General features: G+C 46.8%; 2 protein-coding genes and 2 long non-coding RNA genes across 4 annotated transcripts; all 4 read left to right on the forward strand.

The window, feature by feature from the left end:
* The first annotated feature begins 3,666 nt into the window (after nucleotides 1-3,666).
* LOC146201084 (uncharacterized) lies at nucleotides 3,667-9,019 on the forward strand. The gene is made up of 2 exons (XR_014705286.1): nucleotides 3,667-4,371; nucleotides 4,935-9,019. It is a non-coding gene; the product is annotated as an uncharacterized LOC146201084 (long non-coding RNA).
* A 2,609-nt stretch (nucleotides 9,020-11,628) lies between these two features.
* Nucleotides 11,629-50,283, forward strand: tra2 (transformer 2). Its single transcript, XM_084595631.1, has 9 exons — nucleotides 11,629-11,863; nucleotides 21,823-22,010; nucleotides 31,313-31,396; nucleotides 32,948-32,962; nucleotides 42,379-42,430; nucleotides 43,614-43,742; nucleotides 44,754-44,813; nucleotides 44,876-44,991; nucleotides 49,928-50,283. The coding sequence occupies exons 1-9, from the start codon at nucleotides 11,849-11,851 to the stop codon at nucleotides 50,082-50,084; spliced, it is 816 nt and encodes a 271-aa protein (XP_084451757.1). The 5' UTR covers nucleotides 11,629-11,848; the 3' UTR covers nucleotides 50,085-50,283.
* LOC146201086 (uncharacterized) lies at nucleotides 27,586-30,424 on the forward strand. The gene is made up of 2 exons (XR_014705287.1): nucleotides 27,586-29,145; nucleotides 29,202-30,424. It is a non-coding gene; the product is annotated as an uncharacterized LOC146201086 (long non-coding RNA).
* Nucleotides 50,284-77,462: 27,179 nt separating the features above from the next.
* Nucleotides 77,463-81,457, forward strand: LOC146201087 (uncharacterized). Its single transcript, XM_084592486.1, has one exon. It carries the CDS (start codon nucleotides 77,463-77,465, stop codon nucleotides 78,558-78,560), a length of 1,098 nt encoding a protein of 365 aa, XP_084448612.1. The 3' UTR covers nucleotides 78,561-81,457.
* Nucleotides 81,458-144,179: the final 62,722 nt, after the last annotated feature.

A 144,179-nucleotide genomic window follows, 5' to 3' on the forward strand; every position in this document is an offset into this window, starting at 1 on the left:
CCATGGTCTGCCAGCACATTCTTCTGGTCAGCAGGTGTATGATCGCCGAGGTCAACAAAGCCTTCGATGTCGCCTTAACTGAAAAAGAAACCCAGAAGGAACACTGCTTAATCTCCAAACATATTTCAACACAGATGAGAATATATATATATATATATATATATATATATATATATATATATATATATATATATATGATAGCACGTTGTTGGGCTAGTCGGTCATACATACTTAAAAAAGGGAATTGCGCTAAAAGAGACACGGACGAGAAGAGGACATGGACGGGCGCCCGCCCATGTCCTCTTCTCGTCCGTGTCTTTTTTAGCGCAATTCCCTTTTATATATATATATATATATATATATATACTTTCTTTTATCACCTGTTTCCCGCCAGAACGAGCTCCAGGAATATTCCAGTGTATTCTTTTATCACTTCTCTAGATCTATGTTGGGGAGTGGCAAATCGTTCCTACTTTTGTTAGCAGAAATTCAGCATAGTTTTTGTTCAGTGAACTGACGTCTGTATCGCTCACGCACGCTGACCGCCCCTGAAATGTAGACATAAAAGCCTCCTTTCCGGCTGTTTGTGGGCGCATACCTGTAATCTGTGTAGACATGCTTAGCAAAACTCCTCCTTTTCCGTATATGGCACAGAGCATTCTAAGAATCTAATAAAAACTTTACTCACCAACTGACTTTAGTTTCTCCGATAGCTTTAATTCGTCAATGATGAGGCCACCATGACGACTGTAAACATCCATGGTCTAATTCGTCTTTTCGTTTAAGGCATTGAAGACTTTAGCGCTGAGGCCAAAACCACCTTCGAAACGTTTCAGGTACTTTTGAAGGCAAGTTCGCCCTGGTAGGAGCATAATGGCTTCTCTTCGGAGGTGCTCATGTAACTTCGGACTTCGCATCCTCATCAACATACATTCTAGAATCCATTCGTCGTCGTATCGCATGCCTTTATGCGACTTTCGTCGTGCAACCAGGAAACAATTTTTTACAGCCAGCTGTTGCTTTGTAGGAAGGGACTTAATTTTGCTGTCAAATGTTTTTTCACAAAGAGCCTCATTTTGTTCTTTCATGTGAGCCACTTGCATCATTGCGCCTGCCAACTTTTTCTTAGTCCTTGATAGAATTCGAGATATGTTCTTTGATTCTTTCTTTTCATCAGACTTCCTCGCAATTTCACTTTCCCTTCTCTTTTGTCTGCATGCTTGGTTTTGAGCCAGAATTCTCAGGCAGAAAGCACAGGACTCTCCATCGGGATAGCAAACACTTCTCAGAAAAAATCATGCCCCTGTGTACTTTCCAGAAGCAGGCTTTATGCCGCATCCACCACAAAGAGCTGTCACTTCCTCGATCAAGGATTCGGCCTCTTCGCATGTCATGACAATTTGTTCTGACTTCTTTCTTCCCCTCAGGTAAACACTGATTGTCCATCAGGTGAAGGTCTTTCAAACACTACCATTTTTTCCGTGAAAATGATGGCGAAATTATTTTCTTCGGCTTCACAGTAGGCGTAAGCCAATGATTCCGCGGGAAACGTTGGTACTCTCATCCAAGTTATTGGAATAGATATGTTGAGGAATGGGTGCATGCTCTCGCTGGTAATTGGAGGGGGTTGTTCAGCAGCAGCAGCGCTTGCTACTTCAGGACTACAACGTTTGGAGCAATTTTCATTCATTTCACCTCCATTGGCGGGCCGAGACTCTTCAAGGATCACTGGTTCGGCACTCCCAATGGCTGAACTCAACTCGGAGGTTTCTGGCTCACCACGCCTGCAACGCTTTGCTGGAGGCTCTTTCTCGCACAGATTTCTACTTTTCCTTTTTGCTGGCGATTTGTGCGCAAGATGTTTAGGGTAATCCGGGAATATAGTAGGTATGGCGTCGGGCTTCAGACGTGGTTTATCGCGAGGAAGCTCATTTGTAACGCCGTTCACGGTGACACGGAACACGCGCTCAATATAGTCGCTCTCAAAATGTTTCTCGCACACCACAGCCATTGACGATAACTTTCTGTCTTTTCTTTTGATGCGGCGTTCCCATTCTGCGAGCCGCGTAGCATCAGATGGTGCAGTAAACATTGAAACTCTCTCCTTGTTCGACCGGAGACCGCTTTTGCAGAAAGGCACAAAGCAAGCCTTCTCTTTGAACTGCCGCTTTGGTTTCGACATATTTCCGTGAAGACAAAACTACAATCAAGAACTCATTTTGTTCTTCGTAGATATGATGAAAAAAAAAAAAAACAGCGCCCAAAGGCGCACACAGCACACGCACACAGCGCACGCACACAACGGATTCAGTCACACCGAAATTGCTACAAGAGCACACGGAACGACTCCCATATGCAGTTCCCCACTCACAAAAACAAACGCTGCACTTCCGTGAAAAAAAGAGCACCAGATTCAGCTTGAACCGAGTTGAAAACCCATATGCACGCACAACACCAACAGACTGGCTTCTGAAACGAAAAAACCGCGTCGTCTGCTCCTGTGGTACCCTCCCGACAAGCAGCGCCCTCTGCCGCTATGAACTGGCTTTCATTGCAAATGGCGCCACCCTCGCCCATAGGGAAGCGCTGCCGGACGGCACACTAGCCAGTATATTCTAGGCACTATACTATACCGAAAGGAACCTCTGCTGGATGCGGCCCAAGTACTTTTGCACGTTTCCATTGTAGTGAGGATGCAAACAATCCCTGCAGCGCGCTGCGAAGAAGCAGACTCGCGACTCGAAGTCCCTGCGTCTCTTCGAATACCAGCTCTAACCCCGCCAGACCACCGGAAGAATAACGAAAGCAGAAGACTGCGAACGCACAAAATCTGCGCTCACTCATTCCCCGGGGGAGGAAAATTCTATTTTTCTGCTGCCCAGCACTGCTTGGAGCCATTGGTATAGCGCCTAGGTACCTCTGGGGAGGGGAGAAGACTGTGTTGGAGGAGGAGCCATGGCGTGGACAAAACAAATCGCCGCAAGTGCTTCCTCTTAAAAGGAAAAAAAAAAAAAAAAAAAAAAAAAGACTCCGCGGGAAACAACGTTACGCGGAATACGCATACGTGACGAGTAGGTTACGTCACCCATGTGTCACGTGATTGCGCATCGACGATCTGGGGCCCGATCCTCGATATTCGCCTTCCCCTGGCGGCGCCATATTGTCTTTCTGATTGGCTCTGAAAAGAGTCACGTGCTTCAAACTTGTGGCGCGAAACCATCAGTTGAGGCAAGCACTTTTAGCGGTTACGTCAAAATGACGTAGCCGTGAAAATTGATTTCAACCGGAGCTATCCTTGTTGCCTGGATGACAAATACGAATGATTTTGGAGTGGAAGCAAAGTTACTGATGGTGGTTTGGAGAACACTTACGCTCGATTAACCAATGTGATGAAAATAATGGCATACTGGGAAGGAGCGGATGCTCAAATTTGATTGGCTGGAGCTATGTCACGTGAAACACGTGATACGCAGGCATATTTAGATTACGTCAAATTGACGCGTCATGACGTAACTGATGTGCCGCCATTACCGAAAATGCTGACGTTTGGCCGCCATAATTTCGCCGAGTGGCGAGGTGCCCGAATTATGCTAATGAGACTATGGCGACAGGCAAGCTGATTTATGCAGCCGTTAGCCTACCATAGTTTCTTAGCTTGTTATTAAAAGTAAAAGGATAACTTTATATACACCTTGCATGGCTTTTAAACGCAATAGAAAGGCAAATAATGAGCGCGTATGAAATAAAGGACGCTTGAGACAATCTGTAATGGGGGCAGAAGCTTGCGGCCGCGTGACGGCGCTAACTGCTTTCTTATTTCAAACCCTTTCTTCCCATGGTAAGAAATCATTGGTCTGTGCGGTTATGATAACCCAGCAATGGCGGCGGCCATGGAGGGAGGCATGAAGGGAGGTACGCTTTCATTATAGTGAACTAGAATATATATTCTAGTTCACTATAGCTTACATGGAGGAAAGAAAGAACTTGTACGCTTATGAGTGGTCTTCGTGCCGTTCGTCGTCTGCAAGTAGTGATCGAGGATTTGCTGCAGCACAGCAATGCTGTCAAATTGTCTTGAAAGATAGCTCGTCAGTACAGTCAGATCAATCATCTGACGAGGAGTGTAGTGTGGCGGCTTTGCAAGCTCCGAGGCGAGAATTGTCCTGCGCTCGGAATGTTGAACTGTTGAGCTACTGGTGCTTCGGGTGTGATCGCCAGTGGTGAACGCCTCTGATGTTGGATGGCACGAAATGTATTCGTTCGGCCGAGCGACAAGCTCCCGGAATGTGTCGGGCTTCTCGATGGGTGTCGACCAGCAGGGCAACGCAGTCAATCTGCTGGAAATGGTGCAGCACGTCGAGCATCACAGAGGTAAGTGCAATAAGAAAACCTGTAAAGGTGACTGTTCATACAGCGTCATTCGCATTCAAGTTGTACGCAGGCGGGAAATGACTGAAGATTAAAGGAATACTCACAGGACGCATGCGGCGAATCCGATATTTTTAATCAGCACTTTGCGTTGCTTTTAGCTGCATATTTCTACGACGCATTATAATTTTCTTCAACTTCTCTACACTGCACGAACTTAAAAAAAAAAAAAAAATCTGAGTGTGCTTGTAGTTGTCAAGATTTCTTGGTTAATGGTTTCGACGACCGAGGAAGGAAAAACAAGTGAAATCGCCTGATATAAGTCGTTCCCTTAATTGCAAAAAAAGAAAGAAAAAGTTAGCCACAATACAATTTCCGCCACCAAGCCGTCTTTACCTGTTACGGAAATGGTTCACTTAGGTTTAGGTTTTGCACTGACCATTTCTTGCATTCATAGATTACACTTTACCGCAGCCTAGCTTGTAGCTTTGATGATTTTGAATGTTCCTGTGCCATGCGTGTTTGATATTTTATTTGCATATAATTTAGGCACTAAACATTTGCAGGTGATCGTGTGGACCTTGTGCAGCCGTTGCAGCACTTCCAATCCGAGTCATCATGTGGTCGAGAAGTCCTGGGGCCATATTCAACATCATTAACCTCTCTGCTAGGCTTGTATAATCTGGGAGGCCACGCCTTGTCCCTGGACGGCCACATCAGATGTGAAGTGCTATGCAGATGGACAGCTCTTTTTGAAGATCGTTACAGCTTGTAGTGTGTGCAGATCACATGACATTGACGCCACCTGCAAATGGTAATCGCAGCAGGAACATCAACAAGTACAAGGAAGAGGACGTGCAACATTTATATTAACTCGGACAGGAACAACTTGATCACCTGCACTTGAGATTTTCACTCGCTGTCATGATTTTGATATATGCCACAAGTGATCAATGTGCACATTCTTACTGCTTCATGTTCGATAGCATACTGCTGAAAAGCCGTCCAAGTCTTAATTTTTTCTGTGGTTTTGAGATATAACCATCTCTTTGGTGTACATTTTGTTGATAGCATGTGCAAGAACCAAGTTCAGCTTTGGGGTGGCGCAGTGGTTACGGCGCTCGACTATTGTTCCCAAAGACGCGGGATCGAATCCCGGCCTCGGCGGCCGCTTTTCGATGGAGGTGAAAAGCAAGGCGCCCATGTGCTGTGCGATGTTAGTGCACATTAGTGCGATGTTAGAACCCCAGGTGGTCGAAATTTCCGGAGCCCTCCACTACGACGTCTCTCATAGTCTGAGTCGCTTTGGGACGTTAAACCCCACAAACCAAACCAAACCTTTCCTTGGTGCTATAATTTTTTGTCTACCATCTGTAGACATACTGAGTGTATTCTACAAGTGCTGTGGCCCTTGCTGAGAGCTGTCATTCTTTGTTGTATACTTTGCTTTTTTGTGTTCTGCTTAAACTCAGTGTGCATTTTATTAAGTGCTTCATGTCAATGAAACACAGGAAGGTACAAAAACGTTCTCCTTCTACCTCCAGAAGTGCCATTCTGAGTAGGACATGCGGGCAGCAACAGTTCACAATTCACTTTGGTGTTTGTGGCAAGCAGGCAGCCTGCGATGTACTACTTCAGTGAGAATATTTGACATACGTGCACCCTGGTGGATGTGTCTGCAGTCGTTTACCATAGCAGAGTCCATTTCGTTACACCTATCTTGCGTGCTACTAGGGTGAAATGTGAGGTGCCCACTGTGTTTTTCCACAAACTGCAGAGTGAAGCGAGCTGTGCTTCTTTGTATTTGGTTGCCTTTATGCTTGTTTTCTATTGCTTCCTTCATATGCTGAATGTAGATGAACAGCAATCAACTAGTTTTCCCAAGGATAATTTGTGCATCTATTTGGTGGTCATTGTCTTTCATTGTTGTATGCACGGAAAATGAGGCCCCCGCCAACTTGTCAACCCATTTTGGCAATTTTAGATTCCACTTTTGCAAAATTTGCCAGTTTCATTTTGCACTGCAATTACTGATGCTTTGTAGTGATGTTAATCAAGATCCCAGATAACCTGTTTAACCTCTGCATCATTTGTGTGGCTCGGCGATCAATGAACATTTTTGTATTCTTCAGTTTTTTCACAAAGGCAACTATTGACTTCTCTGTTTTGTAACTAGGTGATATTGATGTGCATGTGCACCCACTGGCAAAAGTTCTTGAAGGTGGCTTCGCAGGGGAAAAAATGCATTCATTTGTGTACGGGATAAATTGCTTGACATTTCATGTTTCACTATATAACTCATAGTCACAATAATGATGCACAAGCGCAGGAGTGAAATAAAAACTTTTTGATAAGATTGTCCTTCATAAATTTTTGACTGCAGCTCTACAAAATGCTTTGCTCCTTTTGTGCATTGCTACATATCTTGTTCCATAAAATACCTCCCTCCATGATAGCGTTGTGTGTAGTCCTTCCATACCTCTATTATGAGGCTGCTATCTGGGCCATTTGCTTCTTGACACATTCTTGCTGCTGCCACATGCCCTCCGGCACTCACATATGTTAAAAGAGGGTTGGTAAAGCTCACATATTCATGCTCTAAGCCACTGGAGACTGGCTTCATCACTCGAGATGTTTATCGAATGATTGCAGCTGTGTATAACTGCTTCATTACTTTTTTTCTGTTAGTTGCTTTTGTAGCCTTCATTGTTCTTTGTGAGCTTTAAATTGAGAATTTTAAGGAAGGGGCACAAATTTTATGCCAATCACTTTCATTTCATTTATGTAGAAGCACTTTCAAGGAAACTTGTGTTTCATCATCACTTTTCAACATTTTGTACCATTGTGCTAGTACTGAGTTGTATAACTTTTTGCTCTCATAAGTGACAGCTGCGCTAGTTTCACTTACACCTATCCTATTGTCGCATGTGTTTTCTATGTTATCTAGTATCCCTATGCTTTCCTATTATATCAGCTTCAGCAATCCTCTCTGCATTTAACCCTCAGAATGTGCTGCATATTTTGCACGTCTGCTATGTGTACAGCCTAAATTGAACACCACAATATATTCTTAAGATTGCATTCAAAAGATAACTTCCTGAAGGTACAATCCTATTGAACACAGTAGACGTCATACTATCCATAAGTGAGCCATTCTTTTTCGTGATGTATTGAAGAATTTGTGAACAAAGCGATTTCATTTTATCTTGACCACATTCATCTGTTGTTTCTGTGGTACAGCCTCTGCCACAGCTGCATCTATAACTCGGCTGTTGAGACTGTGGTCAAATGTCTTGCGAGCCAGCAGAGCCTAATGTAGCGTTGATGTTCAGCTATTGGCTTCTTGCTTTTTTTTTTTTTTGATGCAGCAACGTTAAAGCCTCTTTTCTGCACAAAACGCGACGTTGTGAGTGGAAAATCTTGGGCACATTTCAGACAGGTGACATGGCCGAGTACTCAGTGTGATGTCTCTGGCTTCACCTTTGAGATGAATGTGTGAGGTGATAAACCTTGCAGGATCTTTGGGTAATAAGACAGGCAACCCTTAGGCCATGGAAACGCATCTGTACAGCTTGGTTAGAGTGGGCTTTATAGGTATCTAGACAAGTGGTCTTCCACATAATTGGATAACTTACAGGTATATGCTACTGATATGTATCATAGAATAAATACTAGATGTTAGCAGTAGCAAAGTCGATTCACACGAATGAGAGTCTGCAGACAGGAGCCATAAAAGCTGTTGTGTCATAGCGGTAAATGCTGAGCTTGCGTGTCCCCACAATTGTTTTTAGAGCATGAAGTTTTCAAGTGCTGTGCTGGTTTGCCTGATAGCCGTCACACTGAGTGACTTGCTGAAATAATGCTTAAGGCTTGTCTTCCTGAGCCAAACATTTCTCCTTTTTGGTAGACTGCATAAAGGGAACATTCTAGGTGTGGCAGGCATTTATGCACAGATAAAATCATTCTTACACACACCATAACTACCTTTGCCCTGTCCATAACAGAATCAGGGAATACTTGCTCTGTCCCAGGTGCCGACTACCATTTAAATGACGTTGAGTTCCATAATCTTTGATACTGGTAATACTGCGGAACGCATAGCATCCCTTGACTGCAGGTGCAGCCTAGTGGTTTGAGCATTTGGGGACCAATCCTCAGTGGTGTTGGGTACTCATTGGTAAAACAGTGGGTGCTTGCTTTGCTGGTGTTGGGGTTATCTTGGGCCAAACACTTGGAGAATGGGTTTTTGACCCTATCTTGTGTTCCCTTGCTTTGTATAACTAATTTCTCTTCTTTGGTCTCCAAGGCCGTGCCACCTTTCAGATATGGCGATGAGCTGTACAAGTACAACAATACTGTAATTACTTGAATGTGTGACAGCCTTTCATTTTAGGCTGTGTATTGTAGAGTGTGCAGTGCTGTAAATAAATTTTGTATTGTTTTGTATATTGTAATTTTCAGTTTTCTTATAAGCAAGGCTTCATGTCAGGTGCATGTAAAAAAAAATGCCAAAAAGTACCGAAAGCAAATGATACACCAATTGTTAGTCAACGACGAGCTGTTTAAAGCTACAGGGAATGTGTTACGTGAGTAGCAGGTCTCTTAAAGTGTGCATGTTTTACCAAAATAAAGGACAGAAGCTATACTGCAACCTGTTGGAAGAACCATGCATACAAGACGCACTAGCTGCAAATCATACGCTCATTTAAATCACGTTTAGTTTTCCAATGATATGCAATCAGAATGTCGAAAAAGTAAATTTCATGCTTTATTCCCATATTTATGCCCGTATTCAGGTGAGGTTCATTTGAGCATGTTTTTGAGTCAGAGTGTAGAGAGTGGATGTTAGACAGTTGCACGTTGGGCATTATGCATTGCTGGAAGAGCACACAGGGGATGGCACAGCCAATACAAATCATACAGTATTATCACCTGGCATTAATGAACCTTTGCCAAAAAATCCAGAACACCACCCTGATGTGCTGCAGGCCACATTGCTGCAGGCCTTGCAATTCATGCCTCTTTTTGTCGAATATTGTTCCTGTGCATGCTTCTGTTTTTCTTTTTTGTTGCTGTTACTTTTTACTTACGGTGTCTTTAAAGTCACGCTTGCTTTCCCCTTTGGCTCCCTTGCTTCACTCAGAGACAGGTTCGGGCTTTGTGTATATAGCATGTGCACTGGTTAATGTGTGCATGAATGCTACATTCAATTGACAATTGCTTCAAGAAAATGGTTTCCGTACTGCATCTAGCTCATTGTAATTAGGCATCATATATCATATTCACTCTTCATGTCTGTTCCTTCACTTCCTGATCGTCAAATAGTATATGTGAAGGCATATCTCTAGCCGACCTCATCACCCTTCTCTCCTCTGAGGAATCATGCTGCACTGAAAGAAAGTGCCGGATGCTATTGCAAGTGCAAAACTGGTAAACAGTAGCAAAGGAACTAGGCTGTACCTGACAAATTTTGTTTCTCTTGTGACATTGTGGTGTGATGTGCACCTGCATCAGACGAGCAGTGTTGCTACTTTTATAAAATGTTTTTATGCAACATGCTCAGAAACCAAGCAGAATAATACCGACAGCTTTTTTTTTTTTATTATTATTATTTTAACGAGGCATCTGCCACAACAGAGTGACACACTCTGCATGCGGTGAAATGTGCATACAGCGTGCTGTGTCTAATTCAGGGCACATTAAATGCCCTGCATTTTCATTGCTGCCAGAAAATCTTATCTTATTTTTGCGGCTGCGTGAAAACGTCCCCGCCTCGATGGCTCAGTAATGATTATAGACGCTCGGCTCTCTGACCCGCAATATGTGCGTAGCCCAGCTACGACGATCGCATTTCGATGGAATTAACACGCTAAAGGTGGTCCGATGTCAGCGCATGCTAAGATCGCCAGATATATGGCCTAATCGAGCTCTCCACTATGCGTGTTTTCACTACGCCGCTCCAGTCGGGCCGATATCCGCACGCTACGCCACAGAAGCCGACACGTATACCCGGCCGTAGCAGACTTGCTAACATGATGGAAACGGTGGGCTGCCGCAGGCAGTTTCCAACGACAGCGATACCCTGAGAAGGCCAGCGTTGTCGTCGGATAGGCGCGTCTCTTCTCTAGAGGCAACTGCAGCCCGAAAATCTGTTGGGCGCTTCCAATTCTCAGTCGTAAACAAATTTTTTAATCCTGATACTCGCCGATTTCTCTGCGCGACTAAGTCGATAAATGAAACACGGACAGCTAGCAACATGCAGGCATCTCAAGTGAGGCATCGCTCACACTTGACGACCGGCTGTTTGTGGGGTTTGCGTCGAGTACCGCCGTTCGCTCAGCCTAGCTGCTGGTGGACGTCCGACAGCGTGTGTACTATGATGCACTGTGGTCGCAACTACCGTTACTATAATAGTACAGTACAGCCGCAATGTATACGTAAGTATCTCACTATCTCCTCAGCCTTGCCCTGCCGCGCGACGCGTGTATGCAGCGTAAACACTGTTCGCACCGACCCTTCAGCTTCTTGGCATCGCAGCGTTGGCATTTTTGTAATCGGCGCCAAGTAGCAGACGACGGCGTTATTTTTTGTAACTTTTTTCCTTGTTTTTTAAATTTCGTCATCAATTTCTGTTTATACGCGTTTTAGCGCCGCCCCAATATTTACGTCACGGGTACGTCACAACATGGCCGAAAAGGCGAATATCGAGGATCGGGCCCCTGCAAAAACATTCTCCTTTGTGTGCCAACTTTCGTTACTTTTCTCGCCGTTGAGGGCGCTCGGCTGACGTGTTCTTTAGTGTTCTTTTGTCATTTTCATCATCATCAAATCACAAATTAATATAAGCAAACTGTACCCAAATTAAAACAAAAAAAGATCTTTGCCCGAGTTATACTTCAAAAATTTTGCCTTTTTGTATTTTAGTGAGTGTTTATTTTTATAATGTTTCTCCTCGCCAGAAGACATACCGCGATTCCGCTTTGTGCGACGGCACCAAGGGACGGCACTGCAGTTACTCGCTGCACATGCGCAGAACAGGTGCTTGTGAATTACAGCGTGGACAGATAATTAAACTATAACGACGAAGGAAAATGACAGAACTAAGAGCCCTTTCTTATTAACAGGTTTAAAGTAGCGCCAGGTTACTCGTAGTGTTCGTTCCCTAGCGGCGAAGATTATGAACTAGAAGGTGCGCTCTGGAGCAGTGTTATCTGTGCAGGCCTGTATTTCAGTCGGTCTTGGTTCTCCGCTCCCTTTCTCAGGCTATACTCAGGCACAGAGGAGGCGCATTCTGCGGTAGCCATATTGCGTTGTATGTGTGTGGCAACGTGCGTCCTGTCTGGCCGTGTGCGACAGTACAGCCAACGTCCATCGTTGCTGGCGGTTGGTTTTTCACGTGTTGTGCGCTAGCCTGGCGTGTAGCCTGGGGGGTCGCTCCCTTTGTTGAGCGCAAGTCGCACCGACTTCACTGAGGCCGAAAATGAGTGACCGCGAGGTGAGTGTAAGCGTGAGCACCTCGTTGCGACGGGCTTATTCTGCTGTAGAGAGTACGTAGTATACCGTTATCGATTTCCGTCTAGCCGAAAGACCTGCGTGTCGCTTGCTCTTCGCCGCTTCTTTTTGAGTCATTAGCGAGTTCTGCGACGTGTGCGGCAAACTAGCGCCATGAAGGCGTAGTCAATATGGCGCGCACAAAGCCACGGCGTCGTTTAGCGTGCCTCTTCCTTAGCTCCGTCAAGGTCGTGCGGACATGATGGTAAGGTCGGTTATGATGGCTTGGTAAATCGCCCTGTGCAGTTAGGGAGCTAGCGTACAATCATTCCGCGAGCTGTTTTTTCCGCTCAAGTTGACGCCGCACTTGCGTTCTGGCAGCGTCGGCTTGGCGCACCTTGTTTAATGCCGCATTCGGTCGCGGCCATTTTGCCGGTTCTTGAACGTGGCACCGAGCAGCAGCAAAGAATAGCGGCCTGAAAGCTGCCACGGTCAGCCTTTAACACCGATTCCCCCTCCCATCGTAGCTGTCGTTTATGTCGTACTGTACGTGAGCTGTGGCTCGGTTCTCAGAGGAAATTATCCCGTAGGCTTTGTGCCGGAACATTCCGTTGGTAGGTGAGGTAGTTATCGGCTATCTAATACGCGTTTCCATACGAAGCAGTGCAGGCATGCACACGCTTGCCTCTCCAACCAATGCGCGATTGTGTCGACATCTAACTTTGACCTCTGTATTCGAGGGACTTGCGCTCTACGTGGGCGCAATCGGCGCTTCTTGGCTCTCAAGAGGCGGATGTGGCAGTTATCAACACGTAACCGAAGCAGCCTAGAGCTGACGCGTCCATGCGCGGTAGGCAGCAGGTACTGTGCGCAGTCTTTTTTTTTTTTTTTTAAACGGGACACTTCCATTTTATTACTGTTGCCAGGCAACAACACTCCCTTTCATTCACTATCAGCGGAGTGTTTAAATTGAAAAAAAAAAAAAGTTTTTACAAGGAAACTGCAGTTCTTTATGGATCTCTTTGGCTACCCCGTGATCAGTAACGATGAATGGCGTCATCAGCACCAGTTGAGGGAAAAATTTTCACTGTTTTCCACTCAAGGTTGCTAGGAAACATCATGCCGACAAATTTCAAGTCATGACAAGGTGAACTGTAGAATGTCATTAGGAGCAAAAATTGACCTCTGTTGTCCAAATTGGGGTTTACACAAAGCTGTAAGGGGCTAATAAGTATCTATGAGGGGTTCAGCCTGTTTAGGCAGTGTTCTCCCAACTATTACAGTGGTTGGAGATAATACATTGAAATGTAGTGATTTGTGTTCAATTTCACTAGGTTGTTTCAAGTCAACATTGGCTACGAGGGGGTAGCAGAAGGCTGCAGAAATTTTGACCACTGTTCTTTAATGTGCAGTAACATCTTGCAGTGCGCCTTCAATTCGGCCGCATAAAATTGAAGCCACTACTGCCAGGATCGAGCTTGCGTTTTTGGGACAAGTAGTTTAGCACCGTAGCCACTGAGTCATTGCAGTGGAGCTGAGTAAGCAAGGGATCTGGGATCCATATGTAGAGGTGGAAGTGCTGCTGCTTTTGCTTGAAACTGCTTTCCCTACTCCTTTCTTCAAAATGCAGCATGTCACCAAAAATTTCCCAAACTGGCTGCCTCAATGTTTTGGTAGCAAATTTAACAGGACACTGAGTTTTGCTGCACAGTGGGTCATTGTATCGCCTGCAAGTAATGCAACCCAATCAAATTTGAGAGAAGGGATGTTCTCAGTTGTGGATCAGTGTGGGGGCAGCCAGAGTCAAAACAGTGGCAGCGCATCTGTGTCAGAAATATATGGTGTACTGGGCCTAATGCAGAATTCTTGTAAACTAGAGAAGCATGAGTCAAAACATGTTTGCAGTAAATTTAAAGTGAGCCACTATTGGAAGGAATTTTGCTAGGATGCTCTGGGCCTCTGTGACATGGAATCTCCTCCTTTTGAATTGCTGGTGAAGAGTGAGAAGCAAGCTAAGCAGCTGCTGCAAATTACATTGGGAAACTTGTCCGGCTACAAAGATCTATACAAGTTGTTCAGATGCCTCTGCTGTGAGAACAATTGGTGCCTCTTTGTTAGTAACAAGCTTGTCAAGCTTATGTCAGATAAACATACGCGAGGTGGTTCAGGGATGGTGTGCCATGGCAAGGTGTCAGTCACTAGAAACCTTGTCAAAGGTGTTGGCAAGTCATACAGGGCTTATTACCAATGGGCTGCAATTACTGAAATATATTACTGAAGCAAGGACAAGAGGAGCCACTTGCAGAAGGCTGGAAAGTAAAGAAGCTGAAGGGGGAAAAGGCTGCCACCCGTCCTGTCAACCCTCCTTGTAAGCACAGGCGTTGAACCAAAAAGCATGTGCGCAAGATAGGGGACAGAAATGTGCTGCTCATTAATGCAAACTCTGGAAATAGGTGCGATGCTTGAGCGCATCAGTGATGGTCTTCACATTTGAATGTCTGGTTAAAATAAGCAAAAACTTTTAGTCAGACTTAGTGCAGAAGCAAGCATTCTGTTTGCTGTTAGTCTGTTTTTTTTTCATTTGTCTTGCTTTGTCAGAGATGCTTGCAGTGTCAACAGAGCATTGAATTTTGATAAATCACCCAAATTATCGAAGGCAGAATCATGCTCTAAAACATGATAAGAATGCTCCAAAACTCTTGTACTATTGCTTCAAAGGTGCTCCAAAATGCCTGAGTATGGTTTCGGCCCCGCATGTTATTTCAGAGATGCACACAATGCTGAAATGCAGGCAAAATATTGTGTGGCAGAAAAAGCCTGCATGAAGCCGTATAATTGTGATACCAGGTATCACTGTTTTAATGCAACGATGGTCCCCGCTTGATTGCAAATTACGAGCGCTGCGACGGAGAACAACAACGAGAGAGTAATGACAAGGACAGGAGCTACTATCAACTGAATGTTTATTCGAAGAACACAGATTAAATACTGCGCCTGCGCCAACATAACACTTCTTTGAATAGTGCCCCCTCATCCAATTTGGCCCTTCATTATAGAGACTGTCATTTGAATAAACCGAGTGGGTCAAATGTGCCTAGTAGGAAAAAATGTCTACCGCTTTTTAACAAAACCAAGATTAAGTTTAGACACAAAGACCAAATGACTAGAGAACTGTCAGAGTCATATCACATCCATAAGAACAGTGACACTTGCGTGAGCTCACCATCTGTAAGCATCCAAGATTGTGAGATTTTATATCTGGATACCTAGGAAAAATCTGTGAAGTGCATGTGCCCTTGGTTGTCTTCTGCGAGTATTTAATCTGTGTTCTTCGAATAAACGTTCAGTAGCGCCTGTCCTTGTCATTACTCTCTCGTTGTTGTTCTCCGTCGCAGCGCTCGTAATTTGCAATCATGTACCAACTAGCTCAACTTTCCGTATTACTGCAATTTATCCCCGGTTGAGTGTTTTCGACTGCAGTCTCAGTTGCACACTTTGAGGCGAAAGCCCATTCTTGGCCCATGAGTAGCATCCTAAGATTCTCTGCGCAGAAAGTGTCCATTGTTGTGACACTTATAAAAATAACCAGGTATCGAACCACTATTCCCACTATCCCCATCTGAGCGCACAAACCACCATTCCACACTAAGCTCGTACGAAACATCGTAATTCTCTTTGCCTAGCATAAGAATGATAGTAGCGATGAAGATGCAGTTAGTGATGATGATAGCAGTAACAGTGATAATGCAGTTAATGAAAAGTCCTGTGTGGCCTTCGTCATTTTTGCTCTTAAATGAATGTAGACACCTCATTTTTTGGTTCCTGTTTTATCATTTGTAATGATGCCAGACATTACTGTACACGGATCACCATGTCACATTCGCCTACGACTGCTGTATAATTTATAATCAAATTTCGTTTTTCGCCTGTTTTGATTTCAACAGCAGAGTGATGGCTGTGATGTCAGTCAAGTCTAGGTAATGCGAGGGATGAAAATACAGCATTATAATCATTGCTGTGTCATTTGAATTCACTAAAATGATAAAACCAGCCTGCCTCAAGAACAGGAATCATTGCAAGTGAACATTGAGCGATTATATCGCTGTTTTTTCATGCTGCGCATCGACATGATTGTGACATCACAGCCATATTTCGGATAACGAAACCTAAACTGGTGAGAAAAGAAAGAAAAGCGGTGGTAAGCGAAAACTGCGTGTGGATTGATATACATTATTGACTTGCACATCATTAACAAGAAGAAAAATGCCACAAAAATTTGGTGTCTATAGTCCTTTAATGTTACACGAGCTGTTTTCCATAGGTAAGATAAAAAAAGCACGATATCTGCAGGTGCATCATTAACAAAGAAAATTTAAGAGATAAATTTTGAAGATCAATGACACAGGAACGCTGGGTAAAAAAAAAAATCTGAACTACCTGTGCAACAACGTTCTTTACCTACATAAAAAGCTACAGGTTGAAACAGCTTCCAAACCAAAGCAAAAATGCTGCAAACTGGCTGTAAAGGCTGAATATACATGCAGTCGTGGAACTGCTGCTCCAAACTGCGCCTAATCAGAAATCCTGCTGCATGCTGCTACAAAAATGACTTCTTTGCCTACTTCTGCGCTACGCCTGCGCCAAAAGTTGCTGAATACCTCTGCTGACAGCGAAACCGAACTGTTGCGGAACCAAAACTGACATCTTCTGGCAACACTGTGCAAGGAGGAAAAATATCCCCTTCAGGCGCTGGGTCCACATATGTGGACGTGACCCAAATTTCGCTATATGTTTGCACGTAGTGCGAATTTCCGCCTTTGAATTTGGCACCCGTAACATTTGGACCCGCCCTGTCGAGCATGTGGTGCCATCTCTTCTTGTTACATTGAAATGTTTTTGTAAACTGCAAATAAAGATGGATGTCACAGCGTTTTACGATGGGACGAATTAGCAGCTGTTATTTTTGCTTGCCTCTTTCTGAACTGGTTCCTAATAATACTATTTCTTGTAATGAATGTGTCAATTAGGGAATGTAGATGTTGCATGCAAGATTTTGTTACCTTAGACATAGAAAGAGTGCTTCAGTGGACTCAGTTTCGCGTCCACAAATGTGGGCACTGCGTTTAATGCAGAAGTTGGTAAAGTGTCCGTGGCGCTTCATTATTTCGTGCAGAGCAGTACGTAATACGCTGATTCGCGTGCAGGTGGCAGCCTTGAAGGCGCAGGGTGTTCTCAGAGGAAAACATTTATTCATGCTTAATAATTAGTTGAAAAAAATGCCGAAAATGTTGCAATGTTTTCATTCATGTAGCAGCTTTGAGGTGCCCAGTCCACATATGTGGACGGGAACAAAATATATTATTGCATAATCTATTATATATTAATTCTGCCTGGCCTACCGATCATGCCTGGTGCAAAAAAAAAATTTTCAAAAAATTTAATTGCCACATGAAGAGGATATGTTTGCAGGTCTTGGGCGGACAATCACATGACACAAAATTGACGTTTGTCTACATCACTTCTGCGTCTCCTGCCAGTGTTTTTTTTTTCTTTTCTATCTACTGGGAAAGAGTGAGAGCGGGGCTGCAAGATATCTCTTGGCGTGGATTGCGCACAGGTTGGTATCCTCAAAGAGACCTACCAGGTACGCCTCGCTAGCCTCCTGAAGAGCCATGACGGCCGAGCTCTGGAAACGCAGGTCGGTCTTGAAATCCTGGGCGATTTCCCTCACCAGGCGCTGGAAGGGCAGCTTGCGGATGACGAGTCCAATGTGCGGGAAGGGTGAAAGGTGGGACTGGCAGGTTGGCCGTCGAAGGGTCTAAGCATGTTCAAATGCGTGATGGCTTCGAGTCTTCCCTCTTATACCGTCTCTCTGAATAAAAACTGCTTTGTTTTTAGCGAAACCTCCTGTTTGCCTAATTTGGGGCTTTTTAAGGAAAGAACAGCACTTTACTCTGCATTTGAGCTTGAAGGTTGTTTTTGCTTGGCTGTGGTCGTTATAAACATCTAAGCAATTGTGTTCCAGAAATAAAACAAGCCTTCTTTATTTAAGCGTCTTTATTTTTGCAACAACACATGCACATTAGTTCTCAAGAAGACCAAAAATCAGAATCGGCAGGAAAATTTAAACAGGCTGTACAAGTGCAGCCCCTAGACTAACCGCTAAGTGCATGAGAAATGATTCCAACATGTCGACATCGGCTATTTAAAGCACTGGTGATCGAATTGAATAGGTGCGGTAACGAAAGAGTTAGCAGACTTAAGAGGGTATGGTAAGGTAAATGGGTTGTCGTGGTTTCACCTTCATAGCGCTTCAGCTGTTGCATATTTTGTGAAATTTTGTTTGTTGAATACGAATGCCTTTCGCCTTCTTTTGGCGCAATTTTTTCACAGCACGTTTTTTACTTTTTTTTTTATATTCGAGAACCAAATTTTTAGCTGGGGTGTAAAATTAAATGTGCCTTTCCTCAGAAACAAAACACAGTATGACCGTCAAACATCGCACACTAATTTCACAGGATAGTGGCTTCAGACGGAACCTAATAAAAATGTGCGTTTACGCACACCTCGAAAGAAAAAAAACATTGCCCTCCTTTGACACCAACAGTGGGAGAGTCTTCCCAATGAAATTTTTTTTCTGGATTAACTCCAACAATGTTAACTGCTCCAGGTTAAGACAATTTGCAAGGGATTTTAGAAATTAAAAAAATTTCAGCTTTATCGGCCTGATAGGTTACGAGAAAGGGTACATCAAAGTTTGAAAAATTCAAAAAAAGTGATTTTGAAAAAAAAACATATTTGCACACAGTATACAACGGATCAAAATGCACCGGAAGGATACGCACACTTTTTGGCTCTTTATCTTCCCTGAAGCCTTTCATGTTTCTTTTTTTGATGTTCCTTGCTTTTTGGTGAACTTCGGAACTCTGCCCTTGCAACACGCTCGTTCCTTGTAAAGCCGGTTCAGACCGACTGTATAGAATGCACCTGGCTGTCAAGTGTTTCCAAGACTTAAATTCGTGCACAATTCTGTCATTATAGCATGCTACAGCATGGCAAGTGGCCAGTTTCAATGCATCATTCAAACGAACATTGTTTTCAGACAGCGGCACTAGATCAGTTGATTCAAGGACTCATTGCTGTTGTGTGTCCTGCCCGTGCAGGCACTTGCTTAAAAGGCCTGGCGATGACAAAGCTTGAAACACTGGCTTGACTGCTTCTAGAACAGTAGTTAGCAAGCTGCTTTTATGGCACTATCCCTCAGGGTTTCTTTCACTGAGGGCATGGTTGTATCCACACCTTGGGGCACTTTCCATGATTTGGGTTTTCATCTGTAGACAGCTTATGAAAATAAATTTCCCACACAGCCTTTTGCATAATTTCTCAGCTGTCTGTGTTTTCACATATGGCTTTGCCATAATAAAATTGCAAGGAGCCAATGTCTTTTTCTGTGAGACGACCTCTTCCAGACAGTGGTAACACACCTGACAGCTTCTTACCCCTCAGGGTAGTCTTGAGGTTTCTAAGCCTGGTCCTCGTATGCTTTTGTACATGGCCAATGCACTCGTGCTTTTCAATATCTTTGCTGTATGGCTTTGATCGTTTTACAGCAAAGTATGCCTTGCTGCCCCGTCATCAGTGTATTTGGTGTACATAACACCATGTTCTTGAACATACCGCACAAAAATCGGGGCCCGCAGCCTCCATACCTCCAGATGATCCAATATGCATTGCTTTGGACTCTTCTTGGCTGCTGTCAGAGTGGAGATTCCATGGGCACAGAGGGCAGAACTTAGCCTCCACTTCGAGATCTAGCACCTTGCCAGTGCCCACTGATATAAGCATGAAGGCTCCATGCAGGGTTGAATGTGCCCTCTCTTCATCCAAATTCCATCCACAGTAGCGGCAATTTCCTGTGGTTCATTACACCCAGGCATGTCAGCCTGCACCTCGTCAACAGCCCGGGTGATGCCTTGCGAAGAAAGTCTGTTGCATGAAGTAAGCGCGAATTGTACGACAAATTTCGTAGGCAGCGGAGACATGCTTATAACAGTGCATATTACACGGCCAGCCAGCAGTCCTTTCCCACACGTTCGTAGCGCATAAACAAACTGTTTGTTTTCTTCAAACATGCCTTTTTGGGATTGCTTCGATGTTTGGAATGAGCTTGTCACATCGCATGCATTGCAACAGACATTCATGCTCCTTCCATCAATGTGTTTCGTTAGGTTCAGCTCACCTTTCCTGCATTTCTTGCGCGAAGAAAGTCTCGAAGGATCTCGGTATCACTAAAGCGAAATCTTGAATGTTGAAAGTGGCACATGGTGCATTCTTGCCTACTTTCGAGAAACTAGCACTTTGACGCGCCGGCTCCTCGTTCACTTCTTTTCATGTGAACTGATTGCTGCGGAACGTTCTCCTCCATTTTGAAGCTGTTCTTGCCATAGCACAACAGGCGGCCCAACCAAGGTAGATGCAGCGGCCAAAGCGCCAAGCAACGCTCGGAAGGCACGTGCACAGGTCTCCAACAAAAACATTTTTTTTAAAGCGCTACAAGAGCGTACCTAATGGGAAAGTTTGGAATTACAATTCGTGAAAACGGCAGAAATTAGATTTAACTGAGTTAGCCATATATAATACAAAAATGTGCATACATACAAAAGAAATGATGAAAAACGTGAACAAACCCTAGAGGCCGCCATTTTTAAATACCAGGAGGAACGGTTTTTGGTGCCATTATCTAATGGCATCGAGCGTTTCTGCGCAGTCGTCACAGTATGGTTTTGCTCTGCACAGGGTGCAATTTTTTTAAAGAAATTAAAAAATTAGTTTTTTTAGTTGGTTTGCCCCTTTATACCCTCTTAAGGGAGTATGGGGGTATGATGGCTAGAAAGGTCACTGATAAACGCTTTGAATGTGTGGAACGAATGCTTCCGAGTGTTCCCCTGAAGTACAACTCCTTGCAACAAAAGCAGCGATTTATTATTAATTTTTAAGAATTCCATTTTTTTTTTAATTTGCAAGCTGCTCGGTTCTCGCATGGCGGTGAAATTTGCAACTTTTTCTGGGGCTAGATCCAGCTACGGTTTCGTTTGGGAACTGGTTCCTTTCACCCCTAGTTGAACTTCCAGGTTGGTACTTGCCTGATTTATCTTCCTAACTGAAATTGGTGCTTGCCATGTCCTCTCCGGATGCTTTGCATTGCTGTCATAAAAGAAATGTTGTTATAGAAGCAGTTGAATCGCTCGAACTTGTGTCGAACTTGAAGAGTATCTTGGCACCAGATCGATTCCATTTTTGTTCACATTTGAGACCACGCCTCCCCTAACAATATCTTCCTTCTCCGCCTGCCAAAAAAAAGTGAGCTACACTGAAAAGCTAACTACGATTGTCACATTTCATGTAAAGAAATTTGAGTTTCACAGGACGGTCTAGAAAGAGTAAACTACCCAAGAGCCTTTTTTGGCTGGCCTACTCTAATTTGGTAACTTTGCCTTCAAGCTGAGGCAACATTGTGATTGCCAAATAACTTTGTTGCATGTGCAAACAACCCTTGGGCAATTAATTTAGCTTGGTGGCTTCTTGCTTTTTTTCCCCCAATTTTGCTTTTTTGTGCAGTACACAGTGACTGCATTGTGCTAAATTTAGCTGCAAAAGCATTGCAGAAGCTTCGTCACTCTGAGCCTTTGCTATTGTTCTGGCAGTTGGTGGTGCTGTATGGAGAAACTGGGATTTGGGTGCATTTACCAGCTGCACTGTTTAGCTGTGTTGCTTCAAGCCATTGCATAACACGACTGTTCACTATTGTGCATCAGTCCATGGCGCGTTATTGTGGGCTTTGTGTTTAGGTTTGAAGGAGCTCTGGGGGCGAACACTCATGAAGAACAAGTTGTACTTTGCAAGAGCGCTTGTTTCAAACGTGTTGGTGCCTCAGTTGACGTGTTGCTGTGTGTGCATGTGCAGGGTAGCCCCGAGGAGGAGACTGTGGAGGAGTACCCCCAGGGCAATGCAGGGCCAGATGAAGAGGAGGAGGAGGAGGCTGCTGCCGATAGGGAAGAGGATGAGGACGATGGGGGCCGAAAGAGTCGCGAGGAAGGCTCACCGGAGGAGGACTCTCGGGATGACCGTCGCAGGCAGCGTTCTCATTCCCGGTGAGTGCACCTGGCTGTTATGCAAGTTCCTGACTGCCTCAATAACCCTTCTTGTAGTAATTAAATAGTAATAATGAATAAGTAACGAGCCAAAAATTGCTTATTAGAGCTATAGCTACGTTTACTGAAAGTTGTTTTAGAGGATCTACTGAAATGGTTGTTTTTTACAATCCACACATCGCACTGATGAGGTGAGCATTTTGTACCTCATTGAGAAGCATTTTTTTCGCTGGTGGAGGTGACTATCATGCCCAGAGCTTGAAGTGTTCAGTGCCTGTTGGGCTTTTTATCCTCACTCATTCCATAGCATGTTAAAGGTGGATTCACACGGCGGACCAAATCGCGAATCACACTCACGATTTGCTGTGACGCGGCCCTACGTCAGTGATTTCCGCTGCTTCGCTTCAGTCCGCAAGCAGCAATTCGCGATAAGGCCGCGAGTCCTTTTCACAATTCAGATTCTTCACGGACACATTTTTTATTTATTTATTTCTCTCGCGGAACGCTTTCCAGCTATGCTCCCGGTGCCCAAGCATAGACAATGTAACATACATTGCACTAAAACGCAGGAGGAAAGCGAGAAGCGGCTTCAAACGACTGACGGCAGTCGTTCCTATTTTGGAGTCTAACTAGCCTGTTTTTGCCTTCATTCGCAGTACATGGTTTTCACAGAAATTAGTGAGCAGGCTCTTGCACTGCGTGATACCGAATGCGTGAGTTTTGTGGCTGCACAGAGCAGTCGCTTGAATGTATTAATTGCTTTCCTCAAGCGTTTTTGCGCGCTTACAGTTACGCTGCATAAGCTTTGGCATTTGCATCGCTTGCCTGCGTAGTATATAGCACTTCGAGCGGAACAGTCACCACAACAATCATCATCATCATCATCATCAGCCTGATTATACCCACTGCAGGGCGAAGGCCTCTCCCATATCTCTCCACTTAACCCGGTTCTGTGCTAGCTGCATCCACTTGACCCCTGCGAACTTCTTAATCTCATCCGCCCACCTAACTTTCTGCCGCCCCCTGCTATGCTTTCCTTCCCTTGGAATCCAGTTTGTTACCCTGAGCGACCATCGGTTATCCTCTCTTCGCACTACATGTCCTGCCCATGTCCATTTCTTCTTCTTAATTTCCACTAGAATGTCGGTAACTTGAGTTATTTCTCTGACCCACTCTGCACGCTTTCTATCTCTTAATGTTACCCCTACCATTTTTTGTTCCATAGCTCTCTGGGTTGTCCTCAACTTAAGTAGAACTCTCTTGGTTAGCCTCCACGTTTCAGCCCCATAGGTGAGTACAGGCAAGATGCAACTGTTGTATACTTTCCTCTTGAGCGATACCGGTAAGCTGCTAGTCATAATCTGCGAGTGCTTGCCAAATGCGCTCCATCCCAATCTTATTCTTCACAACAATACTTTGGCAAAACTATGCAAAACGGCGCAGCAGCAGTAGCTGCAGGCTGTCGCATCCCGCACATTCACCCACCGTCCACCCATGCCGTCCACGCATCGTCCATAGTAGGCTACCCTCGTTAACAGTGCGCCAGAACAAGGTTCACCTCTCGCGCAGTGCTCTGGTAGAAAGAGTAAGTCCGCTCTGTCGTCTGCTGTTCTCTCCCACAGTGTGAATGCTCGCCGCGGACCGATCGCTTCGCTATTCGGTCCGTCGTGTGAATCCACTTTAAGAGGAGGAAAATTAGCGGAGGGTAGTGGCATGCTACGCAGCAAGAATTGCATTGGTTTCGGTTTGTCATTTAATTCGTACTAGAAAACTTCATGTTTGGAATAAAAAAAATTGCCAAATATGCTGCACTGTGTGCAGTGCTTAACTCTTTCGGGACCGCCCGAAAAGAAGGCAATTGTGATACAACTTGGAAAATATTTTTTTATTCAATGACATTTTCTGCTAGCTTGTTGTAACATATATTGTTATGCAGCTAAATGAACGCACTTTCACGAGAAAAAAATTGAGATGCCTTAAAAATATACGTGATATCACAAAAAAAATCTCAAAATATAACTTTTCTTCTTAAAAAAACATAAAAAAGAAGGAAATTCTTGAATACGGAAATAAAAGAGTAATAAAAATATTTCAGAATATACAAAATGTGATACAATGCCTCTTTTCTAACTTCAAGACAAAAAAAAGTGGGAGGCTTATGTACAACATTTTTTTTGTGTGTGCTTTCTTGCACCACTTCTCACCGCTGACGCCATGGTTCTCAATCTGCGCCGCCGCCGCGCCAAAGATTAAAATCTCTCCCGCGTCGCCGCCTGCCGTGAAAAAGGCAAACTACACCAAAACCGAAAGTTTAGATACTAGACTACTCACTAGATGGCGACACGTGTTCCAATGAGCGGATATTTGAGCTTGAGGGCGCGCGCGATTTGATCGTGCATTTTTACACGATGGCCTATGGCGCGGTCCCGAAAGAGTTAAGCGTGTGGACTGTGCAGGGAAGCATCCTCAACACAATGAGGCTGCTTTGCGAAGCTCTTCTTCACCATGTGTGCACATAGAGCACTTCACCGTTTAATCTCAAATGCAGACAGCCATCAGATGAAATTATGTGATGGAAAAAACGGTTTTTGGCAGTTTTTCAGCCCCATTTGTCAATTTGTGTTTTTGTTGGATTCGGACTTTTTCCTTAAAGACTGAATTAAGGAGATTTTACTGTATTCAAGCACCGGTATGACTGCTCTGTCCGGATTCATGCAGGTTCTTTCTGTACAAAAAAAAAATGGCATATGGAATTCCCTATAAATTTTACATTTTTCAGTATATTATATATTGTATAGCATTACGCAATTGTAGATTGTTTCTTTAAGAGGGCTCACCAGTGGCAACGTCCATAGAAAATACATCGTAACTTTCAGAAGCTCTATACTCCGTTTCATACATCAGGTGCAATGCAGCGAAAGCTACGCAAGTAGACCGCAAGAAAAAAAAAAAAGGCGTATCACTATGCACTCGTTCCGTGGCCGAGTGGTTTCTGCAGAAACGGGCTGTATTCCGAGCATACACGTTTGCAGTAACTTGCTTTGCGTGCCTCGACATCTTCGCAGTGCGGATCGTATAGAATAAAATCAGCTTCTAAGAGACAGTCGAGATCGGCGCGTTGCGTTGCACGGAGGGCACTGCTGGCAGGGTTGAGGGGCAGTGAAAATTCGACGCGAACAAAAACATGGGGCAGCGAAAACGTGACACGAATAAAAACGACAAACAAAACATACAAACTCACAGAGTCCAATCTTTTCTCCTTAAAAAAGGTGCTTTTTGTGGAATAAATGCAAATGTAAGTTTTATTAAGCTTGCAGACAAAGCAACTATTATTTTCTCTTATCAAGAGCAAGCACTATTTTTCATCACGGATGCTGGGAGCGCAAACAAGGGCTCTAGCTTTGGCAGTGTTGCACTTGATGTATGAAACAGAGTATAGCATGTCTAAATGTTATTCAGTTTTTATGGAGTTCGTGGCAGTGTTTTCTTCAGAGAATAGAGGAAATGTTGAGGGCAGATTTTATATTTAATGCTCTATTTTTTTATAGATCAAAGATAATTCTTCCTTGTCAGCTTAAACTAGGCTAAATATCAAAATTTCGTCCCCAACATTTCCTTCATTTTTCTTTCTTAATTGTTAACCCAATTTTTATTTCCTTCTTTTTGTCCTTTTTTCTTTGATGGGCTGTATTTGGAAAGTAATTTCCCCTTCTCACTTTTTGCTCACCCTTGTCCCTGAAGCCAACAAAAGGAAGTGGGATGCAAGGCACAGTCAAAAATACTCCCTCCCCCACTGCTCCATCATATTGCATTGTTCACACCAAAGCACAAGTGACTCACAGGGTGGCCTGTGTGGGAGAACAACATTGCTCCCACCACAATGCAGGTATGCAGTGACTCAGGTGGATACAATTGAAGAAGGGGTGGGACAAGAAAGCAAAGGAGACCAGCCTTTGTTGGCTTTTGTGCCCATGGGGCAGGAAATGGGCTCTTGAGCACAAATCCCCTGGCACCCTTCTTTCTTTCCTGTCTAGCTGAAAAGGTCTATACACCAGGACAACTATTCCCCCCCCTCCCTCCCCCAAGGCATAGGGTGAAAGAGCATAGGTCTCCTCGGTTTGGCTACACTTTCTGCATGTAGTTCACTAGCCGTTCACAAAAGGTGTCTGCAGTGCAGCACTAGCGCTCTTTGTGGCGCCACCAAGTGCAGCAGTGCAGCGATTTTGCGTTTGCGACTTTCGTGATTTGTGGATGAACATGGGTGACATTGTTCAGTTAGCCATGGAGCTTGTGGAGGACGACGAGGACTTCGATGCAGAGTTCGAAGCTGCATTTGCCCTTGCAGCGTGCAAGCTTCTGCGTGCGGACCGCAACCGCATTAGTGGTTATTTCGAAAACGTGACCTCCAGGTACTTCGACTTCGAGTTCAAGAAACTCTTTAGGTTGTCCCGAGAGATTTTCAATGCTGTGTGCGAATGCTTCAGACGCTCTTACTCATATCCAAAGGCTGTGAGCGGGCGTCGACAACTTTCTGCCGAAGAGACCATCTTGATAGCCCTCAGCTATCTCAGGAGCCAGACCAGCATGAACTTCGTGGCAGATCGATTTGACGTTAGTTGTCTGTTTTGCTGTGTCTCCAGAGAGTGCTGGATTTCCTTTTCAAAATCAGCGACAATGTGATCGCTTGGCCAGACTACGCTGAGATGGCTCGTAGCAAGGCATGTTTTCTGGCCAAGAGTGGTGGGAAAGGCCCTCGTAACATTGTTGGTTGTATTGATGGGAGCCATGTGAAAATCTGCAAGCCTGAGGAATCCACTGCTTCCTATATCAATAGGCAAAAGTGGCCATCAATTATTCTGCTGGGAATCTGCAACAAAAGCAGCGAACTCCTTGATGTGTTCGTAGGGTTTCCTGGCTCTGCGCACGACGCCCGCGTGCTGAAGGAAAGCCCCTTTTTCTCAGAGGCTGCCCCTAAATGTCGAGACGACTATATACTAGGAGACTCCGCATACTCGCATCTTCAGTGGCTGCTGACTCCCTACAGGGATAACGGAGCAAGCTTTCCACCGTGGGAAAAGAAGTTAGTTTCATAGCCAGCAGAGGGTCGTCATAGAGAACACGTTCGGGCTTGTGAAACAGCGCTTCAGGCGGCGCTATTTAGTCAATGCAAAAACCATCCTCCAGTGCTGCAAGATTGTACTGGGCGCCTGTGTGCTGCACAATTTGTGCAATGCCGAAAGAAATTTCATGGCCGAATTTGCCGATGAAGATGTCGGGATAATTTCGCCAGCGTGCTGCGAGAGCCGAAGGCAAATGATTGCTCGTCACCAGTGCTGAAAACAGCTTAGTTGCGCAATGAAACAGTAGCCATAGTAGTGTGTTGTTTACGCGTTCTCTTTATTGTCACGAACGGCAGCTATTAGCTCCCGCAGCAAGGCCATTCTGTCTTGGTGGCGTCTTTCCCTTGCAGCCTATGCGTCTCTCATTATCTGAAGCAAAGACGCCACTGGAGTGTCCTTGCGGGGGCGCCTTCTGCTGACGCTTGGCAGTGGCTGAAGATCAGCAGGCTCCTCCTGCATGTCTTCTTCACTGAAAATTTCATTAGAATGAGCTTCTGTTTTGCTATAGCTAATAAAAGCAGCTCACCCTGAGCCAGCGTCTTCTCGTTCCGGAGCTTGCTGACTTACGACTTCCCTGCATCAGCAGCACAGTCGGAGTGATGTGGTGTGGCTTTTCAAGCACCTCCGACAGCTCGCTGGAAAGTTTAACCCAGGTGTTACAAGTTAAAAGCTGCAGGCAAAGAAGACATTGAATGCTACTTCTCATAATCGCAGTTCGCTCTCGAGTGCCCCGATGAATTTTTTTGTTTTCTTGTATCGACGATATAGCGACTCCCACTTATTTTCGATTTGTGGAGAAGTCAGATTGCCTCCAAACTCCGCATTGATTATTGCGGCAAGTTTGGCCCACATCATCTCCTTTGTTCTGTATGGGTTGGAGCAGAGAGAATAAACAATAGAGTTTCCGTGGTTTGGGTAATGCACGTGCGTGTAAGGGCCTAAGCAATTTAAGGTTCAACACCGATGTTTGGGCCCGCTGCTGGTATTAGTCTTGTAAAACACTAGCAACACGAAAAAAAAACGCAACACAGCATTCTTCTTCTAACTTGAAAATGGCACATCATCCTGTCGCGTGTGTTTCTTCGTCCCCCTTCCCCTGCCTTTTTTTTTTGTACTGCGAACATTTTACAAGTTAAGGTAATTTAGTTTTTATGGCCCAGTTTAATAACATGCAGGTGTTATTGCAAATAAGTTTTTGTTCAGCGTTCACTTCAAAAACTTACCTGAAGCTGGACCTTTTCCCCACAAATTCATTTAATTCTTTGTACTTTGAAACTGAATAAAGCGCTTTGTGCTTCTCCCACACTTCCCGCTCATTATCGGGTGGAAACTGTGCGTTGGCGCTTGCCCCCGGGCACTCCGGGTCTAGCTGCCTCAGATGATCAGTTTCCGGAACCGCAGCTTCTATAACAGTAAACCCTCGTTAACACGAACTCTCATATCTTGAAAAATCGCTCAAGTTGAAAATTTTCCACGCCGCACTTTCACCTCCCTTTGTATTAGCTCCCGTTCACCTCGAAGCATTTTTTGGGCGTAATGCGGATATCTCGAAGTTTTTACCGGAAGGACCGAAGGCAAAGGTTATTACCGAAAGGTGATAGGAGCTCTGAGCGAGCGCTTTGTTCTTATACTAAGTGCCGAACGCAGTCACGTTCGAAGAGCGAATATAAAATTCCCGCGCACGCAGCCGTTTTTCACTTTGGGAGTAGTCACGTGAGTGCCCATCGCACGCGGGGGCTGATGAGTCGTATTGGGCGTGGTTTGGTCAGCTGCCCTCTGCACGTGCATGCTGGCAAGAGCGATTTAGTGATTGTGTGGTTCGATTTCGTCGCGCAATGTGCACGGAGCGTTGACTGATTTTTGTTGTGTGTGTGGTGTCTGCAACAAAGTTGAATGCAGCGGCAGCGACCAATGGCTTATGCGACGTGTTTAGCAGCTCGAGGACGCCTTTGTTGGGCCGAATGCCAACGCGAAGCGGGCAAGCATTACCCAGTTCTTCCTTCAAAAATTATAAAGTTGAGTTTTTCCTGAGAATTCTTTTCCGTTTATTACAAAAGCTCCCTTTGTGCAGTGGAGTGTCGACGGACGTGACGGGCCGAGGGCCGCCAAAGCATTTTCGCTCGTCGCTGTCATGTTCAAGTTCTGGGTTTGTAGAAAATTTCGTGTATCACCCAGAAGCAGCTCGCTAGGCTGCATACTAGGGTCCCCAACACAATGGATCTTCTTTCCAGTAAAGCAATACTAATACAGTCGAGTCCACTTATAACAATATTCAAGTGCCACAAAATTTCCATTGTTATAACCGATAATTGTTATAAACGGTTTGCACGAAAAAAATCTTAACAACTGCAGAGAGGGGTCACGGACGGCAAGTGACATGCGAGCTCCGCCGAGACATCGTTTTTGTGGCCCCGAAAGGGGTCTTGTAAACAATACGAGAAGGTTGCCGCGGCTGCCCCTCAGCTTGAGAAATCCCGGAGTAACGCTGGGGTGAAGAGAGAGAGAGAGACGGAACTTTTATTTAAAAGCAGAGGAGATTGGAGCACGCAGGCCCCTGGGGTGAAATCGCCGCAAGCATCTCGCCACGTACATCTACTGGCTTGCACGAGAAAACCCCATGTCCGTTAACCTTGCTTGCCTCACGCGAAGCGTGTCGACATCCTTCTCCATGGCATCTAGGTACACCACGTAGTACAGCGGAAGGTCTCTCGCGAAAACAAAGCCCCAGATGGACTGAATCAACTGCAGGGCCTCTTGCGAGAACGTTGAGGCAGCCTGCCCTAACGCGTCATCGTCGCTGTCGTCGCCGTCACTGTCATCGTCAGGCGCCTTGTCGAACGCGTTTGCGCCCACTGTCAAGCGAGGACTTTTCTTTGTCGAACTTCTCAGAGGAGCGAATGATCGTCGACACCGTCAGTTGCGATAGTGCATACTCCTTCGGGATACTGCACTTGTCTCCAAATCGATAGCCGTGCCGTGCGCTTTCTTTTCACCGGCAACATTGTCCGATAATCAGCGGATGGATCAGCCATCTTACGTTTCGGCGGTGATTCAAACGAGACAAAGAAACCGCGTGGCCAGGAACGACTTCGACGCAATCAACTTGCACAAACAACCAAATCCGTTTGCAGAACTGCGTAAAATGAGGGGCGAGCGGGTGAGTTAGCAGATCAGGAAGTCCATTTGTGTTTCGGAGGGTGGCGCGGAGAAGGCCAGAAAACAGGTTATTGTATGAGCGCGCAGCGGGGAGGGTGTAGCAGCTGGAATTTTTCTTTTTCTTTTTTTTTTCAAGAATTTCGCATTCAACTACCTTTTGGCACCAGACTTCATTGTTATAACCGAAAACATACAAAAGTGGACTGTACAGCAGGTTTTCATTGTTGTTACCGATATACTGTATGTTTGAACTCTTGTCAAAAGATGACTCTCTCACTAGTCCAAATCAGCCCTGCTGAGTACCACCTGCAAAATAACCTCCCTCCACCACTGTGAAGGAATTTTTGCACAAAGATGGGAGAGCCTGTAGGTAGCATAGGCCACCCAAACTGAAAACCTGGAAAGGCTACTTGAGAAAAGGGTCTATTGTCTGGACTCCAGTCCAGACCCTCCCCTCTATTTCCCTGGCTTGGCCACATGCCCACTGAAAGTTCTCAGCTCTACTTTTTGTATGTGGAAGAACTAATACTTTCCTGGTGCAGTTTACACACCTGGACCGTGAATAGAAGTTCCCCCTTTTTCCTGATGCTTAAGTGCTTCCAGTTATCCACTAAGAGTTCAAATCTGAGTTGCCTTGCAGCTGGTGAGCCCTCTTAAGTGATCAAATTCAGATTCAATATTGGAAGGCATTTTTCCCTTTCCCCATATTTGTATTCAGTTCGTGTTATATAAGATTTCAGCATAGAACTGTCATTACTGTTTTGCTGTTTTAGAAGTAATCGGTAATGGGAAGTAATGGGTTGAAACTGAACAACTCCACTGGGCATTGAGTACAGTGGTCATTGAAACCCACATTGTGATGCAAGCTATCTTGGTTGTGCTCAGTGAATGATGACTTAACCCTTTTTTGGGACCACCGAAGAAGCAGGAAATTCTTATAGGCGGTGAAAATTATTTAACGTTTTTTTTCTTCTGGTGAGGTCAGGTAGTCTCGTACACTGGGAATTCACATCTTTTGTCTTGCAGGAGCCGGTCACGGTCATCCAGGCGGCGTCACCGTCACTACAGCCGATCCCACTCCCGATCACCAAGGCGGAGCAGATACTACTAGTGAGTGCTTCGTGTCTCCCAGTTTTTCCTGTTCTTACCCAGCAATATTCTTGACAAAAGTTTCTGCTCTGCTATTGTTTGGCTTTGTATAAATGCAGTAGCTAATTCGACTTGGCGTTTCCTATATAAGCAAGTTTGATGCACATGAGCTATTGTACCACTCTTCTGCACCACAAAGCCTGGGTTGCATGGTACATCACAGAAAAATGGATACAAGGGCAAGGGAAATGTGACAGTTTTAATTTCTTGTTTTGGGAGCTCTAGTAATTTGTGTATTCTCGGTGCAGCTGTATTCAGTTAATTTTATCAGTTGCCCAGCTAAGTTTCCCTTCCCTTGATTACCTGCTCTGTTGTGTTTGAAGGTCACTGGACATTAGTTCTGCATTTGTTTTGAAGCACCTGTGGTCGGATGCTGAAGTCCTGGTGAAGTTCTTAATTCCGCCGCAACATTCATGTTCTGGTGATTTTTGTGATTTGTTCATTGCTTGGCCAGGCTACAGCTTGCTTGCAAAACAGTCTTTGCTGTTCACCTGTTTTTTTTTTTTTTCAGTCGTTACGAACTGATTGGACAGCAGACAGCAGTTCATGACAAACAGCTGTCGGCTGTGCAGTCAGCCAGAAACGTTTAGTCTGTGTCTGACCTTCCACATGACATATTCTCAAAGTGACTGTGATGGTTTCTCAAGTAATACCTCTGTCACACAAGCAGATTTAATGTCATTCGAATCAAGTCATTTGGTTTCTTTCGGGGCTACACGGTAAAATGTCATTTGCAAGTGGTGGCAATTACAATCGGCTACAAAAAAAATACTGCACTTAAGGAACATCAGTGCGCATACAAGGCGTTTGAAATCACTGTGTAACATTTTAAAGCTGATGAAAACATTTCTGTATGACAATTCAAGTGAAAAACATTACTTTTGGCTGTGGTGTAGCTTTTTAGCCATGAAAATCCAAGCCAAGTATAGTCACCCACAGATTCGATAAACTTAAACAAACAATATGGCTGAACACAGCAGAGCTCTGATACACAGTGTGGAGACTCATGGAGACACGTAGAGCATGTAATTGACGTCCAAACTATGAGAAGCTCAGTCACAACTTTAAATAGTTCCGAGATAAACATGCGGGAAGATGCGGCCACCAGGGAACAAAGAGCCTAAAATGATAGTGAGTCGCTGCCATGACTGGACCACTGCTGTGACCGAGAGTAATGCCGTTCCACGATAGCCTGCCGTGCGAATAATTTTACACCTAAATTAGCAGGTTTTAAAACAATACTCTAGAAATATAATTTTGATATTTCACTGTGCGCAGAATATGTTGTTGGGTTACTTGTTTCTGCTGCGTGTCTGGCGTCAAGAGTACACATTCGGTTAGCGATCGAATGCAAATGAGTTCTCCAAACTCATTCGACGAAGAATGTCGTTCGAACATGATAATAAATTTTCTCATGCAGCTTGGGAATAATGACATTAAATTTGCTCGTGTGACGGGGGTATAAGTTGTATCGGCACATGGCTGACATTTTTTTTTCTTTTTTCATTGCAGCTCTCGCAGTCGAAGGTAAGTGACATCAGCTGTTCAATTTGGGTATCATGGTCCTTTTTTTTTGCCTTTGCTTGTAATATTATGCTATTCTTGCTTCTGGCACATAGCACTGTCAAGCAGATGTGGCTTATTATGTCTAAAACATATACATGTGCAATAAGGCATAGATAGAGGAAATGTGATACAGTTATGAGTCTTTGGAGCCATGCTATAGCTTTGGATGCAAATGGCCCTTTCCTGCCGAAGATTTTGTAGAAGCCATCCGCACCTTATTTTGTAATGTGCAATTAAGGGGGGATGAGGGTCTTAAAAACTTTTTTTTTATTTCTTAACCTATCTTGCTGAAAATTGCCATGGTGATATATCTTTGAATGGTGATTCCAAATATGTATTTAGATTTGAAATACCTCATCTAGACATGAAAATATGGCAAGATAATGTACCGCACATAGTGTCTTTTCTTACGGGCCATTACGGCAATTTCTTAATTAAAAAAACTGGTTTTAAAAATATGCTGTCATTTCCAAGAGCCTACTGCACATCCTAAAGCTAAGGAAGTTTTTAAGAAGTCATTATATAGGTAATGAATGAATAACAAAGTTGGGAGAAAAAAAACAATGTGGGAGTAATTAGTTTACATCTGATCTAATTGCTAGTCTATCAGACTTTATCGAAAACGGAAAGCTTTAGGATGTAGCTGAGATTTTACTGAAAAAAATGATACCAAGTTCAATAAAATCCGTGCATGCAAACATTATGAAAAGTTCCGTAAGGCAAGGCTTTTTACCAAATAAACAAAGCTGAGAAAACGGCATTCAAAGTTTTACTCACTGTGCCACTTTTGTTTTCCAATCACATGGAAAGATTTAATGCTTTAGCATGCAGCCCAGTTATTGGTGAACAAAATGACACCAAATTTACATAAATCTGTTCATGTAATGGCTGTGAAAATCTATGTACAGTTGAATCCCGCCACAACGAATACCGCCACAACGAAATTTCCGCGACAACGAATAATTTTTTATTCCCCGCGAGTATCCTATAAGAATTAATGGCGTAAATTTCTCTGCACAACGAACCATTTTTGCAGAGCGTTTCCGCTTCAACGAAATTTTCGCGTTCAAAATCGAAACCGAAACTAGTTGTATTGGCGAGAAGTCCAAGTCAAATCCAAAGCCACATTAAGCATGAAATCACGTGATTGCAGTTCTGCCATTTTGGCTTTGTGTCGTGGTCGCGTTGTTCACTCGCTGCCTTTCTCTTCGACAACGACGAGTTTTCATCCGCAGGACACGATGGCAACGCAAGTGAAAAAACGCAAAACTCTTTCCCTTGAGCAAAAAGCTCAAATAATCGCCCAAGCAGAAAGCGGAAGGAAGAAAGCGGCAATTGCTGAAGACTTCGGAATTCCTGCAAGTTCGCTGTCAACGATTCTAGGCAATAAGGACAGCGTGAGAATGGCACTTGCTTCAGGCACATCCTCGAAGCACAAAAAGGTGACGCGGCCCCTCCATGAAGAGTTGGACAAAGCAGTGCATGCGTGGTTTGTGGAAGCACGAGCCAGCAACGTCCCCCTGTCCGGAAGCATCGTCCAGCAGAAAGCCTTGAACTATGCATGCCTACTTGGCATTGATGATTTTAAAGCCAGCATTGGCTGGCTAAACCGTTTCAAGGCCCGCCATAACATCGTTGGAAAAGTGTTGTGCGGCGAGTCAATGTCAGCAGACGTGGACGGAGCAGCTGCTTGGAAGGCGAGTAACATGGCCGGAATTTTAAGCAACTTCGCGCCTGCAGACATTTACAACGCCGACGAGACCGGGCTATTCTACGAGATGTTGCCGGCTAGGACGCTCGACTTCAAGGGGCAGCGCTGTCACGGCGGCAAACACAGCAAAAAACGCACCACAGTGCTGCTTTGCACAAACATGGATGGCTCGGACAAGCGTCCGCCGTTAGTCATAGGCAAAAGTGCCAAGCCGCGCTGTTTTAAGGGAACTCGTAGCCTACCTGTGCAGTACAAAGCGAACAACAAGTCATGGATGACCCGCGCTATTTTCACCGAGTGGATGATGGCATTCGACCGCGACATGAAGCGGCAGGGCCGTAAAGTTTGCTTGCTTTTGGACAATTGTTCAGCGCATCACTCCGACGAAGTCAAGCTCACTAACACGGAGCTGAGGTTTTTCCCTCCCAATTGCACGTCTGTCTTACAGCCTCTCGATCAGGGCGTGATTCTTAGCCTGAAGCGCGCTTACCGCGGGAGGTTAATTCAGCGGCTGCTTTTTAACACTGAAACCGGCCGAGACACGAAGGTGGACTTGTACGTGGCACTGCAGATTATGTCTGCTGCCTGGAGCACACTGGGGCGCTCAGTAATTGTGAACTGTTTCAGGCACGCCGGATTTGCCGAAGGTCGACCCGTACACTCTGCTGGCCTAACACCAGGCGTTACAGACGACGACGAAGAGGCGTCACCGGCTCCGGGGATCGCGGCCGCCTGGAAAACGCTGGGAGAAATAGGAACCGTGCCGCCTAATCTCGAGCTCGACGAATAAATACATCGGCGCTGACGCTTGTGTTGTTGTTCACGAAGATGTGAGTGATGAGCAGATCATAAAAGCTGCCCGGAATGATAAGGACTCTTCCGATGAAGAAGACGACGACGTACAGGAAGCGCCGGCTGCGGCAACCGCCGTACAGGTGATGGACGCTTTTGATGTCATCAGGAATTTCGTTGCTGTCCGAGACGACGATGTTGCAATGGGTTTGCTGACCGAGTGCGAAAATCGCGTGACGGCGTTGCTCGCCGTGAAGCGTAAGCAAACCAAGCTTACAGATTTTTGGCATTAAACGCCTTTGCTGCTGCTTGGGCAATTCTTTCTGCGTTTCACGTCAAATTTTTGCGATAACGAAGTTCCGCGAGAACGAATTTTTTTTCGTGCACCGTGAATTTCGTTATAGCGGGATTCAACTGTATGGCATTGGCACTTGACAAAAAAAAAGATGCTCAGAAAGTCACTTGCTACAGTCTCTGAATCTTAAACCATTCACAAAGTCCTGGGCAGTAGCCTTGGGTTTTGTCAGGCCTGTGCCTCTTGGCCATCTTCTTCTTCACCTTTTCACTATCGGTTTGACCCTTATCAGACCTGCACAGCCTCTGTTTATCTTTTTCAAGGCTCCTACGAATGAGGCACCTGCCAGGGCTATAACCAAGCTACTCTGCAACAGCTCTGCTGGTTGCTGCCATCCCTTGATTGAAGCGAGAAACTGCTTCTGCAACAGCCCTTTGAACAGCCAGCGAAGAGTCATGCGTGCTTTTAGAGCATTGGCTCCAGATAACAGAGTGCAGGCACTCGATAGCATTCTGTGTCATGCCATTTTGCAGCGCTTCAAAAGGGCCTCGTCGCCCAGCCTGGCAAAAACTGGCTCAAGCGCAGTGCGAACATGGCCTGGCAGAGGGTTTTTGTGTGGTGGAGGCTCCACCTGGTTTGCCAAAGCACGATTGAAGGCACACCATGAATCAACTCCTTGAGGACAGCAACTGTGATCTGGGGCTTCATCTGTCGAGGTCAGGTGCAACAGCGTAGCTTGCACTGCCTTTTTCATGCCTGCGACGTCGTGGCTATGGCTCCGCAAGGCATACCCATAGTAATTGGTGATCTTTTTTATCTTTTCTTGGGTAAGGTTGCCCTTTCCACCAAGAGATTGCCCTTGTGCCTTCTTTTTCTCAACCAAGTTGCGAAGAGCCGTCCCCATCCGCTTGTGGACATGGTTGAGGCAGTCCTTCTTTTCGATGGATATATATCCATACATGCCTTCCTGGGTCAATGCATGAAATGTGCGGCTATCACCATCCGAAAGTATGGTTGTGTACCGCAACCCATTTTTTTCCAAGGACCTATTGAATAAAATCATAGCTGCTTTGGTCTCCATTCGTCCGGCATTGCAGTCAATGTTCTTCATACACTTGTGGTTCACAGCCCAGTCACCGTAACCATCATCACTGGGATCAGGTGCCCCTTGGCACCCACGACAGTACCTCGAAAGCACAACATGGTCCAGTACAAGGCCAGTGTACAGTTCTATAATGCAGCCAACTGCAATATTTGAATTGTGGCCACGCGTTTTCCATGTGCCATCAAATATCACGTCTACATTTCCTGTTGGATTCAGGAAGTCTTTGTATAAGTCCTTCACCACTTTGACACTTGCTGCTTCTGTAGCAGTAGCAACTGCCTGGCAAGCTTTCACCATGGTGTTCATGTGCCCCCTGAAAGTTTTGTGGTGAAGTCCTCGGTGGGAGAGGTTCATTGTTGCACAAAAATTCACTAGAGCAGTCACTCCCTTCCCTATACTTTGTATGCCTTTCATCGCCCGCAGATTTACTTCAAAGGGTGTGATGCTAGATTTCCCGGGCACTCGTGGCGACGAAAAGTGCCACTCGGCGAAATCGCAATTCGAACATGTGAGCACTAACTTCACAGCTAAGCCATACTCTCTTCCGCTGCATTTCGCGAATTGAACACTGGCCATCCCACACTTGCTGCAGCTTGTGGATGCAAACAGCTTCTTCAGTATGCTCATATCAACAATTATATACTCAGTGCCGCGATCGTCGTCTACACTTACTGTGCTGACGTTCATCAGCTCGAACTTGCGGGAAGTCGAGGACTTCTTCGCCAATGACGTCTTGGCGTTATCTGCACATTTTTCGCGTCCCGCGCACTCCGCCTCCGTAAAAAACACTGTGTCCAAACGTTGAACACGCGAGCTCGGTTTAGCCGCGTCCGTCGGCGCTGAAGCGACGTGCGGAAACGCCGAAGTCGTCGTTAGGCTTAGCTCAGCCGGCTGGGCTGCTTCCGACGACACAGAATTTGAAGCGACTCGCAGAGCATCAAAAGTCGATATTTTCGACGGGCTAAGTCCAGGCGCATCCACTGGAACCGCAGACACTTGCGGTAACACCGAAGTTGACGCCGATCGGCACGGTCCAGCCACGGCGTCCACCAACGAAGCTGACATCGACGATGTCGGTCCAGCCGCGTCCATTGGCAAAACTGTGGTCGACGAGTTCAATCCAGCCGCATCCGCCGACGGCCCTGCAGCTTGCGGCAACACCGAAGCTGTAGTTCTCGATGTGGCACTCTTCTTATTCCACGCGCGACTCCTTTTGCCGACTGCTTTTCGCGTGCTTGCTTTCAAGCGCGCGTCCCGCGCCATCGAGACACGCGGAACAGACACCAGGCAAGCAAATACACACGAAAACAATAACTTCAAAGCTAAGAGGAGCGAGTTAATAGTCAAAATATTTACAGGAACGATGAGAAAAAATGCAGAACGAGAAATGCTAGGAAACAAAGAGGAGCGCAAAAAATCACGTGCCAGCGGGCAAAAGCAGACGACGAAGAGTCGGCAACGCGGTCGCGGGAGGTGGGGCATGCGTCAGGGCCAATCAGAGGGCTGCGCCTCGGAGAGCGCGCGCTTTACCCAATCAGCGGCTGTCTCGCGACAATTCACCCCTTGCGGACGGATGCCGAAAGCTCCGCTGTGCGAAAACCTACAGCGTGTTGAGAGACGCCAGGAGAGAGAGCGGGAAATGAGCTTTCAAACGAGACCAAGATGGCGCCTATCGGTTCGCGCCGCGCGGAGCTACGGCGGCTTGAAAATGGTGCAAATTTTCGCGTTTGGAGTTCAATTTCGGCTCACCGACGTTTCTAAATTGCCGTTTCTTTAATACTTTTAGTAGGAATTGAGCTATAATATTTTGTAGAGGCATAGTCGGGACATTGAAGACTTCAAAACAGCAATTTTTGAAAATTGCCATTTTTGACCATTTTTCGCGATTTTAAAACCCGCGTCCCCCTTAAACTGGCTGCCTCGAGGTTCTGCTGCAAATTTAGTGGAACACTGGAACGATGTCTCAGATAACGCATCTTGCACTGGGCTTTATAAAATAAAATTTTTGTAAGGGAGGGAAACATGGAGCAATAATAAAAGTTTGTTTGCAGGTAATTTAGTATGAGCCACAAACATTTGAATGGAACTAATTGCGACGAAAAAAAAAATGCGCTGTGCATGTGACATAGCACCTCCTCCCAGACTTTTGAATCGCTGATGGAGAGAGAAGTGAGAGCAGCTAGCAAAGCAGGTAGCACAAATTACAGTGAGCCATTAGGAAACTTGTCCAACTGCAAAAACTGCATGAGTTATTTTAATGGTTCTGCTGTGAAAACAAGACTTCACCATGGAGCCTCTTTGTCAGTGACAAGCTTGTCAGGCCTACGGCAGACAAAATCATTCTTGAAGTGTAAAGCATTGGTAGGCCAAAGGTGTCAATCACTAGGAAGCGTCTCAAGAGTTTTGGTATGCCATACAGGTATAAAAACCTATTTTATTGAATTTCTTGACCGAATTCAGCATTAATGATTTGAGTGCAGGTGCTCTGGGACTGAAACGTGGAGGCTAACCAAGAGATGGAGGCTAACCAAGAGAGTTCTACTTAAGTTGAGAACAACCCAGAGGGCTATGGAACGAAAAATGATAGGGGTAACATTAAGAGATAGGAAGCGTGCAGAGTGGTTCAGAGAAATAACTCAAGTTACTGACGTTCTAGTGGAAATTAAGAAGAAATGGGCATGGGCAGGACATGTAGTGCGAAGAGAGGATAACCTATGGTCGCTTAGGGTAACAAACTGGACTCCAAGGGAAGGGAAGCGTAGCAGGGGGCGGCAGAAAGTTAGGTGGGTGGATGAGGTTAAGGAGTTCGCAGGGGTCAAGTGGATGCAGAACCGGGTTAAGTGGAGAAATATTGGAGATGCCTTTCGCCCTGCAGTGGGTATAGTCAGGCTGGTGGTGATGATGATGATGATGCTCGAAAGGTTAAATATTCCGAGAATCGGTTTTTCTCAACATTTTTTGACCATTTTTTACTGTTCTAAGATCCGCGTCTACCCTTAATTCATGGCAACATGTGTACTTAGGACAGGTAGTAACTGCAGATCTGGACCATGAAAAGGGAATAACTAAATAGGATTGGGATGAAGTGCATTTGGCAAATATTTGCAGATATTGACTAGCAACTCGCCAGTATTGCTCAAGAGGAAAGTATATAGCAGTTGTATCTTATTAGTACTTGCCTATAGGGCAGAAACGAGGAGGTTAACGAGGAGAGTTCAGCCTAAATTGAGCATGCAGGAAGCTATGGAAAGAAACAGGTTTAACGTTAAGCGACAGGAGGAAGTGTGCTGAATGGGTCGGAACAAATGAGAGTTAACAACATTCTGCTAGAAATAAGTAGAAATGCATGGACGGGTCATAAATCCAAAGGCACGGAACTGATGGTCTGTAAGGGTGACAGTGTGGATTCCAAGGGAAGGCAAGCATAGTAGAGGCAGCAGAAAGTTTGGTGGGCAGATTAAAGTAGGACGTTTGCAGGGATCAAATTGATGCTGCTGGCACAGGACAGTGTTGATTGGAGGACTATGGGAGGGGCCTTTGCCCTGTAGCGGGTATGATCAGGCTGGTGATGATGATGGTAGCCAGTGGTTAGTCTGAATAATTGCTGGCAGCGGATTTAATGCCAAGCAGGCTAGGTGTACCAAACTCAGTGCAACACCAGCATTCTGGTAGATGACACATCTTTGCAGTAAACGTGTAGCTAGTGTGGGTACAGTGTGTTATGCCACTATGTTACGGATGAGCTCCTCATGGCTGTTTTTTATATATAGTTCAACCTTGTTATTGGAGCTAGTAAAAAGATTGGGACAAAGTTGGCGTAGTCAAAATTCGTAATGGAAAATTTCATAAACTTGCTAAAGCAGTACGGTTTAGTCACAGGAGGGACGGAAATTTGAGCGGCTCTTGCTGTGGAAATGGGAAAACCTTTTCCCAAGTTTCATCGACATTTTTGAATGTGCTCGTGGAAATTCCGAGCATTGCAAAAAAAATAAAGGTACCGGTATGTTTGTGACCGCAAAAGAGTTAAAGGCGCAAAATTGTTTTTTTTTTTTGAGTTACGCATTGGGGCTGCACATAGAGGGCACTGCAAGGTGACAGCCATCCAGAGACTGCAGACTGCAATGCATTAAAACCAGGGGTAGGGGAAAAAGGGGTAGCTATGGCATGAGGTGAGAAATGACAATTTCCGATGGGACACTGGTGCAGCTTTTGGTTGCACTGCTGTGCTGTTCCTGAGCAGTGCGAAGCATAGCGAACAGGCAATCTGTGTTCATGGCTGCTTAGCAGCAGTGGTCAGCATTTCTTGAGCTCCGCTGCGAAAATAGCGAGTGCCCTGCATCGCTATTTTCCTCTACTTACACTTCATGCCACGTTGTGCCCAGTGAAAGCCGCAGTTATTGGAGTGGGAGCTCCCTCGACAGCGTAGCTGTGAACATCAAGCTGTGCGTGCGATAAGTATCGGGCACGAACAAATGTCTTGGTTTTGTGGCATTCTCTGCTTGCCTACGCCGTTGCGTCATGAAACCTTTGCAGAAATCGGGAAATAAGTTCATGCTACGGCCATAAGAGCTGCGGCTGAAAACTTGACCGCCAAACAGCCGAAGCCCGAGCGCACCGCTGCAACATGGCGAAGAGGGCACGTCTGACGGACTCCATTCGCAAAGACCGGGAGGGGCTAATGTACGGGGCAGGAGAATTCTAACAACATGGCATCAAACTTTCAGATGCATTTTTCTCCATTTGCAGTTTTCAGTATTTTTGGCATTTTGTGCACAAACTTTCAACTACTAATTATTATCCGATTTGGATGATATTTTGTACACAGCTGCTTCAATTTGTGCAGACTGGGATATCTATCTAAATATCTCTTCTACATTTTTTGCAAAAATTCAGAACTTTGAATATACACTTTTGATGTTCCTGAATTTTTTTTTTCATATAAAAGATATTGTGCAAAAATTAATTAGTTTTGCACACACTATTTTACCTAAGCAGCAATATGAGCTACAGCAGGGTGCTTTAAACGTAATTTTACTCCTTAAAAAAAGTGTGCACAAAAAGCCCTATATTTTACTCTAGAGGTCTCTATTACACAAAAACTATTCAATATATACAAAAACTAAAACAATATTTGGAATCTGCATGAAAAACACCATCAGTGACCCCCAAGTTTTATATTTGTAGGTCAAATATAAAAAAACTTTTTCGAGGAGCATCTCCCCTTAGGGCTTAGTCATGTGTTAATAAGTATGCAAGTGGAAGCTTTAAATATGAGGAACCTATGAGACCTTTCTTACTTTTTCTTTTTTTTTTTTTTAGTAAAATCGTTCGAGGTAGAGGCGGTGCAGGGTCGCTTGGGGGGGAATGGCCCTAGCATACTTGGTCTTGGCACTCAGCACTGTTGCTTTGCAGGGCCATTGAGTGCGTTGCTTTTCTTGAAGTGTGAGGTTGAGTGCAAGTTTCTAACTCTGCAGGAGCCACAGCCGCTCTCCCATGTCGAACCGTCGGCGCCACGTCGGAAGCCGGGTGAGTCTGCTCTGGGCAGCACATTTGTGGTGTTGCATGTACTTCCATCTTGTAGACATTGCAGCACTGACGGGGAACGCAGTCTCTTCGAACTAAGAGGGGGGATGCGTCTTTAAATGGTAAAAAATGGGCACAAAATTAAACGTTTAGCTATCCTCGAACCAAGGTTCACGAGCGTTGGCCATTGGCCGCAGCTGCCGCTTTGATCTTGGCTCTGTTCCTTGTTTTGAAAGTGTCTTGGCAGGGAGCTAGTCTGGCTTCTTGTTGTTTGATGGTCTCGGCAACTTGTCTGGCATGGCTACGGTTTTTGTCTTTAGCTAGATGGAGTATATGTATGAAATATTTACCTAGGTTAAATGACAGCAGGAGCAGATGGAACTGGATAAAGACGATGATGTTCTCTGCACTGTGCATCATAATTGCATAGTGAATCCTAAGATCATACTTTAATAATACACGGTGCTGAGCTAGTTGGTTAATCATACTTAGTAAGACGGCGCAAAAAGACAACCGCAAGAGAGGACACGACACAAAAGAACGCTACTAGCGCTCTTTTCCCAGTGGCATATCCTGTCTTGGGGACAGGTGGTCTGTAATACCTTCAGTTCCAGTGGCATATCCTGTCTTGGGGACAGGTGGTCTGCAATACCTTCAGTTCTAGTTGACATCAGAATCCAAACAAATTTGTGGAAATGGGAAAAGATTCCATTTTTGATGGAAAGTACCACAGTGAGACTGTTATTTTTGTAACTTGTGGCCAACCTTCAAATGCATTTTCCTTAGTTTTGTAGGTCTCCTCTATTTTACAGGCTTTGATATTTTTTGTTTACAAAAACAACTGTGATATCGTTGAGGCACCCAATGACTTTTTTGTTTAGGCCACACACGAATAGCAAATTGCACTTGAAAACGTGTGCAAAGCTTCACAATATTAGCCATAAATAATTAGTTAGACCCTCATGCCCCGTTTCAAATATTTCTTGGCAGAATCTAGGAATGTTGCATGTGGGAGTTCAGCAGCTCTTTGCCGCTGTTAGTTGCAGGAATAGAGGCATGCGCTTTGTTCTTGCACTCCAATGAGTGATTAGCAGTCCTGTGTGAAGCCTATGTTGTGACCTGCCTTTGCCAAAATTAAGTTGGGTGTTTTGGATTGCCTGTGTAACGTGACTAAAAAACGGTGCAGGACAACCCGAACACGAGCCGGTGCCTGGGCGTGTTTGGGCTCAGCCTGTACACGCAGGAGCGGGACCTCAAGGAGGTCTTCTCCAAGTACGGCCCTCTCGAGGATGTCCAGGTGGTCTACGATGCGCAGGTGTGTACCCACTCTGCTGAGGGATTTTGACTCAGGTTGGGATGCAGTCTGCCACAGCCAGGTGGGTCTGTCGCCAAGTCGCACGAGGCAGTGCAATTCCCCCCGCAATGAACAGTTTTTGCTGTGAGGTTCTGATTAGAGCGAATTTTTGTGTCGAAGTAATCAGTCCTTTTTTTTCTGTGAAAGCACTGGGCGTCCATATATGTCAGTAAGTCTGGTTTCGTCACAATCTTGCACGTGCAGTAGGGCTGCTATCAACACTCTGCACAAAATCATATTTAATGGTGCTTATAAATGCAATCCAGTGCAGCCAAATCTCCACGCATGTGGACCACTGCTGTTGGTGCGAGGGAGATTTTGGTGTTTTCCACTTGCTTCACTGATAAAAGGGTAACTGCAATCAGTGTGTTCATTTTAAGGTGAATCTGTGTCAACAGGGACGGCCAATAACTTGGGAAGTTTTATCAAAGTGGTGGCTAATTGCAAAGTGCCTTTGCTTGGGCTTCTGAGTGGAGCTCGTAAGTGTATCGGTCGATGTGTAATTTTGAATAAAAGCGGGATGAGAAAAAGAGAGGTGAGAGGTATTATTTCGTATATAGCTGTGCCACTGGGATGCCTGGAGAAGCTGCAGGTGCAGGAGTTTCAAATCTGGTTTCTGTTCCAGCTTTAAAGCATTTCATAGCACTGTCTGTTGTACATAAATTAATTTGGATGATGCGCTCCGATTTTTTGAAGGGCAGTGATGACAGGCTGTGAAAGACACAGTACAGAAGGTGTTTCCAAATCTAAAAGGATATGCGAATCCATAACAGTTTGCCCAGTAATCTTCACGTGATTCATTTATCATATGCAGGCATAACATGGGGCAGATACTAAAGGGATGGGAAAGAAGCCGGTGAACACGCTTGACAGCTTTTTCTGGTTGTTGCGTTATGGGGTACTACCAGATTTGGTGGCATTGTAGATAAGGCCGCCAGTCAAATGCTCATCATGCGCTCTCCTTGCTTGCAGTCCGGCCGGTCCAGAGGCTTTGCCTTTGTCTACTTTGAGACTGTAGAGGACGCCAAAGCGGTGAGTGAATTGTGAGAAGTGTTGTGTGGGATTGGATCACTGATGGTGGGCTGCCGCCGCAGGCCAAGGACCGCTGCAATGGCCTGGAGATCGATGGCCGCAAGATCCGGGTGGACTACTCCATCACTCAGCGGGCGCACACGCCGACACCGGGCATCTACATGGGCAAGCCATCCTAGTGAGTGTGAACCCCTCTTGTGTGCAGCCAGAGTGGCTGCCAAGCTTTGATGCAAGTCTCATTGTGCTCTACAGTAATCGTTGGGCGCATGCAACAGCAGCAGATATCCTTGCAGGGGAAGTAGTCGGTGCCTTTAAAACTTTCCTGTCCGCGGGAAAAAGGGTGGTTTTTGGGGGTTGTGATTAATATTTTTTTTTTCTTTAACAAAACTTGCTTGGTATAGGAGTGTTTAGATCAAATTGTAGAGGAATTCTTCACAATGGTGTTAGTGACAATCAACATATTGAGTGAGTTATGAAGAAATGAAAAGCTCTCAGAAAAAAAATTGTAGTTAAAATAAAACAATTTTTTAAAAATATACATTTTTTATAGTAAGGACCATTGCAACATTGCAGCAAATTCTAGCTTTCTGTGTTACAGTATTCGTTGAGTTAGGAAAGAAAACAGTAGTCGAGGTCGACCCCTGGCTGTACTCTAGCGGAAATACTACTCCCTGTGCTGCCGGCGACAAGTAATGCTACCCAAAAGACGTCACTGCAGATAACAGTTGTGACCTTCAGAACCTCTGCTGATCAGTGCGCAGCAAAAGCATAAATTTTTTGGGAGCATACTCAAAACTTATCAAGACCTGGCTGTCGACGTTCCGGGTCGGTTTGACGTTTCACTGTCAGTGCTAGAGTCTGAAGAGCTGAATTCGTCTTCCGAGTCATCACTGCTGCTGTTCGCATCCAGAAACAAGCTCTCCGATGAGTCAACTTCAGTGGAACTGCGCAGTTTCTGAGCGGCAGGAGCGCACACGATGTCGACGCCATGATGTTAACAAGGAGCGCCGATCACCTGACTGTGGAGACCATCTGGACGGGCGCGCACGGCGGAAAAATTAAACCAAAAGCAAAACTGAAAGAAAGGTTCTATTTCCCACTGAATGACTCCACTTGTCAAGAAGCGCTTCGAAATCTGGAAAATTCAACCATCGATAGTGGGTGATACTTATCATGGCATGCATGGCATGACTATCGACGTTCCGGGTTTGACATAGTTTTGCTGTCAGTGCTAAAGTCTGAAGAGCTGAATTTGTCTTCTGAGTCATCACTGCTGCTGTTCGCATCCACAAACGAGCTTTCCGATGTGCCAACCAACTTCCACTGAAACGCCCATTTCTGCGCAGCAGGAGCGCACGACGCCGCAATGATGTAAACAAGGAGTGCCTATCACCTGACTCTGGAGACCATCTGGATGGGCACGGCATGGCAGAAAAATTAAATAAACAAAACGGAAAGAAGGGTTCCTCTATTTCTTATTGGAGGACACCACTTGTCAAAACAAAACGGAAAGAAGGGTTCCTCTATTTCTTATTGGAGGACACCACTTGTCAAGGAGCGCTTCGAAAGCGGGAAAATTCGAATTGTGAAACCATCGATAACGGGCTATCGATGCAAATAGGCGCGGACAGGAAAGTGTTAACGAGTATTCGTGTTTTTCAAGGTCTGCTGACTCTAAAAGCAGCAAAATTGATGGTAAATCTGTACTTTGGTGAAATTGCAGGAAAACCAGAGAATAATGTTTGCCTGATCTGGGAAAACCCACCTTGGATTTTCTTCACTTGGTTTTCGACCTGGCCCTGGTGTGGGCTGGGCACAGTGGGTGCATGCAGAAAGCTGAAGAGTACTGCAGTGGCTTATAGGGCTTCCAACTCAGCTCAAAACAGAATATTTCAAAATTCATTGAATGAAAAAGTGATCACGTCCACTCTTGTGAAGCTTGGGCGTTTCGCAAATTTTTTTGTTGCTGCAGACCTTTTTTTGTTTTGGTTAGCACTGCATGTTAAATGCAAAATTAACCAGACCAAGAAGCTCTCACAGGCAATAACGAGCGCAGCGCTTCTGAAAGAAAAGTTTTTTTTCATTGCTCATGCGTGTTATGAAATCATGACCACCACCTGTGCCTTGGTGTAGGGTAGGTTTGAGGGTAGATGTTTCTAGTTCCAGGCTCGGCAGCAGCCCTGTACACAGTGCCAGTGCTGCTTCCGCAAGAATGTGCTATCCACCTCCTTTGGTGGCCGCTAAAGGGTGCGGATCATTGAAAATATGTGGGCATTCTGACGAGTACTTTCACCTAATTGAGGCAGAGTGATATTTAAAAGCTGCCAGCTGATGGAGCATTTACGGTTTGCTGGCTGGCAATGAGACATGAGCCGGCCAGGTTTGAGGAAACCCGCTGTTAGGCTTTCCTCTATCGTTTCCTTTCTGTCGGAGGTAATAAACGCACCATTCTTTTCTATCGCATTGTTGTGCTGCGCTTACCTCTTTGTTTACTTTTCCATGCTACCCATATTCTTTCTTATTCATGTTTGAATATGAATCATCTGCGCCAAGAAGCACTGCAGCACTAGTGAGAGTGTGGCTTGGGAATATTGACTATCGTTAGTTGAGAGAAGTGCAGAGTTAATCTAAAGTTACATGACTGTGAACCTTGGTGAAACTGCCTTCCTGAATACAGTGTAATGTGGGGCCAATGCACAGAATTTTTTTAACAAGAACATGGAAATGAGAAGTACACTGCTTCACTTGTCTACGAACTGTTTATATGATTGTTGTGTTACTTTGCTCACACTAATGATTGGAGACATATTATCCAATTTTTTTTTTCTCCAGTGATGCAAAACAAAAACTCAAGTGAACTGCACAAGAAATAAATGAAAAAAGGCTATCATCGCAGTGCTTTGACCAGGTAGTGGAGGTTGTTCATCACTTTTGCAAACTGTGAACTGCAGATAATGATATCAAACGATAACTTGCTCTGAACGGCAAGCAGCATCTTTCATGCTTTGCCCTTCAACATTCGGCACAATGCCAAGAGGATCTCTAGTGCTTGCCAATTGGCAGGAGCACAGTGGTAGTCTAGTCTCGCTGGTTAGGCCCTTGGTGGAGTGATTAGAGCTGCCTTGTGTAGTGCCTGATGCACCACGCAGTCTGCAGCTGGATGTTTTGCATACCAGACCAGCTACATTAGAGCAGTGGCTTCTGTTACATGTAGTATGATGCGTGTGCTGCTCAGCAGGCTTGTAAACTGACTCTTCCTGCTGAAGCACAGTTGCGGGAATATTTTAGCGCAGTTCAGGAAGTGTAGTCTAGCATAACACACGGGGCTTGCAGATTGTCTCAAAAGCAGCCATACAGTCGAACCCGGATATATCGAATTGTGGCTATATCGAACGCGCGGAATATCCCCTTGAAAATCCCATGTAAAAGTATAGGAAAGCCGCGTCATATATCGAACTCAATTTCACCGGTCGCTCGATATATTGAATGCCGCACCACGCACTGGAAAGTGTGCCTTCCCCAAGATGATCGCATCACCCTCGGCCGTTTGCCGCGTGACGTTTTCAAGCCATGCGCGGAAGGAATGAGAGGGGACAGCTCAGTGACGGCTGGTCTAGGGCAGCGCCGCGCCCATTCCCCAAAGGCATGCGCATCTGCGGTTATCGTTTCCTGCCCGCCAGCACGTGACATTTGCAAGCCATGTGCATGAATGAACCAGAGGGAACCGGTGGGAACGAGAGGAAATAGAGCGAAGCGCAAGGGTGTGCCCATTCGTTTGCCTAGCTATCTCTCTCCTTCCTCTTTCCCGGCCTTCGTTCGCAGTAGCACGTATTACGCATGTGCCAAGCCAGCTCAGCTCGTTTTCAGACAGAACATCGGACGCTTTCTCTAGCGTGTGTTGCGAACCTTCTGCCGCGACGGCTTACATGGCTATGGCGCCTGCAAACGTTAAAAAACGGCAGATCTTTTTTTTTTTTTTTACAAGCTTATTGTTGTGCTGTACGCACGGCGTAGCGTAAAATATGGTGGCTGTGGGCAGACGTTAAGAAGTGGCAGGTGTTTTTTTTTTTTCTTGCGGGAGTCGTTTATCCTTGCATGTATAAATCAACGAAAGCACGCGGTCAGCTGCCATCATGACACCACCGGCTTTTAGCATTTCTTGCTTCAAACAGCTTGTGCAATCAAACCATCCCGAGCACTCTGCCAAGTTCCCTCCCCACCACCGCAGGATCTATCAAAAGATAAACACGGCGTGCCACAGCATCTTGGCACGCTGCCGAGAAATGGGCTGTGGATGAGATGACGGAAAGTGGCACGCGCGCCATCGACATGCAAGCGAAAGCGCTCGCGATTTTTGTCGCCGCCGCAACACAAACCTTGTTTTGAGCTGCCACGGTGGCCTGCCACCGTGGCTCGAGCAGTGAGAGGGACACAGTTCCAACAAGTTGGAAATGTTTCGCTCTGTCGCTGCCGCTCCGCTCGTCGCTGTCGCTGAGATCGCTCAATCGCTTGCATGTGAGCAAGCTGGCTTTAACGTTTTTTTTTTCCCAAATTCTCGGGTGCCAAAGTAGAGGGTGGGTTCATTATGCTAGTGGGTTGATTACGGGACAAGTACGGTATCGTTTTTTCGCTTCGTAAGTGCAGTCACAAGCAGATTTCTGTATATCGAATTATCGATATATCGAACTATTTCGCAATCCCCTTCGAGAATATATCCGGGCTTGACTGTATTGTATTTCCAGTGGTGCCCCGCCATAGCTCGTGAAAGCATCATGATCTCTCTTTACTGCAAGTGTCAAGTTAATGCATTTTCTATGTTCAGGAGAGCAAGCTATTGAGCTAGTTGTGAAGAAGACTGTGCAGAATACGGACGAAAAGACAAAAGAGGACACGAACGGTCGTGAGCACTTGTGACTGTCCCATGTATCTTTTTTGTCCGTATTTTGTGCAGACTTCAAATTTCGCTTCTATGAGCTGCGCCTAACAGTGCCCATATGGCTTGTGCCTCTGACCTGAATAAGCCAAGGGTTGCATAGGGATGCAAGGGCAAGTTGTTAGGGGTCTTTGCATGGCCACATTCAAGCTAAAGATGAACTCATGCTTTTTGCTTGCAGCGGCGGCGGCGGTGGTGGCGGATACGGGGGAGGCGGCGGCGGTGGATACCGTGGCGGCTATAGGGACCGCTCACCATCCCCGTACTACAGCCGGGGGCGGCGCTACTCCCGCTCTCGGTCGCGGTCGTACTCTCCCCGGAGGTACGGATACTACTGAGCGAGCGCACAAACCTCTGTCTGTATCCCTTGCCCCCTCTCACTCCCCACCCCCTCCTCCTCTCTCGGAGAGTTCATGCATTAGCAGCCGAGGCTGTTTTCATTGGAATAAAGGTTGTCTGCTGCTGCCCCCATCACTTTGCAGCTCCCATGGAGAATAAAGTGTGATTGTGTGTGTGCGTGCACGCGCGCTTCCTTGAGTGGCGGGAGTGTTGTTGTTAACTGGTTTTCCCTGTTGTTCTCTTTGCAACCCCCACCAAGGGCTTGGAAGAAGGAAAACGAAGCGCATTGGTGTGTCTCTGTGAAGTTTGAAGTTTACGAAGGGCAAGATGGTTGCGGGCTTAGAAGAGCGAAGCCAGAAGGCACAGGTTGGGCAGGCCACCAAGAGGTCCCTGCACGGTGAGCCTGGTGCCGTCCCCCTTCCCCCTCCTCACACCCCTCACACTCGCGCGCACCACACACGTACATGGGCATTCTCGGCTGGCATGGCGGGCCATCCGGCTCCCTTTTGGTAAGCGGTGTTTGTTGTTGCTTTTGCTGCTTCTGCCAAGGGTCTGTCTGTGGGAGCTTTCCTTGGCTCCAGAGCATCCGTGCACTGTGAAGAAGACACTGGCAGCTCTGCCGTCCTGTGCTTTGCTGCAATGGGGGTTGATTGGTTCACTCGTATGCTTTGCATGCTTTCTGCTTAAACTTTCTAAACATTTTTTAAACATCTTCTTCCTAAACTTTGATTTTTATCTAGAACACACAGCTTTATTAAGCCATGGTTAAACCAACCAATTGTGGAAGGTGAAACCAAAGGTCGAAAGTCATATCTACCATCTCTCTGAGGCCAAGGGGTATACCACGTGCTCGCTATGCTAAGGTCTGCCAAGGGCACTCTCAAGGCTAGGCAAGGTTCACTATTAGGTTTGACCTTGTGAGAAAGGACTAAGGAAAGGAACAGGAAACCACACTGTTGGAGCATGATAGCCTTATTTGCTTATGCACCAAAAACCTCATCACAACATAACTAAGGTCCCTTTTGTTGAGGAAATGTTGGAGACACAACATAACTAAGGTCCCTTTTGTTGAGGAAATGTTGGAGACTGGTGCCAGCCATCCATGTGCTGTTTTCATTTTGCTGACCTTTTTCAGATGGGTCTCGGTGGCTAGCAACCGGGAATTTTCAGGGAAATTTTATGCAGCGTGAAAAATCTGAAATGTCAGGGAAACCAGCAAAAATTTTGCCAGGTCAAGGAAAATGGCACGATATATTCTGCAGTGCATTTTTATTTCAAGCTGTTGCACACCATGTATGTTATTTATACAGATTCGTTTAGCTCTCCAGCTTGCGGCCGTGCCCGAAGGTGAGGCGTGATATATTTGATGCCAGCGCATGGCTGAGCTGCCACAATAGAAGAACCAATACGCATGTAAGATAGGCACTCAATAAATCATGTGGACTACGTGAGAGTATTACGTGACAAAAAGCAGGAATAACCGCGCCGCCAGCGGCCAGCTCGAAAGCGATTGGTGAGCTGTGGTGCCAAACGCGTGTGTAGCCATATTGGACTGTCTCTGCTGACTGCGGGGTGGGTGGCTCGCAAACGATGGGCTCGCGAGCTCTGAGGTTGGCATCAGTGCGCTTTTAATTTTTATTAAACGTTTCAGGTTGTTATTGGCCAATAATACTTATTACAGCCTTTTCACTATTATAAATTTCAGAATTTGATTAATATATAGCTCTGCATTGTGAATTGTTCGTTTATGCTCATTATCAGCAGCTACATTTTTTAGTCTCTTTGCTCGTCAGGAAATTAGAACTGAAATAATCTGAAAATTTGGAAAAAAGTGGGATTTCGAAAATAGGAGTTTGCTAGACATTCTGTCATTAACAAGTGCCTCACCAAGGGCTGCATTTAACGAAACAATTTGCGAGCAAAAACGAGCATTGCTTTCGTATGTTGTGCCTGCTTTCTTCATAACATGGATGCTCTGGAGAACAAGACTGGGGACTTGCGCGCAGTTCCGCTCCCATAGGAATCGTTTATAGTATCTCGACTTTTTTGCCATATATTGCCCCCTGGTGTTGGGGATGGCATGCTGTGGTACAGTAGAACCCCCTCTGTAGTGAACATTTATTGAGAGCTGTGTTGGAAGCTTCCTGAAACCCAGGATGCATTTAGCGTCTGTTTTTCCTTGGGCTGAATAAGTCTAGGATAATGAATTCGAAACTCGTTAAATATTTTCTTAATAGCACCGATTGTTTTAGCGTGGTGGGGAGTCAAATATATTGGACTAAAAACATTGACGTGTGTGCACAGTTAAAATTTTGATGTCTGCTCATTTGTTCTATTAATCTTGATATATCGAAGTTATGCTCTGAAAGTACGTAGAAATGCCAGAAACGAGCAATTTTGGCAGGTTAATCGACGCTACGGCGCCGAATGCGTTATGCTGCGGCTAGTTTGTTGGTGGGAATTTTCTTTTTGTGCAGTTTAATCTATGCTGCATAGATGGTACCATAGGTGTCCAATATATTGTAAGTACGAATACCTTTGCATTTGAATACTGTCTGGAAACGTGATGCCCAATATATTCGACAAAGGAGGTGATCCCATTTCATTGATGACTAGGAGATTTTAAAGCATCTTTAGCAGCAGAGAGACTTCAGCCATGCTGGCACACTTACTGAGGAATGACTGGCACTCATGGTCTGAATCTCAATGCAAGAGACTGCGCGATTGCAAGGCTGGCAGTAGATGTGGGAAGTCTGCCTTTTCAAATAGCACGTACACTGCTTTTGAGCTGGAAAGAAGTGCCAACGTTTTGAAGGCTTGGGGGCTGTGTTGCAAAGCATGTGGTGGGCGCAGAAAAAAAGCTTGCTATAAATGCAGAAAGGTGCAGACTGCTGAAAAATAGCTGTAAAAGAGCAAAGAGAAGTAGTGAAGGGGAAAAAGTGGCCAGTCTCTGCTTTTGCAAGTGCAAAACTCAAAGCAGTGGCGAGAAGTGAGGTATGGCGGTACTGCGTGGAGGGGGGTGTTGTCGAGGATTGGCCTGCATGCATTTAACTATTACCTCAGATGAGTCTGAGGCCATGGCAGATAGTACCATGTTAATGCAAAGCTTCTGATTTCATGGTTTCGCTAACCGCTTGTTATATTTGTGGCCATGTTCCACAAGGCTGTTTATCTAAAAAGTGCCGACATGAAATATGATAGCTGAATTTTGAAAATAAATTGAGCACACAATGAGAGGATAAAAGCAGAGAGGAAGTATTTATAAGCGGGACCTTTTTTTGCCCACATGTTGCCAAAATTATCAGTAACGTCTCAGCTCTCCAGGGAGCAACAGCTGGTGCAAGGATTTTTGCTGGTTCGACTGAAATAAATGTAGGGGGTTCTACTGTACTCTTTGGGTGCCTGTAGACTTGTCTGGCCGTGTAAAGTAGCGAGCAAAAAGAAAATTGGCAGAAGTGACTGATCAGCGGAGCAACGACAAAAAGAGCTCTTTGCAAGCGGCCACCTGGGTGCTGAAGCACTTCAAGGTTGAGTAGTTTGAGTGGCCTAGCTTTTATCAATGCTTGCTAAGCACAGTGCCACCAGTAATTAGTCATTTGTGCTGGTATTTTTTGCTTGCTACTGCACCACTTGACATTGACAGGTCGCAGTACACTGAATTCATAGCCTTGTAGAGGCATGTGCATCATTGCGCTTTCAGCCATCGAGTTGACCATACGCTGTGGGCTGCTTAATTGTGCGAGGCATTGATGCCGGGATGTTTTATACGAGGCCACTTATTAACGCGATAGCTTTAAGGGCCCCGTGTCGCAGAAAAGTCGGTGTCATCTGGCGTTGGCCGTGAGCGAAAAATCCCAGAAGCATTAATAAATAAAAACGAGTAGAAAAATCGCCGACCTGAGGAATCGAACATGGGCCTCTGGGGTGCGAGACGAGCACGCTAACCACTCTGCCTCGCCAGCTAGATGTTTTGAAATGGACAAAGGCGCGTCTATTGATTGCGGTGTTGTCTCAGAAATGTCCCTTAGGGAGTGTATTGTGGCGTGTAATAATTATGAGCATGTAAATTATAGAATTACAGAACACACAGTTAAGCGAGTGGCAAATTACTTTTCCACTGTGCTTCCTCTTCGCTTGTCGTGCACGGCGCACGGAATAAGATAGACAGGGCATGGCCTCGGAGATCTTCATCGCGCCGGCTTGGATATTGTTGCCGACGAACTACAACTGCAACTTGAGGCCCGCTCGTTTTAGCAAGGTGGCTGGCAGCACTTCTACGTCCAGGAAGGATTAATAAATAAAAATGAGTATAGCAAGTCGCTCTATGTAGGAATTCGAAACAGCCTTCCTTCTCAGTGCACGCCTCAGCTGTATTATAAGCGAAGGAACGCTTGTACGCGCGAAATGGAGCCGTAAGGTTTTCTTGCAGAGGCCGCTAGGAGAAGCGATAACGTCACCGCTAGGGCATGAAGCGTCGGAACATGAGCTCGCTCTTGAGACGTGCGAGAGCGCGACAAGCAAATGAGTAGACGGTGCAAACGGCGCGATAACGCTATCGCTTTCCATTCTTAAAGGCAAAGCTTAAGCGTCCTCCAAATTTTTAGAGGTATGCATATGCTTGCTGTAGAAAAGAGCTGCAGGTGCTTGAATTTTACCACCCTCAGGGAGAAATTTGGCGAGACACATGCGTCGCCGTATGGTGGTTGCTCGTGATGAACCTCTATTAATCCCAAGTCCTTCCTTATGCTTTCGCTCATAGCCGCTGTGTCAAATCAGGATGTTAAACTGCACAACTTGCAGTGTTCTCATCTGGAACAAGGCACGAAAAGACTAGTAGCGGCTGAGTTTGAGCTGTTGCAGTTGACTTATGCCTTTTATTGCCATGCTTTCACAGTCTCCTGGAAGTCATTTTCCTTTCTCTGCGTTTTTGTAAGTATGTTGGGCTCGTCGATACCGGGTTTGGACACTACACTGCAAGCATTAGGGTACTGGGCAGCACCTAATTGGTGTTCATGACATCCTGGTTTTTCTACACAGGTCCTCTGTTGAGTGGGTAGCGTTGGTTCTAACGAACTCGTGGTCATTTTCAGCCCGTGCTTTTCGGTATGCTTTGCGTATAACTTTGTTATACAGCCCCTTTATAGCAGCCTGTACAGTTTGGACAATGAGAAACGGAGGCTTTAAAATCCTGCTTTGGAATTATTGGTGTATACTGCTTCCTTCTGCAAAAAGTCTCATGTTCAAGACTTAAATGGTTACGGGGACAGGTGTTCAATTGAAGTATAGGTTTGGAATGTCCCCTCTTGGAGAAACTCCTCTGTAGCACTCTTTGATGGTGTTATGTTTGGTGAGCTGTCATGTGTGCTGTATGGCTGGATGGTAACACCCTTTGGTGTGTTACCATTTCTCACTCTGTTGGTGCCACTTGCCATTGAGTTCGCTGCTGTAATGTCTGCATCATCAGAGGAGGAGGCATTTCAAGCTTCTATTTCAGTGTAACATTTGCAGTCCTTTCTGTCCCATAAAGCTGCATTTCAAAAACCAAGATGGTTTGCTAGCCCTAGAGGTATTGCAGTAGAGTGTTGCACAGTTTTACAGTGGGCAGCGAAAATTGAAAGCATGAGTAGGAGGCTCAGTGAAGCTCATTGATACAGTTGAGGCAGGTCTAACGGTAGCACAGTACAGAAACTCATTAAGTTTTAAAGCGTGTATACTATATGCCCTTATGTACAATACTTTTGCTGGTGAAAATTTGTGGCTCCAGGTCCTTGCCCTGGTTGTTTGGAGAGGAACTGTCCTGTCATGTGCATGAAGGAGAGGCTATTTTAATCAGGCTAAAGCATGGTCAAGACTAAAACAAGGCAGGGTCAGTGTATTGCTTCCCTTCATTCACCTCACTGAAGATACAAGAATGCTTTAGAAACAGACTTTTTTGCACAATGGCTTGCCTCTTGCTAGCACATTTGGCATGCCCTGAATTTGTAGGAGGCCTACACTTCGGATATTTTGTCATTCCAAATGGCTACCTTTGTTCCAAGGTTTTGGCGCAGCTGAACTGTCTAAGTCCAGAGAAGGGTTGCTGCTGCAGTCTCGGGTCACCATACCTGTGTAGAAGTACCCCGCTTCCAAACGAAGCACAGCTGCCTGTTCCTGCTTTTGACAATTTTTAGTAGTGAGGATGTATGGCAAGATTTGTAATATTCACTTTTGTCCAAAGCTTGGTGCAATGGTAGATTTAATTTTAGCAGGGGTATATAGCACGGGACAAACTGGTCATTTGTCGTTACATGGCCATCACCTCTACAGTTTAGGTGACTATTAATTAAGTCAGTGTCGTGAAAGTTCCCGACACTTGAAAAATGCAGGTTCTGCAGGCTGCATTAGTGACTCGGGATAGGCAGTGTACTCTTGTTGGTTGGTGCTTGCAGCGAGCCTAACTAATGCGTGAAGATTCTCATTTATGAGCATCTTTAGTACAGGATTGCAAAGCTGGGTACGTAATCAGAGTTAGCGTCATTTTCAGGTGTGTAGTTTTTGCCCTGACCTTGAGTCTTCGTTTGTGGAAGCGCTGGAACCAGATACCAGTTCGGTTGCCACAACTTTGTCCGTTTCCACCAGCCAGATGAGCGCAGAAATGGCGAAGGCAAAAACAACATGCCTGGAAATGATGCAGACTTTGAATACATAGTGTCTGAAAATGGCTTCGATAGATACTATGCCACTGGCACAACTCAACTTGGTTGGTGCTCATATCTGTGTCAGTCTTTTGTTTTCACAGCAGCCTTACGTGCAGTTGGCTGAAGAAAGTAAAGGCATGGACCACCACCTGGCTTTAGTAAGATTGTTCTGCTTGCGCTGGTACGTTAACTGAAGCGACACATTGCCACTACATGTTCTCTGAAGGATGGTGGTGACTTCCTGCTTGCTCAAAATGGTGTGTGGCCGCATGCCATTAGTGGACCACAAGTGAAGACAAGTGCTCTCTCCTGCCGTGCCAGATCACTTTGCTGATAGGTCTGCCAACAGCTAGGATCCACATTCACCTGTAGTAGGGTGCATCCTAAAATTGCAGTGGCTGGTGACCCTCGGATGGAGTTGCACTCGAATTTGGATGCATCAAATACTCGGAACATCCTCTTAAAACTCCCATGCAGAAGGAAAACGGTTGTTGAATTTGTGTTAAATGGAATGTACGGGGCTAGTTTTGCTTTTCCTAAACAGTGTTGGTCACACCTCATGGGCACCTGCTGTCGGCACTCGAGCAGTGAAACCACATGACGAGGTGGACACGGCATGCAGTAATGGGAACACAATATTTTCCACGGAACGTCACCGCCATGCTTCGCGACGAGTAGGCTTTTTGCGCTAGCTTAATGTATTGCGAGAGGGAGCCCGTCTCCTAGTTCACAATTGGGCGGAACCTTTGAGAAACGCAGCTTTCTGGTGATGTATCGGAAGCTATCCACTATGGTTGCCTGCCCAACTCGACCTGTAGTCGCGCTTTTTGGCAGCGTCGTTACTATGGTAACGAGGCTGCGCTACGAGAACCGGCCTCCGTCTGCCCAAAGCTAGCCTAGCCCACCAGACGTCTGCACACTCGTCTTTGCGGGAGTATCGACGGTGGACCCGATGGTAAGCAAATCTGCGTCGCCATTTTGCTGATCCGCCGGCGTCCATCGCTGCTGCTGCTGCCGCTGCGGATCACTCGAGCGCTACTTGTGCGAAAGTTCGAGAACGAGTGCGAAAGGCGGAGGAATGACGTACAGGAGCTAAGGGGAAGCCTAGCCTGTTCCTATACAGGGCCAGCAAAGTCATCGGCCGGGAACGACTGACATCTTAGTGGCCTGCTGGCGGAAGCCCACTGCCGAGTGTTGCGGACTCGGGTGTGACGAGCGCGGTTCACGAGCTATCTCGACAAAACTTATGCCTTCTGTGGAGCGTTGGTAGAAACGATCGGCCACGTGATTTCGGATGGTCCAGCGATTTTGTTGACCTGCGAGATCCGAATGTTGTCAGCTGCCTTGGAATTTTAAGGCTTGTTGACAGCACCATATTGCCCGAGTTTACAGTCCTTATCGTTACAAGCACTTCACACACGCGGAATTAAAACACCTTTTTTCTGCATAGTGATGAACATTCGATTGTAACATATAAAGTGCATGCTCAACAAATAGGCGAAGCAGCGCCCAAGCGAGCAGGAAACGTCATATCCGTCGACGAACTTCGCCGTTGTGTCGCTCGTATCGGTACCGAAAAACTGATTATTGAAGTGGATTATAATATAAGGCGCTACGATTTCGCCTTTGCGATTGGGCTTCGGGGTATCGGGAAGGTGTAAAGAACCTAGAGGCCGACTGAGATTAGTGGTCTGGCGTATGTCACAGCGCCCCTTTAAAGGCCCACTGCCCACCCTCCGGTCGAAAATATTGTCTTCCCCGGTGACAGTGAGACTTCGGCTCCAGAACGCAAGGCCTTAAAAAGTTTTTGAAAAGAGTAACTAATAACGCAGTTACAGCCACCGCAATCACCCGATTCTATCCTACCTCTCTCCTTCCGTTCCCTCGCAAAGGTTTTTCACTCTCCTGCCTGAGGTCGTCTAGCCTCCGCAATACAAATTCCCCTTCCTCCTCCGCGTTTGGCGGGAGGTGAGGCGTGGCTCTCCGCGTGCGCGAAAAAAAAAAAAAATAAAACGGGCGAGGGAGCGCGCTCTGCTGGATTCAGTCTGGCCAAGGCGAGGGAAAAGCGCGCAGCGAGCGGTAGACACCCATCCTTCATCCTCAGACAGCGACACGACACGGACCAGTGGACGTTCTCAACAAATACGTCATAGCTCGGGAAAGCTGGCTTCCCGATGGAGAGATGAGCTTTAATTTGTATTTTCGTTGCTTTGCGGCGCGCGTCACTAGCATTTTGCACAGACTATCTCCGGTACCTGGTCGAAACACTAGGACAGTGGCCCTTTAAGGCTGGTTCACATGCAAGCGATTGAGCTGCGAGCGGCAGGGATTAGAGCGAAAAATTTGCGTGCTGGCTGTCGTGACAGCTGAAAAGTGGTTTTTTACGTTGTCGCGGCTGAAATCGCTTGCTTTTTCGCTTGCATACGAAAACCTTGTCAAATGCCATTGTCAGACCTCCTACACAGTAATACACTGCGCTGTGAATAACAAAAACGCGCCACTATATGTTTCGCAAGATATCTGCAGCCCTGCGAAAGGCAGAGGAGCCCTTGCAGTTGTGCTCCTAAGTGCCTCTCGCCCCTGCGTACTATAATAGAGATGTGCTCCTGGTGTCCTCCCGTCAATTTGGGGGGCGAGAGGCCCGTAGGAGCAGAATTGCCTATTGTGCGCGTGACCCTGATTGGACCGAGGTGCCTCTGCCTTTCGCAGTGCTGCAAAGATCTTGTGAGACGGAAGTATAGGGTTGTTCCTGTCGTCTGAGCCGCTTTGGGACACTGAACCTCGTTAACCAAACATTTTCCTGGAATGTTCACTCGCTTTCTACTGATCGCGACATGGAGCACAGCTGTGAGCCTCCTGCAGTAAAACCACTTTTAAAATGGGCATTGGAGCTGGTTTAGTGCGTACCAGTCGATTATGGTGGATTATAAGCGGGGTTATGAAGGTTTTGGTCGATTGTCCAACTCTTGGCCACTGGCTGTCCGCCCCACATCAATCGGTCAAGGTGACCCAGCTCGCTTAGGAGCCAACTGGCGCGAAGCTAGTTCGGCAAATTATCCCCACTCCCGCGTAATGTTTTTTTTTGTCCTGTCTGGCTACTTGTCTGCACGGCTCAAATCGAAGTTTCGAGCATTCTCAATACCTTTGTTGGCTTAAGGTGCAGTTCAGTGGCTGCCGGCGCTCGGCACCCCTCTCCCTATTTCCAATTCCTTTATGCTCGGCGCCACTACCGCACCAAAAAGTACAATTTTTAAGAGAAACCGCCGGGCTCTGCCTACTTCGATTTCTCCGCTTGTTTCGTTCTTCCAGTGATTTAACCGGGCATTTTTTTAACCGACACCAGCTAAACTACAGAAAGTCTCCTTACCTCCAAAATGCAATTGGAGCTCTTCAGGATGAAATCGGGGTCGCATGTGAGACATTGGATATCTTTCGCATTCCGCTGTACCGTGTGTTGCCACCAGCGTATACGCGCCGATTGGTGCCAACGCGCGGCAAGATCCCTCAACTGCCTCAACTGTGCCTGCCGCCTCGCACCGAGCCGCCCCCGGAACTAGGCACAGCTCAGACCTGGGAGTTGAAACCAGTCTGAATGGGCGACTCGGGTAGCTGTCAGCCGTGAAATGATAGTCACCTAGCACGGACCATCTGCATTCTGCCTTTTCCGACGAAATATTTTGCAATGTAAAGCACCGATTGGCATATGCAAAATAAAATAAAATTGCGTTTGCGTTTTTAACACACTTTGGTACGCAAATGAGTCTACTGAAGCGTCAGAAGCAATGAGGTTGCAGACGCGCTTGAGCTGCGTCTGCAACTACCTGCTTGCTTGAGATATGTCTGCAAACGCGGTGGCGTTTAATTCGCACAAAGATGTGCTTACAAAACGCAATTGTATTGTCAGTTGCATTGCTAAAAGAGGGTTATAAGTATTAAAATTTTCGCCTGTCTATCCATGGCCTCACCCATCTACCACAGCAGGGGAGAGGGGCGCTGCGGTCGCTCGCGATCAGCTCGCTCCGGCCGGCGACTTCTCACCTCGCAGGTTTCCGATTGTGTATCTGAGAATGTTGACCACTGCTTTGCTCAAAGAAGAGTTAGCTGCCAGTGTAGGTGTCCGTGCTCTAGGTCTAAGGCTGCACCTGTATGCTTTGGTCATTTCTATGCAGTAGAGTAGTTTTTGATTTGAATTTTCGTTTTTTCAAGCTGTTTACATGGGGCAATAAAGGAGTTCAATTTATACTGTTCCGTGTGCGTTATTTCACGTGGAATATAGCATGGCAACGAAGGAAACGAAACCGCGAAAGCGGAGGGGATTTAAATTATGTATACCGTGGTAACGAGTAGGAACTCTCAAAGCCAAACCACACCCGAAGGCTGAGTGCCTTCGCACGCAAATTCGCGAGGGGCATTATCTCCGAGGTGTCGGAGCGAACTTAGTCAAGACTGGTACAGAAACGAGTTTGCTCGCAGTGTAGCTCGAGGTGTCAGCCGAGCAGTGAGGCAGGTTGAATCCCAATTTTCAGATGTACAGTCGCGAACAAAAGTGGTATACGACACAGCCAGTGACGAGCTCCAGAAAATTTAATCCAAATGCCGTCTAGCGACAGCGTGAGGGACAGGGACAGTGACACATATATGTTAATAAAATGGCACTGCCACCATTGTCTCGATCTTGGTTGTTGCTAGGTGAATTTGGCATGCAGTTTTCTCGAGCTCCGGCTGTGTTTTATACCACTTTTGCTCAACTCATTCATGGTTTCACAACTGCACTAATCGCTTTAAGCTACAAAGTCTGATATTGCCACCAGACAAATTCGACAAAAGTCAATGTGGCGCGGGCTCCAGACTCTAATGGCTGTCGAAGCAAGCACATGTACCCAAGTCGGTACAATCCAATTACAAAAAAAAAAAAAAAAACTGCGAGAGATCCATTATGGCCGCGTTTTGTGGCGACAATAATGGGCGCCAGCGGCGGACACACTCCACTCCCTTCTCGAGCCATCTCGCACCTGTTACGCAAGTCCGGAGCACTGAGTGGGCGCTCAAGATAGCAGAGAGCCACGTCCACATTATGTCCACATTAGAGCTCAATCCAAATACCATTTCTTAAGTAGGTTAAAACACTTGCCAGCGAATTCGAGATCTATAGCTTTGGCAAGACCTCGGTAGCTGCCAGGGAACCTGTGTGCTTGTTTCCAGGTCGGCTGTGGAGGCCCGACGTTCAGACCAGACACCAGTAACATAAGAGGCTTCAACTCGTGCAGGCTCTACCGAACTGCGCCGTCGCTGAAGCTGCCAATCTAGCTTCACAGATAGAATCTCATGGAATGGGCAATCATGTTTGCATTCTTGCTGACCTGGCTACTGCTTGCTCTATATGGTGCAAAATCGAGATAGAGCCTCCCCCTCCCCGCAGACTAATACGCAACGCTCGATCCAAACTTTTGTCCCCGATAATACACGTCCTAAAGAGAAGGCACGTGCTGGACCAGGTAAGTATAGATGCTTTTCAGCGCGACAGTATGGGCGATGCCATGTTAATACATAAGCATTGTATGTAGGCAGGTTTCGCTTGGGCATGACCTTGGCGCTGTAAAAGGGAACTAGTTGGTATATCGAAAAAAGAATGGAAAGGTGTCTGAGTGACTGTTTATGTTGGTTAATTACGGCCAGTTAATGCATCGAAATAGCCGGGAGGTGTACTGTCGATGTCCACAGGAGGTCGTGCGGTACTCGACTTCTGGTGCCGGGAAATTTTAAATGAACGAGAAGGAAAGGAAGTCATTTGCGTTCACAAAGGTGGGTATGGTTAGTGTGCAAATAGAGGGGTAGTCATCCAACTGCAGTCTGAAAAGTTCAAGGAGTCTGCGGAATAGAGGTGCAGAAATGCGAAAACCTGAGCGTTGCTGCACAGGGCACATCGCGCACTCCTTTTCAAGCATTCCGTTGACCGCATATGGCCTTGACATCGAGAAGAGTCGCCACCTAGCGGCATTGCGATGAACTATACCCAGTGTGGATGCGTGTTCGCGGCGCGTGCCAGCCCGCAGTGATTTACGCGCGCGCGTGCGGCGTGTACAAGAGTGCTTTCTGTTTTGCGGTTCTTATGCACTTTTGTTTATCTGCCTATTTCAAAAGAAATATGAACAGGCTATTACCCTGCGCTCCATTAAAAAAAAAAAAGAAAATGTCCATATCGAGAATGTCAAGCTGGAAAGGGCATCATTTGTCGCAGTCTCAAACGCACTGCTGTCGTTAGGCGCCGTGTCAAAGCAAAACGGGTTGCTGCCGTCAATAAAATGTAATGCAAACATTCAAAAATCGTATATTCCCGTTTCTGTTTAGAATACCGCAACTACTTGCAACATGCGACTGCAGACTGCTGCATTTTTTAAGGAATAACAGCGCGGAGACGAAGGACAAGGAAGAAGACAACACCTGCGCTGTCTATCAACTGCAGTTTATTAGAAAGAAACACGCAAAATACACTCTTTTCACAACCAATAACGCATGTGCGACACCAATCGCCAAACAGATACCTCAGTCTTTTGAATCAAGATAGATTAGTTCAGTCATGAACAGATACAGAATGGGTGCTTACACAGGAGTCAAGATTTTTATGAATATGAAAGGCTTCACTGATTTCCCTTGTTAGTTTATCTTTGTGTTTGTACAGAATTTTTGTTATGTACCAACTAGCTCAACTTTCCGTGTTATTGACTGCTGCATAGCAAAATCCAGTTTGAATAAGCCACTCTGTACCTTCTGTATCCATGATAGAGTTGTCCGAGTACTTTTTTTTTGCTGTTAAGCCTCTGTCGCGGTGTCTCAGTAGGACTCTCGACTGCTGATTTCGAGAACGGGGGTTTCGATCCCTGCAGTTTGGAAAGGCACTCCTCGGCTGTGGGATTTGACTGCACGTTAAACAATCCTACGTGGTCAACGACACCGAGGCCCGCCCCTACTCCATCCATCATATAGCCGATGTCGCATGGCCCGTTAAACCCATATATGCATTTCATTTTTGTTCTCTTAAAGGATTCTGCGCATCCGTAACAGTGGTAACGAGCACATTTCTTTCCAGCACCTGTTACACTAAATATTGCATAATACATATGTCAATGTACACTGGTAGCCCATTAGAATCAACCCGTTTTCGTCTGTGCTGTCTTGAGCAAACTGGTTGTTTCTGACAAGGGGAGTAAAATAGCTTCATAAGGGCTTAACCATTGGTGTTTAGTTCTGGAATAAATAAATATTTATGGACACATGATAAGATGAACTTCATTTCTTTCAGGATACTTTTATATCCGGCACCTGTTTTTGGAAGTAACCGACAGAACCACCCTAAGTCACTGCGCAGTTAATGAAAAAGCAATCTAGAGCCTTCAAAATTCCTTGCTAGAACATGACAGCGACCAAGCGCAGTTTTTACGATGTCTTCGCAGCTACTGATTCGTAGCTTGCACTTTAACGTTAATGAAAATGAATAGCTGATAGTCCTAAATTAAGCGTGAAGTTGTAAAAGTTCTTTCACATGATTAAATTCATTGTCACTGAAAAAAATACTCTACTAATTTACCATTTATAAAGATCACACACATCAGAAATTTCTTATACTTCCCTCGGTTTTAGGAAATTCACATTTATTTCACAGTTCAACACCAGATTATCTGCCGCAAGAAGCATACGCCTTGTGAGCTAGGCAATTTCAATCCACTTATCCCTCTATACGGGAGCAGTCAGCTTTCCTGTGCGGCGAGGTTTCCTGCACAGTGTTGGCGTAATCTCGATCATTTTTGGGTAATACTTGTGCCTGGTTGTCTTACCAGCATTGATGTCCACTCAGTCTACGGCAACAGCCGGGCAGTACGCTGTCAGTGATATATTAACCTGCTTAATCCTCCAGTCAAGTACGATATAATGAACCAGGCTGCCTCGATTCATTCTAAAATTTGCTGGTCTCACTCGTATAAGACGCGCACGCTGTTGAAAAGGCGATAAAATGTATCATGTTCAGGCCCAAGTATCGGCCCTGTGAACGCCTTGCGACGCAAAAGCGTGAAAAGCCATGCGAGTAAATCTAAGACGCGTGGTGGTGTGGTTTGTTTTTCTAGCTGCACTGGCGATTTTTTCTGCAATATTGGAACACTGAACAGTAAATCGCTCATGCATTGCATGAGGCACATTTTCATTGCCAACAAACCCGCCGTAACCTCTGAAGCAGACTTGCGCCGCGGGCGTTTCTGCGAGCGCTGCCGGCTGTCGATCCCCACTCGCCACCACATCCACGGGATGGAAAATCCTGGGTAGATAAGGACTACAAGATAGAATCCCGGAAATAAATCCACAAATAAAACTGCCGACTGAAGTAAGGAACGCACTCGCTATTAAACCGCTACCAAAAAAACATGCACACCCTGCTTTTCATAAAGGCAGGAGAAAAGCAAGAGTAAAGGCCCTTGAGGCCAATTTAGAAGGCTCTGAATATACGGTTTATGTAGACGCGGCGGAATACAAAGGAGGCAACTCTTGCTATCGTGGGCATGAACGACTCGGGTAAAACATTAATGGCAGGTTCAATAAAAACAACTCGGGGACAGCGGAGGAGGCGACTATCACCATGGCAATGGTCAGCAGCAAAGCGGTTACCATAATTAGCGACTCCAAATCTGCTATAAACAATTTTACGAGGGGCATGATATCCAAAGAGGCAGAGCGAATTTTAATATATAAAGACTGCAACCATAAAGAGGTGGAATTAATATGGGTGCCTTCACATTCGGGGAACAAAGGAAATTGGTTGGCTCACATAGCTCGAGGTTATGTCGGCCGAGCAGTGAGCCAGGTTGATTCCCCCAATTCTCGAGAAGCACTTATCTCATTTCATGACTACACTAATCACTTGAAACTAGAAAGGCGGATATATCCTTCACCAGAAAAGAAACTAGACAAATGTCAAGAAGTAATCTGGCGTAGGCTCCAGACGCGTGCCTCTGGATCTAAATTAGCGCACATGTACCCAGCACAATACAATCCAAATTGTAAACACTGCGGCGAAATAGCAGGATACTATCATATATTATGGAGCTGCAAAAAAGCGCCGCCACCAGTGGACCTACTACCAGTCCCTTCTTTAGAGCGGTGGGAAGCTATTCTGGCCCGTTGACGCAAGTTCGGGCTACTGAGTGGGCTCAAAAGGTCGCCGAGAGCAACGCACTTGAGGCCATCTAAGTGTACCGCCCACAAATCGCTCATTGCTGACAATAAATGTTTACCAATCCAATCCACTATCGGAGCGACGGTGGCGCCACCTCTAGGTCGATCTCGGCGAATAGGTTCACAGGGAAAGGCGCAGCATTCAGTGTAATTCAGCTAGAGTCGCTAGGGTCAGCCACACCTGGTGCGGAGGGGCGGCGCGGCACCCCCCCCCCCTCCCCGTCGCAGCGTAAGTTTTGAATCGCAACTCGACGCACGTACAACGTTAAAATGGCGGGGAGAGTGGCATAAACTAAGGCATGTACTTTCAAGCACCCCTCACAACAGAATAATTCGTTCTACAAGATCACACTTGCCAGCCAGTCAGTGTGTCAGCAGCACCAATGCGCACCTTTCACCTTTTCGCGCCTTAACACTAATTCATTTCGCCTCATCCTCCCCCTCACTACCCAGCTGAATTCGGTGCGGACCGCACCCCTCGCGACGCCATTGACAGTATGTCATTCGCGTACCCACCGACACACCTCGCGGACAACACAGCAATACTATACTCTGTTTCATACATAGCTGTCAACACAGCCAAAGGTACGGAAGTAGTCCGTCAAAAAAAAGTCACTCCGCCTCGCGTTGCGGATCAGTGGTACAAAGCGCGTGCATGTCTGTTCATTCTATGAGGGGCGCAGATTCGATCCTAAGTTCATAATCAGCAGGATAGCTTATGCCACCCCTTTTCTCAATTTAAATTCTGGTGAAGTAGAGAAGCTAGCGAAAATGATCAGAACATCATTCAAAAGGGCTTTAGACATGCCCCCCGGTTCGTCAACAGAGAAGCTCCTAGCTATGCAGTGCATAATACCTGGGAAGAGATTGCTAAAGCGGTCAGGGAGGCCCAGATCTGGCGGCTCAACTTCGCTGTAGTGGGCCGAAAAAAAATACAAGAACTACAGCTTCATGGTCAGGTAAGCCACCCATGTCACTTAACTCCTGGAGCTTGTGATGCGGAAATTATTCAAAATTGCACCGATCCCTAATAATATGCTCCCGATTTATGACAAGGAACGAAGATAGCAGAGCAAAATTTATTCTAATAAACGACCCTTCTGAGGAATCAGTCTATTGCAATGCTGCCTGCGGGCTAGAAGGGGCCGCGGTCATAGCAGTGGCAGATAGAAGCTACTCCCAGAAACTAATTGGATCCATTATTACTGTAATGTATCAGTCACGCATGCGCTCTGGCCGTTATGCAGCCGCTTGTAGGCTATAAATACCAGCATGCAATCTCGAATAAACGCTCTTCTTCGTCTTGCTTCCACGCTGCTTGTTCGTTGTTGGACGCTGGAACATGGTGTCAGAAGTGGGATAGCGTTCTTGTATGCAGTAACGCGCTGATCGAAGCGGTGGTGTCACTTTGCACTGCACAATGGATTTAGTGAAGCCACCGCAGCCGCCGGTGCTGTCCGGTAGCACCGCGAAGAACTGGAGCCTCTTCAAGCAGCGGTTCGAGCTGTTCCTGCAGGCCACTGAGTCGACGAAAGAACCACGGACGGAAGGAGCCAAAACCGCACTGCTGCTCACCGTAGCCGGGGAAGACGCCCTAGAGGTATTCAACAACTTTTTGGTTGCGGAGAACGAAAGCAAGGAAGATTATCAAACTGTTCCAAAGAAGTTCGAGGAATACTGCAAAGAGCAGCAAAACGAAGTGTACGAACGCTATGTCTTTCGTTCAAGAACGCAAGCTGAGGGCGAACCCTTCGAACGCTTTTCACGGGACTTGAAGAGACTTGCACGAAGCTGCAATTTTGGAACCTTGAGTGACTCCATGGTCAGGGACCAGGTTGTCTTTGGCACAAATAATCCGAAATTGCGCAAAAAGATGCTGAAAGTTAAGGACCTTACTTTACTGAGGGCGGATGAAATTTGCAAGGCTGAAGAGGTATGCGACGAACAAAACAATACATGGGCTCAAGCGGAGAAGCAAGTAGCACTAATTGAAACGCGCCAGCAAGCCAACTTTTTAGCCCGTGAACAGTGTGCAGAATGTTCAAAGCAGGACGAGGCTCAACGAGAACAGGAAGTTGCTCGTATAAAAACACGCTGGCAGTCCAAATGCTCCAAGTGCAACCGTGTCCACGAACGCGGCAGGTGCCGTGGCGCTAACCATTTTTCGGCCTGTTGCAAAAACGTGTCTCAAGTAAGCGAAGTACGCGGCGAGCAGGACGGTTTTGAAATACTCGACGTCTGCTTAGGCAACAGAGCTGATTTGGTCATTCACGCGAGAGTGGCTTCCCAAGTAGCCTCGCAAGCGAATTTATTGCCTTACTCCGTTTTTCAAAGGCTCAAAGCGAAGTCTGGTTTAAGAGCAAGCCCCTCCGTCCTCCGCTCATACACCGGTGACGTTATAAAGCACATCGGCGTGGCTACGCTCCAAGTGGTTGTGAACGACCAAAGTGGGTACTTCGACTTCTTCATTGTAAAAAAGGACAACTAGACCATATTGGGTTTGTCTGCAAGTGAAGCGTTAGGTCTGTTGTCGCGTTCTGTGAATACTGTGCACATGAACAGCACTGACCAAGTGGTTAAGGAATTTCCCGAGTTGTTTCAGGGCATCGGCTGCCTAGCACGCCCTTAATCACATAGTTCTGCGCGAGGATGCAACACCGGTAGTCCAGCCGGTGCGACGGGTGCCCTTGGCGTTGCTCGAGCCCCTGCGAGAAGAGTTGGATCGGATGGAGCGGGCTGGCATCGTGGCCAAAGTCACCGAGTTCGTTTGTTGCAGCAAGAAAAAAGGATGGGAAACTGCGCATATGTATTGACCCCAGACGAATTAACGAGTGCCTAAAGCGAGAACATTATCAAATGCCTAAGCGAGATGACATTGAGGCTGAGCTTGCCGGGGCCTCCTTTTTCTCTCGCATCGACGCGCATTCGGGGTTCCACCAAATCCCCTTAGATGAAGCTACATCAAAGGTATGCACAATCGGAACACCCTTGGACGCTACCGTTTCTTGCGACTTCCCTTCGGCATTGCTTCGGCGCCTGAGGTTTTCCAGAGAACTATGAATGAAATATTTGACCAGGCTCCAGGGGTCCGAATCTATGTCGACGACATATTGATATGGGGGAGCACAAGGGAAGAGCATGATACTCGCCTCCGCAAAGCCTTGCAACTAGCCAAAAAGGCCGGCCTGACGCTCAATGCGGCGAAATGCAAATTCGGTGTCACGGAAATTGACTTTTTGGGTGACATCATAAACAAAGACGGAATAAGACCTAACCCCGCACTGATCGCACCATCAAGTGAAATGCCTCAGCCAAAGGACAAAGCCGGCGTTCACAGAATGCTCGGGGTAGTGAACTACTTCGGAAAGTATATACCGCATCTAGCGGAAAGGACGACGCTTCTACGAAGCCAGACGCCCTTTTTGAATGGTCTGCAAACCATTGTAAGAAATGGCAAGCTGTCTGTGACACACTGAGTGGTCCTCCTTTGCTAGCCATTTTCGATCTTGCTAAAGAGACCAAGGTCGTTGCTGATGCTTCGAAAAATGGGATTGCTGCTGCCCTTCTTCAGAACTACGGTGGTAGTTGGCGGCCGGTCGCCTATGCATCACGCACAATGACGGAGGCAGAACAAAGATACGCGCAAATCGAGAAAGAAGCAATGGCCATTACTTTCGGCTGTGAAAAATTTTTTCATTTCGTTAACAGCCGCAAGTTCGCCATCGAAACAGACCACAGACCGTTGATAGAAATTGCTTCGAAAGCCATTGGTGACATGCCACCAAGACTGCAACGAGTTTTCCTGCGCTTGCTAAGATACGATTACGTTTTTCACTTTGTTCCAGGCAAACAGCTGTTCCTGGCCGATATGCTTTCAAGATCGTCGCCAGCCGTTCCAAGCGAACGTGATGACTTCACTGAAGACGTCGACGTCCATGCAGTGAGCGTGACTTTAGAGCTGGTGAGCAAGAAAATGTTTGATCGACTGGCAGAAGCGACAGCCTCTGACCCAGACTTGCAAACAGTGCTGCGGCAACTAAGGAATGGAGAAGAAATTGAAGGCTCGATGAAACCTTTTGGTCCTGAGTCGTCAGAAATTAAGGGTATTATTATGAAGGGGACAAAGGTCGTCATTTCGAAGAATATGAGAGCTGAAATACTGGGTCATATTCATGAAGGTCACTTAGGCATAAATAAGTGCAAAGCGAGAGCCCGTCGCTTGGTATTCTGGCCGAGACTGAATGCGGACATTGAAACCATAAGGAAGACCTGTTCTGTTTGTCAAAAATGCGCTTACAAACAAGAAACCGAACCAGTGCTGCTTAGGCCGATCCCAGGCCATGCCTGGTACAGGGTGGGTGTTGACATCTTTATTTACGGCGGAAACTCCTACCTGTGCGTGTTCGATGCGTTTTCAAACTTCCCTGCAGTCGAAAAGCTTACTGACACAACGACATGCACTGTCATTGCTAAGCTTAGCTCAATTTTTGTACGGTATGGGATTCCGTTGGAAGTCTGCACCGACAACGGTCCTCAGTTTTCATCACATGAATTTGCTTTGTTCGCCTCTAGATACGACTTCAAGCATGGCACGTCCAGTCCGCGATTCCCACGGTCCAATGGCCTCGCCGAGAAGGGAGTCCAAATTGTCAAAAGAATAATGAAGAAGACTGGCGAACTCAATGAGGACTTCTGGTTGGGCCTTCTCGGTTATCGCTCGACTCCACTAGGCGAAGGCCGGTCCCCTGGAGAGCTTCTTCAAGGCAGAAAGTTACGCACTCGGCTACCAGACTTCGTGTCATGCTCCAGTCAACAGAAGTCCCGGCGCCAACCACGCCAGCAAAGGCCCTCAAAAGGGAAAAATCTGCCTGGACTAAAAAAAGATGCAGTTGTAAGAGTACGAGGGAATGCATGGGACTGCAAGGCTCGAGTCATGGGCCTGGTAGCACCAAGGTCCTATCGCGTCCTTACAGAGGACAACAAAGTGCTTCGACGCAACCGACAACATCTTCTACCCACACGTGAGCCATTCCGAAGCAACGTAACGAAAGATGACTCTGGCAGCGAAGACATTTCCCAGGAAAACGTGGAAGCGTCGCAGTCTACAATACAGCCCACTCAATTTGTGCCAAGGCGATCCACCCGACAAAAGAGACAGCCCAATCGTCTTCACTACGACCAGAATTTCCAACAAGTGTCGCGTATTGTGCTCTCAGACTTTTAAAGATTACACCGAGGAAGATGTAATGTATCAGTCGCGCATGCGCTCTGGCCGTTATCATGCAGCCGCTTGTAGGCTATAAATACCAGCATGCAATCTCGAATAAACGCTCTTCTTCGTCTTGCTTCCACGCTGCTTGTTCGCTGTTGGACGCTGGAATTACGCGTAACGCTTTAACAGCTGAAGAGGCTGCGATAGCGCTAGCATGTACAGGCACTAAAGCCAAAACTATCCTCAGATAATAAGGCGGCTGTTAAGAACTTCGGCAAAGGCCTAATTTCCAGGCAGGCGGCCAGTCTACTGAGAAAGCACCCGCTAAACCGGGAGTTTCAGACATCTGGGCTCCAGCTCACAGCGGTCTACCAGGCAATGAGGCTGCCCGTCGCCTCGCTTGAGATGTATACACCCGAGCGGCCACAGAGACCCCGCTACCCGGAGACAAAGACCCCCTCATCACCTACAAGGAGCTCTCCGAGACTCTCAGACTAAGCAGAAAGATCTACCACCAGATAGGTTCCTAACTCTATCAGAATGCAGGGCCTGGCGAAAATTTCACGCCAATCATTTATTTCCTCATGTTACTCTTGAGTTGACAGGTGACCGAGAGGCTTGCGATCTCCGCAACGTACCTCTTAGTCAAAATCATCTAATCTGGCAATGCCCCGATTCTCCGGGAGCTAAAGAAACTGATCCCATTGATAAAATTACCTGGGAGTCCTACATTCGCAGCCCAAATGCGGATGAACAAAATATCTTCCTATGCCTGGCGAAGGAGGCTTACTCCAAGACCTTCTCTGCGGCCACGGCGCAGGAGAGCCGGCAAGGAGACCCTCCTCCTGGCTGAGACCCTGCCCCGAGGTCCATGTCGGTGTGAATAAAGTCTCTATTTCTCTTCGACCCTCAGCGTCGGTTCTTTTATATTTTTCACGGAATCTCTAGATATTCTAAATGCGAGCCATATATAACTGCCCGTCGTTTTAATCAAAATGACATGCCTTTGAAAAACAGCGCGCTGTTTACTTTTTTGCGATTTTTATTGTCTCAGGGCAAAAAAAGAATTATGAGGTGCGAACGATGATGCGGTCCCCGCGTTCAAGTGCCATATGACTGCGGATTATGGGGGAAGAGGCCAGCTGCCACCAGGTGCCGGATACGCATCGGCTTCAGTGCTGGACATTCGCACTGCAGGTGGTGGATATCAGCTTCAGTATTTCTGGACTTGCAGACGGGGCACCCAGGGTGTGGATACGAATATCGAAATTGAGGCCACTTTCGAATCACTACTGGCGTTAGGGCCACCCCAACTCTAATCCTTCGAAGCGCGACCTCCTCTGCACGGGTAAGACCGCGGGGGAGGCTTAATGTACACGGAGGTATGAGAGCACTTGTACGTGGTCGGAGGTGCTCCTTGTTAAAAGTAGGGTAGCATTGTCCAATTGTATGAAGTTTGGCGATGTCGAGGTTGAGGTGTAAAGGTGTGTCGCAGAATCCGCATGGCACCTCAACCTTAACGCAAGTGAAGTGAGAGTTTGCAACCGACGTGATGACAGGCGCTGTTTTTCGGTCTTCGGGTATATTTTTTGCATGGTGCACACGAATCGTCAATTGTGAGGTGATAGAATTCAGTGCGGCTTCAATTATTCGGGGCAGCGACGTCTGGAGGCTACGCGGTATAGATTGATAATGTATTGGATTTATGGTTAATGGGGGTCCAACGTCCCAAAGCTCGCTGTTCATCCTCCTCACAAACCACGGTAGCTCGTCTTCTCGCGGTAACAACATCAACGGCGAAAATTCGGGTTTCTACACAAAGGAGGTGTAAGTACAGCGTGAATGTACGTGGTGGCTGGTATAATTAATATCGCCTCGCATGTTTTTAATATTTGTAGATATCAGCAATGATAGAAATAATTTTTGTTACTGGAGATAACCGTTCGTGCTCGATCGTGAGCTACTATAGTTTTCTGACTGCTGCCCAAACATACAAGGGGTTAAAGGGGCCCACAAACACCTCCCGAGCATTGCTCGCAAACTGTCTCTGTCGCTAGGTTATGCTGCGATACACATCTGAACGTAATAAAACAAGTCTACGCGCAGCACAGGTCCCGCAATCATATTCGAAAGTTGGCGCTCTCTTTCCTTCCACTTTTGCGGTCCCCCGTCTCCTCCACGCAACGCGTCTACGTGCATGCGTTTCCGAATGACTATTGGTCTGCTTTGCGACGTCACGCATCCATAAAACTACCACTTATGCCAAAATAATTGTAATACGCTTAACTTTTAGTTATCAGGAAAGAAAATTAGAATGCTTTGTAGACAAACATTTTTTGAAAGCTTTTTTTCTTGTACTTCCGGTGTCACGCGGTCACCACGGTAACCACGGCGCGGTGTCGCGCGGCGACCTCGTTTCAGTTCCCTGCGGGGCGCTTTCCACCTATGTTCTCGTTTCTTGTGTCTCCTATGCGAAATGGACTTCGAAATCGGCTTATCGGTCTCCAGCATTAGGTCGGTGCCTTAAATGCCGTGCCCCAGTGCATCGCGCCGTACCTCAGTTCAGTTCAGTCGTTCAGTCGAGTCCGACTCTTCGTGACCCTATGGACCATGCCACGCCACGCTTTCCTGTCTCTCACTATCTTCCTAACATCACATAACTTCATCTGCAGTGCCTCGAGGATGCCATTTAAAGGGCAACTCCGGAGGTTTTTTGACATTCTAGTATTGCAGTAAAGATTTTACTATAGGTTCTCTTCTCCGTCCTGACGCATTCTACAAAATTTGGGCGTCGTACGATAAACTGGTCACGCGCAACACGGCTTTAAAATATGGTGTTTTCATGGCTTAAGTTGAGAGTATTTCTGCGGGCAGCAGTGAGTCTCTGACATCACAAACAGTATACCGGCGTTACTGTCCACTTCCCGAGTGATTATGAAATTGTGAGCCTTATATTGAACTACTTCAGACATTTTATGCAGTGCGTCATGATTTCCATATTTTATTTTCACCATCCAACGCACGTACAAGTGTTTTTCTAATACTGAGTATGACGTCACCATTTCGTCACATGGGACGTTGTTTCTTGCCACGAAAGGAGTTTCGCTTTCGATTTGCTGTTTTTCTTTTTTAAAAATACTTCTAATCATAATTTCGAAGAACTGCTTTTTGTGTTGGAGTCAGGATATGCCGAGGAATGTGATTCAACTAAAAACACAAAATGATGAAAAAACCACCGGAGTTGCCCTTTAACCATCGCGCTCGCTGCCTACCCCTTCTCCGGCGACCCTCAACCTTTCCCAACATCAAATCTTTCTCCAGCGACTCCTCTCTTCTCATCAGATGACCAAAGTAGCTGAGCTTTAACTTTAAAATTTGACCCTCCAATGAGCAGTCAGGGTTTATGGTCGACAATATCGACTGATTTGATCTTCTGGCAGTCCAAGGAACTCTCAAGAGTCTTCGCCAGCACTACAATTCAAACGCGTCAATTCTTCAGCGGTCAGCCTTTTTCACAGTCCAACTCTCGCATCCATACATCACAACTGGAAAGACCATAGCACGAGTTATGCGGATCTTGGTTGGTAGACTAATGTCTCTGCTCTTTACTAGGCGGTCAAGGCTAACCATTGCTCTCTTTCCCAGAAGCAGGCGTCTCCTAATTTCATGGCTGCAGTCTCCTTCCGAGGTAATCTTGGAGCCCAAGAAGAGAAAATCTGTCACAGCTTCCACTTCTTGTCCATTGGTGCTCCAGGACTTGATAGGGCAAGACGCCATGATCTTTGTCTTTTTAATGTTCAGTTTAAGCCCAAACTTCTCACTCTCTTCTTGTACGCGCATCAGAAGTCTCTTGAGTTCCACTTTACTTTCTGCCATTAAAGTGGTATCATCCGCATATTTAAGGTTGTTGACACATTTTCCAGCAATCTTTACTCCAGCTGAGGACTCGTCCAGACCGGCCTTCCTCATGATGCACTCTGCATATAGGTTAAATAGGCAGGGCGACAGTATGCAGCCTTGCCTGTCTCCTTTCTCAATCGGAAACCAATCAGTAAGACCATGCCCAGTTCTGACTGTGGCCTCTTGTCCTTCATACAGGTTCCTGAGGAGACAGATGAGGTGAATTGGAACTCCCATCCCTTAGAGAGCTTGCCACAATCTGCTGTGATCTACGCAGTCAAACGCTTTCGTATAATCAATAAAGCAGAAGTAGATGGGTTTCTGGAACTCTCTTGCTTTTTCCATGATCCAGCGAAGGTTGGCAATTTGGTCTCTAGTTCCTCTGCCCTTGTGAAACCCAGCTTGCACGTTCGGAAGCTCCCGATCCACGTACTGCTGCAGCCTTCCTTGGAGAATTTTCAACATCACCTTGCTAGCATGCGAAATAAGCGCGATCGTGCGGTAGTTGGAACAATCTTTGGCACTGCCTTTCTTTGGAATGGGGATGTAAACTAACCTCCTCCAATCCTGTGGCCACTGCAGGGTTGTCCAAATCTTCTGACATAATGTATGCAGAATGTTAACATCGTCATGGTTGAGGTTTTGAAGCAACTCAGCTGGAATGCCATCAATTCCGCTAGCTTTGTTCTTAGCAAGGCTGGCTAAGGCCCATTCAACTTCACTCTTCAGGATGCCCGGCTCGAGATCAGTAGTCACAACCGTCTTATGTTGGGTTTGCACATTCGGGTCCTTCTTGTACAGTTCTTCGGTGTATTCCTGCCACCTCTTCTTTATCTCTGAGGCTTCAGTAAGGTCCTTGCCTCGTTTGTCCTTTATCACGCCCAGCTTAGCACAGAAGCTTCCTTTGATATCTTTGATTGTCTTATACAGAGCTCTTGTGTTCCTTAATTGGCTGTTGTCCTCAATGCTTGGCACTGTATGTTCAGGAAGGTATTCTTATCTCTCCTTGCTATTTCCTGAAAATCTGCATTGAGAACCTTGTATCTTTCTCTTTCCCCCATAACTTTTGCCATCCTCCTTTCCTCAGCTATTTGCAAAGCCTCTTCAGATAACCAGTTTGCTTTCTGGAATTTCTTTTGCTTTGGAACTACCTTAGTAGCAACTTCTTGTATTATATCACGAACATCAGTCCACATCTCTTCGGGCTCTCTGTCTTCAAGATCTAATTCTTGAAATCGATTCCTCACTTCCACAGCATATTCTAATGGAATTTGATCCAGATTATACCCGAAAGGCCTTCTAGTTTTCTGCGTTTTCCTCAATCGAAGCTTAATTTTGGCAACAAGAAGCTGATGATCGGTGCCACAATCGGCCCCAGGCCTTGTTTTTGCTGCTTGTATAGCGCTTCTCCATCTCTGCCGGCAAAGAATATAATCGATCTGATTTCTGTACAGACCGTCCGGTGAAGTCCATGTGTACAGGCGCCTCTTGTGCTGTTGAAAATGCATTTTCGCTATGGTCAGGTTGTTTTCTTGACAAAACTCTACTAGCCTCTGCCCAGCTTCATTTGGCTCGCCAAGACCGAACTTGCCTATAATTCCGGATATTTCTTCACTCCCGACCTTAGCATTCCAGTCTCCTATGAGAAAAAATGAGAAAAACGACGTCTGATGATGGGGTGTGGTCTAAAAGGCATTGTAGGTCCGCATAAAATCTCAACGTCAGTTTCTTCAGCAGTAGTGGTCGGTGCATAGACTTCGATAACTGTTATGTTGAAAGGGTGACCTTGGATCCGAAGTGAAATCATTCGGTCGTTTTTGGGGTTGTACCCTAGCACTGCTTTGCCCATTCTTCTGTTTACTATGAGAGCGACCCCATTCCTTCTCTTGAATTCGTGCCCAAATAAAAGACATAATGGTCGCCGGAGTTAAATTCTCCCATTCCGGTCCACTTGAGCTCGCTGATACCCAAGATATCAATGTTCAATCTGTCCATTTCTCGCTTGACGACATCCAGTTTACCTTGCGTCATAGACCTTACATTCCATGTTGCTATGTGATATATCTCCTTGCAACATCGGACTTTCCGGTCGCTTCCCGACACATCCACAACTGAGCGTCCTTTTGGCTTTAGCCCAGCCGCTTCATTCGTCCTGGAGCTACTAGGAATCGCCCTTTGTTCATCCCCAGTAACATGCGGGACGCCATCCAACCTGGGGGCTCATCTTCCGGCGCCATATCTTTAATGATATTGTGACTGGCCATAGGGTTTTCTTGGCAGAAAATACTGGAGTGGGTTGCCATTACCTCCTCCAGTGAATCACATTTTGTCAGAACTGGCATGTCAGCTGGCATCCAGTCGACACCATGTCAAATCCATTCCTGTTTTTCATGCAGTTTGCCCTAATCGTCTCGACTGCGGAAGCCGGCGCTGTGAACACGGAATTCATCCTCGCTGAACGCCTACGCCAGCACGGAGACTGCGCAAAAGAAAAAGAATTTCCGTATCTGAGTGACTGCTGGGGATCGCCACGTGCTGCCTCATCGACGTCATCGACGAACCACGATATAAAAGCCCTCCTGCCATCATCCTTCTTCAGTGGGCATGTCAGCTGGCATCCAGTCGACACCATGTCAAATCCATTCCTGTTTTTCATGCAGGTTAGTAGCAATGTTTCTACAATCAAATCCAATAATATATGCCTTATCCAGCTGACATGCCCACGTAGAGTGCTTGAAGTTTATTTTATTGGTCGTGACTTCGTATTGTCTCTACTTATGCTGTGTGGCGACATTGAGTCCAACCCTGGGCCACCCACTGAACAGCTACTGACCCAGCTCCTTGAAGGCCAGAAAGATATTCAGCGGAGACTGGGCGAAATTGAGGCCAAATTGCACAAAGTGGAAGAATTCACGTCAGCTATAAATGAATTCAGAGATTTAAGCCGGGAGCTAGAATCACGAGTTACAGGCTTAGAAAGGAAGCTTGTCGACCTAGAAGACCGGGGCAGACGAAATAATGTAATCGTGTTCGGAATTCCTGAAAAATTGAATGAAACTTACGAAGAACTGTCACAGAGTGTGTTGAAAGGCGTGTTCTGTGACAAAATGGACACGAAAGTTGTTTCAGCCGAGAGAATTCATAGAATCGGTCGCAAGCAACCTAACAAGCATCGACCTGTTATTATCAAGCTGATGGATCATCGTGAGAAAGTTAACACACTGAAAAACTGCTCGAAACTAAAAGACACCGATTACTCTATTTCAGAAGACTTTTCGTATACCACGCGGCAGATACGGAAGAATCTCTGGGAAAGCACCGCAGAGATTCGAAAAGCCGGTCAGAAGGTTAAGCTAATCTACAACAAGATAAAAATTGGTGACGATCTGTTTGTTTGGGATGACACTAGCAAAGAAAGAGTCCTAGAGCATGGCAGCCGGAATCGAAAACAAAGTGACCAATGAATCGATAACAATCAAATTAAATCGCTAAAATGTATTCAGTTTAACGCCCGGAGCATTGTGAACAAGTCTGAGGATTTGGAAAGTATAGTAGTGGCGCATAACCCGCATATCATTGTAATCACCGAAACCTGGCTGCACTCTGATATCACTGATGAAGAAATTACACCACCAGGATACAGAATTATGCGCAAAGACAGGACTTCTCGCGGTGGTGGTGTTTCAATTCTTTTTCAAGAATCTTTCCAAGTAATCAGGCTACCTGACGTGCAAGGAATTGAATGCGTCATTTGTAAACTAATTCTAAATGAACTTAGTCTTGTTATTGGCGCGTTTTACCGCCCACCACGAGGTGACTGTGTTTTCTTTGAGAAACTAAATGAGTTCTTATGTACTACAAAAGCACAATCAAGTAATGTACTATTGGCTGGAGACTTTAACATGCCGCTCGTCAATTGGGACAAACAGTTTCCAGAGCCGCTCTGCTCATCAGCCGAACTTCTTGTAGACATCGTACTTGATCACGATTTAACTCAATTAGTAAAGCAAGCAACGCGTATACAAAAGGATAAGAAATCCATTCTTGATCTTTTCTTCGTTAGTAACAATGTCTTTCGTCGCGGTCCTCTACTTCAATATTTCGAAGGCATATCTGACCATGTTATGGTATCTTTAAACATTCCATTGCTTCTTCCGAAAAATAAAAAGAAAGAGGTGCGTGTTGTGCCAAACTTCTCGCGTGCTGATGATGTTGCAGTTTTAGACTTACTTGATATTTCATTCTCAGATTTTGTGGTTCTTTACGAATCCTGCGACTGCTCAGTAGAAAATCTCTGGGTTTTCTTTAAGAACCTTGCTCTGAATTGCATTTCGCGTTTTGTGCCTACTCGGGTAATTACCCTACGCGCCAGCAGCCCTTGGATGACGAGGGAACTTGTACGCATGGGACGAAAGATTAAGAGAGTTCGCAAAAAACTTCGGCGAAGCCAGTCGGCAGTTGATGCTGCTAAACTGTCTGATATGCGCTTGAACTTAAAACACAGTATCAAAAAAGCAAAAGAGTATCACTTTAGCGTATCTATGAAAAACTTTCTTGTTTCGTCCCCTGCAAAGTTCTGGCGGCAGTTATCAAAGAAAAAGAAACCTGTGTACAGCGTTGTCGTTGACGGCGAACTGATTACTGATGCGACACAGATTGCCTCGTCTTTCAACCGTTTCTTTTGTACTGTGTTTACGCACGATGATGGTAGAAAGCCTCATTTGAACTCAGCTTGTCCGCCTATCACTGATGTATCTGTAACTGAAGAAGGTGTTTTCTCTCTGCTTCTCAGTTGTGACGCAAAAAAGACGCCGGGAATTGATGACATACCAAATACGTTTCTTGTGAGATATGCCGAATGGTGTTCCAAGTACTTAACGCTCATATTTAAGAAGTCTCTATTAAACGCCGAGCTCCCGGAGGACTGGAAGCACGGAAAAATTATTCCTATTCCCAAAACTGAAAATTCATCTCTACTTAGCTCATATAGGCCAATATCTTTACTGTGTACTTCTTCAAAAATACTTGAACATATACTTTTTGGGCATATATCAGCCTTCCTGGAAACCAATCACGTAATTGACGACCGGCAACACGGCTTTCGCAAGGGCTTCTCTACAGTGACCCAACTTCTAGAGACGATGCAGGATTTTGCCGCAGCCATTGATAACCAATGTCAAATTGATGTCATTTTTTTAGATTTCGAAAAAGCATTTGACCGGGTCTCACACAGTAAGTTCTTGCTAAAGCTAAATACTATCTTTAAAAACGATCTACTGTTGACGTGGATACAAGCATATCTATCGTCTCGATATCAGTCCATATCAATCGGCAATGCATGTTCGAGCCCAGCTTTGGTAAGCTCCGGTATCCCACAAGGCTCAGTACTTGGGCCATTGTTCTTTTTAATTTTTATAAATGACATTGTTAAAGAAATTCCTGTCAAAATCAAGCTGTTTGCCGACGATTGTGTATTATATCATGAAATACGAACTCCTGCTGACCAGCTTCTTCTTAATGACGCCTTGGCTAAAATTCATGATTGGTGCTCAACGTGGCAGATGAGTATTAATACTAAAAAAACAGTTTCAATGTCTATTACGCGGAAGAAGCGGTCATTAAGTTTTGCCTATACTATTAATAACCATCCCCTGTCTACCGTGGACAGCTACAAGTATTTGGGATTAACGATTAGCTCTGACCTACGATGGAACACACACATTTCTAATATTAAAAATAAAGCTATGAAAAAACTTGGCTTTTTAAGAAGATCTCTCCGGTACTCTACGCAGGAAATTAGGTTACTAGCTTACAAAACTTTTATCCGACCTGTTTTAGAATACGCCTCTGTTGTGTGGGACCCTTATACTAAAGAAAACATTAAAACACTCGAAAATATTCAAAGAAAGTCAGTGCGATTTATTTATAATTCATACACCTGGCAGACGTCCCCTACCATGCTACTTGAGAAAGCAAATTTGGATTCTTTGCAGCTCAGGAGATACCGCGAGAGGCTTAAATATATGTTCATGATTGTTCACAACAAATTAGGAATTAACAGCAGCATTGAGCTCGTCCCGGGTCGTTCGACACGATCCTACCATTCTTTAAAAGTGAAGGAATACTCATGCCGCACTGAAACATACAAGAATTCTTTCTTCCCCCGTACTGTGCGGGAATGGAATGTCCTCAAAGCGAATATTGTAGAGGCTTCTACTGTGGAATCATTTACGGAGTCGCTTAGGAATTTGTAACAATTTTGCAGCATTCAACATTTTCCCCAGTGCTCATTTTGACGCCAGGCGTCGTCTAATATTGTATAATGTTTTTTCTTTATTGTGTGCTGAGTTGCGTGTACCTCAGGGAGGTTTTCTTTTTGTCAAAGTGTATTTTACACCCACTCCTGCTTAAGGCTTTGCAATAAAGCCAGCAGTCTTCTGTAAATAAAATAAATAAACTCTCTGCCGTGACCTGTCTATCTTGGGTGGCCCTACACAGCAGAGCTCACGACTTTATCGAGTTTCGCAAGCCCCTCCGCCACGACAAGGAAGAGATCCATGAAGGGGGCGCCGTACGTAGTGCAGCAAAATTTCGGAGGCAAGCGCTCCGTTCCCGTGTCCACCAAACCGAAATACTCGGATCGAGTCAAGGCGACAACATACGCTGGTAAGTAATGTGTTTACTAGCCTGAACATAGCGCACAGATAAACGACGGTTTCACGGGTGCAATGAGTTAGTCATTGTTGTGATGTATCAATACTATGGCGGCTTTTAAAATTCTACAGCTTCAACTGTTGACTTGATTGCATCAAACTTGTTTTGTTACGTAGTAAGTTTGTAGCGTATGAACTTTTGTTGTATAGTAATTTAGCTAAGACAACTGTACCTACCTGGCTCGGCCGTGCGCGATGCGCGAACCCGTGGTATCATGTGCCGGCGTTGGCAGCTTTCGGCCCCTGATACTGGCGCAGATTGCGGGTTCACATTGTACGCAGCAGCAACGAATTAAGCACCCTTACCTAACTTACTACGAGCAAATAAAAGTTACCGCAATATCAAAGCTCCGTGTGCAGTTTCACCACAAACTACTGAGCGGTTAGCCCGGAGAGATACAAGACGCCGCGGTAAACACGTATTAGGATTCGCATGCTGTATCTGCCCCTTGCAAGGTTTCACATGATGTGCAGTGATGAGGAGGCACCGAAGAAACAAAGAAAACAGCTTTATTTCGAGGGAAGGCCTACAGCATTTCTCGAGATAAGTCCTAGAACATATTCCATTATGTCCTGAGGCAGTAAACAATTCACGTTATTAAAAAAAAAAAAAGAAACTCTCCGCAGCGAAGCGTTGTGCTTTCTTAGTCGCTCAGCAGTATAAATTACCGCTAAGAACACAGTATTATATCGCGCACATAATATTAATCAGCGCAATTACACTGTTGTCTTGTAAACTGTGTACCTTAACGGATGGGGAACAGCGAGCCTGTGAAAAGAGAGATGTGACAAGGTCACTTGTGAAGTCTACTCACTTTAATTGTGAAGTCGGCTCACTGTTTACTTCCAGTTTGACCTCAAGAAGCTGAACAACTCTGATCGGCATAATTAATCGCAGTCTAGCTTTACACACACCCTGAACCCACAGTTGCTCTGTTTTTCCTACTTTTTGTTTCAAGCGGCAGCTTTGATGCAATACTTGAAGGGCCTGCGAGCGGTCGCACACCATGTGGAGTTGCCGCGATAAGCAAGCAGCAACATATTTTGGGTGCACGTTTGCTTGGCCGCAGCCAGAAGCGAAGCACAGAGACATGGGTACAAGACTGCACTCACTGCGACAAAAAAAGTCATATGAAACCGCTCCAGCTATTGTTAGTCGCAGCAAACATATTGAAACAATTGTTTTGGCTCCAGCGGCCAATGCTTTGCCTCGCTGATGCCAGTCTGTTGAGCATTTGGGTTAAGTATACTGATACTTGTACTGTGCAATTGAATAGTCATGATGAAGCACAAATCTGTGCCTCTGTGCAGCAATTAGTTCTTTTGACGGTCTTTCATAGGCATCAGTCATAAGGTGGCGCTCTGAAGCTATGCTTGCTAAATGCTTGCAGCTGTGTCTCTGTGTGAAGAGTCATGAGACCGTTTCTCTGCATCCTGGAGGAGCCTCTGGACGTACGCTGCGTGAAATAGTCATCGTGATTACAACAGTTCACTTAGTTTTTTGTGTAATAATATAAGTAGAACAAAGTTTTAACTTACAAAAAGTATGCTCCATTTTGTCTGGAACGGCACAGAAGTGTCCTTTTCTTGATTTTGCCATTTTCACTTTCCAGCCGTCCTTTCCTTTTTTTTTCTGTGCCTGGAGCTTAGAAGAATTTTCATTGAACTAAATAACAGCCAGATGTGACCTAAAAAGAAGGTAAATATGAATGAATTTCTCATACTTCGAAAAAAAAAATGTGTTTCTTGTTGCATACTGGAAAAATTATGCAGAGATTGCTTCTGTTTCAGCTTGTATATTCAGCGCCTTTATATCAAATTAAGAATGTGATGCAATGATCTTCAAGCAGCAAAATTAATGTATGACATGGGCTATACAACTTCATATCGTGGATCACCCATGTTCTCCCTGCTGTTGTATTCTAGCGATCATCATTAGTCCAAGTGATCAAGTGAACCTTGAGCATTCATTCAGTTTCAATACATTGGCTTCGGGACATTCGAGACGGTTCTAGAGGGGTCGGAAACTTGCGCTCATAACTTCCAGTTCTTTAAAAACTACCTTTGTCTTGGGACTGCACTAAGGTGAGGATCACAAAAGAAAGACGAGGTGTTTTTCCAGCCAGCCCTCCATGCTTGCCCTCAACTTTGTGTCATTGCAGTGTCTCACCTCATGTCGTTTCTGTCTGTATGTATTCCTGGTGCACTGTTCTTTATCTCATCCCCATCTGCCTATTCTAATATAACAGCAATGACTCTCAGTGATGACCCTTGGGTGGCCTGTGCAGTACGTCTATAGCCTCCTGTCTCACTTTTTCCATGGAAGGGGATTACAGAATGGCTAGTGCTACCATTCTACCAAATATGTTTTTACCATATTATATGAAGCATCCTTGAATGTCAGAAGTGTGCACTGCAGTCTCCTCCAAATGTATGATAACTACCTTTGACATGGCAGTATTCCAAGTTTTGAAAAGAAAGACACAAGATAAGTTCAGCTATTTTTACAGCAGTGTATTTACTATCAGGATGGAAGGATTGTGGTAGCTGGCTCATAAGGTGAATTGAGTGCCTACTTTATGCAGAAGTTGGGATTGAGTTAGGTGGTGGGCAGTTTTTTTTGCAGATGTCAGGGTCGACTCCTGTGAATCGCAATGGTAGGGTCTCGTTTTACCTGGCCTAATAACATGAGAGCTCCAGATCAAGCACTGCACTAAGGAGACTGAAGTCAAGCCCAACTTCCATAAAAAGAAGGCGCCAAATACGTCCAGTAACACAGCAGCTTCCCCCTCCTCACATTAAAAAAAAAAAAAAAACAAAACAAAACAAAAAACCTTTGAACTCTCTTTCTCTAAACCTCAGCACTAGACCATGAGAAAGACTGTTTTGAGGTGCTTGAAACTGGTCATAAAGCAATTTTTCAGACCTCCAGGGCTATTCCATAGCACGAACTAAGAGCGATCTGCTTAGTTGCAAGTTCCAATGGGCTGCTTAGCAAGTTGAAGAATCAAAAGGAGCAAAAGGAAATGGAGCAAATGATATGAACTTCTGTTTTTCTTTTTCGCACTGTGTTCTATTTCCTTTGGTCTCTGTTCCTTTTATAATGACAATATTATGTACATACATTAAAAGCTTCATGCAAGGATTTATTGCTTGCACATGCCATGCAGAAAAGTTGGACGACCTAGTCACACTGGAGTGAAAAATAATGTCTTAGTCTTCTCTTTCATTCAGCAAACCTTACTTGCATTCCACCATCCGAGTATGCAATTGATTTGGGAGCAAACCTGATGACAAAGTTGTGAAAAGATTCAAGAGAAGATGTTTGGGCTTTGGGAGACAGTTGTCGAGTGTCAATAAAAAACCGGTAGTTCTTCAGAGTGGAGTTCAGCTTCTTGAAAGCACATGAATCTCTTAAAAATATATACATAAAAAAATATATTGTTACGGTGAAATAGAAAAGGGGTGTTTATTTACGGTGATATGGCAGTGGGATAAGGTGAAGCCTACTAGCCCCTAGGCACCAGCGCTTCCTCCCCTTCTTCTCCTAGACCAGCACAACTCCTCCTCGTCGTCAGTGGCGTGACATCCCCCCCCCCCCCCCCCCCCCCTGCTCAGCCTAAGCCCTCTGGGCGTGTTCGTGAGTCGTGCAAGGCTGACACGGCTTCAAGCGGGCAACATGACATAGTTCGGTTTTGGCAGACCGACGACCCGATGCTGTCAGGCGGGCTATTGCATAAGTTAAATCGCTGATGCGTTTGACAATCACATATGGGCCGTCATAGTGGGCCAATAGTTTTTGATGTAGGCCACGGTGCCGAATTGGACGCCACAGCCAGACTAAATCACCTACAGAGTACGTGACCCGCCGGGGACTGGCATCGTATCGCTCTTTAGAACGTTCTTGTGAAGCACCAGACCGTAATTGGGCGATTCTCCGAGCTTCTTCGGCGAGACAGATGGTCTCAGCCAGGCAGGGGTCTTCACGGCTTGTGAAGGGCAGGATAGTATTCAGGGGGTAGCGTGGCGGTCTGGCACAGAGCAAGAAAAATGGACTGCACCCAGTCGTCTCATGCGTGGCGGTATTAAACGCATACATGACGAAGGGTAGTATGGTGTCCCATTTCTTATGCCCTGCATCCACATACATGGCTAGCACGTTGATAAGCGTTCTGTTGACGCGCTCAGTCAAGCCATTTGTCTGGGGATGGTATGGCGTCGAGTGTCGGAAAGTTACGGCGCATAAACGCATGAGCTCTTCAACTACATCAGTAATGAATTGTCGGCCGCTATCAGTGATGACAATTCATGGCGGCCCGTGTCGTAACATGACTGAGTGCAGCAAGAAAAGCGACACCTGATGCGCCGTAGCAGATGTAAGAGCGGCGGTTTCACAGTAACGTGTGAGATAGTCCACGCAGATTACAATCTAGCGATTTCCATCCACGGACTTCGGAAACGGACCTACGAGGTCAATGCCTACTTGACCAAACGGAGCTGTCGGGGTCTTCACAGGGTGCAGCAAGCCAGATGGAGTTGCAGTTGGACGTTTGTGGCGTTGACATTGCTTGCAACTGGCAACGTATTGTTCAATCGTCGAGCGCATTCTGGGCCAGTAAAATCTTTCTTGAGCACGGTGGAGTGTTCGAACCGATCCTAAATGCCCAGAAGTTGGATCATCACGCATAACACGCAATACGTCCGTGCACAGCGTCTTGGGAGCTACGAGTAGGTATCGCTGGTCGACAGGCGAATAACTTTTTTTCCATAGGAGGCCATCACGCACACAAAAACGGCTTGTAGGTAAGCTGGCTTGGGCGGCGGCAAAGAGGCTGCAGACTGGTATCATTTTGCTGTTCCGTTTTGAAAACATTCGTGTCGGGGAACGCTGGCTCGAGGGTCGATATATAATTGTCGAAATCGTCGCTGTCAGGTCCAGTCGTGGCCATTGGCATCCTAGAAAGACAATCTGCGTCTGCATGACGCCTCCAGCTTTTGTACACCACGGCAAAGTCATATTCCTGTAACTGGAGGGCCCAGCGTGCGGGGCGACCACATGGGTCTCGAAGGTTCCGCAGCCAGCAGAGTGAATGATGGTCAGTTACCATAGTAAACGACCGTCCGTACAAATATGAACGGAAACGCTGCACAGCGAAAACTACAGCCAGGCATTCCTGTTCGGTGACTGTGTAGTTTCGCTCCGGCTTGCTGAGGGTACGACTTGCGTACGCGATCGTGCCGTTGGACAAGGACTGCCCCGAGACCGATTACACTAGCGTCCGTGTGAACTTCTGTCACTGCAGCAGGATCGAAGTGACGTAGGATGGGTTTCGATATTAAGTGAAACTTCAGTTGACGAAATGACGCGTCGCAGTCTGGTGTCCAGTCAAAAGTGGAGTTTTTGTTGAGAAGGCACGTCAATGGGTAAGCGACGTCAGCAAAGTAATGTATAAAGCGTCTAAAATAAGAACACAACCCTAGAAAACTGCACAACTCCTTCACTGTCTGCGGGGGTTTAAAAGACTCAACAGCAGCAGCTTTCTGGGGATCCGGGGGTTGGCAACCAGGGGCTGAGGAGTGCGGACGCGTTTTGCGCCGGCTCCACACTTTTTGTCTCGATGTGTCAGAAATTTTCACCGGAATTTGGTTTCAGTGGTGCCATTGTGCGTCGGAAGGCGTCGTGATCTTGTGGACACCGAATTTGTGACTGTGAGTGCAGCAGTTTGGTTTTTATTGTCGGTCTTGTGCGGACCACCTGCGAAACGCTAGCGCCCGTTTGGCCTAGCGCGGCTTCGGCCGAGGAGACCGGCCCGGAGGCCCCTTCACCGCTGGTCTACCGCCGCGTTTGTGGACCAAAATGACGATGCACGTGACCGTAGAAGGTACTGACCTCGATCCAGAAGACTACGACAGCACCTGGGTACAAACGCTCAGGAAAAAGGTTGAATCGAAAACCAAGCGGACGCTTCTGAATGATTCCAAGGAGGACAAGGTGGCGCAACACCGCGTTCCAAACGGGGAAGCCGCTCATGGCGCTGCTAAAGCAACTAGAAGAAAATTGGCTGAACGATCAATAGCTATGAATCTTCCGAGGTTCCCGGAAGAAGGTATCAAGGTGATTATTAGGCCTCGTGAAGGTCTAGCCGTCATTAAACGCACGTCGGGCCCGCTGCTTAGTCAGGCCCTCGCCATGGCTGCCGGAATCAGCTGGTCGGAGCTGGACTCATGGTGTGTCAACGGAAAGCAAGGTACGGTGCTCTTTCATTCCTTGGACTTTCGTCGAGGCGTGAAGGTAGCCGCAATCCGTTGCTTTAAACTCGATGACAAGGAGCATGAAGTGGTGGCCAATCTGATCGCACCGGAGGATTGCGGCCGAGGAGTCGTCCATGGGATCTGTGATACATTCACGGAAGAACAGTTGTTCAGAGCATTGAGGAAGGATCCACAGAACCCAACGGTCGCTGGGGTGCGGCGGATGGGGAAGACTTCCACTATTATTATCACCTTTTTGGAACCTGAAGTCCCAAGATTTGTCAGGATTGAAGGCATGCTTATGCCATGTCGATTGTTCAAAAAAAGATATGAAGTTTGCTTCAGATGTGGGGAACTTGGTCATCGCTCAGATGTGTGCGATAGTGAAAAACCTAAGTGCCGTGGTTGTGGGGTGGTATCGCCGCCCGAAGATCACCAGTGCACTCCCCAATGTCGCCTATGTGGAAAGGGCCACCTAACGGGAGACAGACGCTGCAAAGAACTCTTCCGTACACCCTACGTTATCAAGAAGAGAAAGTGGGAAGCAAAATTAGCCGCCGAGGAGGCAGCCAAACAGAAGCTAGCCGCCGAGGAGGAGGCCAAGAAGCTGCAACAGGTCCGCTTTAGTCGTCGCGATTGGCGTAGTGAGTCCCACAACCGGTCCCAGAGCCGTACAAGAACCCGTTCCTCTTCGTTCCCGCGACTGCAGCCGCCGTCGTCCAAGACGATAATGGAGGGCTCTCGACCAAAGCAACAGCCGCAGCAGCAGCAGCAACAGCAGCAGAAACCGCCGCAGACACCATCAAAAGGAGTGAGTAGTGACTCTCAGGACTCAGCTGAGGTTCAGGCTCTAAAAAAACAGAATCAGTTGTTACAGGCGCAAGTTAAGGCACTGCAGGAACAAATCATTGCGATAGGCAAAATTTCACAACCAATGGAGACCGAAATGCCGGTAGCGGAGGCACCGGAGAAGGAACAGGAAAAGACGCCTAGGGACAGTCCTCCTGCAGCAAAAAAGAAAAGAGGTCCCGAGCCGGAACTCGAAACCCGCGTCCAAGGATTGGAAAAACGATTCGCTAAAAAAGAAGACGACGACAAAATTTTCCAACAACAAGTTATGACCGCGTTAGAACGCCTGAACAGTGCTATGGCAGAGATGCGGGTCGAAATGGCTAGGAGAGACGAGAGAATTCAGTTGGGTTACCAAGAGATTCATAACATTAAAAATGGCTCTGCATCACCGTAGAAATACCATTTGGCAGTGGAACTGTAGGGGCTTCAGTCGCAAACGCTTGGTACTGGAAACTTTTTTGACGAACATTGACAAACCCGAAGTAATCGCATTGCAGGAGTGCAGTAAGCACGCTAAGCTAGGGAGTTACAAATCATACGCGGGACGAGATGACAACACGCGACTGGTCACCCTTGTCAAAAGGAATATAACGGTGCTGCAGCATAATACCGGGACAACAAATGTTGACCATATACTAATCGAAATAATCCCACAAAAAAGAAAATTCAAAAGTCTATTCATCCTCAATGTATATAGCCCGCCTCGACAAAAACGTCAATGCAACTTCAATGAGCTATTCGCCAAAGCGCGAGTGATCGCGAAAGGAGGACCCCTGTTGATAGTAGGGGACTTTAACGCGCATCACACGGCATGGGGGTATAGATACACGCAGGTAAAAGGACGTGAACTATGGAACAGCATTCAGCAGAATGGCTTATTGCTTCTGACGGATCCCCTGAAACCAACCCGCCAGGGTAACAGCGTTTCGATAGACACATCTCCGGACTTAACTCTAACCGGAGGCTGCATTTACGCCACGTGGTGCAACACAGGCGAAAACTTAGGCAGCGACCATAAAATTATAGAAATCATAGTAGATAACGGCCCACCGGTCGTCCGCACCAAAAAGGCAACGTTGGTGAACTGGGAGGCTTTCCGAAATGGCCGCACAGGTGACGAGGAAGGCATAAGTAACATTGTCGATTGGAATAAAAAGGTCATTCAGTCGGTCAACGAAGCAACGGAGGAGGTGGAGGTTGACGAGGACATTGAAGGAGTAGACCGTCACATGGTCAGGCTCTGGCGTAAAAAGAAGGATCTAGAAACGAGACTCGCACAGAAAAGAGGGAATAGGAACTTGCGCAGAGAACTGGCAGTGCTTAACAAAGAAATTGAAGAATATGCGCTTGTTTTAACGAGGCAAAACTGGGGCAGCATTTGTGAAAAACTGGACAGGAATATCGGGAACGCAAGTACGTGGCACTTACTTCGGCATCTTCTAGACCCCGACAAATCCAAACTGGAGGCCAGGCAGCAAATTCACAGGCTAATACATACCTTTGATGGGACCGCGGCTACACTCATAGCCCAACTCCGAGACCGGTATTTGAACTGTGCAGAGGGTATAGGCCAACAAATGCCTGATTACAAGGGCCAGGAAAACCCGGAGCTAGATAGCCCGATAACGGTTGCCGAAGTCCGGGCAGAAATAAATAGACTGAGAACAAAGACTGCTGCAGTTCCGGACAGAGTCAGCAATCGAATGCTAAGAAACTTGGACGACGCGTCGATCCGACACCTCGCAGCATTCATGCAGGAGTGTTGGGAGGCCGGTCGGCTGCCGGTGACATGGAAGGCCGCAAACCTCGTATTCGTCCCGAAGCCGGGGAAGCGGCCGGGTTTCGAACACTTGCGTCCGATCTCGCTCACGTCATGCGTGGGGAAACTAATGGAGCATGTTGTTCAGGCCCGGCTGAACCGGTTTTTGGAGGACAACGATATCTATCCGAACACCATGATAGGATTTAGACCGCATTTGGCCGCATGCGATGTCATGCTGCAGCTAAAAGAACAGATCATACACAATTCAACAGTAGACACCAGGGTGATCGTTGGTCTAGACGTGTCAAAAGCTTTTGACAACGTGAAGCACTCGGCTATTCTGCAGAATCTCAGTGCATTAGATGTTGGGGTTCGCACGTACAACTACATACGCGACTTCCTCAGCGATAGAACGGCAACTATCAGTATGGGGGGACACACAGTAGAAGGTATTCGACTGGGCAACAAAGCCACACCACAGGGATCGGTGTTGTCCCCGACGCTGTTTAATATCGCCATGATTGGTCTCCCCCCAAAACTAGACGAAATCCAAGGGCTACACCATACATTATATGCAGATGACCTGACTCTGTGGATGTGCAGGGGCAGTGACGGTGAAATTGAACAGACACTCCAGCGGGCAATCGAAGTTATAGAAAGATACTTAGAACCGATCGGGCTCAGATGTTCGGCCGAGAAATCGGAAGCGCTCGTTCTCACGTCAATGCGATCGCCCCATCGTCGACGTATAAAGCAGGATAACCCGAAAATAACACTCAGGGTCAACGGTAACGTTATACCAACGGTGGAAACCATTAGAGTTCTGGGATTACGAATTCAGGCCAACGGCAGGAACTCGGAAACGATACAGAGGCTAGACGCTAGCACGAGTCAAACCTGTAGACTCCTGAAGCGGATCGCAAACAAACATGCGGGAATGAAAGAAGCTAACCTTCTTAGGCTAGTCCAGTCTTTTATAATCAGTAGGATAGTCTACGTGGCGCCGTATTTACGGCTTCACAAGGCAGAAAAGGAGAAACTTGACGTTCTCATTCGTAAAGGGATAAAAACGGCACTAGGTTTACCACCCAATACATCAACAAACAAGATTATGAGACTAGGGGTCTCCAATACCCTCGAAGAGCTCATTGAAGCTGCAAGGACTTCACAATACCAGAGACTGCTGCGCAGTCGTACTGGTCGGAGCATTTTGGAAAAACTGGGGTATGAGCCGCAAGCATGCTCCAGACGTACAGAAAAAGTACCTAGACAGGTTAGAGACAAATTAAAAATACCTCCGCTCCCCAAAAACATGCACCCCATTTACCATGAGAGCCGGAGGAGTGATAGAGCAACAGCGCTGCAAGCCCGTTTTGAGGGAAGACAGGACGTCTTATATATAGATGCCGCACAATGCGCGAACGGTAGGGGACGTGTTTCAGTAGCAACTAGAGAAGACGGGGGCTCGGTAGTATGCTGCAGCACCAGAAATTCGACCACAACGGAGGCGGAAGAGGTGGCCATCGCGCTAGCTCTAACACAACAACAGGTCAAAATTATAGTTACAGACTCGAAATCAGCGATTAGAAACTTTGACGCGGGCCGCATTTCGGCCATAGCGGCAAGAGTGTTGGCCAGTGGTTCACCACCGGCAGAGCAGGTCGCGCTCATTTGGACACCGGCGCACCAGGGGTTGAGGGGGAACGAGAAAGCACACGTACTGGCCCGAGGATTAGCTACATTCCGGGATCCCAGTGACGACTTATGCGCAACCCCGTACACCTTGCGCGATGAGGAGCCCCTGCAGTTCGACGATGACCTTAACACCTACCAAGATATCCTAAATCATTACAAATTAGGCAGATCAGTACTACCAAAAGCGTGTAAGCAACTCAACAAAAGCGAGGAGGTTATGTGGCGTAAGCTACAGACTGGAGTATTCCCGAACCCCCAGCTTTACAGCAAGTGGCACGCGGAAATTTTTAGCCCCAGGTGCAAACGTTGCGATGGCATAGCGGACATGATCCATATGATATGGACGTGTCCTAGATTTGGAGAACCTGACCGAACAGATGAGTCCTGGGAGGCACTACTTCTCAAGCAGGACGAAAAAGGACAACAAGAAGTCATCCGTCTTGCCCGGGCCGCTGCTAAGATCCAAGAGATTCAGGTCGACGGCTGAGGGGGAGGACATGGTTTGGACAGAGCTTCGCCTCGGATCCTCACCAACCTTTTGACGGGTGCAATAAATGTTATTTCTCTCTCTCTCTCTGGGGATCCGGCCATTGACAAGGTGTCCTAGCACCAGCGCTTGGCGCTCTCCAAAGCGGCACTTTTTCGAGTTTAGGATTAGGGCGGCGTTGTGCAGACAATTCAAGACGCGTACTAGACGGTCATTGCGTTCTTGGAAGGATTTCCCAAATATGGCGACATCGTCCAGATAGCAAAGGCAAATATTTTAAGCCGCGCAAAACTATGCCCATAAAGCGTTCAAATGTGGCTGGCGCATTACACAGCCCGAATGGCATAACATTAAACTCTTAAAGGCCATCTGGCGTTACGAAGGCTGTTTTTTTCTTATCCGCAGGGTCCATTGGAATGTGCCAGTAGCCAGATCTGAGATCAAGACAAGAAAAATAGGACGCACCAAAGAGGCAGTCGAGGGTATCGTCTATGCGAGGAAGAGGATAGACGTCCTTTTTCGTAGCAGAATTTAGGCGCCGATAATCGACGCAGAATCGCCACGAACCGTCTTGCGTACATGAATAACAGGGGCAGCCCAAGGGCTAGATGACTCCTGTATCACCTTCTTCCGTAGCATGCCCTCCACTTGCTCATGAATGACTTTGCGCTCAGATGGGGACACGCGATATGGCTTTTGACGAATGGGATGAGCCGAACCAGTGCCGATGGTATGATGGGTCCGATGTGCAGGGCAAGAGGTCGGTCCATCTGTTTGAGAAAAGTCAAACATAGGCGAAAAGGGTAGAAGAATATGCACAAGAGTACGGTGTTGAGGTGAGCTGAGATCGGCGCTGATCATGCGGAAGATCAAAGTTTCATCAGCAGGCAGAGGTACGGTGGCACTCGTAGTATCTGTGACCAAAGCAACGATGTGGGGCGCATCGGGTCCACAGGAGGCAAGCTTCAATCCCGTTGGTAAAACTGCGGGCTCGGACGATGGATTGATTGTTCATAACGAGGCACTATCGGGATGCACTGAGATCATACAGTGAGGGATAATAACATTTTTCTTCAGGCATGCTGAGTGAACTGAGTGCACCGCGGCCTGAAATGAAACCTGGTGAAGAAGTGGAGCGGACACGGAGACGAACATGGCATACAAAGGTGGAACTACTGTGTCTTCGGTAATACTAAAAACTATGTCTTCATTACGGCCACTTTCAAAAAGAGTCGGCAGATGCGAGCCGTCAAAATGAACCTCTTGACTTCGGCAGTCCACGGTAGCGCCACAAAACTTCAAGAAGTCCATTCCTAAAATGATGTCATGCGTAGAGTGGGGTAAGACTACGAATTTGGCTTGAAAAATTGCACCACCCACAGTCATTTGCGCACTGCACACACCCAGTGGCCGCAACGCCTCTCCACTCACACCACAAAACGTTGAAGCACGGTCATATTCAAACATCACTTTGCGTCCCCATCAAGCGCCTAAATTGATTACTCATCACAGACACAGTCGCACCCGTATCCACCAAAGCTAATGTATACACACCATCAATGAACACACGAATTTTGTTTTTGACCATTACAGTTGGAGGGATGTTGGCACACCGCACATTTGCAGTGGCCTCACCCCCATTGGTTGCGATGGTTAGTTTTCCTGCTGAGGCGACATGGTGCGCCGCCGCGGTGATGGAGAACGACACGCACGTAAGGCGGGTGGAGGAGTAACACTTTTATCAGATGCAGGGGAGTGGTCGCGGAGATTCTGGTTATGGATGTTGCGGTAATACCCACGCTGAGTATTGGATTGCTGAAAAACGGGACTGTATTGCCGATTGTTAGGTACTGTTGGAGGCGTCGGACGGTTATAGCAAGGTGGGAACCTACTGCGGCAGTACCTGGCGATGTGACCTTCGACGCCGCAGCGGTAGCATATCGGCGGGGAAGGTAGAAAATGCTGTTGGGAAAAAGAGCAAGGAACAGCTGGGCGCGTGGTAGGTCTGGCTGAATGCTCATACTGCTCAGGAATCCTGGTAGATCGAATGGAAGATCTATGTGCACTTGAGGCGACGTCATACCTTGGGGCGTCAGGCATCGGCGCATTCCGGTTGGCGAAATGTATAGGAGGATAGTCAATAGAAGCTGCAACTTCAGGAGCTTGTGCGAAAAGCTGCACTGTAATCGCTTGTGGTGGTGAAGCCGGCCGTCTAGATACCCTCTGGACAGAGACCTCAGCAGATTCGTGCTGGGGAAGTGGGTTGAGCCGCAGCAGTTTTCCCGCACGATTTGCTGGATCGTCGACGGAAGATCTAGTTGGGCATGGTCACCATGGCTGGCCACGGTAGGCACGTTGGCCAGCCGCCCAAATTTTGGCGCAATACGACGGGTTTTGAGAGCTTGAAAAGCGCGGATGTGTTTAATAACATCGGAGACGGTTTCAAGGGTGTCTTTGGCAATTAAAAAGTTGTACACGTCAGCCGCGATGCCCTTCAAAATGTGGCCGACTCTGTCTTCTTCGGGCATGTTGGAATTCACACATTTGCACAATCTGAGGATCTCTTCTGTATAAGTGGCACACGTTTCATCCGGCATTTGAGCTCTTTGAGCAAGGGTCTGCTCAGCCCGCTTTTTGCTCGGTACAGAGTCACCAAAACGCTGTTTTATCTCGGTGGCAAACCGTTCCTAAGTTGTCAAATTGTCCTCTTTATTCTAGAACCAGGTCATAGCCGTATGAGTTAGAAAGAAAACTACATTTGTGAGCATGGTGATAGGGTCCCACCGGTTGTACCGACTAACTCGTTCATAATGAAGTAGCCCCTTCTCAACGTCCTCACCTTCCTCTCCTGCAAACAGTCGTGGTTCCCGGTAAGGCTGGCAGGGAACAGAGCTGGAGGGGGCAGGCCTGTCACCAGCCTGGCTTGCAGCGTCGCGACTGGCACGGTTAGATTCGGTGTGGTCCATGATGGTTGGAAGCGGTGGCAGTCCAGCAAGGCGGCGACTACGTCGAAACTCAAGTTGGTCTTGCTGCGCCGTACTTAAGGCGGAGTCACACTGCGGAAACAGTTGGTCAACTCTGTCCATCAAGAGCGTGTTCGCGTAGTGTTTGCGGCCCTGTCACATCGCGCCAACACGAACTATTCGGAAACATGTCGTTGTCGCCCGCCAACAGCTGCCGCGAACCTGTTCTCATACAGTTGGGCGACACCATTGCACACCGCGAAAACTTGCTGCTCGAGGCGCCGATGTCAGAAGCCGTCCATTTCGCTCCTATTTTGCCCAACTTCATGCGCTATACGCGGGGCTGGGGAAAACTGAATAGCGAAAGTGGCTGTACAATACCCTGAAAACGTCTCGTTTCTCGAGGAGTGCGCATAACAGGATACTCACCGTTGGAGCGACAGTCCCGGGCGGTTATCCGTGTAGCTCTAGCATTCCGGCATGGAGTGCATTTCATATGGCAGCTTTTGTTGTTGGGCTAGTTGGTTTGATTCCAGGCTTGCGAGACTCGGCGCACAAAGGCGAACCACAAGAACACGAAGGACGACTGGACGAAGCGGATCAGCGCTTCGTCCTTTTTGCTCTTGACTTCGCGTGCGCCGAGCCCCGCAAGCATTTCGTATGGCGCAGCGAGGGGACCCAACCACACGTCGCGAAGCACACGTGTGTACTGTGGCAGCGGCAGCTCCTAGGCCATCGGCCCGTCCAAAGGTCCAAAGTTCCATCCATCGTCTGCGCTCAGCGCGCGCCTCAGATTTCTAGAGCAGGCGTCGCGCAGCGAAGGCATTCCTCCAGAGCGGGGCGTGCGCAACCGCAACCGACACTAGCTGCCGTCTACCGCTTGCCGTGTCAGTTGACGACGAAATTCCCATGATATTTTCTATTATATTTTTTATGACTAGACTTCATTCACCACCAGCCCGCGGCGCTCACTCCTATTTTTTTTCGTCCTCCATGACGTCCGCCAAAACAGACTAGGCCCAGCGACGAGTACGGCAGGCAGGCAGCAGCGCATATCATCGCCTGGGGCACCCCTGGGAGGCGCTGTTGCGGAAAGCTGCTCCACGCTTTGTGCAGGCATGCATGCTGCTGTTGCACAAGTATAGCAGGCAGTCCTTCTGATAGCAGCTTTTTTTCTGATACGACCGTGCACTGCATCAAACCCAGCAGCGCTACATATGCTGCACCGCTCCGCTATCTCGGCAGCGGCGACGGACAACGCGGACCATCGGCGCACCGTCTGCGACAGCCTTTACAAGTTTTAGTGAATGAAAACGGCAATTAAGTAGAGTTTTGGTTATAGTTAGGTGTACTCAACAATTGTTTACATCACAGCATGGACGTACATAGAATCCCTACGAAACGCAGGTGTGCAACCGCAGCAATCTCGCTCGACAACGGGAGGAGCGACCGTCACCGCGTGAGCGCTCGCCTGCATGCGCTGCCTGCAAGACGCCGCAACAGCCACAAATGGAAAATGATTTGCAAGGAAACTTTGTGCAAAAGAAGTGTCTGCAAGTAGGAAATGCGCAAAAATGAGTCAATCAGCTCCGATATGAGTGCTTTGGTTGGGGTGTTGTCGCCCGGAAATTCGCCCGGCCAGCGAACAGGCCAAACAGCGTTGACGGACACTGTTTCCTGCTTGTTTTGGTTGCCGAACACTGTCACACCGAGGTAACACTGCAGCAACCTGTTCAGTTTCCCGGCTGTTCGCGCGGTGTGACATACTGTTGGGGAACAATTTGGTTCGGAAACTTGTTGGCGGCTTGTTCGGCAAACTTGTTTCGGTTGAACATTGTCACACCGAGGCAACAGTGCAGCAGCCTGTTCGGCTTCCCGGCTGTTTGTGCGGTGTGACATGCTGTTGGGCAACAAGTTGGTTCGGAAATTTGTTGGCGGCTTGTTTGGCGAACTTGGCGGAGTCACACTGCGGAAACACAACAGCGACATCAACCGAACAAGTGGCGGCGGCGGCGGCGGCCGCAGCGGCAGCAGCAGCGGCGGCGGCGGCGGCGGCAGCAGCAGCAGCAGCAGCGGCAGCGGCGGTGGTGGCGGCGGCGGCGGCGGCGGCGGCGGCGGCGGCAGCAGCAGCAGCAGCAGCAGCAGCAGCAGCAGCAGCAGCAGCAGCAGCAGCAGCAGCAGCAGCAGCAGCAGCAGCAGCAGCAGCAGCAGCAGCAGCAGCCGCCGCCGATCTGGCTCTCTGATTGCCACCGCACAGGGAGGAGCGAAGAAAGGAATTAAGTTCGAGCCGGCGCTTTGACAACCGGAGACTCGCAGGAAGAGGGGGGAGGGGGGCGGCGTGTACACCCAGCGACAAACGATGGGGGCAGCAAGCGGACAACGCGATAAAGGGAGGAGGGAAGAGATAGCAGCGACTGACTGATGCTGACGCCGATAGTGAGTCAACCCCAGCTGCGGAGTTGGCTTCAGGGACAACGCCGCCGATGCCGACGCAAACAATATGATACCTTCGCTTCCGCAGCGCCAAGAACCAGGTCTAGCCGTGGGAAGGTGGTCACGTATTCGTCGACGTGCTGGGGCCTACGTGAAATAACCGGCGCGTCGGCAACTGAAGAGCACCCTATCCGCCACACAGGAACAGGGGGGGGGGGGGGAACCCTCCCCTCCTTTTTCTGCAGGGCGGCGACGGTGTTCTATGCAGTCACGTTAACTCTCTAGCGGCGTCAGCGGCATCCAGCGGTATCAGTCGGTCGCTGCTAGCGCTGGGGGGATGAAAGGGGGGCGGAGCTGGTTACGAGACCGACGCCGACGCCGACGCGAAACCCAGAAATGGACGCCAAAGAGCTGCGCTCTAAAAAGAAAGAAAAGGCTACAGGGTGGGAGCCATGCTGCGATAATAATCGGGCACCGAACAGAGTTTGTTTACTTCCTGTCGGCGCGCGCGTTCGCCGTTGCAGTCAGCTGACGCCGAACCGCGGCTGACAAACGACACCATAGCGCACAACTACGCAGTCCCCTTCTCCTCATCCCCTTCCTTTTTATGTTCTTTACAATCGATCGTTATCTTTCACGAAGGGGCATCGTATAGTCAAAAGCAAGAGGAGCCTAAACCCGAAGGTTTCAAGGTTCGGGCAAGGTGCACCAGAGAGTTTCCCTCCGCAACGCGCGGAAGACCGCTCTCTGCGATCTCAATTCTGAATTTCTAGTCTTTCGCTAACATCTCATGCCCTTGCTGCGGTACGGATATTATGGACCCCGAGCTCGAAAAGCAACTTCGGCGAATGAGTACCGAGATGCATGGGACTCGACCCCAATATACACGCCGTTGAAGAATCCGCTGCTGAACCCCTACGATGATAGTATACGGCTGATATGGGTGCATTGGTGCGTGGGGTCGACTAGCATAACATTAAAAAATAATAAAATCCCATCGTAAGCTCGCCACTAGTTTATTTTGAGCAGTGTAGTTCACAGTGATCATGACAAATCTTGCTATATGCATGCCACAACGCCGAGCAAGATCGTCTGTGTTAAAAAAACTCCACACTTTACTGTGATAACGCGTCTAAAGCTAATATTATCACAACCTTTTCATTTTACACTTACCGGCAGGGTTGGAAGAAACAGCGCTGGTACCGCTCCTTCAAGCACACTCAGTCTTGTTGGGACATATCCGGGTAAAGCAAATGTAGATAAACGCTTTCTTCACCGATGCTGGCTAATCGATGAGCTGTAGCCACTGTTTCCGGAGGTTGGCGTTTTGAAGCACTTGATGCAGAATGTTTTTCCTGCCGTCACTAGCAATACCTTCGCAGCCAGGGACTGCACATTGTAACAACCTCCCGCTCATGTCCCGTCAGCAACAATTCAGCGCTTCGATAACTGCCTTCGCGAACTCAAGAGAGCGACCAGTCTAGCCCAGAACTGTCCTGCACCCGTCGCGCATACGACGTAACACAAAATCGAAGGTGAGGTCAATGCCAGGGATATATAGCGTGGCAACAAAACTTGCGAGTTGTGCCGAAGGGCGATGACGATGAAGCAGACGACAAGAGGCCCCCGGCGGTGCGTCGGCAAGCAAGCGCGAGAAAACGGAAGTTGCGGCTTGCGGCGCTAAGCAAAAAAAGAAAAAAAGCGCAGATGCGTCAGTTGTGACCTGTTAGTGGGTGAGGCCGTGGAGGAGGGCCAGCCTTTCCGCGCGTTAAAAAGTTGAAAAGACGAGGAAAGCCGCGAAGGCGCAGATATTCAAAATTTGATTGCAAATAACTCTGCTTCCAAATGTCGCATTTAAAATATTTCTGCGGGAAGGTTATCTTACATCGGCATTCTTTCACATACTAGGCTAGGGAAACTGTATCACTATAGCTGTTTTGAGCCCTTTTAAAAATCGATGTTGCAGATTATAGAATGTTATATGTAGACATTTGCTATGCATGCCGTGTGAATGGCCGACAATGTTTGCATGGCCTGTATTTTAGTGTAAAGAGAACAGTACATCAAAATTCTCTTGTCCAATACTGTTTTTTCCTTTACATCCGTGAGAAAGTCAATTTTAAATACTGGCGATTTCTAGCCCCCCCCCCCCTCCCCCAAGAACAGTAAAAAAAAAAAAAAAGACGATGTCAGGTGAACCACTGAAGCTTATGTCCCCAAATGCCACAAATCCAGAAATACCAACTGTTCATTTTTTTTTTTATTAAACGGCACCCTCAGTATCCTGTGTGCCATTTGCTCTCGCAGTTTTGTAGTAGGCCAACATTTCAGAGCTGGAGCATGGGATAAATGCTATATAACTTCAACAGGCAACGAGCATGAAAACTGCCAGACTTTGGCATACACAGTCAAAGACTAGCAGAGCAATGTCGCCAACAACTTTGGACAAATAGCATATGTAAGGCCCGTGCTCTGTGCGGCCTCAGTGGTTGTTGGGTTGTCTGTGTAAGTTTCTATGCCAGACCCTCATGCATGTGTTGATGTATATCTGTACTTGTGTTTTGGGAGCTTTTCACAGCTGGGTGTCCTAGTGTTGAACTGCGTGTCGCGTTCTAGTTCCTAGAAGGAGAGGATTAGCTCTAAAACGCGAGCTCTTCCTTCGGACCCCCCTCTGAGTTTACTTTCCCTTTGGTATTGGAGATGGGAGAAGCGCCCCTTTTGCCTCGTCTCGGACCTCATTCCCGTCGCCCGAGTGGGAGCGACCGGAGGCCATAAAGTGGGGCCGAGTGGGGCCAGCCTTTTGTCGCGCTGCATACATGTAGGGGGCATCTGGTGCGTTTTGCGAAAGTTTTGGAGATAAGTTGCCGTGGTTGTGTTTTTATTTTGACTTATGGAAAGGGGCATGCTCTCGACTCGTCTCAGGAGCGCGGGACTGCGCTTAACTCTCTTTGCTGCAGCTACTCCTTGCGATAGGGTGCTCGCGCTGGCCAAGCGCTGGGAGTAGCGGTTGCTTTGGAGCTGGTGCAAGAGGCGCCAGCTCGGCTGGGGTGAATGTTTTTGCAGATCCCGAGTGAGCAATCATGTGACACAAAAGTGAGGTAGGGTCTACGTCACTCCTGCGCGCCCTATGGGTATTCATTATTTTTTTTTGTTTTTCGTTTTACTGGAGGGAATGACAGGGTGGCTGCAAGCTACGTCCAATGCGCAGGAAGGATGCTAGGAGGCGCTTGGTCATCGGAGCGGGGCTTCGAGCTGGAGGATGGGGAGTGCCTAGCCGTCCTGCGAGAAAAGCACACAACAGTACGCACGCGCGCACGCACGCACACTTTCTGAAAGGATGAAATGAGAAGCGGGCAGGCTAGCCAACGTAGACAGCGCGGTTTCAAACCAGAGACGGCTTGGAGCTGCCCTCAGCAAAACACAGAGCAGTCCTATCGTTTACATTTTTGCTAGCAGTTAGGTTTGGGCTGATTTGGCCTGAGCGGCAGCTTAGGTAGCGCTAAAGATTTGACTGCTTCTGTACGCGCGTAGTTCTTAATGGGATGTTTTTGCATCTAGGATTGCGCCTCTTATAGGAAACAACTATAGAGACGAAAAATTGTCTGTCCATAAGCTAAGCAACATATTGTATAATTTCACAGCTTAATTCAAAATGTCAGCATTTACGCGCCCTTGGAAGATGTTCTTAATCTTGACAGTTATTTCTTTTCTGCCATTGCAAAACTGCATGTGTGTGGGCGCGCGTGTGTGCAGATATCCCATGCTCAGGTACTCACTATATGTGCGGCCCCGCATACGGTCAGTGCTCTTCAAGTTTTCATTACAACGAGGAAAGCAAACACGATCGATCCGTGCAGCGCGCTGCGAAGACGCGGACTCACGACTCCGAGTGCTCCGAGTCCCTGCTTCGCCTCGAATTCCAGCCACCCCACCAAACCACCGGAAGAAAAAGAACGAAAGAAAAAGATTGCGAACGCACAGAACCAGCGCTCACTGCCGTCTTTGGTTTGAAACCGCTCTGTCTACGTTGCTACGTTGGCTAGCCTGCCCAATTCTCCTTTCATCCGTTCAGAAAGCGTGCGTGCGTGCTGCTGTGTGCTTTGCTCGCAGGACGGCTAGGCGCTCCCCCTCCTCCAGCGCAAGCCCCGACGGCCAGGCGCCTCCTTTCATCCTTCCAGCGTATTGGACTTAACAGCTTGCAGCCCCTCTCACTCCCTCCAGTAAACGAAAAAACAAAACAAAAACAAAAACAAAATGAACACCCATAGGGCACGCAGGAGTGACATAGATCCTACGTCACTTTTGTGTCACGTGATTGCGCACTCAGGATCTGCAAAAACATCCTCCCCGCCACGGCGCCTCCAACCGGGAGGATATTTTTGCAGATCCTGTGTGCGCAATCACGTGACACAAAAGTGACGTAGGGCCTGTCACTCCTGCGCGCCCTATGGGTGTTCATTATTATTATTATTTTTTTTTTACTGGTGGGAATGAGAGGTGGCTGCAAACTGGTAAGTCCAATGCCCGGGAATGATGCAAGGAGGTGCTTGGTCGTCGGAGCAGTGCTCGAGCTGGAGGATGGGGAGCGCTTGGCCGTCCTGCGAGCAAAGCACACAGCAGCACGCACGTACGCTTTATGGAAGGATAAAAGGAGAAGCGGGCAGGTTAGCCAACGTAGACAGCGCGGTTTCAAACCAGTGACGGCTTGGAGCTGCCCTCGGCAAAACACAGAGCAGTCCTATCGTTTATTTTTCCTAGCAGTTAAGTAAGGGCTGATTTGGCCTGAGCGGCAGCTTAGGTTGCGCTAAAGATTTGACTGCTTCTGTGCGCGCGTATTGTTCTCAATGGGATGTTTTTGCATCTTTGATTGCGCCTCTTATGGGAAACAACTACAGAGTCGAAAAATTGTCTGTCCATAAGTTAAACAACATATTGTATAATTTCACAACTTAATTCCAAACGTCAACATTTACGCGCCCTTGAAAGATGTTCTCAATCTTGATAGTTAGTTCTTTTCTGCCACTACAAAACTGCAAGTTTCTGGGCTCGCGTGTGTGCAGATAACCCCGCTCAGGTACTCAATATATGTGCGGCCCCGCTTACAGTCAGTGCTCTTCAAGTTTTCATTACAATGAGGAAAGCAAACACGATCGATCCGTGCAGCGCGCTGCGAAGACACGGACTCACGACTCCGAGTGCTCCGAGTCTGCTTCGCCTCGAATACCAGCCACTCCACCAAACCACCGGAAGAAACAGAACGAAAGCAAAAGATTGCGAACGCACAGAACCGACGCTCACGGCCGTATCTGGTTTGAAACCGCGCTGTCTATGTTGACTAGCCTGCCCGTTTCTCCTTTCATCCTTTCAGAAAGCGTTCGTGCGTGCTGCTGTGTGCTTTTTTTTGCTCACAGGACGTTGGCTAGGCGCTCCTCCTCCTCAAGCTCGAAGCCCCGCTCCGACGGCCAAGCGCCTCCTGTCATCTTTCCCGCGCATTGGATAGGGAGCCTACATGTTTCACTGCGGCGCGCGGTGAGACATGTAGGCTCCCTAGCATGGATGGATGGATGGAATATAGGAGCGCCCCTTTGAAACGGGGTGGTAGCAGTAGCTATCATGCTCATTTTTCTCCGTATATCTTAATTATTGATTTAGAATGGTTAACTAAACCATCATTCTATTTATTAAATTTTGTTCCTACATTACTAACATTATGTTAGTAATGTAGGATTATTACTAGCATTGGACTTAACACAACGTCACATAGCTTGCAGCCACACTCTCGCTCCCTCCGGTAAAACGAAAAAAAAATGAACACCGATAGGGCGCGCATAAGTGACGTAGACCCTACGTCACTTTTGTGTCACGTGATTGCGCGCTCAGGTCTTGCAAAAACAGCCTCCCGCAGGCTGCGGAGACGCGGCATCCATTGTTGCTCTGCTTTAGCGGTCGGCGCGGCCGACCGCGGCCAGTTGCAATTCGTCTTTTTGTAGCTCCCTTGGGAAGCAATACTGGAAGTAAAAGGCGAATATGTCTACTTAGGACAGGTAGTAACCGCAGATCCAGACCATGAAAAGGAAATAACAAGAAGAATAAGATTGGGATGGAGCGCATTTGGCAAGCACTCGCAGATTATGACTAGCAGCTTACCGGTATCGCTCAAGAGGAAAGTATACAACAGTTGCGTCTTGCCTGTACTCACCTATGGGGCTGAAACGTGGAGGCTAACCAAGAGAGTTCTACTTAAGTTGAGGACAACCCAGAGGGCTATGGAACGAAAAATGGTAGGGGTAACATTAAGAGATAGGAAGCGTGCAGATTGGGTCAGAGAAATAACTCAAGTTACTGACATTCTAGTGGAAATTAAGAAGAAGAAATGGACATGAGCAGGACATGTAGTGAGAAGAGAGGATAACCGATGGTCGCTGAGGGTAACAAACTGGATTCCAAGGGAAGGAAAGCGTAGCAGGGGGCGGCAGAAAGTTAGGTGGGCGGATGAGATTAAGAAGTTCGCAGGGGTCAAGTGGATGCAGCTAGCACAGAACCGGGTTAAATGGAGAAATATGGGAGATGCCTTCGCCCTGCAGTGGGTATAATCAGGCTGATGATGATGATGATGATGATGGTGGGAAGCAAATCCGTCTTGACTCTTGTACCACCTCTTGTATATACACCGTATAAAGTTCTCCGCTTCACTAAGAAGCTGCTCCACCAAGTGTCATTTGTCTCGGACGGATCCACTGCTGGGAAGCCCGACTCATCTTTACTGCATATAGACCGTTTTATCATGGGCACGGCCATTTTGTGTATGTGGCGCTATCTAGCGGCCGAGTTGTGAACAACCGTCATGCTGGTATGTAGGGTCCCATCCGCGGAACAGGCGACAAGTAGCGGAAATCGGCATTTTGGAGCTTTCGCATGCAAATTTTTGCGTTCTGAAAGTGCTTAGCTGAAAGAAAAAAAAAATTCAGTAGCAGCGAGCCCTTCGGTCAGAAATGACAAAAACAATTATGCTCCTGATCAGGTCGGCTGAAGGCTACAAGCCTGATTACAATTAGTGTGCAACTTTTATGTGGCACAGAGAAGCGGCAGCGCACCACTGGCAGTGAGGGCAGCTTTCGATCTACTTTTTATTCTTAAATTATTTCTAGAGACGGCTTACCGCAACAATTTGAGGAAAGAAAGAAAGCGAATGTAGCCGTTTCATGCCACGGTTAGGAGCAGTGCTAATCGCGCTACATTTGTTGGGTCGACCGATCATTCATATACTCTTTACTGCTTGAGCGGCTACTGTTGAAGTTCCCACACCTCCACTGGGGTTCTATTCTTAAGTATCCATTTCGGATCCATTTACTCTACCCTGGCTACTTTTGTGGATGACAATCAGGCAGGGTGCTCAAGCGTCCACTACAAGGCAATCGGATTTCAGCATTGCCTACATGACTTAACCACTTGTTTGCCACTATGTGCGGGGAGTGGCGATGACATCCAAATACAAGATAAAATTGATACCTATGGAATAGTGACCTCATGAAATAATGTCCCATAATGACCTCATCCAAAGTTGCTTTTGTCAACAATTATATAGTCCATTTTTCGTCGCAAGGTTTGCTTATTGCAAGCAATCGCTGCTATTCCTATGGTCATATTTCCATTTATTATCGGCAGCAAAACCTTACGAGATGCGTGTTTTCAAAAAAAAAAAATATTATAGCGCTGTTTCACTAAATAAGTTGACAACCAATTTACTAGTATATTGTTGTCTTCAAGTGGGACAGGTTCTTTCATACTCTCATTAACCTCAGGTGACTGAATCGAAATAGTTCTTTACCTGGCGGCATCTCGTAAATATTTGCCGCAAGGAATATCATCCGCTTGTTGCCCAAAGTCTGCCGTTGTTGCACGGGTATTCAGTTTTTCCAGTCCCTACTCTACAAACACAGTGTTCGGATTTCGCACGAAAGGCTGTCAAAGCCAAACATTTTCGGTTGGGGCTTGAAATTCAGAAGCTGCTCGTCTTCGCCCAGTTGAGTAAGTTGCAAGTGGAACAGTGTAGAGTGACACACGCGCATACCACCGCTGTTATTATTTTATCTTCTGGTAATCATCTCCTTTTGGTTGTTATTTTTTGTTAATGCAAAAAACTGAGTAAAAAAAAAGATTGAGCTAACCGCGGCAGCTCTTAGCAGCTAAACTGCGGCCGGCGGAAATGAAACGATCAGGGAAATGAAGGAATGAAAGGGGCGAAAGAAGAAAGAACAGGGAAAGAAAGCACATCGCTTACATCAGCTAATCGGCTTAGATACTTTGCGGCTATCCAAGACACCCTGTGTGCGAAAGACTGCAACGTGTGCCCTTTCTCCGTAGAATGCCCTGCCGCCCCCGCTGCTATCCCCGCGTCCCCACATACCAGACAGGAGGAGCCGCGCAGCGCGTTCCGGTTCGAGGCTATTTTCCTCCTCGCCGCGAAAACGGTACAAATTATACAGTGAGCTACGCAATCGAATAAGGCTGATCATACAAGCAACACTAAATAAATATTTTGTGAACAATTGTCTGTGACGCCAGTTCCAGAGAATGAAGTCATATGGGTCATGTGGTTTTAGAGAAGGGAGGCCACAAGGCACTTAAGAACCTCGAAATATTTAAACATAATAGACAAATCAAAATGCGAGTTTCGACAGCAATGAAACGAGGCACAAAGCACGATACGCGCTAGAGAGAAAATTATAATTATGAAGACTTTAAACACACGACTAGGAACGATGGCAGTTGCTGATGCTAGATACAACATATATGGCACCTTACTATCACAAGCGGCTCAGCGGCTACGGTGCTAGTGTCTCCATAGCCTCTGTTGCTTTAGGACATTCGAACTCAATAATACGACCAAACTATGACACTGTCACAAATAAAATAAAATATCGATTTCAGCTCAATAAAGCAGGAACAAGTGAGTAACAAGTAAGAAAAATTTCAAACATGATAACTGCTCCATTTGGTAACATGAAGAATTCTAACGCTGCTCAGGAAAATAAACTATTTGCACCCTCTGTCTCTTTTTGGCACACAATTGCTCACGTTTCATGCGTCTCCCAGTCGGAAAACACTACAGAAAATTTTCTGATGTTACGACAGAATTTCTGTGCGGTTTTTGACGGAAAACCTGTTGTGACAACAGAACATTCTGTAGTAACATCAGAAAATTCTGTAGTTACAACAGAAATGTACTGGAGAACTACACACAACAGAATACACTACAGAAAAACTACAGAACTACAGAAAAGTACTACAGAACTATAGGAAAATCTAACGTTTACGACACAACTACAGAATATTTTGTCGTATTTTTGACAAAGTTCTGTAGTTTTTTTCGACTGGGCTGGAGCAGTGCTATTGCAATAAAACCCAGTCCAGGTATTCACACAGTAGACGTGACATTCAAATGGAAACAACGCATAACACGGCATATAACACAGCAGACATGATATGAAGGAACAAGGGTACATGGGGTGCTCAGTTTGCAGGTCGAGCCAACGTTTCGACAAGTGGACTCGTCTTCGTCTGGGCAAAGCGATCATCACTGGCAGGGGTTTAAATACGCTTTTTCTCCCGAAGAAGAAAAGCTGGGGAGGGGAAAGTGGCTTTGAGTGCCATTAGCTTTGATAGCCATTTAAAAAAAACATTGCCAGGAAAACGTAGATGAACTTAACGACCAAATGGACAAGCTAATACTAACCGCGGATGAGCATCAAGTACTAAAATAATTCGTGAAAAGGAAAGAAAGAACAAAAACTTCAGGTTAAAAAACAGCTTAAATTCATTAAGCATGAGCTGTCGGTTGATGATGACTCACCTTGGCAGCGAAGAATACCTCCTGCAGTTTCGCAACAACGACGGGTATCACCTACGAGACCGGGAATAGATGATAGCAACGTCATTGACATTTATAAATCTCTAAGCGATAGTGATAAACAGATTCTAAGGCGAGGCCTGACATTCTGCCCAACGAATAACAGCTTTAATGAATATAAATTTCACCGAGATGTAACTGAATTCGCAAGAAGAACGCATATTAAGGAATTCTTAGCTGAAAATCCAAATAATGCATCGGAAGCCTCTAACCTGCTCGGAGCCCCCAGCACCTGTTTCACCGATGCAGAGTGCAGCCCCGAACTGGACATGTATATTAAATTCGTCTCAAAAGAAATTATTGAGAAAACAAAGCTAGCTCGAAAGCCCAAATACCTCTCATAACAGAAAGAGCAACTCTTGACAACCTAGCTTCTAGAACTGACTTAGTTATCAAGCCTGCAGGTAAAGGTGGTAGCATAGTCATTTTCCCAGTTGAAAATTACAAAGAAGAGGCATATAGATAGCTTAAGAACTCTTGCCAGTGTGAAAAGTTAAATACAGAACAGTTCGGTGAAGGCATCCTGAATAAAATAGATCTATTCGCCAGGGAACTATTACCGAGATTGACTATAAATTTCTTAAGCCGTCAAACAAACAAGCAGGTCGATTTTACCTACTGCCCAAGATCCACAAGGTTTCCGCAGAAGCATTGTTTACCACAGACATACCAGCAAGACCAGTTGTTTCTAACAATAATACGCCCACAAAAAATCTCTGAATATTCCTAAATCACCACGTAGCAGACCTCCCGACCTAGCTTCCTTCGCTTGTGCAGGACACACCTCACTTTCTCCGAATTATTGAGCGTATTAATAACACCACCAATCTTGCAGACGATTTTAGTTTCGATGCCTGGGCGCTTTTAGTGGGCGCTTTTATCTTAGTTTGATGTGGCGCCCCGTATGAGTTAAACTGGGAAAGTCCGCTCCGGCTCCTCTTGACGCCATTTTGGGCTGTGCTGTGCTACGGCCGGAAAGGAGAGCGCACTTTTCTTCACTTACAGCCTCTCCAATGGGGTCTGTTTCCACTTCCCGCCGCGTCACGGTAGGGTCGCTACCGCCCCAGTGCTGCACCGGTTGCTACCGCCGTTCACGCGCAAGGGAAACGCGCGCTCGCTCTTCGCTCCGCCCGCATCAGTTGCAACCCGCAGGTCCTGACATTTCACCCCTTATGGTTTATACAAAGGCACAGTATTCAGCGTACAAGATTTACCTTGTATGAGGAATAAAATAGTCAATAATCCGAGCGCGCGCCTTCGTCAGGGCGGCCGCACGGTCGAACGAAGCTTCGGGTACACTTACTTCAACACTTTTTGCCCCTAAATTTTGTACCAAAATAAATGTACCAGGCTATGCAGTGTGCCTTTGAAAGCTGTAAGTTGGTGTAGGGCGACCTGACGCGAGTGCATGGCAAACTGATGGGTGGAGAGTTTGTCAACCGCTGCCGTTTTCGTTCAGAGAAAAAAAGAGGACCGGCGAAAATTCATGGCGCGTCTCAGATTCAGAGTAAGGAACAAAACTTTGCGCATATAGTTAAGGGTGGCTGTTCTTGGCCCTAAGGGGCTGGGACGACAGGTCAATGCCGCTTGCGGCGGGGACTTGCCAGCCACCGAATTTTTATCTGTTGTAGGCCGACATTACACCCGCCACCACTTAGGTGGTGGACGACGGCGGTTGCTGCGCGCGTCTTTCTTTCTCTCCCTCTTCTTTTTCTTTCCTCTCTACTTCCTCTCTGTTCGCACGTGGCAGCGGAGGAGGCTCAACTACAGTACAGTGCCTAGAATATACTGGCTAGTGTGACGACCGCCCGCGCTTCCCTATGGGCGAGGATGGCGCTCTTTGCAATGAACGCCAATCGTTAGCGGCAGAGGGCGCTGCTTGTCGGGAGGGTACCACCTGAGCAGACGACGCAGTTTTCTCGCTTCAGAATACGGCAATCTGTTGGTGTTGTGCGTGCGTGTCAAACCTGCTTCTGCGCGTCTTTTGCTTTCACGAAGGTGCAGTAGTTTATTTGCGGTGTAGGTGTTTGCTCATGCGAGTCATTCCGCATTTCTACCTGCTCGGCGAGGATTGCATCGGTTTTTTTTTTTTTTCTCGTTTTGTGCGCGCGTTCTGTGCTCGCCTGTATCCCTTCTTTTTTTACTGTGTCGCCAGTGGTGAAGCGCGGTTCCCGATTGTTGTTTCCCCAGTGCCTCTCACTAAACTGCAGAGAAAAATGCCAAAGAAAGCGGTGGTGCACAGAGAAGACTTGTTTTTTTTTTTTTTTTTTTTTTTTGGCAAACGGGGATACCGCTAGAACAAGGAGCGTACGTATTACTGCGCTATTTGATATGCTACGTAAGTACGCATTCTGTACAATGGGAACGAAGCATCGATAGAAATGACGGAAGGTAAACGGCAACTGCTTTTGTTGGCGAAAAACATTTTTAGAGCATGCAGTTATATTCACAAGGATGGAAACCTGGGCGAGTCGGTAACGGTGCTCCATGGCAGTGTGTAGCACGAAGAGTGTACACAATCGGGCGCTACAGACAGCACCTGTGTTGTGTACCTTTTCTGTGTCCCTCAATTGTCCTTTTGCGCTACACATATGTCATATAGATGCATTTATACAGGGTCTTGAATATTTGGGGGCTGGGATTTGAAAAATTCCTATGCAAAATCTACTACCCCATTCGAGCTGAAATAACGTTCACAACGTAGCAATATATCGTCTACGTTATGTGATAAGTGATTCAACATCGGTACTTGCCTAGATTTTCTGAAATCGGCGAAAAACTGTTCTCAGCGGCGTGCACAATTTTCGCAGAAGAGTCGAAACGCTGCTTTGACATGATACGTCATCTGTCGAGCAGTGAGACAAGCTCCATCCCGGCCGTTAGCGCGCTTGCCTCGCTGCCCCACAGATGACGCTCCATGTCAAAATAGCTTTTAGACTCTCTTCTGCGAAAATTGTGCACGCCACCGAGAGCAGTTTTTTCTGGATTTCGGAAATTAGGCAAGCACCGATGTTGAATCACTTATTAGATAACGTAGACTATATTTTGCTACTTTGTGAACATTATTTCAGCTCGAATGGGGTAGTAGATGTTGCATAGAAATTTTTTAAATCCCAGCCCCCGAATATTCAAGACCCTGTATATTAGGCGCATGTTTCACCGTAAGCGCGGCATTACCAACGAGCTTCCTCGCGATGAACCGGCCGCGTCTCGTGCATATTGTGTATTCGAAAAAAAAAAAAAAAACTTCGTCAGCTTCTTTATTGAAAAGATGGTGATTTTGGCAAAACCTTATGTGCAATCACAGGCCGCGATGAACCTTAGCCACTGTAAGTAAAGGTTCCTTCATGCAATTCTGCCACATGTGCCTGTGTTTGTTATTACATATACATAAGAGGAGTGTTGCGTGACTTTGTGTCCTGTGTTGTGCCGCATATACAATGTATAAATAAAACTGCGCGTACGTGTATACTTGTCAGCAAGTGTACAGTGCGCAGAAAGAACCATATGTCAATAAAAATGAAGCATTTCACTTTGTTCCAGAGATTACAAATATGTTTTATATCAATAAATGCCTATGCTTTAATTGTTGTCAGGATAGAAATTCTGGGTTTCCCTTTGTGAGCACGGGATGTCCGAGACTAAGATGCCCAAACTTCGCAGAATCCTTCGCAAGCAAGAAGCGTTAAATATGTGCGCCGCTTCCAGTCCAAGACAAAACACACACCCTGAAACTTGTAGTCAGCGGCTTCAGTTATAGCTGAGGTCTGTTGCGACTTAATGAGAGCTGAAATGCGGTGCGAGCAGCCCTCTTGCCGAAGATGTGAGAGCGCGGTAGGCAGCAGACAGCGCGGCTGGTACCCACCCAGTTTGCAGCGCTCCTGGCGGCGGCCGCCGGCATTCATTGCACATGGTGCCACCCGGGAGGCCTCGGTCGGCACACTAGCCAATATATTCTAGGCACTATAACTACAGAGCCAGTAGCAGGCCCGTGCATTTTCTTTTCCTTCTTCCCAAGCCACAACAACAACAACAGCATATAGTTAAAATTTCAGTTGTCTAGTTGAGTGGGCTTTTCTATAGCTTTGTTCAAAACATATCAGTCGGTTGAAAGACCGAAGATGTATGTATTCTCGCGACTGACGCACATGTATCACAGACTTCGTCTGTTTACTACACAGATAACAACTTTTAATCGAGGAAATGGGCATCAACAGTTATGCATAATTGAAAGAGCGGCAAACACTAAAAAAAAAAAGGTCCTTCAAAGTTACGCTTTGTAATGCATATTCATCAATTCATCAAAATGCGACCTGTGGCTGGAAAATGCAGTCTCAAAATCTTTCTGCATGGCTTGTGTACATAAGGAGTTGGCCTTTCGTTCCTGTCTGTCACTTTCTAGGCATTATTAATTGACAAGAAGGATTCTGAGAAATTTTTCAAATATCAAAGGAGCGGACCGAGTAACATGGCTGTTGTCAATTCCATCCGGGCAACTCAGTGGTGAATTATCAAGTGCTGATTGAATCAGGATCTTAAGTGCTTCGAGAACATTTGTGTGTAGTAGGTGCACGGCAGCTTTTTCAAAAAATCAAAAACACTTGTCCAATAGGGCAAGAAGCTCTATTTTCGGTTAATGCAGTCTACTATATAGAATATTGTCCTGCTGCTTCTTTCTGCTGCTTCTACTTCTTTCGCTAGTTTCAAGAATAGCGCAAGCGTCACACCCGAAGTTGATTAACTTAACGATATATCCAGCGACGTACAGTCATGGACAATATTTTGCGAGACGCCGGAGCCCCGTTTCAAAGCTGCCTCTGGGCCATAAGGCGGCGCGGTGCGCACGTCGAGGTCGTGCGGCGCGATTACTAGGCGCATGCGCGCCCTACAGACCTTTTTAGTTTCGATGCCTGGGTGCAGTTTTATGGTGGCGCCCCGTATGAGCCAAACTGTGGAACGTCTGCTCCGGCGCCTCTTGACGCCATCTTGGGCTGTGCTGTGCGTGTTGATGCTGCGGTGCGGCAGTGCAAAAGTGCTGTTTCGCGGTGCTCGTGAAAGCTACTCGACACCTTGGTGCTATTTGTGCTTTGTTTGAGCGCGCTAGGAAACCGTATACCATCCGTTTGACATAGCGGCTGCTGTTTGAAACAGCACAGCGGCCGGGGTGGCTGCGAAGGACTGCGCTCCACTTCCGCAGTGTGGATGTATCTGTTATATCTTTCACGATACATACATTTTCAATTATATTTTATTATTGCAATGGTAACTGCACACACAAACATACAGCGAATGAACCGTATGGGCAGCTACCGAATTCGGAAGGCAGATACTGCGAAAGATACTTTCCAGTTATCGCCGCATTAATTTAACATGAAGTGCGACCCATTTCGATATATGATCGAGCTGTCCTGCTTCAACGATGTATACTTTCAAGTTAAACTACGGTTTAAGACTAGCACAAAAGGAGTAGGGTCTAAAGTACCATCCGTCGACGTTTTTATAAAGCCTTGGTGTTCGTCCTGTGGCGAGACAACATCGTATACCCCCGTCCCGTACGTCGTAGCAGCATCGTTTGCATGACGTATTGTTGAGCAAAACGTTGAAAAACGTGCGCTCTCAGCGGCACCATGAAAGAAAACGACAAATTCACAGCACATACAGCAGCGCTTACGAAAGCGGCGCCGCCCGCTGGCGCGGCGGACTACGGCACTCTCGTCGAGCGCTACTCCCTAGTCGTCGCTAGGCATAAATTGTTTCGCATCGAATGCACATCCGACGACGCTTTGCGATTGCTCAGCACTAGATTAAATGGTCTCTCATGGAACTGCCTTACTGCAGATCCCATAGTGTCAGTAAAAGAAAGATGTAAATTTCGGTGACGCCTTAGCAGCGGAGCCAGCGTGCAGACGATGAGCCACGCGCCGCACCAGCGGTAATGTGTTGCGTAGCTTATTTGTATTGCAATTATCAATAACATGGTATGGGTCAGAAATCCGCAAGAAAGTTTTTTTTTGCTCTCGGCTTATTGTTTAAGTGAAGAACAGATTTTAGCAGGCTGTTGCGTTGGCGGAAGAGATTCACCGTATCGTTGGCGCGGAGGGCTTGCGGGAGGCACGGCCATCCCGGCGTGCGTGGCTACTACGGCGGAGGAAGTGAAGTGGGCATCATATACGTGAGTCCGTCATTGGTACTAAGTTTATCTGGCTTACATAAAACGTTCATAAGCGAATTAAATAAGGTTAGACTGCAAAGCGGTGAAGCAGAAACATATCATAGCCGAACTCGGACTGTCGATGCATGCTGCCCGCATACGCTCTCGGAAATCATGTTGCGATTTCTTTGATTCTTTGCGCAGTCCACGATCACGCATTGCTGTCCCGATGACATTACCACTAAAAGGGGCGCTAATAAAGGTGTTTAAGTCTCTAAAACGACAACATACCGAGGTGCAAGGCCGCTCTGCTATGCAAGAAGCGTGCGAATGCACAGCCCACTCGGTACTGGCAACAATGGGCCGGCGCAAGGAATCTGGTTAGAGAGTATTTCCCTCCTCTCCTGCTTGCTCTTGGTCTTTCTCCTCGCTCGTTTTGTGTGAAGCACTACTTATTCCGCGCTTGGGCGCGGCTGGCGCTTTTTACTGCTCGCGCCGCTCGAGCTATGCGGCCATCGTACTCTGCGTGCAGCCAGTCGACAGCGATAACAGCGCTCGTGCGTGGGGCCCGCCACCTTTATATCGAGGCATTTAGAAACGGAGCACACGTTTTTTTTTTTCAATAACATAACTTCTGGCATGCGATAAAGGCCTTGTTTTTGCCCACTGCGTTGAAAACATCTCGATAAAGACACACGGTCCTTATGCGTCAACTGCTAGCGTTAGCGTGCATCGCAATTCATTCATAGTTATTGTGCCTACCAAAAGCGTAAAAGAGAACATCCTTAAGCAACAAATTTATTGTCATAAAGCAGAAAAAAAAAGCAATGCAGACATCGCTGGCAATCGAAAAAATTCCTAATACTTTGTGAAACAGTCATCAGCAGCGATGACGCTTGCCAACCGACGTGGCATTGATTCGTAAAGGGAACGAACCACATATGTATCCGCACGAAGCCTTTCCCATTCACCTCTGATCGCTTCCCAGAGTGTGTCTGCGTTGGCATTCCCAATGTGGGACCTCATCTGTTGAGCTTTCAATAGGCCCTACACTTTTTCAATGGGGCTCATGTCGGCTCCCTTCGGAGGCCATGGCAGCTGCCGCACGCCAGGAGCGACGAGAATAGCGCTCACTTTTCGAGACGTGTGTACAGGACTTCTATCTTGTTGAAAAAGGTAGAATCCATCCGGGAATGGGCCGTCAAGGACATATGGCATTAACACACTCTAAATCATGTCGACGTAGGAGTCCGAGGTGAAGGATCCATCGACTCTCACCAGAGGCCCTATTCCATTTCTTGACATGGCGCCCCATACAGCCACGGAACAGAGACCACTGGAGAACACATTTTGCACGTATGACGGGTCGTATCTATATAAGAGAGGAAAATCAGTACAGAGTTATAATTTGGGTCTTATGCATCAGGTTTAGCGCGAGTGAAAACTAACTTTTCCGTGCAACAAGGTTTAATTTCAACTGAATCGTTTCCGAATAGTTAGTACTAACGACGTTGCTAAATGATAAGACTTGTTTCGGAATAGCAATTACTTTTGAATAAATTGTTGCATCGGCACTAAGAAGCATTTGCTTATGGATTCTCTTTGGAAAGGCGCTTCTATCAGCATCGTGCACCTCAGAGATATTGCATGCTGAGGAGGAGTGTTCGGCATTGTTTCCTACTTAATTTTCCTTTGGGAACACGAAGACAGCAATTTTCCGCTAGATCCTACTTTATTCGTATACTTCATACTAAATAATCAGGATATACTTAGACGCAAAAAAAAAAGGGGTATCCGTACCTGCAATTCACTGGCCTCTCCAAACTCGGCACTTCTGGTCCCAGCGGGTGGAAAACGAAGACTCGTCCGAGAGTATAACTTCGGACAAGTCGTCCACAGTCCACCCTTTCAGAGAGTTGGCAAACTCGAGCCGTTCCTTGCGCTGTGTAGTTGTCAGATGCGGCTTTTGGGCAGCCATGCAGGATCGCAGACCAATTTCTTTGAGCCGCCGCCTAATAGTCTTGGCAGATATATTCACTGCGAGTTCCTTGTGGATTTCTTGTGCAGTCATGAAGGGGCCGGCCACCTATGCAGCTATGATCAGGAGGTCATCTTCTTCTGTTGAGGCTCTTGGTCGACCTGGGCGTTTGGAATTTGCCAGGCTGCCTCCATTGCGGAAAACGCGAATGGTTCGGGCTACTGCACATTTGGAACGACCGGTACGGCGAGCAATGTCTCTCTGGGGAACACCTTCCACGAACAGACGCGCAATTAGTCTCCTGTCGTCGATCGGCACTCTTGGAGGCATTTTGCAACTGGCAGAATTTGCGATGAAATTATATAGGTTTTGCTGGATATCACTAGCCAATCATAAATCAAGTAACATCGATGGCTGAGCAGAAAATATAGGCGTTATGTGGGAAGAGTGCTATCTCGCTTTTTTGCGATCAGGCGATGCAAGCTCATCAACCTTATCACGTCGGGGACGTAAGGCAGTAAAAAGTACTGTCATTTTATGTGATGCAGTACCGTAATTTTCGAACTATAGTTGTTTAAAAGGCACTCTGCCCCGCTAAATGGCATAGCTAGCAACATCAGCAACGATATGCAATCAGTTACAATGTCGCAGCAAATACAGCTAGCGGTGCTTACACTGGCTGCTTTTCAGTGCTGCGATTTGTGAGCACATATGGAAACCCTCGAAGAATATACGTTAATATTGTAAATGCGCCTGCGCATAAGTGTTGAATTGTCGATTTGCCAGTGATGCCTGCATCGTGTTTGTTTCTTTTTTATGTTTCGTGACATCAAATACGGTGATTAAGGATATTTTCTTTCTTTTACTCTTTTAGTCGGCACAGTAACTATGAATGGGTTGCGATGCACGCTAACGCTCGTAATTGAAGCATACGGACCGAATGTTCGTCGAAAAGAGGTTTTCATCGCGGCGGGCAGTTTTCACAAAGGAGGCTTCTAGCGCAAGCAAGAAGTTAGAAATTATGAGCAAACCAATGGTAAATTTTAGGGGACGCTCAAGCTTCGCTTTAAAAGGAGACGCAATAGCGCCTTTAACGCTACATTTTTTATATTGTATAAGTTGGTCTTGTGGAAAAGGAAAGCCGAGTGTGTGTCTCACATTTCAGTGGACATCAAGCAGCAACAAAGACCGTCTTTCCAGTCTGGGCAGTTTGACACCTTAAAACACATATTTATTTTTTCAATTATTTGATTAGAGTATAAATTTTCTTAATTAGCATCATCAAGCATTGTCTTTTCATTCAAAACATTTTGACATCTTTAATTCCCATTTCTCAAAAAGAAATTTCAATTTCTTCAATTAATAATCAATATGATTACTCGTCATCGCCTGTCACACAGAAGTAAAATAATCACTAAAAAGAAAAATTACCATGTTACGATTTTTTTTTTACGCAGTCCCCGATTATTTCCGACACGTAGTACCGACTATACGCCGACGGCTTTTCAATCGGATGAGCTGTATACGCTACCGCGTAAAAAGACCGCGCCCTTTACTAAAACACGCGATACAAAGGGCGTTACCGCTGTCGACTGGCTGCACGTCGAGTACGACGGCCGCGTAGCTCGAGCGGCGCGAGCAGTAAAAAGCGCCAGCCGCGCCCAAGCGCGGAATAAGTAGCGCTTCACACAAAACGAGCGAGGAGAAAGACCAAGGGAACCCAACCTCAAGTTTGGCTGCGCGACTGCAGCGCGCGCTCCTCCGCAAGCGGCAAAATTTTGAAGCATCGGTCGGGCCCGGCGCTGATGCGGTGCTTGACCGAAAATGTTTTGGCGGCTTCGTGTGCTGCTCATGCCGCTGGCGTTACCTTCAAGGTCCATTCAAATGGTCGCGCAACTTGGAAGAAAACGCGTGTAGCTGCCTATTCGCAACTCTAATGAACGACAGGGGGTGCTGCGAAGTCTGGCCACAGTGGGCAAGATGGCGGGAGTATCGAGGTCTGCGCGCAACTCGTCCCTTTAAAATGTATTGCTGTTCCATGTTTGTGACGAAATTTGTGGTGTTTTGTGAAGAGTGGTCGCGTTTGTGATGGTTCACGCTTCATTCTGACATGCCCCAAGTGCCCCAGGGACTATCAGACCGAAGTTCAGGCGCCGGCGGCGCTGGAGATCCTCAAGAAATAGTGATCAGCTGACGGACGTGTTTATGAAATCTACCGTGGAGAAAAGCGACGTGTTATTGCGTCGCCGATGCTTCTACGGAAGCACGTTGGCACTGCACTGTGTTGACATATTACTACAGGTAAGGACCTCAACGATTTCGCAATTATTCAGCGTGAATGAAAAGGCGCCACGCTGCTTACGAGCCTCCGGTCGTCGAGCTTGTTGCCGCTGTTTGATAGCGATCAACAGTATAACCTTTTTGTTTTCCCCCAGTCAGCGGTATGTTTTCATTTCCACGAATAATATGAAGCTATTAGTGACGAGAACGGTCATCATAAATATTTTAAACGAATGTGGTTTTTGATGAGATTTTGGCTTGCGCACGACAGTGCAGTTTATTTCACTGAACTAGTGCAACGATTCTTTCGTGATTGATGGTGCCGCTTGCATTGCAAGGTGTCAATTTAAGCGCGCAAGTGTCATACGTTTGCGTGTTATGTCGCTACGCCTACTGTGTGCGTGACCTGCACGTGTGCTTTTGCTTTCATCGAGAGTGCGAGTGTGATAAGTGATGCCTTCGAAAAGCTTGCGTGCTGCGTCGCGTCTTTCGCGTGTTTATTTACATCTAGGCTACCGGATATTATAAACTCGTTCTCTAGCGAGGACCTAAGGAATTTTCGCCCCCTCAGGCAGTCTGTGAACGAGAAGCTTGTTAGTACAAATTCCGTAGTGTGTTGTAATCACACGCTGCTCGGCCCGCCTGGCTTGTGTCTACCCGTCGACAATGTATTTCCAACCCAGTTATAGGGTTAAAAAAAAAAGTTGCTAAAAAGTTGGTAAAAGGGCAGACAGGAAAGTAAACCATAAAGCTGTGCTTTCTGTTCGCCTGCATCGTTCGTCACCCTCAATTTCGTCTTGCTCCTTTGATGCTTGAACCAGTAAAGTGATTAAACAAAGTGAAAGTGAAATTATTATGGCACCTTTGGCTCCCCTACTGTGCCCTCTACACAGTAGTTACCAGTTGTTGCAAGGCACACGCCCTAGATGTGTGTGCCTTTCTCATTCGGATGCCTAAATCGGTGTGCCTAAGTCATTCGACCATAACTTGTGTTACATGGTATCTCACCCATTACTTTGCCACTGGCCTAGTTTCAGGTTAAGGGAGCATGGCACCGCTAGTGTAGGATGGGTGGCAATTTTTTTTTCTTTATGGTACCAGCTTCTGAGTTTGGAACTTTTCTAGTTACATGATATATAACCTGTACTCTATAGGCTGCAAGTACCACTAGGAAGATGTTTCAGGAGAGAAAAAGTTTTGCTTGAGGAAGAATATGCTTCTACGCATTTTCGGTACTAATAACTCGAGCACGGTATATGAAGAGCGACTTGTCCTTCCTTTAATGTGGTAGACCTTTTTACTAGACTGTGGAACAGCATATGATCGCTATTTTAATCTATTGTCATAAACATGTTTCTTAAGATGTTACATATATTTGGCAAAGGAATTGAGCAATGTTTTCTCCAATTTTAGTTGCAGACTCCTTTGTAATGTTATTTTATTTGTACTTAGTTTACAGAGGCTTTCTTAACCATATTTCTATGTTTATACAATTTCTATGAACCAACCATAGTGCTCGTTTCATTTACAGCTAGTATTTTTCATTTTTCTAATTGTGTTTTTTAACAATGCAGCTGAAAAGGCCTGCCGTCCACATCAACCTATTGCGCTGAAGAGGACCGGCGGATGCCTGTGGAACACGCGCCACAGAGGGCGACAGAAAAACAGTCGAGTCAATGACACTAAATATTCTCTTGAGTGACTCAAATATCAAAAGGATTGCATCACCGCAATTATCACATATACCATTCTTACCAGGCAACAAGGCTTCCTTCTCAGCCACTTAGTGTATGCCAAATAACACCCCCAAAGACTACAACGCCTTATAATTTGAGGAAAATGGTGCTCTTTACCTTGCAGTAGTTTAGAGCTTGGAGGTAGCATGGTGCTGTATTGCATGACTAAAAAATAAAATTTGATGCTTTGTCAATTTTACAAACTATGCATCTGCAGTCTGTGCAAACAATTTCATGCAAAATTGTTATCAGACATTTATCCATTGCTTACTCGAATCTTATAAGCAAACCTATCTGTAGTCTAGCCACGATTGCTTGAATGCCAAAAGAAAATTTTCTAATACACACTGAGTTGTCTGAGTTGTGATACACAAGATAGGCATCACGTCATTCCAGTTTCTTATCACCGGGTGCTTTGTGCCTATGAGGCTGGTGAATTCAATTATGGAGCACTTGAATGGTAGGTGGGTGACACAACTCGCCTGAACGCCATCTAAAATAGTCGACTTTGTCTTTTCCAGTGATGATTATTGTATATTAATTTGTGAATCTATGCTGTGATGGTGCTGCATTCTAGGCACCTTAAGACTTGTTTGTAAAAGTGTACTAAGTAGAAATTATCACAGTTCCTTCACAAAGGCTGTCGGAAATTCCTAGTCGACGCTAGGAGGAGGCGAAAATATTTATTTGGGCATCAGATCTTCAGTAAGGAAGTTCACAAACTGTTAGACTGCCACACGTCTCCCTGGGGCTCAGTATTGCGCTTATCTATGATTGTAAATACTTCACAACTTTGTACATTAAAGCCCCACTCCACATAAAGTTTTAATCTGTAGGACACACAGTGACAGTTTTTCAATTCAATATTTTCTGGTACCTCGCGTACCCCAAACATTGTAGCTTATGGTCTTAAGCTTGGTTTCTTAACCTAAAAATGATTTATGAAGATGAGCAGGCTTCATGCGCCTTTATACAAGTCCATCAGTTTATTGCCAACCTCTTCTGCATTTAATATATTCTCAGATAATTAGCTCAATTCCTTCAAACCTTCTGCTGTTGGCTTTGATAAGCCCAGCAAAGGTTTGCTTGATTGAAGTTCTTACACTGTAGTTTGCCCTCTTGACATTTCTTTGTGCTTAGATTTTCATGAGTGTTGTATGGCTACTGCTGATGGAGATTGGTGTTCATTTGTAAAACAATACTTTGGTGAGTGTAATAATATTTTCCAGATAATATGTTATTGTTGTGCAGTAGTGATTCTGCAGGTCGTCACTCGCATATAGATGCATACCTCCAGTACCCGCCTATGCAACTTTCTCTACTATGGCCAACCACCCCCCAATTTTGGGAAGGCGTTCTGCCACCCATGCCGCTGCATGGACTAACGTGGGTACCATTCAGGGATGCGTAACAAAACTTTGAAACAAGGGTGTCTTTGTAACAATACAACCGAGTGCCATGGAAAATGCGCATTCTCCTTACCTTCTGTGATGAGGCGACAGAGTGCCAGAGGAAGCAGCTGAAACATCACTCTGGCATAGTACAAAGCATGGGAACTAGAATCTCCCATTCTCTTCTGCTCCGAGCCCTCAATCGCCTTGGGCATAGAGGCTTTGCAGCCCTTTCTATGTTATTCTTGGAAGAATACAATCATAAATGACACGTAGAAGCGCATCAGTGGAAAGAATCAGTTGACCTGGGATTCGCATGTTCAGGAGTTAATAAGCTCTCATCAGTGACAAGTGCAATTTCTCGTTGCCATACTTTTCTTCCTTCTAAAATAAAACTTAAGATATATAATGCATTATTCGTCTCGCATATGAATTATTGTTCTTTAGCTTCGCTCACAACTACTAAAACAAACATAGAGAAAATTTATCTCCTTCAAAAGAAAACTATTCGTCATATAGCAAATCTTGGTTACTTAGCCCATACTTGACAAGCTCTCTAGACATATAATGTAGTAAGGATTCAAAATATGTATGAATTTGGAGTTCTGTTATATTATTTTCCTTGCCACCCTGCTGAAAGAAAATCGGCATCTAGTGAACACACGTAACACACACAAGTGGCTGGTACCACTTATTTATTTATTTATTTATTTATTTCAAAATACTGCAGGCCTTATGGCCCAAGCAGGAGGGGCATACCAGGTAACAATCACACACAGAAAAAACATAAAATACAATACACACTACAATTCGGCGAGAAAAAAGGAATCATAATAGTAATAGTAATTATTAAAAAAATTGACAGTCTAACAAATAAAAATAGGGAATAACACACAGCACAATTCGGCATGAACAAAGGAAACAGATATAAAGTACTGAAAAGTTGAGCAGCCTAACCAAACAAATGACCTTCCAGTGCCTTGTTAAAATTACTGCTTTGGAAAAGAAATTCTGGAAGCAAATTCCAGTCAGAGATGGTCCGTGGGAAAAAACTGTACTTAAATGAATTTGTTCGGGAAAATACAGGTTGCAGCATATGTTCCCTAGTGTGTCGTGTTCGTCTGGCAGTAGAAGGTTGGACAAAGTTAGGTAATGGAATATTAACTTCCTGTGACAGAATCTTACGAAGAAACAATATTCTGTTCATTTTGCGGCGGACTGAAAGGAGCGGGATGTCGTTTTCTACCATCAGCTGTGTGGGAGAATCAGATCTGCTGTACTTGTGGAAAATAAACCTGACTGCTTTCCTTTGTATCATTTCAAGAGCAGTTATGTTCTTTTTTGTGTGAGGGTCCCAAATGATGCATGGACTATAGGCTGCAGACATTAGTATATACTCTTCCCTCAATTTTAAATGAATTAAAATACATAAGTCAGTCCTCTAAAGCTGCACTGCGTCAGTGTTTTGTAATTATGTAACCCGTTGGTATCTTCCACAGTTATAAAGTTCTCTCTTATTTTCATTCATGGCCTCTGTTATAATTTCGTACTTAAAGCGTTGTTAAAGTTGGCATTATCTGCGGTCATTTTTTTTTGTGATTCTGTGAATATATCTGCTAGTTTGTTTTGCTTGCAGAACTGATATTTAGATGCTGTTGTGATATACCTATATTTCCATTGCATTACTTACATTAGTGATCCGGTTAGCTGCATTTAAGACATGAAAAAAAAAGTATTTGCTTCTTGATATGTGTGTATATTATTTTATTGTATGCCGGCCTGCCTTATAACGGCTGCGTGGGTCTCTCAAGCTGTTTACTCGAAACTTTTAGCCCAGGCAGCCGACCAGAACATTCTGGGAAATAAAATAGGAATTGAATTTGACTAGCAACACGTGTGTCGATGGGGCTACAGGGTGCAGGAGGCAAGTGGGAAGACAGCCTCCCAATGGGAAAGGGTTCTATACCTTACCGGAGAAAGTGCTGTTGTATTTGTTTTTGATGTAGTTCATATAGTGGGGCCCTGGGTAGGGCCAGGCTAGTAATACGAGTTGACTTGTAGGCCCGGCCACTGGCAATTACTGCCCTTATTTCTTTGTTAACGAAGTGATTGAAGAAAGGGTAGTTCACACCATTCAGAGCTTGGACTCCATGCTTAATCATGTAACATGGTTAGGTTGTAACCATATAGGTGCTTAGGCCCTAACCAGTTAAGTAGCAGAAAGTAGTTGTTTTTGCTAATTCATTTTTGGTCCTTCCAGTTTTACTCTGAATATATATTATGTTCTAAATATATGCTCTACTACCATCATCTTCAAGCATGCCTCCTGGTCTTCCATGTCGAACTACACGACTGATATGTATTCTGGTGTTTGTTGAAGATAACATCTTTGACACTGAATGGCACTGTGCTCGTTGCTGAAAGTGAGGACAGGGCCATTTTATGTGTTTGTCATAGTTGTTCAAAGATCAGGACACAGAAGAACAGTGCAACTGTCATAGAGAAAACTAGTTTATCATTCCCTGGCTTTTAATAAAAATATTTCATGTATAATGTCTGAGTGTGCGTTCTTATGAGAAAACAACACAGTTCCTGCTCACTGCAAGCTGATCGCAACAATGATGGAGTTGTAGCAGGAAAACACTGCTCTAAAAATTAAACATTGATAGATAATACTCATGTGTCAACCCAAAGTGAAAGCATGAAGTGTGGCTTCAGCGACAGTGGAAACACCATGTTCCAGTCAAAGGCTGTGCTGATTATGTTGTCTATATGTGGTAAGTAGTTTTGCCTTTCATATAAGCTGCACGGTAGAGCGACTAATAAAATGTGTACTTATGCTTTATGGTACATAGCTGCCATATCTCATGTTCTTTCTTTACCTGATGCTCATTTATAGTTTCACACAACTCGAACAATGCCACGCTTGCTGCTGTTGCCTATATAGCTTCAAAAGATATAAACTGGAAAAGTGAGAATGGTGCAGAAAGCAATACGTTTCAAGAGAACTATATGTCGGGCGCAGACACAGTCATGTACAGTATGTCGTGACTATATAGACATTGATGCAATAGTGCTTGGTTAACACAAGTGTGCAAGTTTACTGAAAGTAGTTTGTGACACTTTTCAGAGCTAACTTGTTGCCGAGACTGTGTGGCTTATTTACCACTTAGCAGCATGCATCAAAATGTGCGGCTGGGTGTAAATGTTGAAAATGCTTTGCTGTAAAGAGAGCAAGCAATCTGATATCAGGTGCAAAAGGCACACGGCAATACTGCTTGTGCCAGATGATATATGCCTTTAACCTTGTATTTAGCAGTGCGAAAGTAGAGCATTAGAAAAGTGACATGTGGAAGTGTTGGACATCTAGTATCAAAGAAAAACAAGATTTGAGGGGATGCCTCAGTTCGCAAGCAAACTTTTCAACAAGAGGACTTCTCTTCGTCCAGGTGAAGACCGATCCTGCTTGCTTGTAAACTGATTGCTCATGCTCAACCCTTGTTTGGTTTTCTTTGATACTGTGTATACATCTTGCCTTCAGTCTGGTGAGTGCTTATGCACACTTGCGATACTCTTGTGCACTGCATATGCAGAAAAACGTTCAAGACGTTGTGGAATAAAGTAAATACTAGCTGCTGCCGAGAAAGCCATCTCCTTTAATAGTATGTCATCAAACATGAAACACCAATAAGTGCGTTGGCTTGTTCGTACAGCTGATAAAGCTGCTCTTGACAGCTGTTTTATGAAACAGCCTTTAGAGCAGCCGCAAATCGTTTCTTGCAATGAATTGCCGGGTGTCTAAGAAAGCACACTCTACCTATATGCAAGGAAGTTTGTGTGCATTAGTTTTGTATGACCAATCTGCATTCACTTTCACTTATTCATGGGGGTTATTTATGCTGCAGTTGACGAGGTGATGTGTGGATATATCTGCAAAATCATTCATTTGTTTTATTGATATCCTTTTCTTAATGTGCAATGTTTACTTCACTTTTACTTCATCATATATCACATGTATGCAATATCCTACAACTAAACTTGATTGTGGCAAGAGGTATGAAGGGCCATCAGGAACTTGAGTTCAAAAGGTGAGGTCATCTAAGTTGCATTTTGAGCACAGGTAAGCTGTTGATTTCAATATCGTTTTGAGGTAATTCAACGACCCCTTGATTGTTTGATTAATATATAGTAATTAAGCTAATTCTGGATCTGGTGTGTAGTATATGCATGTATAACTACATTCACTGCTCGTTTGGTAATTGGCGAGGTGTTATACGCATGCGGGCACTTGACCAAATGAGCGCCCTGAAGCGAGCTTTGTCCCTGGTGAATTACCGTTTGTTTGAGAATACATTAAAAAAAAAAGAGGTGCCGCCGCTCGATCGGTTGACCGCGCGTAATTGTCACAGACCTGTCGACAGATTCAGGGATCTTATTCAAGTGTGATAAGCTGCGACGCGGACAGGGAGCGGCCGCATATAGGCAAACAATTACGCAATGGGCCCAATTCTCGTAACGTGCGCCGTCCAAGATCGAGCAAAGTGTCACGTACGCGCTGCATGGCCTGCAGATCTCGAGACGCCTGCTTGACGCGCCAAAGAATTCAGCCGATCGTCGTAGAGTGCTCCCTTACGTGCATTTGGTGATGACTTTCTTAGCAGAACGAGGTTAAAAAGCGCCATGATCAAGCTGTCACGAGTAAGAGTTGTTCATACGTGCAGTGATATCGACTTATGTATGCGACGCGAGAAGTCGAGCTGCGTAGTACGTATTGTTTACTGGTACTTATCCGTAGGTGTTCCGTGCCTGTAAAAGGCAGTTGATACCAGGAAAGAAATCGTACAACAAAAACTGGCGAGGCTATATATAAATTGTCGACGGCACTTTGCGTTCCGCAGAGACTGGAAATGCATCGATTCTCCGGTGCCGATCACTAGAGCACGAAGTAAATACATGAAACTATGTGCCACTGTGCTGACAAGCACTGCAGAACACTGCTTAATCGGTTTTCCGTTGTTTATACTCGTTTTTCGAGGTGCTACGAGCGCTGTGCTAGCGGGTTTCTATAGCGCGAGTGAGGGGCGTCTGCTACAGGACCTCTTTGGCGCGTTGCATGGTTTCGCCGCCAGGATTGCTGGAATCGCGAATAGGGGACCCAAGCATCGCAGGGTGGCGCTTCGGATGGATGGGTGGAATATAGGAGCGTCCCCTTTGAAACGGGGTGGTAGCAGTAGCTATCACGCTCATTTTTCTCCCTATATCTTAATTATTGATTTACATTGGTTAACTAAGCCATCATTCTATTTATTAAATTTTTGTTTCTACATTACTAACATTATGTCACTTCTCTGCTTTTAAGCCACCAATCTTCCAGTCGTTTTTTGCTAGTTTCCACTGCCGGTTTATTCACCCGGCCACTGGTATCTCTAAACCCCAGAGCTTCAGGAACAGTGATTGCGCCTGAATCAACTTCCGGATGGATACCATTACATTCGAGTATAATATGGTCAATTGTTTCACTGGAGTTACCACATACAGCACGTGCGTCATCTCCATTGTTAAATTTCTTTTTGTAGCTGCGTGTTCTAAGGCACCCTGATCTATCTTCAAAAAGAAGGGCACGATATAATAAAAATGAAATACTTGCCTTAAATCTCGCGTCGTACACGATGTGGTCGCTGACCTGCGACCCACACTTAGCCTTCACGTTAACAGCTCATCTTCTATAATCTGCTCAACAAAATGCACATGGCTGACTAACAGCTCACCCTTTTTGACATTTGTGCTGTGAAAATAGCCACCGCTGTCGGCTATTTTCTTAAACCACATAGAAGCGTGTACATTGCTGCACACTTGCTTCAAACACCACTTCGTCCAAACGAGAGTTTGAAAAGTAGAAGCAGAAGCACGCGCGCGCGCAAGACAGCTTCCTTTCAGCACGGAAGTGCAAGCGCGCGCAAAGCAAGTAGACTGCGGTCAGGGCGCGCGCGCGCGCAAGCAGCTTTCAACAACGCGAGCGACAATGAACGCGAGCGCGCGCAAAGCGAGTTGCTCCCGCGTGCAGAAGCTGCAAAGACACGAAAGTCTACAGGCGAGCTATTCACCTTGCCCGACCGATTACATGGCGTTGGCCGGTGAGGGCGCTGTTCACTGGCGCGCGCAGAAATAAAGAGCATAAACAGAAATAAATAAAGAGCATTAAGCAACAGGTGAATAACACAGAAGGAAAAGATTGGATAAATTCGATGGAAAAGAAACAGCGTGTGGAATTATACCGAAAGTGGAAAATGCAGATCAGGAAGGAAGATTTATTTGAGAACTCAAGATATTTCTTTAAGGCCCAGATTGTAAGGCGCATGCAACCATTCGATGCGCTGTTTGATTTAATTTCTGATCAGCTTGCAGATGTAATCTAGTTGGTGCTTATGAACTTAATAAAAGATACGTGGGTTCGTTCGCCTCTTAGGCGCGCTTTTCGGTATATGGCGATATGTTAATTTTGATGCCGATTGTCGTGCAATTGCATACTCAGAACATTTTATACGTAACTTCCACCTGAATAGAATGTGCATTCACATGTATACAAAGAAACATCAACCCTTCTGCGGCAAACGAAATATTTTCGCGCTTTAATTTTCGTGGATCGCATTCAGCTCCTAAAACTGGTCCCGCAATTGATCGAGTAATTTCAATTCCACAGAGTAAATGAGACATTTCTGGACAGTATCTAGAAAAACAAATTTTTGCTGCGTGGTTATTACTTCATTGTTCCTATAGCTTTTATATTGGTATATAACTGTTTCATTCAATCACTCGCCCCGCCGCGGTGGCTCACGCGTTAGGGACTGCTGGTCATGACGACGCAGGTTTGATCCCAGCCGCCGCTCGCTGGAGGCGAACTGCAAGGAGGTTTTTGGAATTATACGTACCCGTTAAATAACCACCGAAGGTAGGGGGCGGGGGTGAAATTTTTACAGGTCTCCGATACAACGCCCCTCGTAGCCTTGTCGCGCTGAGGTGTACGTTAAACACTACGAAACTAAACGAACATGTTCACTCAATTTTATCCTTGCTTACAAGCCATAATATATATCCTGCCTTGGAGCTTCAGTGTCTGCTTTCTAAAGAACAAACAATCTGCGCCTGAGCATGAGTTGCCTAACACCTTTCTTTATAGTAACAAAATTCCAATAAAGAAAGGTGTTAGGCAAGGAGACACAATCTCTCCAGTACTATTCACGGCTTGTTTAGAGGAAGTATTCAGAGACTTGGAATGGGAGCAGTTAGGGATAAGGGTAGATGGAGAATACCTCAGTAATCTGCGATTTGCTGATGACATTGCCTAGCTAAGCAACTCGGGGGCGAGGTAGCATATCCTTGTTCTATTCTTAGTTTTGCTCCTTATGTCACGAGTTCGAAATGAACCAAACGGCCCGTCTCTGTTATGTGACATGTTTCTTTGCAGCTAGCATGGACATGCCCTGTAAAGCGCCAGCTTGCGATTTCCCGTGATAAGTGCACCTGCAAGGCAGGAATTCAGGGGCGTTGCAAGCATGTTGCTGCTCTGTTCTGTTTCAAAAACTCCCACGAAGATGAGTCCTGCACAGGCACAACAATGGGGCAAACCCAGCGGCAAAAGTCCGAAGCCCTCTTTAGAGAGCATCTGGGCCCTAATGAAATGGGTATAATAAAAATGAAATACTCGCCTCAAATCCCACGTCGTACACGATGTGGTCGCTGACCTGCGACACACACTTAGCATTCACGATAACAGCGTTGTCTTCTACAATGTGCTCAACAGAATGTACATGGCTGACTAACAGCTCTCTCTTTTTGAGGTTGGTGCTGCGAAAATAGCCACCGCTGTCGGCTATTTTCTTAAAACCCCATCGAAGTGTGTGCATTGCTGCACACTCGCTTCAAACACCACTTCGTCTAAGCGCGAGTTTAAAAAGTAGAAGCAGAAGCGCGCGCGCGCAAGCAGCTTTCAACAACGCGAGCGACAGAGAACGCGAGCGCGCGAAAAGCGAGCTGCTTCCGCGTGCAGAAGCCGCAAAGACACTAAAGTCTACAGGCGAACTGTTGCTACAGCCAGCAACACAACAATACACTTCCCCACATTTCGAGCGTCGCGGAACCACTCCAGCCATGTTTTAAACTCAGCTGTGACACCTGTTTGCATGCCTGCGAAGCCACGGCGGCGGGCCGGCGCGAGCACTCACAGAGAGAGGTAACGCGAGCGACGCGAGCAGCACACGAAGCTGCCAGAACACGTTCGGTCAAGCGCCCTATCAGCGCCGCGCCCAACCAATGCTTCAAAATTTTGCCGCTTGCGGAGGAGCGCGCGCTGCAGTCGCGCAGCCAAACTTGAGGTTGGGTTCGCTATTGCCAGCGGCATCAACTCGATGATGAGGGCTCCTGCGAACTGTAAGGCAAATTACTAAAGCCATAGAGTTAATACAAAGAAGTCTTTGTATTAGCTCTATGACTAAAGCACAGAAAATAAGATCTGCCAGAACTCTAAAGAACTAGAAAGTAAACATAATATTCGCGCTCAGGAATGAATGCAGTTTTTGTTTCTTGCGTAAGAAAAAATGTGTCACAGTTATAATAATATTTTAACTTGTTTCTAACGGCCTCTCTCGGCCATTTAGTATCCGCTGCGTAGTTGCCCAAAGCTCAGATATGGCTCAGACCAAAGCTTTTTTCGTCCGCGGAGTAGGTGCGTCATCGGCCCGGTTCAACGTTCATCGTTGCGTGCTGCGTACAGAGTGGGTTATCTGTAATAAACAGTCAGTATTTCATTCTGCTGGTTGTAGTAGAGCTTTACAGCAAGGCGAAGACTGTTTGTGCTCGATGAGAAACTGATTGCCGCTGCATTTGCGCATTTCCGGACGATGGGACAATGCTGCGTCACAGCTCGGCGGCTCGGCTCGGCCAGCTCGGCCTCCCAGGCACATCGCAAAAGTGGTGGCTTGTTTTACGGATACACGTGTGCATGAGCGGCGTATCGCTGCATGTTTTAATTGAACGGTGAAGGTGAGATTTTACTGCCCCCAAGACGCGTGTCGCATTGCGCAAAGCCTTCCGTTCCGCTCCCTTTGCTGCGTGTTTTGCTTACTGCGTCGTATTACTGCATCAACGTTCGCTGAATGTGCTTTTGCTGTTATCACAGGGATGTTCCTGTTGTCAATGGGATCTTTCTCATGAACATGTTAAAGGCTTAAGTTGTAAATTTGTAGCCTCACATTGACTCCTCTCAGTGGCAAATGAAGCGCGAGTAAAATAATAGAATCGTGAACAGGGCGAGATGTATTGGAGCGAAGCTATATCGTGAATATTTTCACTTCTCAGACGCATTAACTTCTAAATACTAGCAATCGCAATTTGAATTGCTTACCTAAGCTCTTACAGGTTGGTGTTCTAGCGCTAGCGTTAGTTATTAAATTCGTTTGTTTTTTGTTCTTTGACACTGACATGTACTTTGTTTGTTAGCAAGATCTTTTACCCTTTTATAATCTCACCGCGTCTCGTTTGGAGACCTACGCTCAGGTCATTTTGTTATCACGAGGATTTCATGAAGACCGTGACGAATGATCGGTGGTCGCTTTCCTACACTTAAATATTTGCATAGTCGTGAAGCGTCTATAGGGTTTTCTTGGCAGGAAATACTGGAGAGGAATCGCTGGAGAAAGATTTGATGTTGGGAAAGGTTGGCGGTCGCCGGAGAAGGGGTAGGCAGCGAACGCGATGGTTAGATGGCATCCTAGAGGCACTGCAGATGAAGTTATGTGATGTTAGGAAGATAGTGAGAGACCGGAAAGCGTGGCGAGAAATGGTCCATAGGGTCACGAAGAGTCGGACACGACTGAACGACTGAACTGAACTGAAGCGTCTATGCAAGTAATCGTGAATAATAAATCCTAGCTTTCTATGCAGCACAGCTTCACTCATGTATGCCCTTAGTGAAATCTCTCAAGCCATGTGATTCTATCCAAGTGCTTGCCGAATTCACTTGAAGGCCCTTGTTCACAAACGTGCCCGAAGAAATAAGCCCCAGAATGCGTTTACATAACACGCGACGAAAGACTAGGCTAACGACGACGGAGGCAGAACGATGCTATGATAAGGTGGTTAAAGATGCCGTAACATTTCAGTTAACGTAAAACTTGACAGTAGAAACCCATGTCAAGTAAAGTTGGCTGAGCAGTTACGGTGTCCATTTTTCTGCCTTATCTGAGCATCGTTCTGCCTCCGTCGTTGTTGGCCTTGTTTTTCGTTTGAGTAAAAAGACAATCAAATTCCCCGCCAAAGTACGTCACTGTGACGTCACAAGTAACGTCACGTGTTTGTTTTGCCTCACAGTTCGCAGGGGGCACCGGGAAACTAAAGCCTCGCTCAGTCGACACGCAGGCTTCTATGGGAGTTACGCTACCATACTAATTCTACCATGTTACCTCTCCTTGTGAGTGCTCGCGCCGGCTGCCCGCCGCCGTGGCTTCGCAGGCGTGCAAACAGGTGTCACAGTTGAGTTTAAAACATGGCTGGAGTGGTTACGCGACGCTCGAAATGTGGGAAATTTATCGTTGTGTTGTTGGCTGTTACAACAGCTCGCCTGTAGACTTTCGTGTCTTTGCGGCTTGTGCACGCGGAAGCAACTCGCTTTGCGCGCGCTCGTGTTCTTTGTCGCTCGCGTTGTTGAAAGCTGCTTGCGCGCGCGCCCTGACCGCTGTCTACTCGCTTTGAGCGCGTTTTTGGCGCGCTTAGATTTCCGCGCTGAAACAAAGCTGTCTTGCGCGCGCGCTCCTGCTTCTACTTTTCAAGCTCGCGCTTGGACGAAGTGGTGTTTGAAGCGAGTGTCCAGGAGACCTGTAAAAATTTCACCCATTCCCCTCCTTTCCGTGGTTATTTACCGGCGCGTATATTTCTTAAGACCTCCTTGCAGTTCGCCTACAGCGAGCGGCGGCCTGCATCAAACCCGCGTCGCCATGACCAGCAGTCCCTAACGCGTGAGCCAGGGCGGCGGTGCGAGTGATTGAATAAAACAGTTATATACCAATATACAAGCTATAGGAACAATGAAGAAATAACTACGCAGCGAAACTGTGTTTTTCTAGATATTGTCCAGAACTGTCTCATTTACTCTGTGGAATTGAAATTACTCTATCAATTGCGGGACCAGTTATTAGGAGCTGAATGCGATTCACGAAAATTAAAACGCGAAAATATCCCATTTGCAGCAGAAGGGTTGCGGTTCCTTTTTATACATGTGAATGCACATTCTAATCAGGTGGAGGCTACGTATAAAATGCTCTGAGTATGAATTTGCACGACAGTCGGCATCAAAATTAACATATCGGCATATACCGAAAAGCGCGCCTAAGATGCGAATGAACCCACGTATCTTTTATTAAGTTCATAGGCACCAACTAGATTACATCTGCAAGCTGTTCAGAAATTAAATCAAACAGCGCATCGAATGGTTGCACGCCCCTTACAAATCTGGGCCTTAGTGAAATGGGTATATAAAAATGAAATACTTGCCTCAAATCCCACGTCGTACACGATGTGGTCGCTGACCTGCGACACACACTTAGCATTCACGATAACAGCGTTGTCTTCTGCAATCTGCTCAAGAGAATGCACATGGCTGACTAACAGCTCTCCCCTTTTGACGTTTGCGCTGCGAAATAGCCACCGCTGTCGGCTATTTTCTGAAAACCCTATCGAAGTGTGTACATTGCTGCACACTCGCTTCAAACACCACTTCGTCCAAGCGCGAGTTTGAAAAGTAGAAGCAGGAGCGCGCGCGCAAGACAGCTTTCTTTCACCACAGAAATCCAAGCTTGCGCAAAGCGAGTAGACTGCGGTTAGGGCGCCCGAGCGCGCAAGCAGCTTTCAAAAACGCAAGCGACACAGAACGCGAGCGCGCGCAAAGCGAATTGCTTCCGCGTGCAGAAGCCGCAAAGACACGAAAATCTACAGGCGAGCTATTCACTCTGCCCGACCAATCACATGGCGTTGGCCGGAGAGGGCGCTATTCACTGGCACCCGCAGCACCACCCTGCATGCTTTGTTCCCTCCTAGTAATCTCCCCGCGCGCACCGCGCCGCCTTGTGGCCCAGAGGCAGTTTTGAAACGGGGCTCCGGCGTCTCGCAAAATATTGTCCATGACTTCTACGTTAACCGGAACATGTGACAGTGGGTAATGGGATAGCAAGAGATGCCGTCACTTTCTTCAATTCCTTGGTTACCGATTGCGGCACAGCAGAAATGATTGTTTTTCGGCATCGACGCAAAGTGCCTTGATTTTGCTCTCAAATGAAGCGTCCGTCTTGACAATGTAGTCTAGTGCCGCTAGCTGTTACGGCCCTGGCATCTAGCATGTCGTTTCCTTCCGCACATATTAACTTTACTTTCCCGAAGAGAGCCTCAATGGGGTTGCTATAGGGCTTGAAATGTGTCTTTAGTGAGAGTGTCCTTTAACGTTTTAGAAATTTCTTGCATACTTTCGATATAGCAGGTAAACTAATTTGTAAGCCACTGCATCGATATCACCTGAGTCATTTATTGTGCTCTTTTTACCACCTCCAGCACAAGTGGTGTCGTGAATATCAAAATATTTTGATTGTTTTCATAATAAGCCTAATATCATGTAAAAATTTCATTAAAACAACGTTTATTTGCAGAAGTAAAATAATGTTTATATTACAGCACATTTGCTAATATGCGAATTATAATAACTGTAGTGAACTACACGAGGATATACGAAGACGAGGATTAAGTAGGCGAAAATATCACGAAGACGAGGATAAGGACGACGAAGTGCCGCTGCGCTGCTCGTGCTCGCTTGTGGAGACTGAGACTGGCTGTGTTCTTGTGTGGTTCGCCGTGAAACTTCGACAGGGCTATTATCCCTGTTAAAGCACAGTAAAAACCCCCTTTCACTTGGTGGAGGTGAGCATTTCCTGCCGCCCTGGAGCTCCGCAGCCGCACACTCCCGACACAAGCAATGACCGACGCTACTACCCCCAGTCCAACCGGCCCCTCATCCGCGGTGTTCTGCGCTGGAGCTTTGCGCCAGCGTGATCCTCCTATCTTCAGCGGAACCGGCGACCATGACGTGGAAGACTAGGCCGGCCTCATATGAGCGGGTCAGTATTCACAACCACTGGGACGACAACCAAAAACTCAATAACGTCATTTTCTACCTAACATACGTTGCAAACCTATGGTTCCGCAACCACGAGGCCGATATTACATCGTGGTCTACTTTCAAAGCTAGTTTTGCCGATATTTTTGGCCGGCCTGCAGTGCGCAAGTTGCGCGCTGAGCAACGCCTGCGCGGCCGTGCACAGCTTCCTGGTGAGAATTTTACCAGCTATATTGAAGATGTCGTAGACCTCTGCAAGCGCGTGGACGCTTCAATGTCAGAGAGCACCAAGATTGATCACATTATGCAAGGAATTGATGATGACGCGTTCCAGATGCTTCTGGCTAAAAATCCAGCCACCGTCGTCGACGTTATCAACGCATGCCACAACTTTGGTGAATTACGCAAGCGCCGTAACATCACTCGCTCTTCGCTCTCAAACCCCGCGCCGCTTGCAGCTTTAACACCTGAAGCAGACCAGTCCACCTTGCTGCCACAGATACAGCAGTTCGTTCGAGAAGAAGTTGCCCGTCAACTATCCCTCGTTCGCCAACGTCCTGACGCTCCCACTCCTTTAGTGCCAAAGCTGCAGCAAGTCATCCGCCAACAAGTTGCGGAAGCACTCCCCACGCTTCCTGAAGCTCCTTCTGTTGCTCCTTTGACATACGTCGAAGCACCAGTCCAGTATAGTCAACCTGCTGTTCCAGCCCTGTTGACCTACGCGGCTGTGGCTGCTCGGCCACCGCCTGAGCCGTCACAACCCATGCAGCCTGTTCTACGCTCTGCACCGCTTTCTCAAACGGCCCCGCTTCATCCGCCCACTGCGCGCTATTACAACCCTTGGCGTACTTCGGACAATCGTCCTATTTGCTACTGCTGTGGTTTCGCTGGACATGTGGCCCGCCGATGTCGTCGTCGCATGGCCGAGCCTGCGTCTTCTGATTACTCGCCACCGCTGCTTCGTTCTGCCCACTCTCCGCCTGCGTATGCCCCAGAACAGCGTTCATATACAACCCGTCGTCCTCCTTCTCCGCATCGCCGGTCACTGTCACCAATGTGCCGGCGACCACCACCTGCTGACGAGGGAAACTAAGCTCCGCGGTTCCTGAGGCAAGAACTGCGTACTCTGCGAAAAGCTCAAGGCCTCATATTCCGCCCACGAACATTATAATGATTTCTATCGATGGTGTGTCCGTATATGCGCTGGTCGATACGGGTGCTGCAGTGTCAGTGATTCATGAGCAACTCTGCCGACGATTACGAAAAGTTACGACGTCATTTAACGGTTTGTCGCTCCGCACTGCCAGTGAAGAGAGGATTGCACCTTTAGCAGCATGTACAGCGCGTGTCGTCATTGAAGGTATTTTGTACAGTGTCGAGTTCATAGTTTTGTCATCTTGTTCTCACGACGTGATCCTCGGATGGGACGTCTTGTCTAAAAATAACGCCGTGATCGATTGCGCCCGAGCTGAAGTAGAATTTTCTGCACTGTGCGACGCACTGCCCGACGGCAACCGTTCAGTGTGTCCTCAAAAGCTGACTATCGCTGAAGATGTCGACGTAGCACCAGAGGCTTGTGCCCTTGTGCCTCTTTCGTGTCCTGCCGTGTCAGACGTTAGTGTTTTATTTACACCGTCTGCATCCTTCATCCACCGCAAGCACCTGCTGCTGCCATCTGCTGTTCTCGATGTTCACGGTGGCTTCACGAAGCTACTCATCTACAATCCGTCCCCACACCCGATTACTCTGCTACGTGGGGAATCTCCCGGTTCCATTCAACCAGCCCACCTTCTCTCTGACCTGGATGCCTCCGAGACCTACCGCAGTAACTACATTGATGCTCTGGAGTCCGATCCGACGCCTGATTCGTTGCCAGACGACTTCTTTCGAACCGCCATCGATGACGCTCTTCCTTCCACCTACCGGACTCAGCTCGTGGCCCTTTTACAGACATTTCGCTTTGCTTTCGACGCCGCTCACACACCTCTCGGCCGCACTTCCACAGTCGCGCATTACATTCAGACCGGCTCTAACTCACCTTTTCGACAGCGCCCCTATCGTGTGTCAGCGGCAGAGCGTCGCGTGATCAATGAACAAGTTGAGGACATGCTACAACGTGGTGTAATTCGTCCATCACAAAGCCCCTGGTCTTCACCAGTGGTGCTAGTGAAAAAGAAAGATGGCTCGTTTCGCTTTTGTATTGATTACCGGCGCCTCAACAAAATTACCCACAAGGACAATTACCCCCTTCCGCGTATAGACGACGCTCTTGATTGCCTCCAAGGTGCCGAGTACTTTTCATCTCTTGATTTACGTTCAGGTTACTGGCAAGTACCAATGGCCGCCTGTGACATAGAGAAGACCGCATTTGTGACGCCGGATGGCCTCTATGAATTTAATGTGATGCCCTCCGGTCTGTGCAATGCGCCCGCCACATTCGAGAGGATGATGGATAACATCTTGCGGAAGTTCAAGTGGCACATCTGCCTCTGCTACTTGGACGACATTGTTGTCTTTTCCACCGACTTCGCTACGCACCTAGAGCGCTTGCGGCAAGTTTTGGTTTGCCTTACTGACGCCGGCCTGCAACTGAATCTCAAGAAGTGTCACTTCGGTGCAAGGGAGTTGACTATTTTGGGGCACATCGTCTCTAAGGAAGGTGTTCGCCCTGATCCGGCCAAGCTGCGCGCAGTGGCGGAGTTTCCTAAGCCGGTTTCTCTCAAGCAACTTCGAAGCTTCATAGGTCTATGCTCCTATTTTCGGCGCTTCGTGCAGAATTTTGCTTCGATAATTGCACCCCTGACGAAACTACTCGGAGGAAACAGTGACTTAACTGCGTGGTCGGTCGAGTGCGACGAAGCGTTCAACGCATTGCGCCGTCTTTTGACTTCGCCACCAATGCTTCGCCACTACGACCCGACAGCACCCACCGAGGTCCATACTGATGCGAGTGGCGTTGGCCTCGGAGCTGTCTTGGCACAACGAAAAAACGGTTTTCACGAATACGTTGTCGCGTACGCGAGTCGTATCCTCTCTAAAGCTGAACGCAACTACTCAGTTACAGAAAAGGAGTGTTTGGCAATTGTGTGGGCATTAACAAAATTCCGACCCTACCTTTACGGTCGCCAGTTTGACGTCGTCACGGACCACCACGCGTTATGTTGGCTGTCCTCTCTTAAAGACCCGTCCGGCCGCCTCGCACGACGGGCTCTCCGCCTACAGGAATTTGACATCCGCGTTATATATCGCTCTGGCCGTAAACACATGGACGCCGACGCACTATCTCGTTCTCCCGTCTCCAACGAACCTGCTTGCTCTACGGCGGCTGATCCCGTCCTCTCCTCTCTAACCATCGCTGACATGCCTGCGGAGCAGCGAAAAGACCCGTGGCTCGCATCTCTTATCGAGATCGTGTCCACTTCTCCTAACGCTGCTGCTCCTTCTCGGGCTTTACGCCGTCAAGCACCACACTTTGCCCTACGAGACGGTCTTCTCTACCGCCGCAATTATATGACTGATGGTCGACGGTGGCTTTTCGTCATTCCCCGCCATTTACGACATGAAATTTGCACCTCTTTCCATGCCGACCCTCAGTGTGCCCATCCTGGTGTAGTGAAGACGTTTCAAAGGATCTCTCAACGCTACTATTGGCGCGGCATGTACGGGTATATTCGCAAATACGTCCGCTCCTGCATCGCCTGTCAGCGCCGAAAGTCATCCACACCTCGTGCTTCTGGCCCCTTACAACCACTTCCATGCCCGGCCCGCCCTTTTGACCGCATTGGCGTTGACCTTTACGGGCCACTTCCCTGCACGGTTTCTGGGAACCGGTGGATTATCGTCGGCATCGACCACCTCACCCGGTATGCCGAGACCGCCGCTTTACCCGCCGCTACTGCCCGTGAAGTTGCCCTGTTCTTGCTACATCATTTTGTTCTTCGCCACGGCGCGCCGCGAGAGCTGCTGAGTGACCGAGGACGCGTCTTCCTTTCCAACGTCGTTGAATCTCTACTGGCCGAATGTCGCATCATACACCGGACCACACAGCCTACCACCCTCAAACAAACGGGTTGACTGAGCGCTTCAATCGCACTCTCGGAAATATAACCTTTCATAACATTTAAATCTCAACCCTACAACGTTTACTTTGACTGTCATACTAACGCTTTATATCATGCAAGCATTTTACAATTTACATTGCATTTTTATGAAATTATTTTCATCTTCGGTGCTACATGGATGGCTTCGCATCTAGCGCTGAAAGACGGTTTTGCAGTTGCAGACGAGTTGCTGTCATGTTAGCCTTGAAGAAGCTTCGATGTGATCACTGCTCATTCAATTTTTTTATTCCTATTCTTGTACAGGCTTGGAAAAAATTCGGGTTAAAATGGACAAATGTAGCCACCATGCCGCAATGTATTTCATATACTTGTCGAACATTTGCTGAGCGACAGTGGTTTTTATACAAAGACTCCGTTCACGTGTGTAGTACGCTGACGACATGCCGCTGCAGTATCTACCTTCTGTGTTCTTTCATTTTGGGGCTGCACTCACCACGAAACCCGCGAGCTACAGCGCGAAACCAGGCAAAAGCCACCCGCCGCCGCTGAAGCAGACGCGGAGCGAACCGTGAGCAGGTCGCGCCCCTTGCGGCGGAGGAGAGCGTAACTCAAGGAGATACGTTCCTTTAAGAGAGCATGTTGCTGGGCGAGTCGGTCGTACATACTTAAACAAGGGAATGACGCTATATATCGACAATATACCGAGGTGCAAGGCCGCTCTGCTATGCATGAAGCGTGCGAATGCACAGCCCACTCGGTACTGGCAACAATGTGCCTGCATAAGGAATCTGGTTAGAGAGTATTTTCCTCTTCTCCTACTCGCTCTCGGTAAAACGGTCTATACTTGTCACACTTGACGTCGCGGCACTCTACACTAATATTTCTATCGATCATGGTATCGACGCCCTATCGCAAGTATTCATCAACAACCGCCATCCGCATGCCTCTGAAGTTTATCTCTCGCTCCTTAAACTAGTCCTAACTTTAAATTATTTCGAGTTCGATTCATCCTATTGACACATGCCATTCATAGACTACGAAGATATGAACGGGCGATTCGAAAAAGACGACGAAGCGAAACGGTGCTCTGCTTTTGTGCTGCCCTGACTGGCTGTTGGTGTTCTTCGGTGCCAGAGTGCCAGAACGCCTTCTGTGTGACCTTACGTTATAAATCTGGTGGAGGAATTGCCAGGTATCGATCCAGTCCTGCATAATCAACCTGTCAATACGTAGCTTACCCCCGTACATCAACGCCTCGGCCGCAGCCTACGTGGAGAGCCCCCTGAATTCGGACCCCTTCCGGCCGCTACCAGGACGATGCACCCTCAGACGGCCGTAGAACCTGCTGCAATGACATCTGAGAGCAGGCTTCCCACCCACATCCTGTGTCATCAGCCGCGAACACCCCCCTCTTTTCATGGCGACGTGTTCGAGGATGCCGAGGACTGGCTTGAGACCTACGAGCGAGTTGCTCGTTACAACGGGTGGACTGATGAGCGCAAGCTCCACAACGTCTACTTCGCTCTTGAAGAGTCTGCACGGACATGGTTTGAAAACCATGAGGCTTCTTTCCCATCCTGGGCAGCCTTCTGTCGTGATTGGAAAGCCACTTTTCCTTGCGCCGACCGCCGGGAGCGAGCAGAAGCTGCGCTACACTCGCGCAATCAGCGCCAGAACGAGAGCGTGCGTATGTTCTTTGAGGTCATGATACGCCTTTTCAAGCGTGCAGACCCACAAATGCCAGAAGATAAGAAGCTGCGATGCGGGGCGTTAAACAAGAACTTTTCGCGGGACTGGTGCGCAGTCCATCGCGCACTGTGGCGGAGTTTCTCAGTGGGGCAGCGACCATGGAGACAACGCTGCAACACCGAGCCCGTCAGTATAACCGTGATGTGAACATCATTAAGTCTGACTCACCCTCTGTGCAGGTCGGTAGCGACATGGACGCATTACGAAATCTCATCCGTTCTGTCGTGCGGGAGGAACTGAAAGCGCTCCGGATGCCTTGCAACACAACACCTTTTCCTTCACTGGCTGAAGTCATCCGGGACGAGGTGCGTATGGCAGCTGAGCAAGTTGCTGACGTTCCCCAGCAGCGCGTTCCCCACCAGACGTTCGGCGCGAGACCCACCTACGCGTCCGTCCTACGTAAGGCTCCCCCGCCGGACCATAGTATCAACGCCGCAGCTCCAGCAATGGAGCCGCAGGGTCCTTGCATGGAGGATCTCGCATGGAGCCGTATGGAGCCTCGCTACTCCCCTCCGCCAATCTACCAGCGACCCCGTAAAAGTCAAGTATGGCGGCCCCGGGACCGTCGGCCCCTGTGCTATCATTGCGGTGAAGCCAGTCACCTTTACCGGGCTTGCCCGTACCGCCGCGTCAACATGCGGGGTTTCGCCTCGGAGGACCTCTACCCTCGGAATGCAGAACGGCCTACTGAGATTGCAAGCGACCTTGCAGCGCGACAGTACCCCGTCGCATCCGGTTACCGGGTTTCTCCCAAGGAACGTGACGCCATTAAAACGCAAGTGGATGAAATGCTTGCGGACGACGTGATCCAGCCTTCGACGAGCCCATGGGCGTCGCCATTGGTTCTTGTCAAAATAGAAAGATGGCACCTTGAGATTCTGTGTCGATTACCGAAAGTTAAATAACGTGACCAAAAAGGAGTCTATCCACTGCCCAGGATTGATTATGCTCTCGACCGACTACACGACGCCAGGTACTTCTCCTCATTATAGACCTCAAAAGCGGATACTGGCAAATCGAGGTGGATCAGAGAGACAGAGAGAAGACTGCATTTGTGACGCCCGATGTCCTGTACGAGTTTAAGGTGCTTCCGTTTGGTCTTTGCTCTGCACCGGCCACGTTCCAACGTATGATGGACACGGTTTTATCAGGTCTGAAGTGGCAGTCGTGCTTGGTGTACTTAGATGATGTTGTTATTTTCTCGCCTACTTTCGAGCAGCACTTGGACAGGTTGCGCATCGTGCTTCAATCACTCAAAGGCGCGCAATTAACGATCAAGCCTGAGAAATGCCACTTTGCTTTCGAGGAACTACGCTTCCTCGGCCATGTTGTCAGTGCACAGGGCGTTCTCCCTGATCCCGAGAACACAACCGCAGTGTCAAAGTTTCCACGCTTCACCGACAAAAAGGCACTTCGACGATTTCTAGGTCTTTGTTCATACCACCGACGCTTCGTCCAAGATTTTTCTGAGACAGCTGAACCACTGACAGCACTAACCAGAGAGGACATACCCTTCCTGTGGGGAAACGATCAAGAACAAGCCTTCCAGGAGCTTAGAAGCCGCCTACACAAACCCCCAATACTCGCCCATTTCGATGAAGACTCCGCAACCGACGTACATACTGATGCCAGCAACGTTGGCCTCGGCGCGGTAGTCATTCAGTGGCAAGGCGGAGTAGAACGGGTTATCGCCTACGCGAGCCGAACACTCTCACGATCGGAGGTGAACTATTCGACAATGGAGAAGGAGTGCCTTGAGGTAATCTGGGCCATCAGCAAGTTTCGACCATATTTGTATGGACGACCCTTCCGTATTGTCAGCGACCATCATTCTTTGTGCTGGCTGGCAAGCCTTAAAGACCCGTCTGGACGCTTAGCTCGTTGGAGCCTCCGTCTTCAATAGTATGACGTTGCTGTTGTCTATAAGTCGGGACATCAACACCAAGATGCGGATTGCTTGTCACGCGCGCCATTGGACTCCACTGCAGTGGAAAACGCCGACGATTTTCCCTTTATTGGGGCCATTACCCAATCCCATATGGCTGACCTTCAACGCAAGGACCCGGAGCTGGCGCCGCTCATCGATTATCTGGAAGGACGCGATGGTAGAGTACCGCTTGTTTTTCGTCGTGGCTTGCAGTCATACGCTTTACGAAGTGGAGTTCTCTACAAGCGCAATTTTGAAAGATCAAGAGAGACATTTATACTCGTAGTACCTACGCACCTACGGCCTGACATCTTGAGCGCTTGTCACGACGAACCGTCCGCCGGCCACTTGGGAGTTAGTCATATGCTTGCAAGAATTCGGGAGAAATACTATTGACCGAAATTATTACCTTCAGTACGATCTTACGTTAAAACCTGCTGTGACTGTCAACGCCGAAAGACTCCACCCGTGAAACCAGCTGGATTTCTTCAGCTGGTCGCTCCACCTCAAACCTTTTTTTCCGACAAGTGGGGATGGATCTTCTGGGGTACACCGCGAACAGGGACAAATGATCCGATGGAATCGCCATTAAGCCGTATTGCAAATCATCTGTTTTCAAGGAAGGATTTTACGAAACTGCGTACCCTAAGAGAGAAATGCAGCGTGTCAATACAGTTAAAAATAGCGTCGTGGCTAATGTTATCATACGCCTTTTCGACATCCATCGCGAGAATGGTACGCACATTGCGGCTGCGGGTTGACGACAGAACTCGCGAAGCCAAAACAGCCAGTCCATCTTCAGTGCCTATGGCTGGACGGAAGCCAATTTGTGCGGGGTGGTAGAAACCCTGCTTCTCCAGCCACCAGGACAATCGTGTGGCTAATATTTTTTCTCTCAGCTTGCACAGTGTTGATGTTAGAGAAATCGGCCGAAAGTTGCCGAGGTCCGTCGGTGGCTTCCCTTTTTTGGAATTGGGATTACAATGGCTGATTTCCAGGTCTCGGGTACAGAGCCGTTTAGCCATACCTTGTTAAAGGTGTCCAGAAGTTGAGGGAGTATAGCGTTACTCAGGTTCTTGTACACTTCGTATGGAATGGCATCCGTACCGAGTGATGTCTTCCGTTTGGCCTCATCTATTGCCGCAAGCAACTCAGGCTTGGATAAAGGACTGGCAATACCATCAGTGTCGTCTGCTGTTGGCAGTCTGCCTATGTGTGCTGAATCCCTACCACGTTAGAAATGGTAGTTGAGGGAGACATCACATAATATCTTGGAAGAAACTTCCGTGCCGCTTCTCTGGCAAAATCGTCCGGAGACAAGTTAACTGCGAAGCATGCGGTAGTCGCTGCGTCGGGACGACGGCGACCTTTTTTAATTGCCCGGAAAATTCGCCAGAGAGATGCATTTGATGAATTTGTGTTAAACTGCTCACACCAAGTATACCATTGCCGTCGTGCTAGATCGCGTTCATACTTGCAATCCTTAGCTGTAATATGGTTCATCCTTGTACGTGCCTGAGCTGATGTAGGGTCTCGTGAAGCTGCCAGCTTGACTTGTCGCCGAGCAGCCCACAAGTTGAGCAGACCATT

This window comes from Amblyomma maculatum, chromosome 2 (genome assembly GCF_055883805.1).
Source record: "Amblyomma maculatum isolate TAMU_Amacu chromosome 2, ASM5588380v1, whole genome shotgun sequence".
In the NCBI taxonomy this organism is placed as follows: Eukaryota; Metazoa; Arthropoda; class Arachnida; order Ixodida; family Ixodidae; genus Amblyomma; species Amblyomma maculatum.

Bases quoted from the DNA above. Each gene is read 5' to 3' on its own strand.
- tra2 (XM_084595631.1), top strand. The intron at 22,011-31,312 runs GTGAGTGCACCT...TTTGTCTTGCAG, and splicing joins AGGCAGCGTTCTCATTCCCG to GAGCCGGTCACGGTCATCCA. The intron at 42,431-43,613 runs GTGAGTCTGCTC...AAAACGGTGCAG, and splicing joins GGCGCCACGTCGGAAGCCGG to GACAACCCGAACACGAGCCG.
- LOC146201087 (XM_084592486.1), top strand. From the start codon at position 77,463: ATGTCAAATCCATTCCTGTTTTTCATGCAGTTTGCCCTAATCGTCTCG.